At 48.8% G+C, this 144,179-nt stretch overlaps 1 protein-coding gene and 1 non-coding gene across 2 annotated transcripts; one reads left to right on the top strand and one right to left on the bottom strand.

Moving 5' to 3' along the window:
• The first annotated feature begins 12,014 nt into the window (after positions 1-12,014).
• LOC114818045 lies at positions 12,015-12,148 on the top strand. The gene has a single exon (XR_003765866.1). It is a non-coding gene; the product is annotated as a U4 spliceosomal RNA (small nuclear RNA).
• Positions 12,149-70,812: 58,664 nt separating this feature from the next.
• On the bottom strand, positions 70,813-132,920 carry NECTIN3 (nectin cell adhesion molecule 3; the record flags this gene model as incomplete). The annotated part of the gene is made up of 6 exons (XM_029081834.1): positions 70,813-74,056; positions 80,183-80,334; positions 83,461-83,578; positions 94,571-94,867; positions 105,244-105,585; positions 132,857-132,920. Coding segments are annotated over 6 exons (1,569 nt in total), but the record flags the coding sequence as incomplete, so codon positions are not given.
• Between the last annotated feature and the right edge of the window lie 11,259 nt (positions 132,921-144,179).

Raw genomic sequence — 144,179 nt, 5'->3', positions numbered from 1 at the left:
AGGGTAACAAAAGTGAAAACAGCACCAGGCACCGCAGACATCGAATGTGGTAACGTAGCAAGGGAAAGACTTTTTGTATACACAGTGTGGCCAGGGCTCAACGCTGCATAGACCAATCCATTAATATGCTCACACACAAGTTATTTTCACCTTCTTTATTGGTGTCATTTCTGAAGGGCAACTACTTTATAACTCACATACTCCTCCAACCTTTCCACACCATTTTGGTTAAATTAAAACATGGTTGAGAGTAGAGACAAATAGGTGGGTCCTATAAGAAGTCATTCAAGCAATAAGGTGAGGAGAAGGATGATAAGAGGGCAGTTGAGACCTTTCCCAGGTGTTGCATACGATAGAGTGTCAGTGAAGGAATTCCCCTATCTGCTGCATTTTCACCCCTTTTCCTTTGATGCTGCTGCTATCACTGTATCCGTATATGTGGTTGAAAAATAATCTCTTCTGTCCTTCTGGAAAACTGGGGTGGGACAACTGGGTAATAGAGCTCTCTGCTAAGGGGCTCCAGATCAAAAAATCAGAATCAAAATCACAGAAACTGTGCTAATTCCCTCAATTTGTCTGAGCTGCTCCTTGGCTACTTCCGATTGTCTCTCTGACCCCACCAAGGTAAGTCAACTTTTTGTTCCCGCTATAGCAACGTAATGATGAAGGTGCTAAAAACTGCCCTGATCTGTTTCTGCTTGAAGATTTCCATCTTCTAGCCTGTAAGCTTGTCTGTGAACTGTAAATTTGTCATGGACAGGGAATGTGTCTACCAACTCTGTTGTGTAATCCCAGACACTTAGTGTAGTGTTCTACACATAGTAAGTGCTCAATAAATACCACTCAGGGTGAACATGGCCTCGTGGATAGAACCCTGCCGTGGGAATCAGAAGGACCTGGGTTCCAATCCCGACTCTGCCTTTTGCCCGCTGTGTGAACTTGGGCAACTCACTTGACTTCTCTGGGCCTCATTTCCCTCGTCTGTAAAATGAGGATTAAGACTGTGAATTAAGACTGTGAGCCACATGTGGGACAGGGACTATATCTAGCCTGATTAGCTTGTATCCACCCCAGTGCTTAGAAAAGTGCTTGACATATAATAAGTGCTTAACAAATGCCATCGTTATTAAGATGATGTAGTGAGAGTGTTTCCGCTTAATCAATATCTGTTGGAAAATAGGCCAGGGACATAGGACTGCTATTTGGGGTGTTAGATTATGCCCTTTTTCCTAAGCTAAAGCTTCAAGAATAGAAACCTCTCCTGCTTTATAGACAGTAACCAGGTCAAATGTAAGAAGCCTCTTGATCCCTTAATCTTAGTAGGTATGGGGTAAATATCCATCCGAGCGCAGCATTCATTCTGGTTAACATCCCTGTGTTTGTGTTCTCTGCAATTGTAATCTTGCTTAAACATTGACTTTGGGCATTCCTAAATCGGGGAACCTAGGCCATAGTTACCACGGCTACAAGGAGCTAGCAAACTGCTCCTGGCTGGCCTCCACACACACCCTTTTTGAGCAGAAAATACTGCTCATTTTGATCCTTGTTTAGAGGGGAATTCAGAGGAGCTGTGTGGTTCACTGGAATGTATATGGGCCCGGAAGGCGGAGGATCTGAGTTCTAATCCCCACTTTATGACTTGCCTGCTGGACAATCTCGGCAAATGACTTTTCTTTCCCTTGCTTACCTCATCTGTAAAATGGGGATTAAATACCTGTTCTCGCTCCTGCTTCTACCAAGAGCCTCATGTTGGACAGTGACTGTGTCCGACGTGAGTATCTTGTATCTACCCCAGTGCGTAGAACAGGGTTTGGCACACGGTAAGCACTTGACAAAAAAACCACTATTAGCAATGATTCTTGTTCAGAATAAATTCATTAGGGTGGTGCCACCTACCTCAGAAAGAAATAGTATGGCCTGATGGATAGAGCACAGCCCTGGGAATCAGAAGGACCCTGCTCCTCCACTTGGCTGTTGTGTGTCTCTGGGCAAGTCATTTAACTCCTCTGGACCTCAGTTACCTCGTCTGTAAAATGGAGATTAAGGCTGTGAGCCCTAGGTGGGACATGGACTCTGTCCAGCCTGATTAGCTCGTATCTACCCCAGTGCTTAGTACAGTGCCTGGCATATAGTAAACACTTAACCAATACTATAAAAAAAAATTTGAGTTCCTGAATCTGGAGTTGGAATGAGCAGTTCATGAGAAATGAGGTGTGCAGAATCAGCTGACACTATTCCTTCGCCATCTAATTATAATTATTACGATTATTACTATTACTTAGCTCATCGTGGGCTGGTAGTCTACCAACTCAGTTGTATTGTTCTCTCCCAGACTCTTAGTACAGAGCTCTGCAGGCAGTAAGCGCTCAGTAAATACCTTGATGCTGATTATTACTGTTGGATTTGTTAAGAGCTTACTATGAGTCAAGCACTGGTAGGTCAGTGACTGGTAGGTTGATGGACAATGCTGTGTTTTTGTACCCCGCCTTCCACCAGACTTCTTTCCTCCCATGGAGAGCTTTCAGGTTCCTGGGGTCCAAGCCTTTACTAGCAGACCCCACTTCAAGGAGCCAACTATTCCTACAATTTGAGCTCCCACAAATTCACAGTGGTTATTTGTATTCTGCCCCAGGATTCTAGCAGATTTCAAACTTTGAACAAGGGTCTGATAGTCAGAAGGAAGTGGTTTGTATTCCCAGCTCCACCTTTTGTCTGCTGGGTGACCTTGGGCTAGTCATTTAACTTCTCTGGGCCTCAGTTACCTCATCTGCCAAATGGGAATTAAGAGCGTGAGCCCCACATGGAACAGGGATGGTGTCCAACCTGATTAGCTTGTATCTACCCCATTGCTTAGAACAGTGCTCGGCACATAGTAAGTGCTTAACAAGTACAGTAATTATTATTATTAAAATTCAACTCCAAGGCTTAGGATGGGGGTCCAATTTAGAAAGTGAAGAGCATGGGCCTGGGACTCAGATGACCTGGATTCTAATCCTGCTTTGCCAGTTGCCTGCTTTGACCTTGGGTAAATCTCTTAATTTCTCCATGCCTAATTTTCCTCATCTGGAAAATGGGGATTCAATGCTTCTTACTTAAACTATAAACCCCATGTGGGACCTGATTATCTTGTTTCTACCTCAGTGCTTAGTGCACTGCGTAGTATAAAGTACTTAATATTATTATCATTAGTAATGATAATAATAATTAAAGAGCTGTTTCTATTCCCCCTGATTTCCCAAGAGCTGCAACCACCCCAGTCCTCTTGATGTAAGACTTCAGAGAAAGGGGACAATCAGTCATTCAGTGGTATTTATTATTATTATTGTTAATAATAACTGTGGTATTTGTTAAGCACTTACTATGTTCCAGGCACTGTACTGAGTGCTGGAGTGGATACAAGCAAATTGGGTTGGACACAATCTCTGTCCCACATGGGGCTCACAGTTTCAATCCCCATTTCGCAGATGAGGTAATTGAGGCCCAGAGAAGTGATTTGCCCAAGGTGAACAGCAGACAAGTAGCTTAGCTGGGATTAGAATCCATGGCCTTACAACTTCCAGGGCCACGGGCTATACACCATGTCATGCTGCTTAAGCACATATTAAGCAAGTACTCTGTGCTGAGCACTATACAACTCGCTTGGGAGAATCCAGTAGAGTAAGTGGGTGTGCTCCCTAACCTCAAGAAATTTGTAATCTAGCATGGGAAGACAGTCGCTAAAATAAATTCCAGGTAAGGGGCAAGCAACCGAGTTTAATGACGTGTCCTCTGAAGTGCTGTGACAGGCAGGAGTTCGGGTGAGTAGCCATCTGCGTGATCAACAAGATCGAAAGCTAAATTCCAATTACGGAAGTTTTATTACCGACTGAGTTACCCCAAGCAGAAAGAGGACTTGGCTTTCCGAAACTTGGCTAAGTCAGCAAGTTAGGCCAAAGGAGAAATTCATCTTTGGACTTTAAAACCTAGCAAATTTCAGTGGAGGCCCAGGGAGAGAATCAATATGGAAGGCCTCATAATCTTTATGCTCCTTTTGGGCATTTCTAGGGCACTCTCTTTCGAAGTGAAGGGGGATCAGTAGTTACTCTTCAGACCCGGATGAATGGCAACTGTGCCGAAGCTCTTTGGCTATTGTTTTTTACCTAGTCGATTCCCGGTAGACGTAACGCTATGGAGTTGCGGGAAATAGAGAGGCTTTTACTGAATGTTCTGGAGGAAATTTATGGATCTCTCTCTGTGTCACTTTAGGATGCTGAAAATCTTAAAACCTTAAAAAAGATAAATGCAGTCAGCCTGAAATAATAATAATGATAATAGCAATAATAATTGTCAATCAATTGTATTTACTGAGCACTTACTGTGTGCCAAGCTTTGTACAAAGCTCTTGGGAGAGTACAACGGACACATTCCCTCCCCACAATGAGATTACAGTCTAGAGGGGAAGACAGACAAATAAATCAATTACAGGTATATGCATAAGTGCTGTGGGACTGGGAGGAGGGATGAATAAAGGGAACGAGTCAGGGAGACGCTGAAGGGAGTGGAAGAAAAGAAAAAAGGGGCTTAGTCAGGGAAGGCCTCTTGGAGGAGATGTGCTTTCAATAAGGCTTTGATTTGGGGGAGATTGTCGGATATGAAGAGGGAGGGCTTTCCAGGCCAGGAGCAGGCAGTGGGCGAGAGGTCGGTGGTGAGACAGCCAAGCTAATGATTGTGATATTTGTGAAGTGTTTAGTGTGTGGCAAGCACTGTTCTACACTCTGGGGTAGATACAAGTGTAATGAGACAAAGTCCCTGTCTTCCAGTGGGGCTCCCAGTCTAAGTGGGAAGGTGAACAGGCGTTCTATCCCCATTTTAGAGATGAGGAAAGTGAGAGATAGAGAAGTAAAATGACTTGTCCAGGTCACACGGAAGGCGAGGGACAGAGCCAGAATCTCAGATGGGTCCTGCCGAACGGAAACGGAAACCCAAATGTTTCCGAACAAGACTCCCTTCGGCCCCTCCTCCTCCCCATCTTCTCCACATCTCCCTGGGGCGGTTGGTTGGTCAGTTCTCTTGGATTCCTGATTTGAATAGTTTCTGGTCATGAAAAAGTGATTTTGGAAACAGCAATGATGAAGATTCTTAGAAACCAGACAGTGGTTTGGACCCAGCCCAGGCCCACTCAATTGAGATAGTCGGGATCGAGGTCAGTGAGTATTTTGGCTTTGGAGGAGTGAAGTGAGTCAGCTGGGATACAGCAAGTACTTAATAAATACCTCCATCATTATTATTACTATTCTTATTCCATTTTCTAGACTGTAAGCTCACTATGGCCAGGGAACGTGCCTACCAATTCCAGAGTATTGAAAGTGCTTAGTACAGTGTTCTGCACACAGTAAGTGCTCAGTAAATACCATTGATAAAGATGATTAGGTGATGCTTCATAAGCCCAGAGTACTGTCCCACCTAGGGGACTTTTAATTATATTTTTTTAAATGGATGTGTTAAGCACTTCCTAGGAGCCTGTCGCTGTACTGAGAGTTGCCTCAAGCTAATCGGTTTGGACGCAGTCCATGTTCTATACAGGACTCAGTCTCAATCCCCACTTTCCAGATGAGTGAACCGAGGTCCAGAGAAGTGAAATGACTTGCTCAAGGTCACACAGCCAAGTCGTGGAGCCTGAATTAGAAGCCTGTCCTTCTAACTTGCAGGCCCACGCTCTAGCCAGGAAGCCACATTAAGCCTCACGGTAGGATCTAAGAGCCACCAGAGGGAGCAGAAAGCTCAGCCGCCACAGTCTTTTCCCATTTGGAAATTCCTTAACCAGATTAGAAAAACCCCTGAGGGTTGCACAGTGAAAATGATTTTCAGGAGGGGAGCTGCAGTAATTAGTTAATAGCAGGGGTTGTGGGCCACTGATTGGCAGCTGGCCACGGTTAATCCATGAACGTGTTAATTGTGTCAGGTGAGGGTTTTGCGGGAGGGATGAAAAGTCTGCTTTGCGTGAGGAAGCCTCTCTTCTGTATGTAGCGCCTCTTTTCTGTATGTGGCGTGGTCCACGGCATCGACTGTCTCAAAACCACTTGCCGCTAAACTAGTTTCTCTGCTATCCCGTTGTTGAACTGGGGTTAAACGCGTACCTCTCTGCCAGCCTTTCCCTAACTAGAGCATTGATCTACTCGATGTACTGCTAATGTTTTGTGCCATGGACCAATGGTAAAATTCAATAAAAACATAAAATCGCAGAAAGATTTGCAATTAGTTTGAGGATTATGAAAATCTGGGTCCAAGAAGCTTCCAGTCAGTCATATTTATTGAGTGCTTACTGGGTACAGAGCACTATATTCATTTCATTCCATTGTTATTTATGGAGTACTTACTGTGTGCAGAGCACTGTATTAAGCGCTTGGGAGAGTACAATACAATCATGAACAGACACGATAAGCTTTATAGTCTGGAGGGGGAGACAATGAAATAAATAACAGATATGTGCATATGTACATAGAGAAGCAGCTTGGCTTAGTGGAAGGAGCACGGGCTTGGGAGTCAGAGGACATGGGCTCTAATTCTGGCTCCGCCACTTGTTGCTGTGTGACCTTGGGCAAGGCACTTTGCTTCACTGTGCCTCAGTTACCTCACCTGCAAAATGGGGATTAAGACTGTGAGCTCCACGTGGGACAACCTGATTACCTTGTATCTACCCCAGTGCTTAGAACAGTGCATGGCACATAGTAGGCACTTAACAAAAACCATAATTATTATTAAGTGCTGTAGAGCTTGGGGGGGGGGTGGCCGCGATGTATACAGGGAGTGAGTCGGGGCGATGCAAAAGGGAGTGGGAGAAGAGGGCTTAGGGAAGGTCTCTCGGAGGAGATGAGTCTTCAGTAAGGCTTTGAAGAGGGGGAGAGTCATTGTCGGATTTGAAGAGGGAAGGTGCTCCAGGCCAGAGGCAGGACATAGACATAGAGAAGCAGCGTGGTTCAGTGGAAAGAGCACGGGCTTGGGAGTCAGAGGTCATGAGTTCGAATCCCAGCTCTGCCACTTGTCAGCTGTGTGACTGTGGGCAAGTCACTTAACTTCTCTGTGCCTCAGTGACCTCATCTGTCAAATGGGGATTAACTGTGAGGCTCACGTGGGACAACCTGATTACCCTGTATCTCCCCCAGCGCTTAGACCAGTGCTCTGCACATAGTAAGCGCTTAACAAATACCAACGTTATTATAGATGAGAGGTCGGTGGTGAGATAGATGAGATTGAGGTACGGTGAGAAGGTTAGCATTACAGGAGCAAAATGCGCAGGCTGGGTTGTAGTAGGAGATTAGGGAGGTGAGGTAGGAGGGGACATGGTAATTGAGTGCTTTATAACCAGTGGTGAGGACTTTCTGTTTGATACGGAGGTGGATGGGCAACCACTGCGGGTTCTTGAGGAGTGGGGAAACATGGCCTGAATGTCTCTGTAGAAAAATGATCCAGGCAGCAGAGTGAAATATGGCCTCGAATAGGGAGACACAGGAGGCAGGGAGATCAGTCAGGAGGCTGATACAGTAATTCAGGCTCTACTCCCCTCTCCACCCCACAGCACCTGTGTATATATGTACATACTTATTATTCTATTGATTTTATTAATGATTTGTATATAGCTATAATTCTATTTATATTGATGCTATTGATGACTGTTTACTTGTTTTGATGTCTGTCTCCCGCCTTCTATCTGTGAACCCGTTGTTGGGCGGGGATTGTCTCTATCTGTTGCCAAACTGTACTTTCCAAGCGTTTAGTACGGTTCTCTGCACACAGTAAGCGCTCAATAAATGAGATTGAACGAATGAAAGTAACATGGTAGTATTTGGATGGAGAAGAAAGGTCAAATTTTAGCCATGCTGTGAAGGTTGAACCAACCCTATTTAGAGATGGTTTGATTATGTGGGTCGAATGAGAGAGCGGGGTGAAGGATAATGCCAAGGTTACGGGCCTGTGAGACAGGAAACATGGTGGTGACATCTTCAGGGACGGGAAAGTCGAGGGGAGGACAGGGTTTGGGTGGGAAGATAAGGAGTTCTGTTTTAGAAGTGTTAAGTTTGAGTTGACGGGAGGCCATCCAAGTAGAGATGTCCTGAAGGCAAGAGGAAATGGGAGACTGCAGAGAAGGAGAGAAATCAGGGCTGGAGATATAGGACTCCTGTGTCAGTCACCTGAGGTTGGCTGGCATTAAAAGCAGCGTGGCCTAGTGGATAGAGCAAGGGCCTGGGAGTCAGAGGACCTGGGTTCTAATTCTATTTCTGCCATTTCCCTGCTGTGTAATGTTGGGCAAGTCACTTAACGTCTCTGTTACCTCAGCTGTAAAATGGGGATTAAGACGGTTAGCCCCATGAGGGATATGAACTTAATCCTACTTGATTATCTTTACCTACCCCAGGGCTTAGTACAGTGCCTGACACATTGTACGTGCTTAATGAATAGTATTAAAAGAAGAAAAAATTCAAAATCCTAGCCGTGTCTTGAATGTGGATCAGACTCTAATGGTTCAGGAATCCTCATGTTCCTTTATGGAGTATGCTTTTTTTTTTTAAAGAAATAAATCATATTTCTAAGTGTTTACTTCGTGCTTAGTACTGTTTTTCTCATGGTATTTAAGGATTTACTATGTGCCTGGCACTGTTCTAAGCCCTGGGGTAGATACAAAGTAATCAGGTTGGACACAGTCCATGTCCCACCTGGGGCTCAAGGTCTTAATCCCCATTTTACAGATGTGGTAACTGAGGCCCAAAGAAGTTAAGTGACTTGGCCAGGGTAACACAGCAGCCCTGGGGTAGATACAAGTAAATGATATCAGACACAGTCCCTGTCTCACACGGGACTTACAGTCTTAAGTAGGTGGGCGAACAGGTATTGAATCCCCATTTGGCAGCGGACGAAACTCAAACACAGAGAAGTGAAGTGACTTGCCGGAGATCACACAGCAGACTAGTGGCAGAGCCGTTATTAGAAGTCAGTTCCACTGGCTCCCGGGCCCTTGCTTTATCCACTAGGCCATGAAGTTGCCCTGTGTTTCCCCTCCAGAGATAAATACTGGTAATTTTCTCTCCTTTCGGAGGCAGGGATTGGACAGGTGATGCTTCACATCTTTTTATTTGAACTGACCCCTCGCCTTCCTTTGAATTCAAAGTGGAAATGAGGACTCTGGAAGATGCGGATGCAGAATCTTTGTCATTCCCTACACAGGGCATGAGGAAAATGTGCCGCCAAGTACAGCTGCCTGAGCAATTGAGTCGACCTGACGGCACAGTGATGATCTCCTTGAGGCCACCACAGAAATTTTGCCCAGAGGACCATGGCTCAGGAGAGATGAGGTATGGCACCCACGTGTACAAGCAGCGTGGATGGAGTATGGTCCTGGGAAGCAGATCTGGGTTCTAATTCCGCCTCCTTCACTTGTCTGCTGTGTGACCTCGGGCAAGTCACTTGACTTCTCTGTGCCTCAGTTGTCTCATCTGTAAAATGGGGATGACTGTCAACCCAATGTGGCACAGGGATTGCGTCCAACCTGATCATCTTGTATCCACCCCAGAGCTTAGAACAGTGCTTGACACATAGTAAGCGCTTAACAAATGCCAGCATCATTAACCAACGGGGACAGGGGGCAGAGAGATATAGACAGATACCTTTCTCTGCCTCCCCTCTGCTCCCAAGCCACACTCTCTCTCCCTTGGTCGGCTGGAGACCACAGGTAAGACAGGATGTTCTTAACTGGTTTAGGTCACTGGGATTCTAGCAGCCTCTAATGGACTGGTAGGCAGGAGACCGGGATTCTAGTCCCGGCTCTACCTGTTGGGTGACACTGGATAAGTCATTTCACTTCTTCCTCCCGCTTAGACCGTGAGCCCCATGTGGGACCTGATTATCTTGTATCTACCCCAGCGCTTAGTGCTTGGTGCTACGATTATTGCTAATAATAAAGATGGTATTTGTTAAGCGCTTATTATGTGCAAAGCACTATTCCAAGTCCCGGGGTAGATACAAATTAATGAGGTAGGACACAGTCCATGTCCCACAAGGGGGACACAGTCTTAATCCCCATTTTACAGATCATCGCCGGCCTCTAGTCCACTTCCTACCTCTGGCCTGGAACACCCTCCCCCATATGAGACAGATGATTCCTCTCCCGCACCTCAAAGTCTTAGAGAGGGCACATCTCCTCCAGGAAGCCTTCCCTGACTAAGCCCTCCTCTCCTCTTTTCTCCCACCCTCTTCTGCATTGCCCTGACTTGCTCCCTTCATTCATCCTCCCTCCTACTCTTACAGCACATATGTATATATCTGTATTTATGTACATTAATGTCTGTCTCCCCCTGTAAACTGTGAGCTCCTTTTGGACAGAGAATGTGTCTGTTGCTGCGTTGTACTCTCCCAAGCTCTTAGTACAGAGCTTTGCACACAGTAAGCGCTCAGTAAATACGATTGAATGAATGAATGAAAACAGATGAGGTAACCGAGGCCCAGAGAAGTGTGTGGACTTGCCCAAGGTCTCACAGCAGACACGTGGCAGAGCTGGGATTAGAACCCGGATCCTTCTGACTCCCAGGCCTGTACTCTATCCACGATGCTTCTCCTGGGATCTGGGGCAGGCAGCCCAGTTTGGGGCATACCGAGGATATGTACGCTCTTCACGTATTTGGGTGTTTCCCCCCCATCCTCAGCCCTTACACATATGTGGGTGTAGTCAGCACGCCTATCATGCCGTAGTTGGAATCTTGCCTCAGAGTACATCGAAATCACATTTCAGTAGTCACGCCACGAGCATTCATTCTCTCAACCATTCATCCAGGGTCACGTAGACGCGGATGCCAATTTGCGGCTTGCCTACCGTCCGTCCGGACGGGCTCCGTGCAAAGAACGCGCCCTAATTCCTTGGTAACCGTCTATCCGGATAGCTTAATCAAAACACACAGTAGAGGAGAACTGCCTCTATTCAGATGGATGGTGTAATTTGTGTCCATCTGTTTTCCACATTAGATTGAAGCTCTTGGAGGAAGAGGTTTGTGGCTCTTACTCTATTTTACTCCCCCAGATGCTCAGTATAGAGGTCTGCGCATGGGAGGGGTTCTGTTCCCACTCTGCATGTGGTGGGCACTCAGTACAGTGCTCTCTGCACATAATAGATGCTCAGTAAATACCACTGATAGAGTGGCTATGTGTATTTGTGTGTTTGTGTGTCCTTGCCCTCTCTTCTTCTGGGCATCCCATTCTCTCCTATTTTTCCTCCATCTCTCCCTATCTCTACCTCTCTCTCTCCCTTGTGTTTCTGTTCTCCAGTTTACTGTGCATGGAAGGCTAAGGCCTGGGACAGGACAGGAGGCTGAACTTGCTCCGCCTGAGGCGGGGCCAAGATGAAGCGACGTGGCCTAGTGGATAGAGCGCAGTCGTGGGAGTCAGAAGGACCTGGGTTCTAATCCCGGCTCTGCCACTTATCTGCTGTGCGGCCTTGGGAGGGACTCTTCACTTCTCTGGGCCTCAGGTCCCTCATCTTTAAAATGGGGATAAAGACTGTGAGCCCCATGTGGGATAGGGACTGTGTCCAACCTGATTACCTTGAATCTACCTCAGCGCTTAGTACAGTGCTTGGCACATAGTAAGCGCTTAACAAATAACACTATAATAATTATTCCTTCTTCCTTTTTTTTGGCCCAAGTCTCATTCCAGCCTCTCTCTGGTAGATTTCCCACTCCTCATATTGGAACACCAAGATCCCTGATTTCGCCGCATATGAGCAGACCCATTCTCTTCCACCACCCAGCACATGCCTGACTTGGTCGGTCACATTCAAGATGGCACCCAGGTTGGGTGGTTCCAGTGGAAACAATTGAGAGGGCCTGCTCAGAGCCTCATCTCCAATCACCGATAGTCACCCCAGCTAGTTTCTGGGGGCACTAGGGAATCTTTTTTTTTTAAATAGCGCCTCTTAAGCGCTTATTATATGCACTTGGTAGTTAATCGCTTACTATTTGCCAGGTACTATATTAAACTCTGGGGTAAATACAAGCTTTGCGCAGTGGCAATTTCATAGCCTGTGAGGATGATCCAAGGCACGATTACTGAAAACTTTTCCCAATACCCCACCGTGGCATCTTGCGATATAGTTGTTTCTGGCAATTTTTGATGACCTCTCACAAGGGTGGGCTTCTCTGTTTTCTCTAATGTGAACCTCAAACTCAAATTGTACCTCAAATTCTTCTATCTCACCATTAACTTCTCGCCCACATCCTACCTCTGGCCTGAAATGCCCTCTCTCCTCATATTAGACAGATAATTGCTCTCCCTCACTTCAAAACCTTATTGAAGGCATAGCTCCTCCAAGACGTCTTCCTTGATGAAGCCCTTCTCTCCTCTTCTACTCCCTTCTGCGTCGCTCTGACTTGCTCCCTTCATTCATTCTCCCTCTTAACAAATACCAACATTATCATTATTATTATTATTATTAAGTACGATTGAATGAATGAACAAGCTAATGAATGAGTAAACTGTACCACATGGTGCTCACTGCCTTAACCCCATTTTACAGATGAGGTAACTGAGGCCCAGAGATGCGAAGCGACTTGCCCGAGGTCACACAGTAGACAGGTGGCAGAGCAGAATTAGAACCCAAGTCCTTCTGACTGCCAGGCCGGGCTCTTTCATCAGCAAATGTGCATGACCCACGTTGGATTAGAGGAGGGTGACATCGACTTCATACAACTCAGGATGGCCGATCGAGCCATTTAGCTCAGATTACACCTCGCCCAAGAGTAGTTCTTGGTCTTAATCTGTCAAAACCCAGAGCTCCGCTCACTCGACCAGACGGTCATCGGCGAGTAGCGGAAGGCACTTTATTTTGGGCCACATTCGACCAAAATTCACCTCCCAGTTGAACACCTGATCTTACGGTGGGAGATCCATTTGAATTTACAATCGAATGTAAGGGGGCTTATTTAATAATTAAAGCAACTCAGCCTCTATGTTTAGCAACTCTCAAGGCCTTTTCTTTCTAGGTCTATTTCCAACAGCTGCAAGAGCCAGGGTTACAAATGGGTTTTAGGAGGGTTTCATTAGCAGGAATAGATCATCCCGTCAGTAACGTGAGGAGCTAGTCACAGGGTTTTCGTGTCTAAAGACAGCTGTGGGGCTGGAGCTCGGGAGCATTGATTCAAGGATCATGGATAGGTGAGGTGGAAAAGACCTGCTTCTTTCATGTTCTTTACCTGCTTCTTACCCTCCTTCGCCACTCCCTTCCTCCCACCCCGGCCGCACCCCGTTACCCCGCAATTTTGGCCAGAGCAACGGCAAGTCTGGAAAGGGGGATAGACAGTTATCAATCAATCAGTAGTATTTTTAGAGCGGTTCTAGTGTTCGGGAGATACAAAGCAATAGAGCTGGTGGACCCTTGCCCTGTAATTCATACATTCAGTTGTATTTAATGACCGCTTACTGTATGCAGAGCACTGTACTAAGAGGTTGGAAAGTCCAAATCAGCAATAAAGAGACAATCCCTGCCCACACTGGACAAATTAATTTATATTAGAGTCTGTCTCTCTAGGCTGTAAGTTGTGGGCAGGAAATGTGTCTGTTATATTTTACTCTCCGGATCTGGGCACCAGGGTATCTGCCAGGATAGCCCCCTGACCAACACTGCTGGCATCTGTGCCTCCTTTTCCCCCCCGGGGCACCGTGTCAGACTTCGGACCCTTGTTTTTCACCCACGGGACCCAGCTGCCGATAGACGGAGACTTGGGGCAGAAGCAGCGGGACTGGAAATCCGGAGATCTGGGTTCTAATGGTGGCTCCACCACTTTCTGGCTGCGTGATCTCGGGCAAGTCACTTACCTTCTCTGTGCCTCAGTATCCTCATCTGTTAAATGGGGTTTCGGTTCCCATTCTCTCCCTTAGACTATGAGCCTAATGGGGGAGGGGGTCTGTCTCTGAGGAGTGGCGTGGCTTAGTGGAAAGAGCACGGGCTTGGGAGTCAGAGGACCTGGGTTCTAATCCCGGCTCCACCACTTGTCTGCTGTTTTGGCCTTGGGAAGTCACTTCACTTCCCTGTGCCTCGGTTACCTCATCTGTAAAATGGAGATTGAGACTGCGAGCCCCATGTGAGACAACCCGATTACCTTGTATCTACCCTAGCACTTAGGACAGTGCTTGGCACATAGTAAGTGCTTAACAAATACCATCATTATTAATTACTGTTATTAATAATATCTGTCTCCCCCACTAGACACTAAGCTCCTTGTGGGCAGGGAATATATCTACCAACTCGGTTTTATCGTACTCTCCCAAGTGCTTAGTACAGTGCTCCGCACACAATAAGCACCCAATAAATACCGCTGATTGACTGCAAAGCACTGGACTAAATACTTGGAAGAGTACAATATGGCAGAATTGGTAGATATTTTCCCTGCCCACAGCAAGCTCACAGTCTAGAGGGGGAGACACCGAGGGCAGCACGGGGGAGGAGAGGGAAAAGGAGTGGAAGAAGCAGCCCCCCAACACAGCTTTCCTGGGCTAGCGGACCTTGAAGAGTTGGGCCCAGAAACCAATGGAGGTTGAGAAAGAGGCCACGAGGCAAAAGGTAGGAAGCATTCATTCCTTCAGTCGTATTTACTGAGCGCTTCCTGTGTGCAGAGCACTGTACTAAGCACTTGGAAAGTACAATTTGGCAACAAATAGAGACAATTTCTACCCAACAGGCTCACAGTCTAGAAGAGGGGAGACAGACAACAAAGCAAAGCAAGTGGACAGGCATCAATAGCATCAATATAAATAAATAGAATTATAGATACATACGTATCAATAAAATAGAACAATGAATATTTACATACATACACAAGTGCTGATGTGGCAGTGTGGGCTGGTGGACAGAGCACAGGCCAAGAGTCATAAGGACCTGAGTTCTAATTCTAGCTCCACCAAGTGTTTGCTGTGTCACCTAGGGCACACTTCACTTCTCTGGGCCTCAGTTACCTCATCTGGAAAATGGGGATAAAGACCATGAGCCTATGTAATAATAGTAATAATGTTGGTATTTGTTAAGCGCTTACTATGTGCAGAGCACTGTTCTAAGTGCTGGGGTAGACACAGGGGAATCAGGTTGTCCCACGTGAGGCTCACAGTCTTAATCCCCATTTTCCAGATGAGGTAACTGAGGCACAGAGAAGTGAAGTGACTTGCCCACAGTCACACAGCTGACAAGTGGTGGAGCCGGGATTCGAACCCATGACCTCTGACTCCAAAGCCCGTGCTCTCTCCACTGAGCCGCGGATGTAGGACAGCGATTGGGTCCCACCTGATTAACTTGTATCTACCCCAGTGCTTAGAACAGAGCCTGGCACACTTAACAAATACTGCAGTTATTATTATTATTATTATTCGGTCCAGTGTCTGTCTCTGCCAATGTCTTCATCCTCATTCCCAGGAGAATGGCTCTCTCACAGGAGGAAGTGGCCCATGCCAACTCCAGGTTCTGCCCCCCACCACGCAGGGGCGTCAGCCGACCCCTATCCAGGGGCATGATGCTTCCGCAGATTACTTATTCATATTAATGTCTGTCTCCCCCATACCATTTTTTATAGTTTTTTTGTGCAATTTGTTAAGCACTCACTGTATGCCAGGCCCTGTACTAAGTGCTGAGGCACTGAACTGTACTTGTCAGCAGGGAATGTGTCTACAAACTCTGAGCGCTCAATAAATACCATTGATGAAGATGATGTATAGGTTAGAATTTACTATTGCTACTAATATTAATAATAATAATTGTGGTATTAAGTACTGTACTAAGCACTGGGGCGGATACAGGCAAATTGGGTTGGGTATAGTCCCTTTTCCACATGGGGCTCATAGTCTTAGTCCCCATTTTACAGATGAGGGATCTGAGGTACAGAGAAGTGAAGTGACTTCTACTAGGTCATACAGCAGGCAAGTTGCAGAGCCGGTATTAGACCCCAGGTCCTATGACTTGCAGGCCCGTGCTCTAGCCACTGGGCCACACTGCTTCTCCAATCAAGCCCTCGGGTTGCCTCCGACTCGGGGTTTTTGAGGTGCAGCTGCCCTCTCCCGAATCACGGAGCCATCTTGCCAAAAGGAGTCCGCGTCCTATCCCTCTGACTGCTGGCAGTGATGGCCTCCTGGCCCACGGCCCAGAGAAAGGCGGACTCGGTGGCCTGAGGCCCTTAAGGATGGGGTGTGGAGCCCTCTCCCACCTCAGGCCCGGCAGTTAGATGCATCGTTGGACTGGAGGGATGGCTCTCCTTGGCCCTGGGAGAGGCTGCCTAATTTCTCTGTAAGTACATGTACTCCAGCTGCCTCCGAGAGAAGCTATTTCCCACTTTAATTACGCTCTCCGGGCTGGCATCTCTCCATGGAGAGGCTTCCCGCGGGGGCCAGGAGATCCTTCCCCAGAAAAATGCAATGGAGTCTGCTTTATAAGGAAAATAGCCTGTGAACTCACTTATTTATTTATTCATATTAGTACCTGCCTCCCCCTCAAAACCACAAGATCATTATGGGCGATGAAGGTGTCTGCTAACCCTGTTGTACTCTCCCCAGTGCTTAGGACAGTGCTCTGCACATAGTAATCACTCAGTAAATATGACTAGTTGATTATGCGGCAGAGGAGAATTGCCTTAAAGAGGGCCAGGGATGGAAAATAATTAACTGGGGAACATTTTCAATTTTCGACCCCAACTCCTACGAAATGAGATTTCCGTGGCTGAGCCTCAGGGCCGGGTATAACGGTAACTCTGTTGCATTGTACTCTCCCAAGCATTTAGTACAGTGAGCTACACATGGTAAGCTCTCAATTTGCTTGATTGATAACTGATAACGATAATAGACTGTGAGCCCCATGTGGGACAGAGACTCTAACATGATTAATCTCTACCTCAGTGTTTAGAACAGTGCTTGACACATAATAAGCAATTAAAAAAATACCATAACTGCCTCCAACCCACCCCCAGAGTCTGTACACGCTCTCTGTGGTGTGCTAGGTCTGTGGCTCATGGGGAGGGGAGTCAAGTCACGGTAGAGGGGGCTGGGGAGACTGGAGGAAGAGACTGCTCAGTGGGGCAGCCCAAGATGGCAGAGCCAATTTCCAAAGATAATAACCAAATCAGCCCCCAAATCCTTCCTCTCCTCAGATCTCTGGAAGGAGGGATGGCAACAGCCGAGACCAAAGTCCTGAGGCTTACGGATGTTGCTTTCTTCTCTGCCAGCCCGACTCTTTGTGGACCAGACCCCCATCCTTTCCCCCTCCAGCCTGCTCTGTCCTCTGTCTTTTGGAAAGTGTTGGGGGGATGTGGAATAAGGCTGCAGGACCCCTAAGGGTGACAGAAGTAGACCCTCTCCCCCCGATCCCCACCATTTGATCACCCCATCCCAATCCTCCTTTCTGCCCCAATCCACCTTTGCAACACCCCGTTTTGGCTCATTCTCACCTCCTCCCCCCCCCCCCCATTCCAACTCCTTCCATCTTCTCCTTCCCAGTCCCGTTTCATTTCCCTCTCACTAGCTGCCTGTAGAATCCCTGCTCCATCATAGATCAACTCCTGGATTACTGCATCAGCTTCCTCTCAGCCTCCTGTCTCTCCCCACTCCAGTCCATAAATCACTCTGCCGCCTGGATCATTTTTCTACAGAAACAAGCAGGACATGTTTCCCCATTCCTCAAAGACTCCAGTGGTTGCCCATCCACCTCCTCATCAAACAAAAACCCCTCACCATTGACTTCAAAGCAGTCCATCACCTTGCCCCGTCCTACATCATCTTGCTACTCTCCTTCTACAATCCAGCATGCATACTTCGCTCCACTAGTGCTAACCCTCTAATTGTGCCTCGATCTCGTTTGTCTCGCCACCAACCCTTGGCCCACGTCCTGCCTCTGGCCTGGAACTCCCTCCCTCTTCAAATCCGACAGATAATTGCTCTCCCCTGCTTCAAAGACTTACTGAAGGCACATCTCCTCCAAGAGACCTTCCCTGACTAAACCCCGCTTACCTCTTCTCCCACTCTCTCCTGCATCACCCTGACTCGCTCCCTTTGGTTCTTCCCCACTCCCAGCCCCACGGCACTTATGTACATATCTGTAATTTAATTCTTTATGTTAATGTCTGTCTTCCCTTCTAGACTACTGTAAGCTCATTGTGGGTAGGGAATGTGTCTGTTTATTGTTGTATTGTACTTTCCCAAGTGCTTAGTACAGTGTTCTGCACAGAGAAAGTGCTCAGTAAATACGATTGAATAAATGAATGAACTCCCCTTCATCCTGGACCTTTTGCTGACACAGTCAACGCTGCTCCTCACCATCTCCTCAAAATCTCACCTACTTCTCTCCAGACCTTCCCTCTTCCACTCTCCCAACTTTCCCGGCAGTATTTCATGGGGAACTCTCCTGCCTCCTCTCAAAATTTCCCCTCTTCATCTCCAACCCCATCCCTTTGCACCTTATAGAAACATTTGTCCCCTCTCTTTTTCTCTCCCTCCCTGACTGCCATCCTCAACTGTTCATCCTCCAGTGGCCTCTTGCCCACTGTTCAAGTAGAGAAGAATGTGTCCTGGGATTCAGAGGTCCTGAGTTCTAATCCCAGCTCTGCCACTTGTGTGCTCTTGGGCTGCCCCTTAACTTCTCAATGTCTCAGTTACCTCATCTGTAAAATAGGGATTAAAAATATAGGGATTAAATCCTACTCCATCCTACTTAGACTGTGAGCCCCAAGTGGGACAAGGACTGTGTCCAAACTGATTAACTTGTACCTACCCCAGTGCTTAAAACAGTACTTGGCATATAGTAAGCACTTAGATAGCAAAATAATTATTATTATTATCCCCTATCCTAAAATATCCCTCCCTTGACCCCGTGGCTCCCTCCAGTTATCACCCATCTCCCTCCTACCATTCCTCTCCAACTCCTTAAGCAACTTGCCTCCAAATCCTCTCCTCCAGTTCTCTCCTTGACCCCCTCTAACCCTCCCACTCCCTTCACTCCACAGAAACTGGCCTCTCAAAGGTCACTAATAACCTCTTTCTTGCCAAATCTAACCACCTACGGACTAATCCTAATTTCCATCCTAAACCTCCTCTGTTTCTCAGATGACTTCAACACTGCGGACCATCCCCTTCTAAAAACATTATCCCACCGTGGCTTCACTGACACTGTCCTCTCCTGGTTCGGCTCCTACCTCTCTGGATGCTCCCTCTCAGTCTCTTTTGAGGGTTTCTTCTCTGCCTCCTAACTGTGGGAGTCCCTCAAGACTCAGTTCTGGGTCTCTGTCTATTCTCCATCTACACCCACTCCCTTTCAGAACTCATTCACTCTCATGGCTTCAACTACTTTATCCTTGTAGATGATTTCCAAATCTAAATCTCCAACTCTGACCTCTCTCCTTCACTATGTTCTTGCATTTCCTCCTGCCTTCAGGACATCTCTACTTGGATATCCCGCTGACACCTGACACTTAACCTATCCAGAACGGAACTCCTCGTCGTTCTACCCAAACCTTGTCCTCCCCTTAACTTTCTCATCACTGTAGACACCATCAAAATCCTCCATGTTTCACAAGTCTGTAATCTTCCTTAGTGAGGCCTTCCCACACGAAGCCCTCTTTTCGCCCCTTCCCTTGGATTTGCAACCCGTTCACCTCTCTCTCAGCCCCACGGCACTTATGTACTTATCTGTAATTGTTTTCATTTTGTTTCTTTGTCTTGTCATCTTTGTAGGGCTTCTGCTCCCAAAGGGCTTTCCCTTGCCTGGTTTCAGGAGACCAGAGTTGGCCCCCAGAATTCTACTTTATCAGTCCTTTCGATGCAGACCACAGGCTGCCTACATAGCAGGTTTCCAACCTGATTAACTTAGAGCTGTTCCAGTGCTTAGAACGGCTTACCAAATACCATATTATATTTCAGTGCATTCAACTCTGCTCCTGGAGGTCTTTGCTTTGAGTGGATTTTTTGGTGGTGTTTTTATTTTCATGGCATTTGTAAAGTGTTACTGTGTGTCAGGCACTATACTAAGCACTGAAGTGGATACAAATACAGTCCATTTCCCACATGGAGCTCAAATTCCCATTTTGCAGATGAGGGAACTGAGGCCTAGAAAAGTGAAATGAAATCACACAGCAGACAAGTGGCAGAGTTGGAAGTAGAACCCACGTCCTGACTCCCAAGCGTATGCCCTGTCCCTGAGGTCAGGCTACTACAAGGTGCAAGCTCGTAAACAACCCATTTCTTCTTCAAGCTAATTGTTAGTTCACAACGATTTACAGATTCTGATAATAACTGTGGTTCTGCACTTGGATCTCTACCTTTTAAACACTTGATATTCATCCCACCCTCCGCTTCGCCACACTTACGTGTCTGTGATTTATTTAAAAATCTGCCTCCCCCCTCTAATAATAATAATAATGTTGGTATTTGTTAAGCGCTTACTATGTGCCGAGCACTGTTCTAAGCGCTGGGGTAGACACAGGGGAAACAGGATGTCCCACGTGGGGCTTACAGTCTTAATCCCCATTTTACAGATGAGGGAACTGAGGCACAGAGAAGTTAAGTGACTTGCCCACAGTCACACAGCCGACAAGTGGCAGAGCTGGGATTCGAACTCATGAGCCCTGACTCCAAAGCCCGTGCTCTTTCCACTGAGCCACGCTTCTCTAGACTGTAAGCTCCTCGTGGACAGGGAGTGTATCTACCAACTCTGTTGTATCTCACTCTCCCAATTGCTTAGTACAGCGCTCGGCCCACTGTAAGCGCTCAGCAAATTCTACTGATTGATTGATTGATGTTACGAGCTCACTAAGCCGTTCAGATCCAGGCTCTGAAATCTGACATGCTGTTTCTCGGGCAGGGCTGCTTGGAAATATCAGTTAATTCACCGGCATGGCAGGAGCTGGAGAACAGAAGGTTTTTTATTTTCACCCCAGGGCTGGCTCTGATGACTGTACACCAGATTGAAGCAATGGTCTGGAAAATTGCAAGCCTTACACCTCCACCCTGACTTTTTCGTTCTTGAAGCCTGGCACGGTTCCAGAGGACATATAGACTTCTTCCCGGATATGCTCCTTTCACCTTAGCTTGCTGATTTTACTATTCCCGGTGAAATAATGATATTTATTTGGCAAGCGCTTGATAGACTGTAAACTAGACTCCTAGATTATGAGCTAGTTGTGGGCAGGGAACCTGTATTGTACTCTCCCAAGTGCTTAGTACAGTGCTTTGCACATAGTAAGCAGTCAGTAAATACTATCAATTGACTGATTTATTAATTAAATGTGCCGGAGAAGCAGTGTGACCCGGTGGATAGAGCTAAGGTCTGGGAGTCAGGGGACCTGGGTTCTAATCCTGACTCCACTGCTTATCTGCTCTGTGACCTTGAGCCTCAGTTACCTCATCTGGAAAATGGGGATTAAGACTGTGAACCCCATGTGGGACCGGGATTGGGTCCAACCTGATTAGCTTGTTTTGGGACCGGGATTGGGTCCAACCTGATTAGCTTGTTTCTACCCCAGCACTTAGTTCAGTGCTTGGCACAGAGTAAGCACTTAACCAGTACCATATAACAAAGAAACGAGCAAACAAAAAACAGGCATGTTATGAGGATGGTGTGGATGATATGTTGCGTACATGGGTCAGGGTGGGGAAGTGTCCGGGAATGTACACGTTCCTCTGACTTGGCGTATGAGCACATGCGGGTGTGTGCATGTGTTGATCCATTTGCTTGTGTGTGTGCTTTTGTCTGTGTATGCCTTCATGTGTCTGTGAGTGCCTATATCTACATACCTCTAGCCTGTAAACTTGTTGTGGGCAGGGAATCTCCGAGTTTCTTGTTGTGTTGTACTTTTCCAAGCTTAGTTCTGTGCTCTGCAGTAAGGCCTCAGTAAATATGATTGAATAAGGACAGTGTTTGAATCTGAATGTCCGGTGTGCGTATATCTGAATGTGTGCATGTGCGTTTTTTTGTCTGTGTGTGCAGTGTTTTTGTCAGGTGTGCATCTATCTGCATGTGTGCGTGTGTAGTGTTTGTGTCTGTGTGTGCATACATCTGTACGTGTGCATGTCAAGTGTTTGTGTCTGTGTAGTGCATGTATCTGCAGGGGTGTGTGCAGTGTTTGTGTCTGCACGTCAGGTGTGCATATGTCTGCACGTGTGTATCTGTGTGTGTGTGCGTGCAGTTTTTATGTCTGGAGGTAAATGTATTTTCCAGGGTATGTGCAGCATTTCTATCTGTGCATCTGTGTGTGCATACAACAGTAACTGCGTGTGTGGGGTTTGTGTCTGTGGATGCACCTATCTGCACGTATACATGTGCAGTTTGGGTGTCTCTTTGTGCATGTATCTGCACATGTGCGTGTGCAGGGCAGGGAAGAGAAGCAGGGGAAGCAAACATCTCTCAAGGGAAGTATCTAAGTGAAGGCTTCCATCTCCTCTGGCAGAATCGTTGGGGGAGGAGTGGCGGGGGGCGGGGGGACAGCCTTGTGACTCTCCTTGGCTCCGTGGGCCGCATCTCTGCTGCCTCATTAGGCCAGCACTCCAGCCCAGCCTTCCCCATCCCAGGGAAGAAAATCAAGCTCATTAAAAGCAAATCACCCAAGTCAGACAGCTTGCAGGTTATTTTCCCCGCTCCTCTTCCACCCTCTCACTGTCCCTCCGCTCCTTCCGGGGAAAAGGAGGCTCAGAGTGCTGGCTCCCGATTGCTTCTTCCGAGCCCAAATGAATTCCACTGCCGTTTTGAACGTCACCGTTTCCGTGGACCCACGGTTGGAGAAGCAGCGTGGCCTAGTGGAAGAAGGACGGGTCTGGGAGTCAGAGGACCTGTGTTGGTTGTTGGGGAATGAAAAGGTCAATGTTATGATTGTTCCCCTCCTTGGGGAGGTGTCCCGTTTCCAGGGAGACCATCTCCCCAAGATCTTGGCAATGAAGTGGACTGTGTGAAGAAGGGGGGAGACCTTGAGATAATCCACAGAAAGCTATGGTAACTAGAAATGGAGAAGGAACCCTACCGAGACCAAAGCCCGTCAATGGACAGGGATTGTCTCTATCTGTTGCCGAATTGTACATTCCAAGTGCTTAGTACCGTGCTCTGCACATAGCGCTCAATAAATACTATTGAAGGAATGAAAGTGGCGAGCTCAGAACAATCTCCAAACTGACCTGTGTCCTCATCATAAGTGACCCAGTGGGCGCAGTGGTCAAGATGTCCACTTTTCTGAAGCGGGAGGTTCGTATGAAAGGCCACCCCGAGTGTCGGTAACAGGACCGCTCAAAGGAAGTCAGCGCGGTGGATGGTGCAGACGGAGGAGGAAGTGGCTAAAATCACTCAACCCTCTGGGAGGTGCTGACAAGACTGGTTGTCCAAGAGTGAAGAGGGGATATTTAATAGTAATAATAACAGTGGTATTTGTTAAGGGCTTACTATGTGCCGGGTACTGCTTTAAGCGCTTGGGTAGATATCAGATAATTGGGTTGGACACAGTCCCTGTCTGACGTAGGACTCATAGTCTTAATCCCCATTTTACAGTTGAGGTAACTGAGGCCCAGAGAATAAGAATAATAATAATTGCATTTGTTTAGCACTTACTAGGTGCCAAGCACTGTTCTATGCGCTGGGATAGATACAATGTAATTAGGTTGTCCCACTTCGGGGTCACAGTTTTAATCCCCACTTTATAGATGAGGTAACTGAGGCACAGAGAAGTGAAGTGACTCACCCAAGGTCACACAGCAGACAAGTGGCAGAGCTGGGATTAGAACTCAGACTCAGGGTCCTTCTGAATCTTTCTCCAGGGGTTTTCTCTATAGGGTTATTCTTAGGGATGTCCTAAGGTCAAGGGTTTGTGGAGGGACCCGGGTAATAAGCGCCTCTCTGTATTGAGGATTTTGCTTGCCACTGGGTAAATCTAAGTGACCTAATGGCAAGCAAAACTTACTCCATGAACAGAGAGGACCTTATTCCCAGTACTGAAATACCACCGGTGTCTCTTGCGGAAGGAGAACAGGGGGAGAGGTCGATTGGGATCCTGGCTAACATCCATCGCCTTCCTTGGGAATTTTCTCACCGTTATCAGTCCCTCAGGATCGGGTGAAGGCTCAAATCCAGTGACAGTCTAAAACTGGGTTCTCATCCAGTGGCATTTGATAACGTAATAATAATAATTATTATTGGCATTTGTTAAGCGCTTAGTAAGTGCCAGGCACTGTACTAAGTGCTGGGTTGGATGCAGGCAAATTGGATTGGACACAGTCCCTGTTCCACGAGGGGCTCACAGTCTCAATTCCTATTCTACAGATGAGGTCACAGAGGCCCAGAGAAGTAAAGTGACTTGCCCAAGGTCACACAGCAGACAAGCAGCAGAGTTGGGATTAGATGATCTCTGACTCCCAGGCCCGTGCTCTATCCGCTAAGCCATGCTGCTTCTGATGCTAAGAGGCTGAGACACTGAGACACCAAGCAAGAAGCTCCCTTTTACCTCCTCTCCTCTAGAATATAAACTCATGGGCAGGGAATGAATCCATTTACTGTCATATTCTACTCTCCCAAGCACTTAGTACAGTGCTTTGCACACAAAACATTTAATGAATGATAGAGTTCTCAAAATAATCAGCCCTCAGAACCCAGCTGGGGTGGGAAGGAACCAGAGGGGTTTTTTGTGTTCGTAACAATGTGCTGAAATCTCACTCCATAATCAGACACCTTAACTGGAAGTCAGGAGGGGAAAGCAATTTTAATCTTATCATGGCCACCACCTCCTTCCCACCCAATGTGCATGAGCACAATGTAATCAACAGTTTCTTGAAGATCTGTTTTCCTCTAGTTTCCTCTAACAGGGGAACTGTTTGCAGGTCTGAATCTGAGCTAAGAGGAGACTGTGATTTGGGTTATGTGTCCGTATGATTCAATTCTTTCCTGAGCTGGGAGCTCTGGGTTGAGGTGGAGAGTTCATTCAATCAGTCAATCCATCAGTGGTATTTATGGAGCACTTACCGTGTGCAGAGCACTGAACTACGCTCTTGGGAGAGTGCAATACAGCAGAGTTGGTGGCTGTGATTACTGCCCACAAGAAACTACAGTTTACAGGGAGACACAGACAGAAAAAAAATTAGGGATAGGGGAAATAGAGAATAAAAATATTTACTTAAGTAAATATGGGGAACGAGTGTGGCCTAGCGAAATGAGCACGGGTCTGGTGATCAGAGGCTCTGGGTTCTAATCCAGGCTCTGCCACTTGCCTGCTGTGTGATTTTGGGCAAGTCACTTAGTTTCTCTGCACTTCAGTTCCCTCATCTGCAAAATGTGGATTCAAGACCTGTTCTTTTTGTGATATATAGTATTTAAGTGCTTACTATTTGCCAGGCACTGTTTTCAGTACTGGAGAGTGGCCCTAGTGGATAGAGTACAGGTCTGGGAGTCAGAAGGATATGGGTTCTACTCCTGGCCCTGCCATATGTCAGCAGTGTGAACTTGGGCAAGTCACACACTTCTCTGGGCTGCAGTTACCTCATCTGGAAAATGGGCATTAAGATTGTGAGGCCTCTGTGGGTCAGGGACTGTGACCAACTCGATTTGCTTGTATCCACCCCAGAGCTTAGTATGGCCTCTGGCCCACAGTAAGTGTTTAACAAATACTACAATTATTATTATTACTATAGTAAGGGCTTAACAAATATTATTATCATGATTATTATCACTATTATTGTTCTAAGCATCGTGGGGCCAGGGTGAGAGTTGGCCAGGGACGATGCTGTCCTCAGACCTGAACCCCCCTTGCGTTCTCCGTCCTGGGCCGTCACACTGGGCTGCATCGCGGAAAGTAGGACTGTATTTGAACCCTTAAATCGATTCCCAAGGAATGAAGGGCAGATGTGTCTCCCTGCAGGGGGAGGGGCATGCCTCTGACTCCTCCCTCATGGAGAACTCAGAAGTGGCAGAACTGACAGAAAAGCAGCATGGCCTAGTGGATAGAGCCCAGGCCTGGAGTGAGAAGGACGTGAGTTTTTATCCTGGCTCTGCCATTTGCCTGCTGTGTGACCTCGAGCAAGTCACTTCACTTCTCTGGGCCCCAGTTATGTCATCTGGAAAATGGGGACTGAGACTGTGAGTCCCACGTGGGCCAGGGACCGTGTCCAACTTGATTTGCTTGTATCCACCCCAGCTATGAGTACAGTACCTGGCACATAGTAAGAACTTAACAAATATCACAATTACTATTATTATTATTATCTACCTCAGTACTTAGAAAAATGCCTGGCACAAAGTGCTTCACAACTAGCACAGAAAAAGGGATAGAGAGAGCTGGGATTGAACCAGGGGTAGAAGGGGTTGACGGTACCTTCCTCTTTCTGCCCCTCCTGACAGCAGGGTATAAAAATATCTATCATTCAGCCAGGAGAGCTGCTGCTCCTGAAATCGTGTTTCTTTTCTGCGTTTGCCTCAGTGAGACGGTCTCACCTTCACAATATCGCCAAGATCCGCCCTTTCCTCTCCATCCAAACTCCTACCCTGCTGGTACAGGCTCTCATAATATCTGGGCTGGATTATTGTGTCAGCCTCCTCTCCAATCTCCCTTCCTCCTGTCTCTCACCACTCCAGTCTATTCTTCATTCTGTTGCCCAGATCATCTTCCTACAGGAACGCTCTGGGCATGTCACGCCCCTCCTCAAAAACCTTCAGTGGTTGCCTCTCAACCTTCGCATGAAACAAAAACTCCTCACTCTTGGCTTCAAAGCTCTCCATCCCCTTGCCCCCTCCTACCTCACCTCCCTTCTCTCTTTCTTCTATGCATCCCATACGCTCCGCTTCTCTGCCACTCACCTCCTCATGGTCTCCTGTTCGCGCCTATCCCGCCATCGACCCCCGGCCCACGTCCTACCATGCCCTAGAATGCCCTCCCTCCTCACACCCGCCAAACTAACTCTTCCCCTCTTCAAAGCCCTACTGAGAGCTCACCTCCTCCAGGAGGCCTTCCCAGACTGGCCCTTTCCCTCTGCTCCTCCTCCCCTCCCCGTTCCCCCTTCTCCCTCCCTCTGCTCTTCTCCCTTCCCCTCCTCTCAACACTGTGCATATTTGTATATATTATTTATTACTTTATTTTGTTAATGATGTGCATATATCTATGACTCTATTCATCTTGATATCTATGCCAGACTACTTGTTTTGCTTTGTTCTGTTTTGCTTTGCCGTCTGTCTCCCCCGTTTAGACTGTGAGCCTGTTATTGGGCAGGCATTGTCTCTATCTGTTGCCAAATTGTACATTCCAAGCCCTTAGTATAGTGCTCTGCACATAGTAAGCACTCAATAAATACTATTGAATGAATGAATGACAGACACAGAAAACTTAGGGACAATGAAACGAACCAAACAACGGAGTTACCTCCTCTGTATCTTGGGTGGGTGACATTAATGACACATCTGTCTGTTTCGATCAAATACAGCCTCGAAAAACCATTTAAAACAGAATGAGCAGATTGGCAGCGAATAGAGATGAAAGGCTCTAAAAAGTTGGGGAAGAATATAACCTCCGAATGGCAGTGAGCTTATGTCCCAGCCTAATGGTAAACATTTTCCACACAAAATCTCCCTCAAAATACTCGGGGGGGGGGGGGGGGGGGGGGGGGGGGGGGGAGGGGGTGTGGTTGAGCCACGGATATGGCTACAATCGATTCCTGCAGATCAGGAACGAATCCTCCGGGGTCCAGTAATGACTGGAGATGTGATTGATGTTTTGAGAAATTTTTTTCAATATCATTGAGTTTTGTCTTTCCGGGCCCTGTGGTAAGGAATTGAACCCAAAGACGATCTGATTCTCGCTTTGAAACAGCGTTGGATAAACCAACGCTCTGAGCCTTCAACAGGTCATTATTCAGCTTGATGGTTCCTTGGAGTGGTGTTGAGCAGCTGATGGGTGGAGAGTCTGTGGAGCCTCTCAAAATCTCGACTGGAGTTTGTACCTTAGGGTGATAAGCAATGGCAGATGGGAGCACCGTACCAATTAGCGATTCTCTTGCGGGACTGATGCTTATTTTATGGGAAAAATAGCGTGGCCCTGGTGGAAAGAGCACAGGCCTGGGAGTCAGAGGACCTGGGTTCTAATCACCACTCTGCCAATTGCTTGCTGTGTGGTTTTAGACAGTATCCCTCCTGATTGCTTCATCAATCTCCTTGCTGACCTCCCAGCCTCCTGTCCCTCCCCACTTCAGTCCATACTTCACTCTGCTGCCAGGATCATTTTTCTACAGAAACGTTCTGACCATGTTTTTCCCACTCCTCAAGAACCTTTAGTGGTTGCCCACCTATCTCTGCTTCACACAGATGCTCCTTACCACAAACTTTAAAGCACGCAATCACTTTGCCTCCCTGATTTCCTACTATAACCCAACCCCCACATTTCACTCCTCTAATGCCAACTCACTGTACCTCGATCTCATCTGTTTTGCGGCCAACCTCTCACCCACATCCTGTCTCTGGCCTGGAATGCCCTCCCACTTCATATACAACAGACAATTGCTCTCCCCCGACCTTCAAAGTCTCTCCTCTAAGAGGCCTTCCCTGACTAAGCCCTCATTTCCTCTTCTCCCTTCTGAATTGCCTTTGAACTTTGATTTGCAGCCTTTATTCACTCCTTCCTCGGCCCCACAGCATTTATGTACATCTCTGTAATTTATTTATATTAATGTCTGTATCCCCCTCTAAACTGTAAGCTTGTTGTGGGCAGGGAATGTGTCTACCAATTCTGTTATATTGTACTCTCTCAAGCACTTTGTACAGTGATCTGCATCTAGTAAGCCCTCAATAAATACAATCGATTCACAGTTTCCTTAACTGTGAAATGGGGATTACATTGCTGTTCTCCCTCCTACTGAGACTGTGTGACCCATGCGAGGTAGGGATTTTGTGTCCAACCTGATTAACTTGTATTTTGCCCCAGTGCTCATAATACTCGACACATGATAACACATATAATAATTGAGAAACAGCGTGGGCTAGTGGATAGAGCAAGGGCCTGGGAGTCAGATGGATCTGGGTTCTAAACACTGCTCTGCAACTTGTCTGCTGGGTGATCTGGGGCAAGTCACTTCATTACTCTGGGCCTCAGTTCCCTTATCTGTAAAACTGGGATTAAAACTATGAGCCCCATGTGGGACAGGGACTGTATCCAACCTGATAACCTTGTACCTACCAGAGTGCTTAGAACAGTCCCTGGCACATTAATGATAATAATACTAAAGAGTCATGGACCTGTTTGTAAAGTGGCAGTGTGTTGGAGAAGTCATTCATTTCTCCATTCAACCATCTTTATTGAAGGCTTACTATGTGCAGAGCACTGTACTAAGCGCTTGGGAGAGTACAATATAATAGACACACTCCCTGCCCACAACAAGCTTAAAATCTAGATGAGGGGAGACAGACATTAATGTAAATAAAAAAATTACAAATATGTACATAAGTGCTGTGGGGCTGGGAGGGGGGAAGAACAAAGGGAGCGAGTCAGGGTGAAGCAGAAGGGAAAGGGCGAAGAGGAAAGCCGGGGTTTAGTGAGGGAAGGTCTCTTGCAGGAGATTAGCCTTCAATAAGGCTTTGAAGGGGAGGAGAGTAATTGTCTGTCGGTTTTGAGGAGGGAGAGCGTTCCAGGCCAGAAGCAGGACGTGGGCGAGGGGTCAGCGGCGAGATAGGTGACATCGAGGCACATTGAGAAGGTTAGCATTACAGGAGTGAAGTGTGCAGGCTGAGTTGTAGTAGGAGAGTAGCAGAGTGAGGTAGGAGGGGGCAAGGGGATTGACTGCTTTGAAGTTCAATGGTGAGGTGTTTTGATTTGTCGCGGAGGTAGATGGGCAACCACTGGAGTTTTTTGAGGAGCGGGGTGACATGTACTGAACGTTTTTGTAGAAGAATGATTGGAGCAGCAGAGTAAAGTATGGACTGGAGTGGGAAGAGACAGGAGGATGGGAGGTCAGCAAGAAGGCTGATGCAGTCATCCAGGCGGGATAGGATGAGTGATTGTTTTAATGCGATAGCAGTTTGAATGGAGAGGAAAGGGCGGATTTTAGTGATGTTGTGAAGGAAGGCAGGATGTTGAGAAGCAGCGTGGCTCAGTGGAAAGAGCATGGGCTTTGGAGTCAGAGGTCATGGGTTCAAATCCCAGCTTGGCCACTTGTCAGCTGTGTGACTTTGGGCAAGTCACTTCCCTTCTCAGTGCCTCAGTTCCCTCATCTGTAAAATGGGGATTAAGACTGTGAGCCCCACGTGGGACAACCTGTTTCCCCTGTGTCTACCCCAGCGCTTAGAACAGTGCTCGGCACATAGTAAGCGCTTAACCAAATACCAACATTATTATTATTATTATTATTAGGACTGACGGGATTTAGTGACGGATTGAATATGTGGTTTAGTGGAAAGAGCACAGGCTAGAGCACAGGCTTGGGAGTCAGAGGTCATGGGTTCTAATCCTGGCTCTACCACTTGTCAGCTATGTGACTTCGGGCAAGTCACTTCACATCTCTGTGCCTCAGTTCCTTTACCTGTAAAATGGGGATTAAGACTGTGAGCCCCACATGGGACATTCTGATTACTTTGTATTTATCCCAGAGCTTGTAACAGTGCTTGGCATATAAAAAGCACTTAACAAATACTATTATTTCTACAGAAACATCCTGGGCATGACACCCCTCTCCTTAATAATCTCCAGTGGCTGCCTATCAACCTTTGTATCAGACAAAAACTCCTCACTATTGGCTTGCCCCCCTCCTACCTCATCTCCCTTCTCTCTTTCTACAGCCCAATCCCCCGAGTCTGCTCCTCTGCCACTAACCTCCTCACTGTGCCTCGTTCTCACCTGTTCCACTGTCGAACCCTTGCCCATGTCCTACCTCTGGCCTGGAACGCCCTCCCACCTCACATCCGCCAAACTAGCTCACTTCCCCCCTTCAAAACCCTACTGAAAGCTCACCTCCTCCAGGAGGCCTTCCCAGCCTGAGCCTCCCTTTTCCTTTGCTCCTCCTCTCCTCCCCATCGCCCCTACTCCCTCCCTCTGCTCGACCCCCTCCCTGCCCCACAGCACTGTGTATATATATACATATTTATTATTCTATTTATTTTAGCGATGTGTGCATATATATCTATAATTCTATTTATATCAATGCTATTGATGACCGTCTACTTGTTTTGTTGTCTGCCTCCCCACCTTCTAGACTGTGAGCCCATTGTCGGTCAGGGATCTTCTCTATTTGTTGCCGAATTGTGCTTTCCAAGTGCTAAGTACAGTGTTCTGCACATAGTAAGTGCTCAATAAGTACGACTGAATGAATGAAAGACAACTCAAGGATAACGCCAAGGTTCTGGGCTTCTGAGACAGGAAGGAGAGTAGTGCCATCTACAGAGATGGGAAAATCATGGGGAGGACAGGGTTTGGGTGGGAAGATAAGGAGTTCTGTTTTGGACACATTAAGCTTGAGATGACAGGAGGACAGCCAAGTAGAGAGGTATTGAAGGTAAGAGGAAATGCGAAACTGCCGAGAGAAAGCAGGACTGGAGATGTAGATTTGGGTACCTTCTGCATAGAGGTGGTAGTTGAAGCCATGGGAGCGAATGAGTTCTCCAAGGGAGTTGGTGTAGATGGGGAATAGAAGGGGACCCAGAACTGAACCTTGAGGGACCCCCACAGTTAGGGCATGGGAGGCAGAGGAGGAGCCCGTGAAAGAGGCTGAGAGAGAACAGCCAGAGAGAGAAGAGGAGATCCAGTGTTGAAGGCAGCTGAGAGGTCAAGGAGGATTAAGATGGAGTAGAGGCCATTGGATTTGGCAAGAAGCAGAGTATTGGTGATGTTTGAGAGGGTGGTTTCAGTGGAGTGAAGGGGATGGAAGCCAGACTGGAGGGAGTCAAGGAGAAAATTGGAGGAGAGGAAGAGGAGGCAGCGAATGTAGACAATTCGCTCAAGGAGTTTGGAGAGGAATAGTAGGAGGGAGAAGGGGTGATCACTGGAGGGAGCTATTAGGTCACAGGACGGTTTTATTAGGATAGGGGAGACATGGGAATGTTTGAAAGCAATGGGGAAGAAGCCATTTCCAATGAGGGAACAGTTGAAGATGGCTGTTCGGGAGGGAAGAGGGAGGGGGCAAGTGTTCTGATAAGGTGTGAAGGAATGGGGTTGGAGGTGCAGGTGGAGGGGGTGGCTTCTAATTCCAGCTCTGCCACATGTCTGCTGTGTGACTTCAGTCAAGACACTTCATTTCTCTAGGCCTTGGTTACCTCGTATGTAAAATGGGGCTTAATTCCTATTTCCTCCTACTTAGCCTGTGAGCCCCATGTGGGCCAGGGACTGTATCCAAACTGATTAACTTGTATCTACCCCAGCACTTAGAACAGGGCTTGGCACATAGTAAGCGCTTAACAACTATTAGTATTATTATTAGGATTATCATTATTAAGGTCAACCTGAAGGAGCGCCCCGCTGATATCAGTACTCAGTAGCTTGCGGCATAACACTGGCCCTTGGATGTCTGACCTGCAATGATGGATCTGGAAGCTGAGGTCAGGATACAGTTCTGACCTGCTGGGAAAAGTGCAGCTAGGCAGGCTGGGATCATCATCCAAAGCCCTTGAACTTGGGCGGACAGGAGATCTCCAGTCCCGTGCTCTAGGAAGCCACGTGCAAGATGACACACTGATCTCCCCCTGGCATCAATTAGAACCCAGGTCCCCTGCTTCCCAGGCCCATGCACTCATCTGTAGCCTATCGTTACTGTCGCTTTTAGGTGTCTATTATGATTATATTTGCTAAGCACTTACTATGTGCCAAGTCCTGTTCTAAGCACTGGGGTAGATACAAGGTAGTCAGGTTGTCCCACACGGGGCTCACATTCTTAATCCCCATTTTACAGATGAGAGAACTGAGGCCCAGAGAAGTGAAGGGACTTGCTGACAAGTGGCGGAGGCAGAATTAGAACTCATGACCTCCGACTTCCAAGTCCTTGCTCTTTTCACTAAGCCACGTGCCTAGGTAATAATAATAATAATAATAATGTTGGTATTTGTTAAGCGCTTACTATGTGCCGAGCACTGTTCTAAGCGCTGGGGTAGACACAGGGGAATCAGGATGTCCCACGTGGGGCTCACAGTCTTAATCCCCATTTTACAGATGAGGTAACTGAGGCACAGAGAAGTTAAGTGACTTGCCCAAAGTCACACAGCTGACAAGTTGCAGAGCCAGGATTCGAACTCATGACCTCTGACTCCAAAGCCCATGCTCTTTCCACTGAGCCACGCTGCTTCTAGGTGGCACAGAAGGGAGAGGGTGTGGGGAAAATGAGGGCTTAGTTAGGGAAGGTGTCTTGGAGGAGATGGGATTTTTAATAAGGCTTTGAAAGTGGGGGAAAAGTGGACTGCTTGTTAAGAAGCGGGAGGGAGTTCCATGCCGGAAGGAAGAGGGGGCAAGGGGTTATCGGCAGGGTAGTTGAGATGGAAGAACTGAGTGAGAGGGGTGGCATTAGAGGAACTAAGCGTGGGGATTGGGTTGAAGTAGGAAATAAATCAATGAGCTCAGGTAGGGAGGGGAGAGCTGATTGAGGGCATTAAAGCTGGCGGTAAGGAGTTTCTGCTTGCTGAGGAGGTGGATGGGCAACCGCCCGAAGTCCTTTTGGCATGGGGAGATGTGGATTGAATGCTTTTCTAGGGAAATGATCTGGGCCCCAGAGAACTGGAGTGGGGAGGGACAGGAGGCAGGGAGGTCAGAAAGGAGGCTGATGCAGTAGTCAGGGTAGGATATGCTGAATGCTTAGATTAGCATGGTAGCAGTGTGGATGGAGATGGAAAGGTGGATTTTAGAGATGTCGTGAAGATAGAACCAAGGTAGAACACCGCCAAGAATAGACATCAGCCATAGACACTTTTCACTAACACAAACAGAGACAAGAGTGTGGATTGTGGCATGGAGAGAATGGAGAGAGCCTAGGTTTGAGAGCTAATCCCAGCTCTGTCACCTGTCTGCCATATGACCTTGGGTAAGTCACTTCACATCTCTGAGCCTCAATTTCCTCAACTGTAAAATAGGAATTTTATTCTTCCTCTCCTCTAGACTGAGAACCCCCACGTGGGGCAGGGGTTATGTCTGACCTGATTAACTTGCATCTACTCCAGCACTTAGTACGGTGCTTGTCTCATAGTAAGCACTTAACAAATACCACTATAAAGGAGTTGAAACCACACCAAGATGGCTGGTCCTCTGGGAACCAAAGAAAAGAAGATGCCATCAATGTTGGCATCGACTTTCAGCCCAGACCGAAGGTTTGCGGGGCAGTGATTTTGTCTGACCTTCTCCTTGGCTGCCATTCAGTCTCACCAGACAGCTGAAATTTAGGTGAGTGGAGCAGAAGGTCAGCCGAATTCTCCTGCCAGATTATTCTGGAGACCCTCCTCCTTCAGACCTCCTCTTTCCCTTGATCCCCTCTGCCCCCAGAGCCTTCCCAAGTGCTTAGTACAGTGCTCTGCACATAGTAAGCACTCAAATAGGATTGACACAGCTTCCTGCTGCATCCGGGTAGATGTCTGTGGGTGAGCGTATGCACACAAGAGTACAAACATATATGAGCCACCGAGAGTCCAAGCGCTGGAATGGGCTGGAATGTCATACTTGATGGAGCACGCACAAGTCCAGGTGTGTACCGAGTGAACTTACAGCCCTGCGAGAATGTGACTGTCTGTGGGGTTGGGTGAGTGTGTTTGCGTGTGGATGGGGCCATTTATCAGACTGTGGATGTGTCCATTCACTGGAGAGGGCTAATTTTAACTCACTGAAGGGGCAATTGGAACCTGCTGAGAGGGGAATCGTGACCTGCTGAGGGGGGAATTGTGACCCTATGAGGGGGATTATGACCCACCGAGGGGGAAATCATGTCTCACTGAGGAGAGAATCAAGACTTGCTGAAGGGGCAATTGTGTTCCACTGAGTTGGGGATCGTGACCCTCTGAGGGGAGAATCGTGATCTGCTGAGCGGGGAATCTTGACTTGCTGAGGTGGGAAATCATGTCTCTCAGAGGAGGGAATAGTGAGTTGCTGAGGGGGGAATCTTGACCTACGGTCGGGGGGGAGGGGTCATGTTCCATTGAGGGTGCAATCCTGTTCCTCTGAAGGGGAAACTGTGACCTGCTGAGTGGGGAATCATGACCTACTGAGGTGGGAATTGTGACCTGCTGGGGCTGGGCAGGGGGTGGAAAATCATTTTCAGTTTTGGGAGGGAAGAGAAATCAGAAAAGGAAAGCAAACCAAAGCAAAAGCCACTCACCCCTTGGCCCTAGGGGAGGGGCACAATCATCTATCCAACCCACAAGCCTTATATCCCCTCATGGGTCCAGTGGCAGATCAGAAAGTCAAAATTCAAAGACAAACATCAGTGGCGGACATTTATTCAAACACATAGAAACCACACTTCCAAAAAGTGCAAAAATAAGAGATTTCTGTAACAGACGCGAACATCTACAAACAATCACGGTAGCATCTACCCTGTTGGCTACATTATCGCTTCCAAATGAGACTCACTTTTGGCACTTATTTTCTCAACTCGGCTACATGAGGCCTCTTCACCTCTGCTTTTCTGAGCTAAATCTGACTTTTTTTCACTAAAAATAGAATTGGAGAGTTTCTGCAAGACCAAGATATGCTCTATCAGTCCCTACTTCGTGCATCAAACCGGCGAGGCGGTGCACCGTTTAGTTCCCAAGGTTACGGGTTAGCGCCACGCTTCTGTCCCCAAGGACTCTGGCCCGTCACCTGCTTCCACCGTGGGGCTCGTTGGCATCACTCCAACTTTCGTTCCAGCTCTCCCCAGGCCACAAGAAACCGAGGGTAAGGATGGGGAACTCAGGGCAGGGAGGGTGCCGGAGGGGGAAGGTATGGTCGCTCCGAGTCCCAGAAAAGTTAGCATGACCAATGATAGTAGTGTCCTGGGGCAGTGAAACCAACTAGTAAATCGATGGTATTTATTGAGCGCCCACTGTATGTAGAGCACTAAGCAGAGCTTGGGGGAGTCCAATAGGGTCAGTAGACATGATCTCTGCCCTCGAGGAGTTGACGGTCTAGCGGATTGTAAATATCTGGCTCTCTCTCCTTGCTTTGGCTGAGAAGAGGCCAGTTCTCACCGCTCTGAAGAAAACCCTTAGGGAGGGAGTAGGAAGCTGAGATGGACGGGACCCAGAACTTGAGAGTGATGGAGGTGGAAGGGGGTTGGCTCAGGGGAAAACAGGCAGTCAGTCAGTCAGACAGGCAGTCAATCATACGTATTTAGCACTTACTGTGTGCAGAGCACTGTACTAAGTGCTCGGGAGAGTGTAGAATAACAGAGACATTCCCTGCCCCCATGAGCTTAGAGGACGAGCTTACAGTGTAGAGGCAGGGCCCAGGACCAGCTGGTTTGGGCAAAGATCTGACTCCAGGCCTTTGGCCAGATTGAAGGAGAGGCAGCCCCCTGTGAGACAACGGGTTCTCTCTACACAGCACAGTGGCCAGAAGAAACCCAAAGACCCCTCCCGGGCCCGGCCTCCCAGGCCCCGCGAGGCAGACTGCCGCCAATGACCCTCAAGGAATTGCTCCAGACCCTGCGAGGAAGCAGGTGGCCTTCCGGATGAGCTGGTCGGTACCGGCCTCCACCAACTAGGCCCTAGGGCGACCCGTCTGTTTCCAGACAAACCCCAAACTGGATGGCTGCCCTTGGGGGTCCCCAGCTCTCCTGGGTCTCTGAACTTGTGTCCAGATCGGGAGGCAACAACCATTTCCATTATAACCAAAGCCTGGGCAGTGGTGGCTGCTGCCCACTCTTTACTTTGTCTGGTGGCCAGTGACTGGCCCTGATTGGCTCGGTAAGTCCCTCTTGGCAACCAGCAGTCGCTCTGAATTCAAAGAACACGATTTATGACGGCTGCTAGACACACAAACACACAACACAACCACCAACACTCCCTCTTCACCCCGGCCCCCACATGGTCCAATTAAAGGGTAAGCCCCTTTTGGGTAGGGAATTTGTTTTGGGCTTTTGTTACACTTTCCAGGGCCCTTAATACAGCACACTGCCTATAATGGGTGCTCGATAAATACCACTGTTTCTAGCAGGAGGTAGGAGGGAGTGATCTGCAATAGAGGTAATGCAAACCTATTCTGCTGTTGCATGTGGCACCCATCTGCGCACACACACACATCCGTTCCCCAATATACATGCACAAGAACAGACTCATGTACACACAACACACTCCAACTCGGGGCTCCCCTGACTGGGACCCCCACCAACACCGTCCCCGTACGGCCATCCCAGGGGAGACAGTGAGCCACGCCATGAGAACTGAGTTCAATTGAAAGGACGAAGCTGGGAGGCCTGAAAAAATCTCCTCATTCCCCCCCCAGATCTGAATCCCACCCCACCCTCAGCCCTAGGCTGGTCCAGCCGGGCACAAGTCCCTTCCCTTAGAGTCTTCTCAGCTGCTGCAAGTTTGCCTTTGGTGACTGGGGCAGGTTTGGGTTCTCAGACACCCCACTTGGGGGGCAACAGCAGGACGGGGGGATTGACTCGGTGTGCAAGGGATGGGGGTCGGCCTGTCCAAGGAGGCTGGGGAGGTTGTCTCTGGAGGGAAAGCAGCAGCAACCATTATTTACCTGTCTGGAGGCAGGGGACTGGACTGAACGACCTCTCCAGGCCGCTTCCAGATCTGGAATCTACAGTTCCATATCCTGTACTCCCAAGTCAAGCACTGCACTCCTGCCCTTCACTCCTTCCCCACTGCCGATCTGACTTGGGAATACAGAGGACAAAACCTTAAGCTCGTCGTGGGAACGTGTCTACCAACTCTGCTCTATCTATTCTCCCAAGCGCTTAGTACAGTGCACAATAAGCGCTCAATGAATACCATTGATGATGAGGATGACGATGAAGGGGTTCCATTACAGACTGGGAGCAAACATTGGGGTCCGGGGAATGCTGGGAGGTGGAAAGGGGTCGTGGCCCCTCCATGGGGAAGAAGGGATGGTGGACTTAGGCTGCGTGGAGCTTCTCTCCCCTGCCCAGCTGGGTGGGGTTGTCCAAGCTTGACCTCGTGCTCTGTGAGTGATGGGAACCCTCAGGTCAGTCAGTGGGAAAGGCCTGGGGAGGACAGAGGAGTCAGAGAGAGGGAGGCCCAACAGGTGAGGTATACCTGGGCAATTCCTGCTGGGCTGACGGAAGCTGGCTGAGCCGGTGGTCACGGATGACAGCTGAAGGCCCGGGCGCTGGCTGTAGCCCGGGGGTCCAAACAGGGAACCTGAGGAGACAGGAGGGAGCAGGAACCCAGCCCTCAGTGGGACCTGGAGCTGCGGTCTTCTTTCCTCGGTGGATCTGGATGGCCAGACCCCGAGGAGGCCGGCGGAGGGACGGATGTCTTCTGTCTCCCCTGACCCGGGAGAGTCTGGAGCTGCAGGAAGACCTGCTCAACCCACAGGAACCCAGTGATGGGGGCGGCGAAGCCTGGAGTGAGAGGGGGTTAACAGTCAACTGGATTCATGCAGAAAACGGGTTACTCTGAGGTCCGGGGAGCAAAGCCACCCCCACGTTCTGGGGGGCCCAGAAGAATCAGGCAGCGCACCCCAAAGAAATGGATTCTGACTCACTTTCCGCAGGGCTAGACAGCCAACCCCAGAGAAGTGGATGATGGTGGTCGGCAGGCTCCTCGCCAACTAGGGCCCGAAAGGCAGCTCCCCAACCCCCCATCTCCCAAGCTCCCCCTCTGCCTCCCACCCCGCACCCCAGTGCAGCCCGGAGGTCGGGATCCAGGGTCCGTGGGAAACCCCGGCCCGAGCCAGGCCGGCGGTCACACGTAATGTTCCCTGGGATTGACGAAGACTCTCCCGGCTTCCAGCGGCGGTGTGGTCTGGGGGCAGCTCCAGTCCTGAGGGCACACCGGGTGGTACAGCGGGCACGTCGAGCGGAGCCCGTCTCCGCCCACCAGGCGGTCGTCTTCCAGGCTGAATCGCCGGCCATACCCGGAGCTCTACGAGTCAAACACGGCTGGAGTTTAGTGTGTCGGCTGTGGGCCTCACCCGGCGGCGGGCCAGGCCCTCCTCACCCCGCCCCTTGCTGATCTGTGGAAAAACCACTTGAGGCAACTCGGAGTGCCTAGAAGAGTGGTGGTTGTCTCCCTCCCGCCCTGCCCTGGTCCTCTGAGTCACTCCCCCTACTTCCAAACCTTATTGAAGGCACATCTCCTCCAAGAGGCCTTTCCTGACTAAGCCCTCTTTTCCTCCCAGCTCCATAGCAGTTATGTACGTATCTGTAATGTTTTAATTTTTATTAATGCCTGTCTCCCCCTCTAGACTGTAAGTTCATTGTGGGCAGGGATTGTATCTGTTATATTCCCCAAGCGCTTAATAATACACAGTAAGCACTCAATAAATATGATTGACTGACTGAAGGCCCCAACTAACCTGGTTCTCTGCTTCCACTTGGCCCAGCCAAAAGAGGGCCCAGCAATCTCCTGTTGAGATGCCAGCCACCTGGGACTGGACTGGGAAGAAATGAGGGGGATTCCAGAGGAGGATAGAGTCTGGCTCTAACCATGGGGTGGGGGATCTGAGCTGCAGTGACCATAATCACTGAGCCGTCCTGCCTCAGGTCACGGTCTGCCTGCTCTAGTCTAGATGAATCGGGGCTGAATCAGAATCTGTTAAATTGATTCCAGGGGCGCGGTCCGGACTTCGGCTCGGCTGGCATGGTGAGACCCTCCTCTGCCCCGGGGGGGGGGTGCCCAGGAGGACCGATCGGAGTCCTGTGTGACCAAACGCCCCCCGCCCCGCAGGCCCCCAGCCCCCTTACGTACAGCAGGCTGTGACACGCTGGCAGATCTTCCTCTGAATGGATACTGGGAAGGCAGGAACTCTCTCTGCAAGGAAAAGATGGAAAAAATGGGAGAGTCAAGTCACAGGCCTGGCAAAGGAGAGGCGAGGGAGGGGACAGGACCACATTAGTCAATAGCCTTGGGCTAAAGGTCTTCCTGCCAGATGGTCGCTCCAACTCAGTGCCGCCTTTCAGGGACAGAGAAGAGCTTCGTCATCCTGGACTGTTGGGAAGACAAATGCTTTCACACAGGAGGAGGTGAGAGGGAATGTGAGGGTGAGAGAGACTGTGCATGAGTGTGTGAGAGTCTGTGTGGGAACACGTGTGGGCATATGTCTGCATGTGTGACTCTTGATTCCTAGGCTTCCAAGGTCCTTGGTGTTGTCTGGTCCTTAAAAGGCTCTTATAATTAGGAAGTTCTTCCTTATGTCAAGACTTAACCCTCCTTCTCCTGGTGCAATTTAAGGTCTTCAGTAGCCGCGGAGAACATGATCATTATCCTATTTCCGGTCCTTTAGCCAAGGCAACATCTGAATACAGGGTGAACATCGTTTCCTGGTTCTGGCATGATGAATCAGTCAATCAATGGTATTTATTAAGTGCTTATTTTGCACAGAGCACTGTACTAAGAGCTAGGGAGACATGTTCCCTGCCCACAGTGAGTTTATAATCTAGAGGACTGAATAAATTCTTCAGCCTTATTGATTTTCAATAGTGTTATCTATCTACCCTGCCACCTCTGGTTCACTACATTCCCTGGGTCCAGTCAGCCATTGCCTGTTCTAGCCGTTATCCATTTGCTTTTGTTTTCCTCCTCAGGTTTCCGGCAGCTGATGGCCGGATCCTGCTCTGGACGGCCATGAAGCTGACAAGGAAGCCCGAGGGGCCACAGGACTGCCGGCCCTGGCTCTAGGCCCCCTTCCCCACCAGTCGGCACTGAGCCATCAAGGATTCTTCTTCTCCAAGAATGCCACCTGCATAGCGAGAGGCCTCCTCCTACCCCCATGCTGCCCATCTCTCTCTGGTTGTAGCCCAGCCCAAGGGGGACAGGATCTGGGAGTGGCAGTGAGGCCTAGTGGAAAGAGCCTGGGCCTAGAAGTCAGAGGATCTGGGTTCTAATCTCAGATCTACATGTACCTGCTGTGTGACCTTAGGCAAGTCACTTCAAGCCTCTGTGCCTCCGTTCCCTCAACAAAAAACGGAGTTCAATACCTGTTCTCCCTCCTACTCAGACTGTCAGCCCCAGGTGAGGGCTGATTATCTTGTATCTGCCCCGACACTTCGTACAGTGCTTGACACGTAGTAAGCGTTTAATGGAATCCACAATATTATTTATTAAATGGCAGAGCCAGGATTAGAACCCAGGTCCTCTGACTTCCAGGCTCTTTCCACTGAGCCACACCGCTTCCTCCTTTCCTATTCTCCTCTGAAGCCATGGTATTTTTAGCACAGGCTGGAGGAAGTGTAGGAATTCCACACGGGAAAAAACCCAGATAATCCAGATTTGTCAACAAAGAAACACGACCCAGGAAAAAGTCTCAACCCTTCCCGTGACTCAAATCGTGACTTCTCCCCGACCCAGCTCCCCTGTCGGTCTGAAGCGCGCTGGTGGCCTTCCCCACCCTGTTTCTGTCACAGGTTTCTTTTCTCCTGCCATTCCTTTCCAGAAGATCCCTTCAGCTAACAAAGAGGGAGGCGCTGGCTACTGGGGCAGAGGCCCAACGACAGGGAACGAGGACCGCCCGAGGCCGGCCTGACTGGTGGGGTCTCAGCGGTTGAGGGGACAAGGCTCCAGGAACAGGGTCGAGAACCACGAGGCCCAGGGTGGCCCCGAAGGACATTCTTAATGGCCATCCATTGGGAGAAGCGCCTCTGATGTACCTTCTGGCTTCTCGGAGCCTGGATATCCCGGACAGCGTGTCCAGTGGAGACAGCATGAGTCAGGCAAGGCTCGGGGAGATAGAAAGGTGGACTTAGGCATCCTCGATGGGCGGGAAGGCCCAGGGCCCACAGAAGTCGGCCTTTCGGAGGCCTAGGACACCGTCACCACCCGAGAGCACAAGTCAGTCAGTAGTATTTATTGAGCACTTACTATATTATTGAGCGCCTACTATACGCAGAGCCGGTACCAAGTGCTTGGGAGAGTCCAGAACAATAGACAGATACATTCCCTGCCCACAATGAAGAGTGGTGTCAGCTGACCGGGGGAGGACAGAGTCCCACGGGGGCACCAGGAGGTTGCTGGGAGCCCGGGACCGGGGCTCTGGAGATGGGCAGGTGCCTGTGTTCGATGACGCCAGGTGGGGTCTGGCCTCGGCAGCTGGTCTTTAGACCGCGGCCCTGGGGGCTGCTGGAATCTGGCCTGGTAGAATAGCGCCAGCCTTTGGGGTCCCACCCTCCCAGGACAGCTGCCAGAAAGCAGCAGGTGAGGCCCCTTCCCCTGGGAACTGACCGCGGAGGGCCACCCAGGAGGCAGGGTCAGGGCCGGGAACCAAGGCGAAGAAATGGGAACACTTCCCCGCCAGAGGGGCTTCCAGAAGCGTGAAAAACAAAAGAAGCCCATGGCCTAGTGGAAACAGCACATGCCTGGGAATCAGAGGACTCGGTTCTAATTCCGGCTCTGCCACTAGTCTGCTGAGTGACCTTGGGCAAGTCTCTGTGTCTCAGATCCCTCATCTGCAAATTGGGGATTCAATACCTGTCCCTCCTACTGTGAGTCCCATGTGGGACCTGGTTATCTTGTATTTACCCTACCGCTTGGTACAATGCTTGACCCACAGTAAGCGCTTAACAATTACCACGGTAATTATAATTACTCTTCCCTTGGGGGCCTGCTCTCTCCTCATTCACCTGTAAACCCTCACCTCCATTTTCATCTCTGCCAGTTGAACAGGAGCGGAAGGAATGGTCATGGGGATGGAGCAAAGATCACACTTGACTGGGCACTGCCTAGACACTGCTTAGGAAGTCTTGCCTACTGCCCACAGGAGACAGGAAGAGGCTGGAGGTGCCGGTGAACTTCCTAGTCTGTTAGGAGGAAGAGGGGGTCTCGAGCCTGGAGCCGAGGCCCCGGCAAGGGCTAGAAAGAGGAGACTGATCAGCATCACCACGGTAATAATAATGATGACAGTGAAGGTAGTTATTTATAAAGAGTTTACTATGCGCTAGGCACTGCAGGAGACACAAGACTGTCAGATCACCCACGGTTACGGGGCCACGCAGGGTTTACAGTCTAAGAAGGAGACCAGGTATTGAATCCCCATTTTACAGGTGAGGAGACTGAGGCACAGAGAATGAAGTGAGTCGCAGAGCAGCTAAGTGGCAGAGCTGGGATTATAAACCAGGCCCTCTGATTCCCAGGCACGAGCCCTTTCCTATAGGCCACGCTGTCTCTTGTAAATCTCTTATACATGTTTTGGAGACATGTTTCTGGCACTTGAGGCAGAGAAGCAGCATGACTTATTGGGTAGAGTATGAACCTGGGAGTCTGAAGGACCTGGGTTCTAATCCTGGCTCCACCACATGTCTGCTGTGTGACCTTGTGTCCCAAGGTGACCCCGAGCTACCCACCATCAAGGTCAAATGCTATCTCATGTTACTGAGCCAGCAAGACGGAACTTGGAAGCGTGGGTGCGACACCCCCTCCCCCAACCAAATGGCCAAGCCGGGAATACAGAAGGTGTCCCTCGCCCCCATACCAATTAAATAAGGTATGGGGTAGGGTGGAGATGGGATAATCTGAGGCCGGGAGCTGGAATGGCCTAGGAGCACAGGTGATAAATACCCACAGCCTCTGACCTCCCTTGCAGCGGATCAAGACTTGCAGCAGCCCGCACCAAATGAGGAGCCGTGGGGTGGGTGAGTGTCCCGCCGAATGCTCCTGGGGCTGGAAGCTAGGCGATTCACCAAGGGTGGGTAATGCATAAATGGATTTCTCCCAAGTGGGAAACGCTCGTGGGTGGGAGCCAGCCGTCTCACCACATGCGAACAAACCATAAATGAATTCCTCCAAAGTGGGACGTGTTCGTGGGTGGGAGCCAGCCGCCTCGCCACATGCAAACAAAGCTTAAGTGAATTCCTCCTGGGTAGGACCTGGGTGTTTTACCACGCGTAACACATAAGTATATTCCTCCCAAGAGGGAAGCTCTAATATCATTAAATAATCATATTCCTCCCGAAAGGGAGGTTCAATTCGCCACATCCAAAATAATCGAATAATTCAGTTCACCTCATGGAATAAATTTTGTATAAAACTCAGACTTTCTGCCCCCGGTCTCTCTCTTTCACTGCGCTGATTCCCAAACAAACCCGTGCCCAAGCAATGGGTGATAACTTGGACAAGTCATTTAACTTCTCTGGGACTCAATGACCTAATTTGTAAAATGGGGATGCGAGTGGGAACCCCATTCATTCATTCAATCGTATTTATTGAGCACTTACTGTGTGCAGAGCACTTTACTAAGCGCTTGGAATGTACAATTCGGCAACAGATAGAGATAATCCCTGCCCAACAACGGGCTCACAGTCTAAACGGGGGAGACAGACAACAAAACAAGTAATCAGGCATCAAAACCATCAAAATAAATAGAATAATAGATATATACACATCATTAATAAAATAGAGTAATAAATAATCTATACAAATTTGCACAAGTGCTGTGGGGAGGGGAAGGGGGAAGAGCAGAGGGAAAGGGAGGGCTCAGTCTGGGAAGGCGTACTGGAGGAGGTGAGCTCTCAGTAGGGCTTTGAAGAGGGAAAGAGTTTGGCGGATGTGAGGAGGGAGGGCATTCCAGGTCAGTGGTAGGACGTGGGTCAGGGGTTGACGGTGGGACAGGCGGGAACGAGGCACAGTGAGGAGGTTAGCGGCAGAGGAGCGAGTGGAGTGTACGGGTTGGGCTGTAGAAGGAGAGAAGGGAGGTGAGGTAGGAGGGGGCAAGGTGATGGAGAACTTGAAGCCAAGAGTGAGGAGTTTTTGTTTCATGTGAAGGTTGATAAGCAACCACTGGTTTTTGAGGAGGGAAGTGACATGCCAGAGCGTTTCTGTAGAAACGCCCATGTGGGACTGCATCTGATCTGGTTAACTTGTATCTACCCAGAGCTTAGAACAGTCCCTGGCACACAGTAAAAGCTTAACAAGAACCATAATTACCATTATTATTATTAGGCAAGAGTTTTTCCTTTTCACTCATGTCATCTCCACAACAGTTATGGTCACATCCTTACATTCAGCTGCCTCTATTACCTGTAATGTAATTTACTTTAAGGTCTAACTCCCAGTAGCCCTAAGGTCAATTTGACCGCTGATGGTATTTTCTTTGAGCACACAGGACACATATACATCTCTTTACTTAGTCCAGACTTGTAGTTTGAATTTATTTTCCTCCTTCATTAGATTGACAGCTTCTCGAGGGCAGGGACTGTGGCTAAGTTTTTTTGACCGTTTCCAAGTATTTCGTAAGGTGCTTTACACCAGCAGTTTGTCTACAATAGGTGCTCATTTCAGCAATGGCTCTCGATGCTAGCAATGATTATGATAATAGTAATTTCTCACCCTGTTTGGTTTCTTTTTTTATGGTATTTGTTAAGCACTTATTATGTGGCAGACACTGAACTAAGTCCTGGGGTAGATAGAAGCTAAACAGATTGGACGCAGTCCAAGTCCTACTTGGGGCTCAAAGTCTTAATCCCCATTTTACGGGTGGGGATTACAGCGAAGTGACATGCCCAAGGTCACACAGCAGCAAAGTTGACTACCAGGCCCATGCTCTAACCACTTGACCACTCCGCTTATCCCTGATTCTTCTTAACATGAATTGTGTTTCTTAATGTGGCCTACACATGGTCAAATGAGAACTTGATAGAAGCATGCACTCACGCAAGACAAACACACACACACACAGACACAAAGACACACCATTTTACAGGTAATGTCTCAACAGGAAGGGGACAGAGGTAAAATTTCTACCTTGCTGTTCCATTTTCTGGTATCAGACCTATAATTTTTCAGTGCCTACTTAGAATCAGAGCTACTATTTCACATCGCTATCAAAACGGGGAGTTAGGGGTTGCTATGGGAACCCCCATATCAATAATGAAGCATTCAAAATATTTCATCCGAAGACATTCATGTGCCATTTTCCTTAATAAGTAGAGTTGATCGCTTAAATAATTGTGGCCTGCCAACCACCTGAAATGAAGATTATTACCTTCTCCCGAGTGTCAACGGGTATATAATAGGGATCATTAAAAAAGCCAAGCCTTTATGTTTAAAGACCTTTTAATTATTCTCATCAGTTTGGCCAATATTATGTAAATATGGAAAGTCTGCATTTACCAAGTTTTCTCTCTCATCCTATACTCACTGCCGGTTAAACCACTGTAGCGGCTTCATTCGAATTAGGTTTGCCGTTTCACCTATCCAAGCAATCAGTCAGCCAGCCAGCCTTAATTGGAAATCCACGGACAAACAAGAGTGTCTTTTATGTTTTCAAGGACAGAGGAAAAACAGCTCTCCAAAGGGAAGGTGAGATTATTCTGAAAAGCCATTTTTTTCCTTCGGCCCTCTTATTTCAAGACAGCGACGCTATGCGAGGTGACAATTCTAAATGCGAACAAGAACCCCTAACTCGGAATAGGATGAAGTAATATTCCTGCAACAGCTGGTCTCTGAGAGCACGAGACCCAAGGAGACCTTCCCCAACCCTGCGGAGAGGCCGGCTGACCCCTCTACCAACATCCTCTCCCCTCTTCAGTCCGTACTTCACGCGGCTGGGATCGTTTTTCTGAAACATCATTCAGTGCATGCCTCAAAATGGTTGCCTATCCATCCCCACATTAATCATTCAGTGGTATTTATTATTCTCAAGTCATCATGCCCCATTTAGTTTCCAAACCCAAACCTTGACGACTGAGTTGACGGCCTCCATGCCACCCTCTCTACCGAACTCACCTCACGCTCACCCCTATCCCTTCGCCAATCCTGTACCACTAACTCACAGCCCTGGATCACCTCCACGGTCTGCTTCTTTTGCTTCAGCTCACGAGCCGCAGAGCGCTGCAGGCGGAAATACAGCATCGCCCCTCCCTCGGCCCCACAGTCTTTATGTATATACCCGTAAAGGTTATTTATTTCCATTAATGCCTGACTGCCCATCTAGACTTTAAGCACGCTCGTTGTGGACAGGAAATATATCTCCCAACTCTCCCAAGTGCTTAGCGTGGTGCTCTGCACAAGGTAAGTGCTTAATTAATACGACTGATCCTCCCCCTACCTATGTGTAATTTCTTTTACTGTCTCCTCTGCTAGATTGGAAGCCCTCTGAGGGCAGAGACTGTGTCTGCTTATTCTCTGGTACTCTCTCAAGTGTTTAGTACAGTGCTCCGCACACGGTAAGTGCTCAATCCATACCGCTGATTGATTGAGCATTCAAAAAATTCAGCTGATGGATCGATTGGCAGGTTCAAGAAGGTTGGATATCAGCCTGCTCTCTTGCCGTGTTCCAATCTGTCCCTAAGGAGAAAATCTGGCCCACTTCCCCGGCTGGCAAGAGCATCATCTGCCCTGCTGGACTCCATCCGAGAACACGAAGGAGGGCTGGGAACACCTCTAATAATGATAATAATCGTGGCATTTCTTAAGTGCTTACTCCGGGACAAATACTGTTCTAAACATCGGGGTAGGTACATGTGAATTAGGTCGGACACAGTCCCTATCCCACATGGGGTTCACAGTCCAAGTAAAAGGCACAACAGGTATTTAATCTCCATTTTACAGTTGAGGAAACTGAGGCACAGAGAAGCTCAGTGACTTGCTAAAGGTCAGAGCCAGGATTAGAACCTGAGTCCTCTGACTCCCTGGGCTATGCTCTTTCTGCTAGGCCACGTGTAACTGTGGTATTTGTTAAGCTCTGTACCAAGCACTGTAGTAGATAGAAAGTATCCGACAATTACCCTGCCCACCTTCAGAGTCTTATTGAAGCCACATCTCCTCCAAGAGGCCTTACCTGATTTAGTCCTCATTTCCTCTGCTCCCACTCCCTTCTGCAACACTCTTCCGCTTGGATTTGCTCCTTCTATTCAACCCTCCCTCAACCCCACACCACCTAGAGAAGCAGCGTGGCTCAGTGGAAAGAGCACGGGCTTTGGAGTCAGAGGTCATGAGTTCGAATCCCAGCTCTGCCACTTGTCAGCTGTGTGACTGTGGGCAAGTCACTTAACTTCTCTGGGCCTCAGTTACCTCATCTGTAAAATGGGGATTAAGACTGTGAGCCCCATGTGGGACAACCTGATTCCCCTATGTCTACCCCAGAGCTTAGAACAGTGCTCTGCACATAGTAAGCACTTAACAAATACCAACATTATTATTATTATTATTATCTACATCTCCAAAACTTACTTATATTAATGTCTATCTCCCCCTCTAATCCGTAAGCTCGCTGTGCTCATGGAACATGTCTACTAACTCTATTTTACTGTACTCTCCCATTTAGAAGAGTGCTCTGCACACAGTAAGAGTTCAATAAATGAGCGATTGATTGGATAATGAGGTCCCACATGGGGCTCAGAGTCTAAGTAGGAGGGCGAACCGGTATTGTATCTCCTTTTGGCAGACGAGGGAACTGAGGCATAGAGAAGTAAAATCACTTGCCCAAGGTTACCCAGCTGATAAGTGGTGGAGTCACAATTAGAACCCACCACCTTCGACTTCTCAGGCCCGTGCTCTTCCCATTAGGCCACGCTGCTTCTTGATTTGTGTCTCTTCCAAAAAATGGGGACTGGGGGTCCTGCCACTAGCCCACGCATGGACAGAAGAGTCCCTGAAAGATGCCCATGGGCTATGGCTCAGTGGCAGGAGGCTGACTGCAATCAACCAACCAAGCTCCATCTTGGCACAGAGTTCGAGAAAAAGCATAGTCTAAGGGATAGACCGTGGGCCTGGGAGTTGGAGGATCTAGGTTCTAATCCTGCCACTCATCTGCTATGTGATTTTGGGCTAGTCACTTCACTGGGCCTCCATGACCTCATCTGTAAAATGGGAATTGAGACTGTGAGTCCCAGGTTAGACAGGGAGTGGGTCCATCCTAATTTGCTTGTATCCACCCCAGCGCTTAGTACGGTGCCTGGAACATAGTAAGCGCTTAACAAATAACCACAATTATTATGATTATTTCTCTATGCCTCAGTTCCCTCAACTGAAAAATGGGGATTCAATACGTTTTCCCTCCTGCTTGGACTGCGAGTTCCTTGGGTCATGGGTTCAAATCCTGGCTCTGCCACCTGTCAGCTGTATGTCTTTGGGCAAGTCACTTCACTTCTCTGTGCTTCTGTTACCTCATCTGTAAAATGGGGACTAAGACTGTCAGCCCCATGTGGGACAGGGACGGTGTTCAACCCAATTTGCTTGTATCATCCCCACCCATCGGTGCTTAATACAATGCCTGGCACATAGTAAACACTTAACAAATATCACCATCATCATTATTACTATTCCAACTGCAAATCAGGATATTAAAGACCATCTTTCCCAAACCCTAGAGAGGGAAAGCCCCCAGCTACAGGCGCATTTAAATGTTTGGAGTGCCAGCGACCCCATCCAAACCTCTTATCGAAGTCTTCTTTCGCAGACCTGAGTACAGTGCTTTGCTCTCAGTAGGTGCTTAATAAATACTGTTACCACTATGGTATTTTCCTGTTCAATTGCAGGTCTTCAAAAGCAATCATCTCAAAATCCTTTTTCACCTTCAGTTTTGCAGGTCTGAACACGCTTTCTTTTGAAATCACGTTGCCATTTTTCCACCTTAAGTGCTTAGCACAGTTCTCTCACAGAGTAGGTGCTCTATAAATACCATTAATCGATTGATTGACCCACCAGAACAGTAGCATCTTTTGGAAAGATCAATTTAGGGGCACCGGGAATGACTGCATTGTTCCCTTTTAAATTAAATGAGGAGACTGAGAGTTTGGTAAACTTTGATGTCAAATCAATAAATCAATGGTATTTACTGAACACTTGCTGTGACAGAACACTATACTAAGCGCTTGGGAGCATACAATATAACAGAGTTGGTAGATGCTTTGCCTGCCCATAATGAGCTCAAAGTCTAGATGGGGAGACAGACTTTACAGGTTGGTGAAATAGTAGAGTATCAGGACTATAACCACCACGTCTACCCTTTGAAGGAACAGATCTTCTCTTCGGGAGAGGTAAGCCATTTTTAGATTTCTAACAACACCGTGCAAATTTCATCCGCGCTTTTACCTCCCCGTAATGGAATTATCTCCCATCCAAAGAAGCTGGGAACTTTCAGATTAAGAGCCTATTAGGGTCTCTGAGATTCGTGAGGGAGTTTCTTTATCCTTGAAGAGGCCATTGTGCTTAGCTTTAATAGCCTTTTCCCTCCTACTGATCCAGGAATCAATCAAAAAGCCACCTCTAATTATGACTTTGAGATCGCTGACGTTTCTGCAAACTTAACACAAGGCTCAAGTCAGCCACTCAAGATTTAATGTGCTGATCAAATCGCAAATATGAATAGTCTAAATTTAATTCTTTAAAAGCCAAGCTTAGAATACAATTTGCGTAAATTAATGGTTACTAGAATGCTTTTTTAACATTAGTTTCCAAGTCATTTTGAACCGAGAACCCATTAAACTAGCTAAAAAAAAAATCTGGAGTTTGTACCCCCTGTGTTACAATTTAAAGCTTCCCTTGTGAATTCTGAGGCAGTTTTTCAAAGCTTTTGATGAGAAATCTACAAATGAATTTGAAGACCTGGACAGTTGGAGGGCAATCTCTGAAACTGATCCATCATAGATGTGTGGACTTCTTCACTTTAATTCTTCCCACCTAGGCTGTCCTCAGACTCACTGACTGACTCTGGATTCCAGTTTTTTTTTAAAAATGGTATTTGTTAAGTGCTTACCAAGTGCCTGGCCCTGTACTAAGCACTGGGGGAGATACAAGCTAATCACGGTGGACACAGTCCGTGTCCACATGGGGCTCACAGTCTTAATCCCCATTTTATAGATGAGGGAACTGAGGCACAGAGAAGTGAAGTGACTTCCTGGAGGTCACACAGCAGACAAGTAGCAGAACTGGAATTCGAATTCAGGTCCTTCTGTCTTCCAGGCACTTGCTCTCTATCCACTAAGCTAGGCTGCTTCTTCAGTAGCCCCCAGCTGTGGGCAGGGAATGAGTCTACCAACTCTATTGTAGTCAATCGTATTTAGAGAGCGCTTACTGTGTGCAGAGCATTGTACTAAGCGCTTGGGAGAGTACACTATAACAATAAACAGATACATTCCTGGCCCACAACGAGCTTACAGTCTAGAGGGGGAGCTGACTGTACTCTCCCAAGAGCTCAGTACAGTGTTCTGCACACAGTAAGCACTCAATAAATACGATTGATTGCCCCCAAATCACACGCTCCAATCCACTCCAGCGAACCTACTCGCTGCCCCTCACTCTCATCTCTCCTGCCTTTGACCATCCCCCCCCCCCTTCCTCCCTCCCTCCCGCCTGGAACTGCTCCTTCTTCATATCCGGCAGAAATGGCCACTCGCCCTATCTCCAAAGTCCTTTGGAAATCGCATCTTCTCCCTGATTAATCTCATCTCTCCCAGTAACTGCCACTCCAGCAGTTCTTGAGAAGTAGCGTGGCCTAATGGAAAGAGGCCTGGGAGTCAGAGGACCTGGGTTCTAATCCCGGCTCTACCATTGCCTGCTAAGTGACCTTGAGCAAGTCACTTCACTGGGCTTCAGTTTCCTCATTTATACCATGGGAATTAACTTCCTCTGTTCCTTCCTGTATCCAATCTGCTTTTATTGTAACTGGCCCAGTGCTTAGTACAGTACTGGTAATAATAAGAGTGGTATTTCTTAAGCATTTACTATGTGTCAGGCACTGTATTAAGTCCCGGGGTAAACACAAGACGATCGGATTGGACACGGTCCCTGACCCGCATGGGGCTCGCAGTCTTAATCCCCATTTTACAGATAGAATAACTGAGGACCAGAGAACGGAAGTGTCTTGCTTAAGGCTGTGACACAGCAGACACGGGGAGGAGCCGGGATTAGAACCCAGGTCCTTCTGACTCCCAGGCCCGGGCTCCATTCGGCCTTGCTTCTTCTCAAAGATAAACGCTTAACACAGTTGTTAAAATTCTGCATTGTATAGGTACTTGTATCCACCCCTTCTCCATCCCATCCACGCACCAATCATTACACTCAATTTCTTCCTCCTATCTGTAATTTATTTCAGTGCCTGTCTCTACCCCTTAAGGGCAGGGATTATGTCAACAAACCACTGCACTCTCAGAAGCACTTAGTACAGTTTTCTGCACACAGTAAGCAGTCAAATAGAACAAATTTCATCCAGTTCTAAAGGGCAGAACAGACACTCCAACATAGACTTGTTTTCTGAAACCCTGGCAGCCTCTTTGCTCTCCTTCCCTTCTAGAATTGATCTCCAACCTTTAATCACTTTTGTCCAACTTTTCCGGGCCAACTCTCTGCATCCTCTGGATGATAGGTTCCCTGTGGGCAGGGCACATGCCCTCCAACTCGGCCATATTGTACTCTCCCAAGCATTTAGTACAGTGCTCTGCACACAGCAAGTACTCAATAAATACCTTAGAAGATGTTGAATAAAGGCTGCGACCAGAGGAGAGAAGAAGAGATGATTGTCCAAATTCTCGCTTGCTCTAGTCCTGCTGACAAATCTTAGAACCATGTTGGGCTTTCCAATATTTACCCTGCTCTGCAGATTCGAATTCAGCTCCTATTTAGGAAGCAGCATGGCTCAGTGGTAAGAGCACGGGTTTGGGAGTCAGAGGTTGTGTTTTCTAATCGTGGCTTCGCCTCTTGGCAGCTATGTGACTTCGGGAAAGTTGCTTAACTTCTCTGTGCCTCAGTTCCCTTATCTGTAAATCGGGATTAAGACTGTGAACTCTATGTGGGACAACCTGATTACCCTGTATCTACCCCAGCGCTTAGAACAGTGCTTGGCACATAGTAAGCACTCAAATACCATCATCATTATTATTCTGACACGCAGATCTTCTTCAACTGAACTTATGTCCAGTCATACATATTTAGGACCTATTTTCCAACCCTAAACACTTCATCTTCGAGAAGCAGCATGGCCTAATGGGAAGAGCAAAGGGCTCAGAGTCATGAGACCTGGGTTCGAGGACCACATGACTGCTGTGTGACTTTGGGTCAGTCTCTGAACTTCTCCGTGCCTCAGTTTTTTCATTGGTAAACTGGGAATTTAAAACCTGTTCTCTCTCGTGCTTTGACTGTGAGCCCATAAGGAACAGTGGCTGTGTCTGATCTGATTGCACCGTATCATTCCCACCTCTTAACATGGTAAGCATTTAATGAACACCAGTTTATAACTATCATCTTGCAGCCACCTGCAACTGACTGTCATGCTTTATTGCAGGATGATTTTTACATTTTTTGTCTAGATACCAGAAATCCACGTATGGGTGAGGGCCACGTGATTGCTTTTCGGGACCACATCGGTGAAGTATATGGATGTTTTCAAAAGAGGAAAAAATTTGTCTAACAGATTGCATTACATCACCTCAGCTCATGATGTAATCAAAGTGGAATTAAACAGCTGAATGCGATGTAATTATGCTCAGCAGTCAGCCAATGGTATTTACTGAGTGCTTCCTGAGTGCAGAGCACTGGACTAACCGCTCAGTAGGCAATTACTCATTGATTTCAGCCTAGATCTGGCCACCTGGTCACAGTCAGTTGAAGATCAATAGTGAAGGGCAGTTGGTTGGGCTCTACCGCCTGACTGTCCACAGAAGCAGGATGGCCTGAGGGTTACAGCATGGCCAGGGAGGCAGAAGGACCCAAGTTCTAGTCCTGGTTTCAGCCACCTTGTCTGCTATGCGATCTTGGGCAAGTCACTTAACTTCTCTGTGCCTCGGTTACCTCATCTGTATAATGGGGATTATAACCGTGAGCCCCATGTGGGACACGGACAGTGCCCAACCAGATTACCTCATATCTACCCCAGTGCTTAGAACAGTGTGTGGCCCATAGTAAGCACTTAACAAATACCATTAAATTAAAAAAAAAAGTTCTGGTCCAATGTCCTGGCCCCACAAAATGGAATCTCTCTCAAATCCTGGAGATGTTTTATCGTTCTCGAGATAACTGCACAAACATTTGCAGTCCTTCCAACTTTATTGGATCTCTCCCCTTGAACTTTGGTCTTCAGAGACTACAATTAACAGTCTCAAGTATTTCTTGCTTTGGGAAGGCACGGCTCTTGTTGTTGATATATGAAATGCTGTCGGATTCCATTGGCCACGAGGCTTTCTTAACAAACTGCTCCTTTTGGAGCGAGAAGCAGAGCAGTCTATTGAAAAGAGCACAGGAGTGGGATTCAAGAGATCTGGGTTCCGATCCCGGCTCCGCTGCCTGCTTGCTGTGTGACTTTGGACCAGTCACAACTTCCCTGAGCTTCGGTTTCCTCATCGAGGAGGTACGGGTTAAATGCCTATTCTCCCTCCCTCTTAGACTGTGAATCCCCTGTAGGATAGAGTCTGATCAGATTGTACTGTATCTACCCTAGTGCTTAGTGCATAGTAAATTCATAATAAACACCAAAAAAAAAATTATTAGTAATAACATGAATTCATCAGTTCACAGGTTACTGCTCTGTCTCAGTTAGCATTCTTAACTGTTCCCATGAAAATAGAGTGGAAAGCACTAAATGATCTTCAGTTGTCTATATGAAATAATCTTGAGTGCCTTAATGCATTCCCAAGGTCCCCCAAACTGACCAAAACAACATAAATATCTTTTAAAACAGTGATGAGAACACACTGAATCCCCTGATCAAATAATGTAAAAATGCTCTAATAATAGTCTGCACAAGATGTTTGTATGCACTCATCTGCAAATACTTAATTTTCAAAGTTTTATCTTTCATCTCCTGCTCAGTAGAAAGGAATCCTTTGCTAATACACTAGGGATTTATCATTACTTATGCTAAATAGATTTGCCATTATCTAATATTAGGGTGAAAGGAACCCTAATCAACATTCAGGTCAGAGGTTGAGGAGGAGGAAGGGAAGGAAGGAGGTGGTTAGTCACAAAGTCAAAAGTCACAAAGTCAAGGTCACCAGGGTTTTCTGGAAGTAAAAACCCCAGTATTACACTATAGAAGGGGAATGTTAGGGAAGTAGCAAGGCTTAGTGGACAGGCCTGGGAGTCTGAAGGACCTGGGTTCTAATCCCGGCTCTGCCGCTTCTCTGCTGCGTGACCATGGGCAAGTCACTTCACTTCTCTGTGCCTCAGTTACCTATCTGTAAAACGGAGATTTAGACTCTGAGCCCCCCATGGGACAACCTGATTACCTTGTATCCATCTCAGTACTTAGAACAGTGCTTGGCACATAGTAAGCGCTTAACAGATACCATCATTCTTATTATTATCTACCCCAGTGCTTAGAATCGTGCTTGACGCATAGTAAGCACCAACAGATACCATCATTTAACGTTGGAAAGGGTGGATTTGGAGAGGAAATCCCACACAGGATTGCTAGTCACCTCTCCCACCTGCTCCAGGGAGACTTCCAGCCTGGCAAGGCCCACCCGGGGCAACTTTTCAGGCTATTGATTGGCATTGTCAGTTCTCTACGCTGCCACTCATGCCGGTGCCCACTAGGTTGGTGATGCCCCCTTGCACCTGTCTGCTTCTTTCAAGTCTGATGTAAATGCCTGCAAACAATGTTGGCCAGGGCCGCACCAATAAAACTCATCTCATGCTGATTCTTTTTTTAAGAGGCCTTCCCGGAGCAGGCTCACATTTCCTCTTCTCTCACTCCCTTCAGTGTCGCCCTTGAACTTGGATTTGCACCTTTTATTCACCCCCACGATGCTTACGTCCATATCTACAATATATTTATATTAAGGTCCGTCTCCCTCTCGAGACTGTAAGCTTGTTGTGGGCAGGGAATGTGTCTACCAACTCTGTTATATCGAACTCTCCCCAGTGTTCTGTACGGTGCTCTGCACACTGTAAGCACTCTACAGATATGATTGCTTGATGGATTAGTTTCATCTGCCTTCTTTCTCCTCAAAAGCCGCCGGTGGTTTTGTCCATTGAGAAAAAGCGTGGGCCTGTTGAAAGAGCATGGTTCTGGGAACTGGGGGACCTGAATTCTAATCACAGTTCCACCACTTGCCTACTGCTTGACCTTGGGAAAGCCACTTCACTTCTCTGGGCCTTAGTTTCCTACTCTGTAAAATGGGGATTTGATATTTGTTCTCTCTCCCTTAGACCTCTCCTATCTGTTTATATTCTATCTACCCACCACTTAGTACATAGTGAACACTTAACAAATACCAGTTATTACTAATGCTAATCCTCTCTACACCGAGCAGAAATCAATGGTATCTACTGAGCGATTATCTTACACGGAACACTGTACTAAGCGTTTAGGAGAGTACAATCCGACAGAGTTGCTAAACACGTTCCCTGCCTACCAGGAGCTTAGAGTCTAAAGGGAGAACTCCAGATTAAGATCATCGGCTTTAAGGGCTTCAATATTTATTCTCACTCTCCTTACCGCAAATCACACGGTTCACTCATCTAATACCAACCTACTCACGGTATCCTGCTCTCATTCTTTCTCCATCGACTGCCCTCTCGGTCAAGCCCGCCCTCCTGCCTGGAAATACCCTGCCCCTCCTCCACTTTGTAGCCTACAGACCACCACTCTCTCCATCTTCAAAATCCTACTAACACCCTGTAATAGTAGTGAAAATAACTGTGGTATTTGTCAAGCATTTACTGTGTGCCAAGCACTATACTAAGCACCCTGTAATAGTAGTGAAAATAACTGTGGTATTTGTTAAGCATTTACTACGTGCCAAGCACTATACTAAGCACCGACAGAATTAGATTCCATATGGGGCTCATGGCCTAAGTAGGAGGGAGAACAGAGTGGCCTAATGGGAGTCAGAAGGACCTGGGTTCTAATTCCGGCTCTGCCACTTGTCTGTTGTATGACCTTGCGTAAGTCAACTTCTCTGACCTTCAGGTCCCTCATCTGTAAAATAGGGATAACGACAGTGAACCCCATGTGGGACGGGGACTCTGTCCAACCTGATCTGTTTGTCTCTGTCCCAGCACTTAGCACAGTGCCTGGCACACAGTAGGCGCTTAACAAATACCATAATTATTATTATTACCATGTATTTACCTCAGTGCTTAGTACAGTGTTTGGCACATAATAAGCGCTTAACAGACACCTTTTATTTAGTTAGCGCTCAAATACAATTAAATGAATAAATGCATACAGTGCTTGGCTCATAACAAGCGCTTAAAAATACCTTGTATTTACCTCAAGACTTAATATAGTGCTTGGCTCATAATAAGCACTTAAATATCTTGTATTTACCTCAGCGCTTAGTACAGCGCTTGGCACCTAACACACACTTAAATATCATAACTGTTATTATTATTAAGGCAGGAGATGGGCGACTATATGCCAATCTGTCTCGACCACTGGGTTTGGGCAAAAGCCTGCAGAGGGAGGAACACAAACAGGAGTTTTTGTTCGCTCTTTCCATTTCCCATCCCGAGGGGTCAACGGCAAATCCACTCACTCATTCAGGCACTAGAGGGAAAGTTCCCCTGCTGGAATGATGATCTCATATGCTCCCGCCCCAGGGAAGGAGGGGGGCATCCTTCCTGGCACTGAAACTCGCCTTCCGGAGCTGAGGACGGGCCGCTCTTACTCTAGGGTGGGCCCAAAACCCGAAGCTGTGTGTAATGCATACCTCAGCACAGACTGTTTTATGTTTTCCAGATTGACCGTTTTAAGGATTCTGAATCCAGGCTGAGCAACAAGTGTGTCCTGGTGATTCCTTTCCCAGTGGCGTAACCGACATTCTTTCCTCTGCAGAGGACGGGCTGTGCTCTGGAACCCCAGAGCCGGAGGCCTTAAACTCTGCTTTCTGAAAACGCGCACTGCAGTCAGACCCCTTTATATTCTCGGCCACACCAGCTCCTTTTCTCTTCTTTTTTTTTTAATGGCGTTCACAAAGTGCTTACTATAGGCACTGTACTAAGCACTGGGGTAGATCCAAGCTAATCAGGTTGGACACAGCCCCTGTCCCACATGGGGCTCACCATCTTAATCCCCATTTTACAGATGAGGTCACATAGGCCCAGAGAAATAAAGCGACTCACTCAGGGTCCTATAGCAGGCGAGTGGGGGAGCCGGAATTAGAACCCAAGTCCTCTGACACCCGGGGCCATGTTCTATCCACTGGGTCACGCTGCTTTCTCCAAAAGGTGATTCACCTCCTCTCAGCCCCACTTCACTCATGTACCTATCTGTAATTTATTTATTTATATTGATGTCTGTTTCCCCGTCTGGACTGTAAGCTATTTGTGGTTAGGGAATGTATCTGTTATAATGTAGTCTCCCAAACACTTAGTACAGTGCTCTGCAAACAGTAAGCACTAAATAAATACAAATGACCGACTGATGTTTCCTTTCCCGCTGCCGGCAGGCCAGGGATTTGAAGATAGGATCCCACATCCCAACTTGGGGCCTGCTAGGCCTCAGGCGAAGGGTAGATGACAGGGTCCAGATCGGGATAGCTGTTTCTGTGGGACCGTTATCACCCCTCTTTGGACTCCCAGGCCCGTGCTCTAACCCCTACGCTCCCCCCGAAAAAAATATCTGGAGGGATCTACAGTAGCTTGGTCCGTTTTCAGCAGAATACATCTTCCTCTTCCTGGCTTTAGGCACAGCCCGAGGATACTACTGTACGAAGCAGGAGTTGGGGATGGTTTCCCCTGGCTGACATATATCAGTCAGGCTATTGTTTTACATTGGACTCTCCTGAGTACTTAATTCAGAGGTCCGCATACAGTAAGTGCTCAGTAAAAGTGATCGATTCATTGATTGATAGGGATCGATTGATTGATCGTTGTACTGGACTCATCCAAGCCCTTAATTCAGTGTTCTAAACACGGTAGGCACTTAATACCATTGATCGATTGTTGTACCGTACTCATCCAAGCGCTCAGTACAGTGCTCTGACCATGGTAAGTGCTCAATAAGTACCACTGATGATGATCATTCCAACCGACGGCGGCAGCAGAAGCAGCTACGGTGCCAGGATCTCAGGGCTAATTGCACATTACTGTGCGGCTCCGTCACTAGGCAGCTGAGAGGCAGTTACTAGATATCACAACACTAATTGAAAAGACAAACAACCGTATAATTATCCTACCGCTCCGTGCTAATATATTAATCATAATAGATTATCATCAATGGTGAAGGCTAATTTTGCCTGCCATTTCCCCAAAGGGTGAAGAGCTGCGAACTGCTCGGTACCTGAGGTTGGGGGGGGGGTGGCGGTGGAGCTTTAGCCAGGTGGGATTCTGAGAGCAGGATTCACCAAAATAATGATAATAATAGTAATTGTGGTATTTGTTAAGGGCTTACTATGTGCCAGGCATCATGTTAAGCACTGGGGTGGATATAAGCAAATCAGCAAAGCATACACAGTCACTGTCCCACATGAGGTTCCCTGTCTTCATTCCCATTTTATAGATGAGGGAACTGAGGCACAAAGAAGTAAAGTGATTTGTCCAAGGCCACACAGACGACAAATGGCAGAGCCAGGATTAGAAACCATGACCTTCTGCCCAGACTCTATCCGCTACGCCATGATGATGATGGTATTTTTTTAATACTTTGGATCAAGCATTGTTCACTGTTCTAAATGTTGGGGGAGATACAAGCTAATTGGGTTGGACACAGCCCCTGCACCACACAGGGCTTAACTCCCAGTTTACAAATGAGATAACTGAGGTTCAGAGTAGTAAAATGGCTTGCCCGCGGTCACAGAGCATACAAGCGGCGGAGCCGGGATTAGTGGCTCCGAGATCCCAAATGCTCTAGAGAATCACTGAATTTTGAAGTCTCCATTTCCAGATCCAGAAAGCTGAGTTTTCTGGCACCCAAGGCTCCTTGGCCACTCCTTAGGCCACTAAGCGCCCCCGAGACATTCTCGTTGCAGAAGTTTCAGCTAAAACCCAGTGACTTCCATCATCACTTACAGCCAAACAACCCAACCAACCTCGGTACTGATATGTAATGGGATCGACACCCTTAAATGGCCAACAGTTACGACGTCGGAATAGAAGCAAAACTAGTTTCCCCACCGAGGGAGAGAACTAGATCCCGGGCCCAGGTTTGGGATATACTGGAGCAATCAATATTATTTACTGAGCGCTGAGTGCAGAGCACTGTATGAGCGCTCCGGGGAGTACGATACAACGGAGTTGGTAGACATGTGTCCTGCCCACAGTGAACTCTTCCCCCTCCGGTCAGTGCCCACTCCAAGCAGGGCCAATCCCGGGGGTCACCGGCCCCAACCCGTTACCCCGGAGACCCTCCATACCCTGAGAGTCTCGGGGGAGTTGCTTCCAGCCCCATCTATGTCCATATCCGAGGAGCTCCGATTCCTCCACCTCACAGGCGGGGCTCCGCGACCAGACAAGGGCGTCTCATAATCGTTCTCGCTGCCAGACCTGACTCCACTTCCCCTTTCTCTTCCTCCCCAGACCCTTACCTGGTGCCTGGTTTCCTGCGGTGGCCCGGGGAGGGGTCTTCCTTCCCAGTCAGGTGGTGGTTTGTGAGTGGGCGGGAGATCAATCCTGTGGGAGAGATTCAACAACATGACTGCCAAACCCGAGACAGAGAGACATCCCTACTTAGAAGCCAAATACCTCTCCCTTTAGACTGTATGCTCTTTGTGGGCAGGGTATTTGTCTCTTTCTGGCTAGACTGCACTCTCCAAAGCACTTAGTACAATCCTCTGCACACAGTAAGTGCTCAATAAATACAATTAAATGAACGAATAAATATGGCTCCCTCCGGATGCTATCTTCAGCACTACCGGCACCAGGGCTCAAGTTTTCATCTCTCTTGAAAGGTAAATGGGGAAAGAAATTTGCTGCGCGCTCATCAAGTCAGCCAACACTCACCTGCAGAGAAAAACAAGGGGCCATGACTCCCTGAAAGATTGCTTTTCCTGTGTTTGCTAGCAAATATCTTTGGGACCAGGTTTAATTGGTGTTGGCAATTAAGACAGCCTTCCAGGCAATCAGAGGCTTGCACGAAGCAGCGTGGCCTAGTGGTAAGAGCACAGGTCTGTGTTCTCATCCTGGCACTGCCACTTGTCCGCTGTGTGACCTTGGACAAATAACTTCACATCTCTGTGTCTCAGTTATCTCACCTGCAAACTGGGAATTAAGACTGGGAGCCCCGTGTGGACCATGGACTGTGTCCAACCTGATTAGTTTGTGTCTATCCCAGTGCTTAGAACAGTGCCTGGCACATTGTAAACGCTTAACAAATACCATAAAATAAATAAAATATGAATATTAAGGGGAAATCATTGGACCCCGCTTCCATTTTCCATTTCCACATCCCGTAGCCCTTCTTTAAGTCAAGTCTCTCCCCACTTCCAGCTTGTCGAACTGCGTACACTGGGCTGGCCGGGCTGGCCAGTGGCTAGCAGAGGGTCCCCACCTGTACCTGAAGCTGGGGCTCAGACGGCGAGCTGGCCCACCAAGACTGGCCACCCAAGGCCTTCATCGTGAATGAAGACCTTCCAACTCAAGGGCACAGGGGTTCCTACCGAGGGGACGGTTAATGTCCTCAGCCCCGGCTTGGAGGCATAAAAATAATCCAGACCGTCTCCTTGTCAGCTCAGCCCAGCCTCTTTTCAGCCAGAATAAACCCAACAGGGAGTGGTCACCTCTCTGTCCTGGTGACTTTTGACCCTCCCTCTGTCTGGGGGAGAGAAGGGTGAAAGGCAGCTTGTGCTTTGGGGAGAGATTTCCCAGCCCAATTACAGGCGGGGGAGATTCTGAGTAGCCATTCCTGTCAATGGGATTAAGTACATTTCAAAAGAACCCAAGGGGAGCTGCAGCTCTAGAACAATTCCAGTTTGGGATTTTGAAGAAGACCGGAAAAGCCACAGGAGCCCCCGGAACTGCAGGCAGCTGCCGGTGCCAGGATCCTTGGCCAGAGGAGCCGTTCTGCCCTTCAATGACCAATCCAACTCCTTGGCTGTGAGGACCCTTCCGACTCCTCCCCTTAGGGATGGAAACACTTCACTGGCACAACGCCGTGTTAAACACAGAAGCGGAAATTCAATTTTCAGAAACCCAGGGAGTAATGCTGATGATAATTCTATAGAGGAATTTGTTAAGCGCTTACTCTGCACCAAGCTTTGCGCTCGGCATTGGGGTAATAATAATGTTGGTGTTTGTTAAGTGCTTACTATTTGCCGAGCACTCTTCTAAGCGCTGGGGTAGACACAGGGGAATCAGGATGTCCAACATGGGGCTCACAGTCTTAATCCCCATTTTACAGACGAGGTAACTGAGGCACAGAGAAGCGAAGTGACTTGCCCACAGTCACACAGCTGACAAGTGGCAGAGCTGGGATTCGAACTCACGACCTCTGACTCCAAAGCTCGTGCTCTTTCCACTGAGCCACGCTGCTTAGATACCGTGTAAAATCCTCCGACTCAATCGGGGGTCCGGCAGGGACACGGTTGGTCATTCTCACTCACTTCCAGGGATATCCAAGGGTCTCTCATTGCCATGAGACCCAAAGCCCCCGCACTGTCGTGAAGAAGCAGGCCGAAAAGCCAGATGCCCAGAACACTGGTCCCCAGTGATCATTTGACCACTTTTGGCCAGTTAGCCAATCAACCGTATTTACTGAGCGCTTACAGTGTGCAGAGCGCTTGGGCGGGTACAATATAACCATATAGGAGACACATTCCTTGCCCACAATGAGCTTACAGTCTAGAGGGGGAGACGGACATGTCCGACCTGATTATCTTCTGTCTACACAAGCTGAGCTTGGCACATAGTAAGCACTTGAGTACCGTAGGAAAAAAGCACTGCCATCATTAAAGCGTTTCTGCCTGTGGACAGAGCCGGGAATACCTACACCTTGTCCAGGTAGGAAGGTCTCTGCTTGCGCGGAGTCAGCAGCACCGTGACGAAGATGGTGATGACGAAGAGGGCGAGGACGGCCCCGATGATGGCCCCGGCCACGGCGATGGATGACTTCTGCTGAAACGGGACGTCTGCAACGAAACGCGAGTGACCGTTCAGGCCGCCGGAGGATGGCCCCCAGCGAGAAGCGGCACGGCAGAGGGAGTAGAACATGGGCCTGGGAGTCAGAAGGACCTCGGTTCCGAACTCAGCTCCGCCTCTTGTCGGCTGTGTGACCTTGGGTGAGTCATTTAACTAGTCTGCGCCTCGGTTCCCTCGTCTACAAAACGGGGATTAAGACTGTGTGCTCCACGTGGGACAGGGACCGTATCCAATCTGATCAGCTTGTATTCACCACAATGCTTAGTACAGTGCCTGGCACCAGTAAATGCTTAAATTCTTCTCTGGGCCTCAGTTCTCTCATCTGTAAAATGAGGATTAAGATGGTGAGCCCCATGTGGGACAGTGACTGTGTCCAACTTGATTAACTTGCATCCAACTCAGCACTTAGCACAGTATCTGGCACCTAGTGAGTGCTTAAATACCACACATTATTTTCATTATTATTCTCTGGGCCTCCGTTTCCTCATCTGTAAAATGGGGATTAAGATGGTGAGCCCCAGGTGGTACAGGGACTGTGTTCAACCAGATTAACTTGTATCTATCCCAACACTTAGTACAGTGCCTGGCACACAGTAAGCACTTAACAAATATCACAATTATTATTAATGCAATTTTCTCCCTCTTCACGGAGACCGGCCAGCGAGGTTCGTTCGGAAAGCAGCATCCACACCCTCAGGTGGAAATGTGCGAAGTTTCTCGGAGTGTCTGGAGCCTTCCTTCAGTCACAGGCTCCTCCTCTCTCTCTCTCCTCTCTGTGGTCAACAACAAAGTCAGAACCTTCTGCCTCGTTCCTCTACGCTGAACCTGGATCGTCAGATCGGCTTCCACGCCAAGTGTGTGTAGGGGTTGGGGGAAATGGAGGCTGGGTGGAGGAAAGAGTGAGGAGAAACCGTTTCCAGTTGTGGCTCTCAAAAGTGAGAAAACAAGGAATGCTGAAAAACAAAACAATAACCGTTCATTATTCTTTCATGCTCTTAGCCTACAGAATGTTATTCACTTACCATTGTTCTGTCAGTTTATCTACCCGGTTAAGCACAGGCATTTCTAAAGGTTCACAGCAAAGGCCAGCTCGACAAGTAAATGAGGGGAAAAAAAAAAAACCAATACCTTCTCCAGTAATACTTACCTTTCCAACAGTTTCTGCCTCTAGGGGGGAAAAACATTTTCCTTCTACACTCATTCAAAAACATTCAGTGAAACATTTAATAGATGATTTTTTGGCTCTGGATCAGCCGGTGAAATTACTTCTCATCCCTGGCTAGAGAAAGACATGACACCAACACTTCACTCGCCCTTCAAGTTGACATTTTAAAAATTAAAGTAAGATTTTTAAGCTCACTCGGGCAGAAAATAATTGATGGCTCGCCCGGTCAATAAAACTGAGGAGAAAATCAAGTCGACCTAATCATTACCGATGAACCGATGTGTTTCATGGGACACAATCTAAACAACACTCCTTTTAGCACAGGCGACGTAAAGAACCAAGGATCAGCTAGAGTTCTCCATTGACATTAATAGCTCTACATTTCAGGTGAATTCTGACCCATTCATCAGATAGGGGTTGGATTGTGGACCTTGAGTTTTCAAAGTCTCCAAAAGGCCTCTCCAAACAGCTGTCATCCACCACCTCCCAAACAGCCGAGGAATATTGTTCTGGACCCTTCATTTGCTCCCACTTCTTGCTTTTCCCTCCCACTAACGGACTCATTTTCTCAATCCTCATTTTTTTTTATTTTAAATGGTGCTGGTTAAGTGCTATGTGCCAGGCGCTGTACTAACGCCCTCACAGCATTTCCACCTGTAAGTCCCTCTCCCTCATGACTGTATGCATCTTGCGGGCAGGGAATGTGCCTGCCTACTCTGTTCTACTATGTTCTCCCAAATGCTTAGTACAGTGGTCTGCCCATAGTAAGTGCTCTATAAATCCAAATGGTTCCAGGTGTGGGACAGGGGTTGCATCTGCCCATTTCCCAACATCCCCCTAGACTGTAAACTTGTTGTGGGCAGGGAACGTATCTGTTGGATTGTAGACTCCCAAGAGTTTAGTACAGTGCTCTGCATACAGTAAGGCCTCAATAAATACCATTGATTTTCTCTTGGAGTCCAACTGACTCCTCCAAGCCTGATTGTTGGTTCCTCCTCCCCATTCCTGCTCATTCCCCAGATCCTCCGAAATCAATCAATCAATGGTATTGAGTGAGCACTACCATGTGGGGAACGCTGCACTAAGCACTTGGGAGAGTACAATAAAACAGAGTTAGCAGACATGCTCCCTGCCCATAACGAGTTTACAATCAACCTGGAAAGAACACCCATCATTCATTCATTCAATCATATTTATTGAGCGCTTTCTGTGTGCAGAGCATTTGTAAATTACAATTCGGCAACAGATAAAATCACCATCACAACCTTATCCCTGCTCTCCGAGGGTAGTTGTCCTCTCCCAAGTGCTTAGTCTAATGTTCTGCACACAGTAAGTGCTCAATAGATACCACTGATTGACTGAAGCAGCAGAAGCACTGTGCCACAGTGGATAGAGCATGGGCTAGGAGTCAGGAGGACCTGGGCTCTAATCCCGGCCCGGTCACTTGCTGCTGTGTGACTTTGGGCAAGTCACTTCACTGGGCCTCAGTTACCACATCCGTAAAATGGGGATTAAGAGTGTGAGCCCCATGTGGGACAGGGACTGTGTCCAATCTGATTAACTTGTATCTAGTCCAGCTCTTAGAATAATGCTTGGAACATAACAAGCATTAAAAAGGACCATGATCATTATTAATTGATCGAGATAGGCAGGAGCCCATCCTAAGTAGAAATGTGTTCCTTTCTCAGGACTCAATCCTGCCCACGGCTTGTTAGCTGCATGAATGATGCCAGTCTCTTGGGCTTCCTCTTGCTCTCGGCTTTCCGAAGCTGCCTTATTTCCCCCACACCACTCCAGGGTGGGGCAGGATGACGAGGAGCTGGCCAAAGCAGACTCAATCGGGGGGCTCTAACTTCAGCAATGCTAGAATCAGGTAGGGGGGCCTGAGATGCTTATCAATCCCAGGATTGGCATGGGGTATCTGGCTGCCAAATAGCGAGACCTCCGATGCAGCTCAAGATGACTGGCAGATGATACTGGGTAGTGAGCGACCCACCAGGCACCATCTTCCACGGATCCAATCGCAGCTCCTCCGTGTAAGGGGCCTTGCAACATTTCTCACCTTGGCGGTTCCCCAACTTCCCCTCTCCATCAGGCCGTTTCTCCGTCTCCTTCCTCTTCCCTCACTTCCCAGACCCAACATCCATCCCATCTTCCCTTGCTCAACGTCGCCTAAATCTGCTCCACTCTCCATACACAGGAAGCAGGAAGAGTCTGGGATGGCAGTCAAAGGCAAGGACAGACATTCAGCCCTTTGCAATTGTACATTATCATTCTACAGTTCAAACCGCCCTTGCTTGTTTCTCCAAACGCTTGTGGATTTTGGTCTCAAAGGGAATCTCTTAATCCCCAAATCTATTTGTGAGATTTCCTCTGTCCTTGCGGAATGGCTAGAAAGGAAGTCTAGCAGACTTCCTTCCTAGCATCCTCGAGATTTCCCTCTGAGGACAGGTTCGGTTTCTAGGAAACGCCATGCTGGGCAGGTGAATGAGCGAAATGAAACGTCCACTAAGTCCCTAAGGTTGTCCACCCCCCCCATCAATCGGACAGATTCATCATAGTTTGGCCACACGTTACTTAATAGAACAATCAGAATCCTATGATCTTCTCAGTGTTTACAATACAACAGACTCCACAAGCACTGGGCAGACCACCAGCAAGTGATGGTATCTTTTTTTTTTCAGTTGTTAAGCTCTATGTGCCAGACTTTGTACTAAGCACTGGCATAGAGACAAGCTAACCAGGTTGCAGGGTACGGGGATGTACAAGTACAAGCACAGATAAATGAAGTTACTCGCCCAAGGTTACACAGCAGACACGTGCCAGAGCCAGGATTATAACCCAAGTCCTTCTGACTTTCAGACCCGTGCTCTAACCACCAAACCAAGGTGCTTCTCCACCCACCGTTGTTGAAGGATAATGCCAAGATAGAAGACCCAGCCATGGAAACTTCGCTGACCAGACTTTCCTTGCTTCCTTTTTTCATGGTATTTGTTAAGTACTTACGACGTGCCAGGCACTGTACTCTCCTGGTACATCTTTCTATCTCACTTCCAAAGGGCTTTAACCTCAGGATAAGGAATGAAATGGCGTTGTTGAGTCAAACAAGACTAGGAATAAAACGTGTTTATCAAGTGTAGAGTAGAGGAGAATACGTGGAGCTACTTCCAACAACCTCTGATCTGAATCTCACACCTGGAATAGAAGCACGGTAGTAAGTACTGTGTTAGAGAAGCAGTGCAGCTTCGCGGCTAAAGCCTGGGCCTGGGAGTCAGAAGGACCTGGATTCTAACCCCAGCTCTGTCCCTGGTCTGCTGGGTGACCGTGGGCAAGTCACTTCACTTCTCCGGATCTCAGTTACCTCATCTGCAAAATGGGGATTAAGACTATGAACATTGAGTGGGACATAGACTGTGTTCAACCCGTTTAGCGTGTATCTGCCCCAACACTCTGTATAGTGCCTGGTACATAGTAAGCGCTTAACAAATACCATGAAAAAATAAGTTTTCAGAATTTACTTCAAAATAAACTGAAATGACATGACCCCGGCTAGGGAGAGGGGAGGGCTTTTGAGGTCCGGCTCGCCGCAGTTCTATGTGAGCAACCAGCATCGTGCTGCTTCTCCGAAAATCTTCCGAAGGTCCTCAGTCAATGGAATTTACTGAGCACTTCCTGTGTAACTGGCTCTGAGCTGAATAATTGCGAGAGTACAATAGAGTTCTGTAGGTATGATCCCTTCCCTCGAGGAGCTTACAACCTAGCCAGGCAGGTTGGGGAAGGATACAGCAGAAAGCTTGGTTCCCGATCAGATATTTTCAAATAATCCATCAATGGTATTTATTGAGTGCTTACTGGGTGCAGAGCATTGTACTAAGTGTTTGGGAAAGTACATGATCCCTGCCAATAAGGAGCTTGCAGTCGAAGCAGACACAAGCTTGCATCGTGTAGGGACTGAAGCACAGCTTTCTTGGTAGAGTTGCCCCACTCCTAGAATTCCAGATCAGGGAATGGAGCTCAAGGGGAAAAAAAAACAACCAAAAAACATTTCTTCACCCTTAGAAAATCATTTACCAGGGTAAGAACTGGGGGAAAAAAGACTTGGAATAAACACTGCCCTTTTTTTAAAAAAAATGGTACTCAACTGCTATGTGCCAGGCATTGTACTAAGTGCTGGGGTAGATACAAGCTAATCAGGTTGGACACAGTCCCTGTCCCGCGTAGGGCTCACAGTTTTAATCTTTTACAGGTGAGGTAACTCAGGCCCAGAAAAGTTAAGTGACTTGTCCAAAGCCACATGGCAGACAAGTGGTGTTGCCAGGATTAGAACCCAGATCCTTTGATTTCCAGGCCCAGTCTCTTTACAACTTTTCTAAATTGTTCAAAATGATGAGCTTGGCAGCAGTTGGGGTGGTACATGAGTAATGCAGTCAGCAGGGAACTCTGACCTTCAAGCCACCCCAAGTCAGCGAAACCCCACCCGGCCTCACTCCCGGCGTCTAAGTCGGTTTCAGGTGCAAGAAAGATGCAGAAGTGGAAGATCTCACTCAGTCGAATGGATTATTGAGACGGTTTGGTGAAGTTGAAGAAAAAGAGCATGATGAAGGAGAAAATCCGCCATCTTGGCATGAGTCTTCTTTCTGTGCTAAGTCAAACACTTCGGGGCACACCCGAAAGAGAGAATTGTTTCTTGTAAATGGGAGTCGCTGATCTAGCCCGTTTCTGCCAAGCACCGCAGCCTAGTGGATATAACACGGGCCTGGGAGTCAGGGGACCTGGGTTCTAATTCCAGCTCTGCCACTTGCCTGCTGTGTGATCTTGGGTGAGTCACTACACTTCTCTGTGCCTCAGTTCCCTCACCTGTAAAATGGAGATTGAGACTGTGAGCGCCATGTGGGACAAGGCCTGTGTCCAATCTGATCAACTTCCATCTACCCCAGTGTTTAATATAGTGGCCAGCACATAGTAAGTGCTTAAGAAATGCCATTAAAAAAAAAAAATTCTGGGGGGATGCAGGGCCTTGGCAAAAGCTGGGGAAGGAAAACCTGCCAGAAAAGGAGACCATCCTGCTCAAGATTTCAACAGGAATAACAACTGAACAGTTGATCACCCTCCCCTGGATATAGATGTTCATTTTGGACATAATCATCATCAATGGTTTCTACTGAGCGCTTTCTAGGTGCAGAGCACTGTACTAAGCACTTGGGGAGCCCAATAAAATAGAGTTGGTAGACACTCGGTCAGCGGCAGTTACTTCGAGCAGGATCAAGGGGTAAGAGACCCTGATGGTGTCTAACCATTAGAAAAATGAAAAGAGATTTGTGGGTCGTAGTTTTTCCGTCTGCAACAGGAGGAATTAAATGCAGGTAAAAAGTATCCCACCTTAGAGGAGTTTTTATTGCATTTCTCGAAGTAACGTTTGGGGGACAAATTCCCAGCCACAGAAGCAGCCGGGATTTCGAATGGGCCCGGTTGGATCCCGTCCAGCTCCAGAGATCCAAGTCTTTAAGCCCACTCACAGTGAACATCCACGATAATAACTGTGGCATTTGTTGAGCGCTTACTATGTGCCAGGCGCTGGGGTGGATACAAGCAAATCCAGCTGGACACAGTTCCTGTCCCACGTAGGGCCCAGAGGTAACTGAAGCCCAGAGAAGTGACTTAGGCAACGTCACACAACAGACAAGTGGCAGAGCCAGGATTAGAACCCGTGACCTTCTGACTTGCAGGCCCGTGCTCTATCCACTACACCATGCTGCTTCTGCTGAACCCGACCCACACTGGAATTGGGGTCTGGTTCCCCACCAGCAGGAGCTGCTGCATTTGTGTCAGTGACCCCGGGGTTCCAGAGCTTGGTCTTCCAGGTGCCCAGGGCCCCGCCACACGCATGCAGCAAAATTCCCAGCCCCGACCTGCCACTCTCCCAATCGGACTCCTCCAGATCAGAGGGAGAGACAGAGAGGAGAGAGCGGGATCCAAATCTGACTGGCTGGAACTTGGGCGCCAGCCCAAACTAGCCCCGTTGGCCTGGTCTTAGCCGGCGCCTGACACGTATAAATGAACGTATTCATTACCCGCTGATCGTGACTTTAAAAGTCCTTGTTCTCCGATCTTTTCCCTGCTCTCACTTCTTACTCGCAGAAAACAGCGGACCTTTTCCTCATCCAGTTAGGCTGCCTTCGATCCCACTTGGGGAAATCCCCACTAAAGGCAGACTGTGAGCCCCGTGTGGGACAGGGACCGCATCCAGCCTGATTAGCTTGGATCAACCCCAGGGCTCAGAACAGTGCATGACACAGCAAGCGCTTAATATAATAATATTAATAAATAACAACGAACACAGACAAAACGAAGCTTGCTACATAAACACCCTTCCGTCGCGCAGTCCTCAGGTGTTCTCTAAATGGCGCCCCTTCCTGAGGCAAAGAACATTCTTCAAAGGTTCAGGGAAATCTTCCAAATGAGGGTGTCACAAAATCCCGTGAGAAATGCAAGGCGCAGGATTGAAGGCACGGTACAGAAATGAAAGCAAGTCGAGAGAAATTCAAGGGTAAGGGTCTTCTCTGGCCACTTTCTCAGCGGCTTTAATTAGAGCCGAGGAGCGGAATATCTATCTAGGCGCATCACTTGCCTTCGAAAAAAATTAATTTAACAAAAATGTTTATTTCACACAACAGCTATTAATGTTTACAATCAGGTCTCTTATTTACAGTGAGCTTACATCAGGTTGTGAGAAACAACACTGCAGTGCGTTAGAAAGTCGTACCGCTAGTATCCGTTTTTCAAAGTTTCACTTTAAAACTTCATAAAGTTTACCAAATGGTTTCAGCTGGCAAAGAATATACTCGTAGATCAAATACTCGCTTTTCCATCTGAATTTTGCTACGAAAAAGTTAAACTTACAGAAGGCTACAATATCCCACATGAAAAAGGGGTCCCCAGTAGGTAATCCACTTTTCTCCCCACAGCCGGCTAGTTTTCAAAGAGACAACCTACAAGTCAAGATCTTTGCACACTGAAAATGTCATTCTAGAAATAGCGCTCGCTCGCTGGGGATTTTGCTTGGAGCATTCACATGGGATGATAGCGGGGATGGAACTGGGCCGACGCAATAACGAACCACCGCCTGTATTTCAAATGGTAAAATATTGGGGACCCTCTTTTGGCCAGACCAAATATGAATCACCGGCTGTTACTCTCATCTTCCCCAAAACACGGTAACTTCCCATCGCAGTGTGTCGTTGACGGAGTCACTTTAGAAATCCAGATTCTGTATTTGCGATAGAGCTCTAAATACTGACTACATTTTTACTGTGCTTTTTGGCATTGGCCCAGGTTAGTGAACCAAGGCCCGGATGGTTTCTTTAAAAGGAGTGGACCCTATTTCCTTTTCCCGTGTGCTCTGGGCTGGACTTTAGAAAACGCCCAGATTTTCTGGTAGAGGCTTTGTCAACTACTCCAAATGTTTCAAGCTTTGGGCTGCTGGGATCCCTTGCTTCAGGAAGAGGGAGAATAGAGCCCCACGTTCCGGTCATTGATTAGCTCAAACTCTCTCAATCGCAGGTTTTAGTGTCTTGCAGAGCATTTTCAGGGAACTGGCTCTAGCTGACCCTGCCTCCTTTGGCATTCGCGATTGCACCTCAGAGCAAGCAATTTCACTCCGAGTCACTCTTTGCTTCTCTCCCCTCTTGTTTGCCAAACATTTCAAAACCATTCAGTTAATTTCCTCTTTATCGCCCAGCCAAAAAGCCAAGGCAACACAACCCAGAAGCAGCCATGGAAAGATCTGTTCTTTGGTCTTCAAAATACACGTAAGCATTAGCGGTATGTTTATCAGGTCTTCGCTGCAAAAACATTTTAATTAAGGGCTCAGGGAGGCACCTCTAGAAAGAACTGAAGAATATATTGCTGAATTTCTCTTTTCGGGATGCACAGCGTAGACTCTGAAAACGAAATGCTTACTCTATCAATTAACCCTGCTCACTTCATCCTATTTGGTAAATCCCGAAATGTTCAAAAATTAACGTCTATAAAAAGGAAAAATGGGAGATCCGTGTTTGGGTAAAATGTTGGTTTGAGCTGTTACTGCCAATTAAACAGCCTTTACACCTGACTCCAATATTCAGATTTTGGTGCTTCAAAGTTCCACTTATACTGTTTACCCTCTGATCAAAATGATCGAAGACAAGATCACCAACAAAGATGATATAAAAACAGCTTTCGGCTAGGTTTGTGCTCTCATTTTCCATTTGTAACTGAAAAGTTGTTTCCTACTTGCTCTTCCCTCAAAATCCCTTTTGGACTGCAGTCAACGAGTGGTCTCATTTTTTTTTTTTAATTGTTTACTAGAAGCAAAAAGTATAAAAAGATTGGAAAGCATGTAAAATTCCAAACTCGCTTAACACACTCAATTTTCTACCTTCACAGTACCGTTCGTCCTCTAGGGACGAGGAAAACTGTTGCGTTCGGAGCCTTTTAAGTTAAATTATGAAGGATTTAGACTTCATTTTGCGAAAAACTGTCATCCGTCTCTTTTTATGACCCAAAATACTGAAGATTTAAATTGTGTAATTAGGGCAAACCCTTGTGCATTAAGTCTATTGCAAAAGTTTCAGTGCCGCAAAATAACCTTCTAGAGTACAGTCAGCTATACAGTATTTACGGCGAGGCTCATTAGAAAGCAGAGGTATTCGTCCATTGTGCAGAACACAACCTAAGGAACTAAAAACGTGGAAAGGGAACGATGATCCACCAGGCTGCAGGTCGTGGAAGAAAGAAATCGATTTTTCAACAAATATCTAAGCCTTCCTTGAACAGGTTTTAGATTTGATTCCTGTGTGTCATTACAGGAAGGCAATTCTAGGTTCTAGATCGAGAGGTACCGTTTTTACCAAGATTGTTCTTGAGATGACAGTCTTAGGCCAACACTTAATACACAATGCAGAAGGTGGTTGCTTTTTTTTTTTTTAATTTTTATACCCCAAAACATACAATTAACTTTAAATTAACATTCTGTTCTTACCTGTGCCACAGACCAATAAAGTACTCTGCGTTAATATTCAAATCTCGAGAGACAGTAGTATAGCATTGAAAAAAAAATACGTAGAGCAGCTCAGATACATTTTACCTAGATCTGACATTTCCATTGGTCAAGTTGGAGTACAAAAAGTAAGCTTGAAAATCAACTTCAAAAAGCTTATTCTTCCCCAAGAAAAAGGAGGGACAGATTTGAAAATGACCGACCGACACAAATGACACGTTGCGGCAGAGTCGGGTTTCATTCAGCGGTGGCTAAACGTACCACTCCCTCCGGGAAATGACCGAACCGTCTACCTGGGGAACTAAGTCGTCTTCGTTGTCGTCATAGCAGTCCTCGCCGACGTACTTCATGCCCAGCTTTATGTCTTCGTAATAATCCATCGGTCTCTCAAACCGCTCCTGGTACCGGTTACCGAGGCTCTCGCCATTGTTCCACTCGGTTTTGTCGGGATCTTCCGAGCTCTCCTTACATATGAGGTTGTTGTGGGGGTGTTTCATTTCCTTCTTGACGCTGTCGGGGTAGGAGTCCAGCTCGTCGGGCTGGAGCACGTCGATCTGGGATTCCTTCTGCATATCCGACGGCGGGATGTAGTTCTTGGCAAAGTAGTCGCCGCGGAACGTCCGCCTTCGCCTATAGAAGATGACGCCCGCCAAGACACTGATGAGGATCAAGAAGAGGGCCCCGCCCACGGCGCTACCGATGATGGTGCCCAGCGTGTCTTCCTGAATGCTGGCCAGGGTGGACAGCGGGAAGGGCAATTTTTTAGACGCTGTGGCTACACCTGGGATGTCCACGGTGGAGAGGTGCCACGGTATCGTAGGCGGGAGGGTGGTAGTAGAAGGAGGATCTAATGGAAACGGCAAAGATAGACAAGACACAGAAGGGCAGAGCATGTCAATGCAGAGCTAAACAAGAGGCAAGTTGACCAGAAAGCCTGGCTGATGAATCCCTAGGCTCACCGTGCATGATAGTTTTTCATTCTTATTGGGAGACCTCTGCTTTTTAATAACTGTTCTGTAGGTCACACTGACAACAGATGCTCTGAGGTCTCAGTCAATCAATCAATGGTCTTTCTTGAGCGCTTACTATGTGCAGAGCAGTGTACTAAGCGCTTGGGCCTCGGCGGGACTTCTGCAAAACAGAGAGGTGGCCGGGGTTGCCCTGCCCTCAGGGAAGATGCTCTAGAGCAGTCAGGCCTCCCAAGGAGAGATAGCCTTGGGTATAATCGGGCAGGTGTTTGGCTGAAAATGTTCCCAACTGCAAATCCGGGCCCATGGAAACCCCTCCGGGATCCTTTCAGCTGATGGGCCGGAGATATGAAACGACAGCTGGGCTAATATTAAACGGAAAAGTTAATCTGGTCCAATTTCTCTTTTTTTTTTAATTGAAAAAAAATCAATGCACCGAAAGAATGAAAAACCATAGATGCTTGGTAAGTGGGTAGAAAGAAAGCTATCGATTTTAATTATTCTCTCTAAAATATTTTCCCCGTGTGAATGCAACAGCTTCCGTTTGGAGCAGGAGAGGGGACAAATTCAAATGCAGCATGAAACCCACTTTCTTTGGTCATTTTTAAATGCAAGTGAATACTGGGCTGATAGGTAGCCAAAGACACCGCTCCGGGGAGAAATCCATTTGACCGCTCCCAGGAATTTGAAGTTTGGATCAAGGACTCTTTTAAGATAAATCAATTCCAAAATAGTATAACAACTAGGAAAACCCCCAGTAAGAGTTAATATTTTAGAGAGAACACTTTAACACTACCACCATATTAGAGGCAAATGATCCAGGGTTTAGCTAGGGATTATTCTGTACATCTCTGTTAAAATAAAGGCATCTACAGTGGTGAAAATACAGACTGGTTAATTGAAAATTAAAGGTGTTTAGGCTACTAACCACAAAATTATAATATAGAGGAACAGAAATATGAATTCTCTCAATAGCAAAAAGAAATGTCCCAAAATAGCATAATTTCCTAGTTTAGATGAATTCTAATGGGTGGTACTGACACATTATTAAAAACAAAAACAAAACACAGTGTTAGAAAGAACTCTAAGTCTACTTTGGGAAGTTATGCTAATGTTATTTACAGTTGAGAGATACTTACTGTAAGAGTTTTCGTCACGGAATGCCATGTGTACAGAATGTGGTAAGAATTTAGCAGTCAAAATATAACGTGTTGAACACAGAACAGTAACGAGTTTCCTATGAATCTACATATACATGACTAATCCTGCCACGCATGGTGAGGGGATGAATATTAGTTCATACAGCATAAGTAAATGAAAGAAAGAAGAAAAATTTAAGACTCAATGCACTCTATTGGTGAGTGAAAAGGAGTGTGTGTTGTTAACGGCGAATCGAAATTTGAGAAGTCAAGAGATATATGGAGAGAAAGATAAAGACAGAAAGGAGAGAGAAACCCAAACTAAGGGGTTTGCTGTGAGGGAGGAAGGGATCTGTCCTCACCGGTATCAGCTCTTCCGACCAAGCAAAAAGCGAAAATAAGCTGGTCTTTCCAAATCAACACTCGAGTATTATGGAAAACGGGACTTCCGGGTGTCAAATGTTATCTTCGGAACAATCCCTTGTCGTTTATGAACAAGGGACACACACGGTCCGGGTTTAAGGTCGGAGTTCAGAAAACATGCAGCCCTAACCCAGTCCGGTCAACTTCTTCTGGTTTGTCTTCCCACCCGATAGGTGCTTTCGTGACGTCTGAAAAACAGCCTGTGTGGTCGTGTCATCTTCTCCAGAGAGCCCGGAAAAGCTCTCTTCAGGATCTGCCGCTTCCTCTCATCCAAACAGCCATACCGTTAGTCCAGGGACTATCATATCCCCCGGAGCAGGACTACTACATCAGCCTCCTCGCTGATCTCCCTGCCTTCTCTCTCTCCCGAACTCACACCAAATTTTGCTCTGCTGCCTGGTTCGCTTTCCTAAAACGTCGTTCCCCACACATTCCTTGGAAACTTTCAAGGGTTGCCCGGTTCTCCTCTGCACCATGAAGAAACTTGACCAGTGGCTGTACGGCACTCAGTTGGCTTTGTCCTCCTCCTACTAACCACTCTCTTCTCCCACTATCAATCATATTTACTGGAGTGCATTTGGGAGAGTATAACAGACACATTGCCTGCTCACGAATTTATAGTCTACACCTTAGGCTGCATCCTCTCCAGCTAACCTACCATGGTGCAGTGGATAGAGCATGGGATTGGGAGTGAGAAGGACCAGGGTTATAAACCCAGCTCTGCCACCTGTCTTTTGTGTGACCTTGGACAACTCACTTAACTTCTCTGCGCCTCAGTTCCCTCATCCATAAAATGGGAATTAAGATTGTAAGCTATATGTGGGACAGGTACCGCATCCAACCCGACTAGCTTGTATCTACCCCAGCACTTAGAACAGTGCCTGGCATATAGCAAGTGCTTAACAAATATCAGATTATTATTATTATGTATTTGGGGCCTTCAACTTTCTTCTTGACTTCTGCTAAAGCTTCTTGATTTAGTAGGTTCGGGAAAAAATGAAGTTTAATGGGCAGGGTCTGGTCTGCATACTCGGAAAGCATTTCTTCAGCAAAGAGATATAATGTCTGTGCTAAGTACTCAGGAAGGATTATAAACCAACTGTTTATCAGGTGACACGTGGTATACACCAAAATTAAACGTGCTACGATGGTCAGACCTGAAATACCATGCTTTAGAGACCATAATTACTCTCATGTTTCGCTCTACCTTTCACGTGCAAAAACCAGGGATGGGACTATTTTGAAGGGTCATCTAGGAATTAAATCTAGCAATAAGAGGAGCCGAAAAAAGAGAGGGGATGAAGCAAGATGAGGAAAGGAGTGGGGAAGGAAGCGAAAGGCAAGAAGTCTTTTGAGACTGCATCTCTAACTTTAAGCTGCACTCTTTTAAGTGAATTATAGCTCCTTCCTACCCACCTTCTCCTCTTCCTACCCCAGTGGACACTGCTACCGCTGCTTACAATTAAGATATGAGTTTCAAAAAATAATTGCCCTCCATCCCCTCAAAAATCAGGTTGGGGAAATTAACTGGAGGAGACAATTATGCGAGTAAATACAGTGTGTGTATATATATATATATATAGCTCAACCAAAAAAGATAAGCCCTGAATGTGTGAATATTTATAGTTGCAAAATAAGCTTCAATTCAATTTATTTTTAATCAGACCTATAATCTGAAAACGGTCTTTACTATTAAGCCTAATTTTCCTCATTGCTTGAAATTCTCTGAATCATATTCAACTCATTCATTGGCCTATACCTGGTGAGATTACACTTCCTTCACCTGAAGGGAATCAAAATATCAAAATTGATCACTCAGGGCTAATATCCTTTCATATTCATGTATACACACACAGGAATTGCTATATTCCCATGACTTATCACGCATAGCCAACACGGATTCATATTTGATTCCGTCGGAGCAGAGAAGGCATAATTTCACAAAGAGTAAAGGCAGAAGAGTGAGGTGAATGCGATTCATAGAATTTCAAGCAACGAGCTTCAAGAGAGAACGTTTTTAGATCTGGACCTGATTAAAAAGAAAATTGAATTGAAATCTCTCCTTTAAGGAGGTAGAGTAACATGTTTTAAATTTCTGGAAGCATCCTTTCCGCTGGATTCATTTTCTGGCTTGCAACCTTTTCATCCAAGATAGATTCCTTATCTTTTCTACAGAAATATAGGATTAGTTGCCCTTTGCTTCCAAAGACAACCCCACAGATAGCTTATTTGTGAACACAGGTTTGGCTGAAAAGGAAGCATGACTGATCAACACTACATTCTACACCATATAAGCCAGGATAGTTTTTTCTGGTGCTTAGCATTTGTCAGTTGCTCTTTTAAGAATCTGCCTGTTGGAATCCTGGCCTTCTTGAAGCGTCTCCCTGTATCTTGATGGTCACGCACCAAGCTGTTCCATCTGCTGCTATGCCTCTCCAACCCTTTTCTACGGTATCAGTTAAGCACTTACTATGCAGCAGGCCCTGTGCTAAGCGCTGGGGTAGAATACAAGCTAATCAGGTTGGACACAGTCCATGTCCCACATTTTATTCCCCATTTTACAGATGACGGAACTGAGGGCCAGAGAAGTGAAGTGAGTTGGCCAAGGTCACCCAGCAGACAAGTGGTTGAGACAAGATTAGAACCGAGAGCCTTCCGACTCCCAGGCCTGTGCTCTATCCATTAGGCCTCGCTGCTTCGTGTTGCGGAGCCTGTTGTGAGTGCTCTGCTCTAGACTTCACCCGTTTGTTTGGTTCTCCCTGTGTGCATGCATCTCGCTTCAGGTTCACCATACAACAGTAATTTGGGAAGCTTGAACTTGTCCATTCTTCTCTCATGTCCCGCTCAGTGAGGTAAAACAACGCTGTCCTGGGCTTCTCCTCAATACTGGCAAACGGACACCAGGATTTCATCCAGCCACTTGACATTTTCAGTCTGGCTGGTCGGTGACACTGATGAAAAGGCTCCAGAAGCTGGAGAGATCTTTTTGGACCGGCATACGCGATGGTGTCTCAGCTGACCTTTTAGCTCAGTCTGAAGCTTGACTCATCCTCATCCTCTCCCTAAAGATCTAAAGATCATGGTTTCCCCTTCCCCCAGACAAAAGACGTCGGACGGGCAGGTCTGTGTGGTCGACGACAGTCTATGGGTATGTGTGAGGCTTCCCGGGGGCCAACGCATCCCCTCGGTCTTCTCCCTCGGGTGGACTGGATGCTACAATCGATCCCTAATCCTCTGCTTGTGAGCCTGCGGTGGGCTCTCGGAGTACAGCTTCTAGCACAGAACCCTCAGGGACACTCAACCCTCCCCTCTTCAGGAGCCACTCTTGCGTTACCCAGGAAGCCTGACTCAAGTCCCATATGCCAGCGGGGCCCTCTGCGATCTCATGAGAGACTCGGTAAGATTCCTCTTGAACCCAAATTGTCTTCGTACTTACCGGGGAGTGGCAAGGCTCAGCATCAGCTGGGCCTCGCTGCATCTCCTGGCTCTGTTCTGAGCTCGTCGGTCACTCTTTCGGGAGACTTTCTTCCCTGGGCCCCCTTGCTACGAGCCACTTGACATGGACTCTGCTCCCCAGAGGCAGAGGCAACAACCCTGTGGATGCTACATTCAAGCCTGGAGGGCGAGGGAGCTGGAGTCTTTTAACATTACGCTGTGAGGGGAAAAAATACAGTGGGGGGGTGGCTACTGCCTAAACCTGTCATACCCCATTTGGACTTGGTGGACAAGAGGTCCTATGTTCTGGCTACTTCTAGTTATAAAACAGCATCTCTTGAAGAGCAAATGGTTAAAATCGTTCAGTCCCCTCAGTAAGAAATGTTGCAAAACATCTTTGCTGGAATACTCTAAAAATTTTCAGGTTCTAATCACCAAAGCCCTGGCCCCTGGAGAAACAATTTAACAAACCAGCTACTCCTTTACCCCGTTAGAGTGTACGCTCCTTGTGGGCAGGAAACGGGCCCCTTCGTTAGTCTTCTGAACTTCCCAAGTGTCTAGTACAGTGGCCCCCACCCCATGGGAGTTCAGTAAATGCTTCTGCTCCTGTTACTATGACTACTATCAACACCACCACATCAGGCTGCTGTCTCCCCAAGTGAGAAGCAGATAAAAGTTGGCTATCCTTCCTCCAGGAGACCAGCAAACCCCGCAACCCAATACAGCACATAGTCTCAAACTTGAGAAACCCCGCAATATACCAGCCACAAAACAGGATGGCATTCTCGGCTCAGAACACGGATTGCGCCTCAGCTCTCGGGAGGCTAGAGCAAACGTTTTTAAAGATACACACCTTTTACAGGTTCGGTTTTTCCCTTCCTTGTGAGCATTCCGAGTGAAAGCAGAAATCCTTTGCAGGCGCCACCCTGGCCATTTTCAGTCCTTACATTACTATGATTGGAGCTCAGACTTTACAGCGGCACGCACTGAATGCAAGCAAGAACTCACCTAGGATGTAGACGATCTTCTGATCACTTCTTTGACCAAGGGAATTGGTCACTTTACAGACATAAACCCCAGAGTAGTTGTAAGACAGGGGACTGCTGAAATGTAGGGTGTTGTTTGACGTCACTAGACCTTCGGGCCATTGCCCATCCAACCTGAATTGGAACAAGTCAAAAAAGAGTCTTAAAACTCTCTCAAACACCTTCATCGTTCAATGCAAAAAATCTTTTGGTGTCTGAGTGAAGGAAATCAGAGCGGTCTCATTAATGCCCTAGATGACGGCATTACGGTTCATGCGATGTCGTCCATGTATGGTCACTGGTAAAGGCCACTGGGGAAAGACCCTGCTCAGTAAATGTAAAGCTTTGGAACTGGTCAAGAAAAAAGAACATCTTCAGTTGAAAACAACTGGTTGGAGAAGAGTTTTTGAAAATTTTAAACCTTTTCTTTTTAGCTTTGGTTACAAAACCAAAACCTAGATGGGAAAAGTTATAAAGACCACCTAGAAACATACTATATATTATATAAAGTACAAATGTACTACATATTATAAATAGTATAAGCATAGTACTTATAATATTCAGTAAAAACTATATAGTATAGTATAGACAAACTATATTTTATATATTGCACAGGCATACTATATATTATATAGAGGCATACTCTGTGCGTGTATATATATATATTTATGCATATGTATATATATATATGTCCACATACGTAACAGCATCCAGTAATGAAAGAATAGTTCATTAGATGTTCAGGAGAAATAAAGTGAAATATTTTAAAATTTTACCCACATGTTTAAGAGGATATAAAGGAACATCTACTTAGGTGTGGCCCAGGAATACCAGATAAATGCTCAAACTCTTATAAACATTAGACAGAGCAGTTTCTATTCCCATAGGGAGTTTGAAATAGGAATCTCAAGTGGTCCCATCTGAGCCCTAAAGAAAAACAACTATAATCATCAGTGCTCAGCATCAAGAGTACGCGCTCTCTTGCTGGTGAGGAGCACTGGTACATCTTAATGAATACACAGGCCCTGCTCTCAAAGAGCTTATGGTTTAATGGGGGAGAAAACACAAGCCGAAAACACAAATACCCAACCGAATGAATCAATGCAAGTTCCAGGAGCATAAAATTTAACGATGCCGTTAATGGAAACGGACGGCTAAGATCTTCAGTGCTCTACAAAGCCGGGGAGAGTTTGGGTAGCTGGGTGTTTGGAAAGATCAGAGCCCAGTGGGTGAATTCTAAGAGTGGAGGAATTCCAGAGGATGCTGAGCCTGATCTTGTCTCCGCCCAGGGGAAGAGTGAGCTGTAAGACTTCCCAATGGAGTCCCATATGGACTAAAGATGAGAACAAAATGTCACCCGGAAGGGCAGTCAGGGGGCGGTGCCCAGCACCGCTCTACTCCACTCCAATATTTCTTCATTGGTGGAGGAGCAAGACGCTAGCGAGAGGCGGGAGATTGGTGGACGGGGAGCCTTTCAATGTTTCAAATCGGGGACCAGAGCTCCACTCAAGACCATAAGAGTAGCTTACGCAAGGAGCTGATTCTAAGGCAAGACCTTGGGTCTTTCTAATTTACGATGTTATAAAGCCATAAATTGGGTTAAAGACAAAGCAACCCACATTGCCAAATGATAAAGAAGGAGTTTAACTGCCATTTCCAGTTGCTCATGAGCACCTTAATGATTGGCAGCCTCTCTGTAGAAGTCCCTGACCTCTGAATGGCCCATAAAAAGCCGGCTCCCGCCTGGCCTTTGTTCTAAGGCCCCATTCCTTTTCTCCTTGGAAATTCAAAATGATCCAGAAGCAACTTCTAGATTTCTCCGGATGGCTATACACAAAGGTGTCTTTCAACAGATATCATTCTTAATTCCATTCATCTGGGTCCCCTCCTCTGACATCTCCCCCGTTTCCACCTGCCTTTTCCCAGCTGCTTTTGCCCTTTCGCTGGGCCCCACAGCCAAGCTCACCCCTTAGGGTAGAAGTGAAATCCTCAGATTTCTGGAGTTTGGCTAGTATCAAATAACTTAAACAGGCCAGGAGGATGGCAGCTGGCTACTACTGACAAGATCATCAATGGAGCCTCTAATCCTACACCTCATTCTGACTCATTCTGGAACAACAGGTGGAGGATATGGGCAGACACTGCTCCAGGTTATATCAAACTTGAAAAATGTGTGTCCTCTGAAACTGTAGTGCAAGCCGACCCGCTACCGAAGTGGCGTGGCCTAGTGGAAAGAGCAAAGGCCTGGGCATCAAAGGACCTAGGTTCTACTCTGGGCTCTGCCATTTGTCTGCTGTTTGACTTTGGTTAAGTCGCTCGATTTCTCTGGGCCTCAATCACCTCATCTGTAAAATGGGAATTAAATCCACCCCCTCCTTCTTAGGCTGTGAACCCCATGGGGGACAGGGACTGCATCAGGCCTGATTAACTTGAATTTCTTCAGCACTGAGTAAAGGGTTTGGCACATAGTAAGAGCTTAACAAGGACCACACATTATTATTATTATGTTATTAACAACACAGCAAGTGCCTGGGGGTGAAACCACTGCATTAATGAGAACAGTGAAGATCGTCTCTCCTTTTTGGGAATGTGCACAACTGGTGACACTCAGAAAGGGGAGCCATAGTTTTCACTCTGTGGAAATGTTTCATCATTCACTCTTTGCAGACCATAATGGATAATACAACCCTGAATTTGAGACCTAGACAAACTGTTGGATATTACTCAGTGATCTGAGAAGTAATTCTCTCTTTTCAGGCACCCTAATTAGGCCCCACCCTCAGTTATGAGGGGATCATGTCTACTGACATTACTATTCTCTCAAGTGTTTAGTACAGCGCTCTGCACTCAGTAAATGCTCAAAAACCACCACTGATCCATTACTAAAAAGAATCCTCCACTAGTCAAGGGTGTGGCTTAACAAATAATGAGGGCATTTGTTAAGTGCTTACTATGTGCCAAGCGCTGGTGTACACACAAACTAATCAGGTTGAACATGGTCCCTGTCCCACATGGGGCTCATAGTCATAATCACCATTTTACAGATGAGGGAACTGAGGCACAGACAAGTTAAGTGACTTGCCCAAGGTCACACAGCAGACAAGTGATGGAGCCAGGATTAGAACCCAGGTCCTTCTGACTCCCACGCTCATACCCGTAGATCTCCTTCCCCTATGCTACTCTTCAATAAAGTCAGAGTTATTTAATACAGTTTTCTGAGTCACATATCTCCCCCATGTTCTGACGATAACATTCGGTTACCTTCTCCATGTGAATTCCGTGGGGGGTGGGTTTGCATCAGCATTACACGTGAGATGAACGTTCTCTCTCCCAATAAACCAATTTCCATCGTACCCTGTGACCGAAACTTCCGGGACATCTATAAAATAGAATGGTATGTGACAGAGCAATATAAAAAAAACTGCACAGAATCAGAAGAGAGCCTGAAACACCTTTTTTGCCCATTAAGAGAAATACAGAAGAGATGAGCAAGGGTTTAGTTACTTTGGACACTTCCAGAATCAATCCATCAATTTACTAAGCACTTAATGTGTGCAGAGCCCTGCGCTAATTGCTATGGAGTCAATGATAAAGCAGAGTTAGTAGATCTGTTCCCTGCCCATCAAGAGTTTATACTCTAGGCAGGGAGACAGTCATTTAAAGAAATTCCAGCTAAGTACCTAAGTGCTGTGGAGCTGAGGGTGGGGTGAATATATCAAAGACTTAAAGGGTGAAGATCCAGGTAACTGGCAATGTAGACGGGAGGTGGGGAAATGAGGGCTTAGTCAGGGAAGGCCTCTGGGAGATGCGATTTTACTAAGGCTTTGAAGGTGGGGAGAGGTGGTCATAATCAATCAATGGTATCTACTAAAAGCTTATTATGTGCAGAGCACTGGACTAGGCGCTTAGAGGGAGAGCGCTCCAGGCCAGAATCTCTTAATTGTCAGATCCTCTTACAGTGACACAGAATGCAAAATGATCGCAGGGCAACAATAACCTGCTTGATTAGACAAAAGAAAGCATGAGAAGAGACTAAGCTCTAAGCTCAATGTGGCCGGGAATATGTCTGTTAGTTATATTGTACTCTCCGAAGCGCTTAGTACAGTGCTCTGTATGCAGTAAACACACAATGAATATGACTTCCCAGCCGAATCGACCACCACATGGACTCTGGAGCTCTCCTCCCAGGCGGTGGTTCCTTGGGCTGCCTGCCCCCCGTTTCCAGCCTAGCTCTTTAGCAGCCTTTTGGCCACCGACCGCCGACTTTAGCGGCTTTTTGGCCGCCGACCGCCGACTCATCCACGCCGAGACCACCCCCCCTCTCCCGGGAAGCTGAGCCTTGTCATCGCCCGGACCCTTGGAGCCATTACCCCGTGGGCTCGGGATCTCTGCTCCCCTGAGGCGCAGCCTCGGCCCACCCGGCCCCTGCCCCGATTCCCGACAAGCCCCCCTTCGCCTACCGCTCGCTGACTCATCTGCGCTTCCTCCGCCTCCACCGGGGAGCTGAGCCTCGGACCGTCCGGACCCGCGCCCGCCTCAGCCTTTCACAACCTGGATCTCCGCACCCCTGCTCGGGAACTCCGACACTACGGATCTTCGCCCCCACAGACCCCCAGCCACCAGCCTCCAGTCCACCCGCCCCCCCGCCGCTCGGGCCCGGGAACATTGCGCTCCCCTTCTCGATCCTGGGGACATTGTGCTCCCCTTCTCGGCCCCAAGGACATTATGTCCTCGGGGGACATTGTGTCCCCCTGCTCGGGCCCGGGGACATTGTGCTCCCCAACCGCTCCCCCACTCCGCCCGAGGTGGCCATTTTAGGAAGCCCCCACTCTGCCTGAGGCGGCCATTTTGGGAAGGCCTCACTCCTTTTCCCTCTTGAGGTGATTCATCTCTCCCGCCCCCGCCCCGGGCGACGACGTCCTTGTTCTCACCATGTTACCTTACCTTAGCCGCCGCCTACGGCCGCCACCCACCCCGAACAATCTCAGGGCCCCCCCGCCGCCACAGGGTTATTTGGTCATGAGCTCTGGGACTCTCTCGGCCGCTGGCCGCTTGACTTTGAGTCTGATCGGGTAGGGTCGGCTCGTCCCCCGACCCTAGTCATCGCCTGCTTATTAACACTATTGTAGTGTGCCTTACTGTAGCATGTTGCTATATTTGTGATCTCGCTTTTTATTGTTTATTGTCGTCAGATTTTGAATTTGATCAGGTCACCCCTTAATTGAGTCTACCCCCGACCCTGGTCATCACCCCTTTTATTAACACGACTATATTGTATCATACTGTATCATGTTGCTATATTAGCACCACTGTATTGTATCATATTGTATCATGTTGCTATATTACCGATTTCGTTTATTACTGTTTATTGTTGTCAGTGCTGCCACCCACCTCTCTGGCCTCGCCATGTCCCTCCTCCCCCCTCCCCCCCTTCCTATCCTCCCCTTCCCCTTCCCCTCTCTCGCTCAGCTCTTTCCCGCTCTCTCCTCTGTCTCCTCCCCCCCTCCTCTCTCCCGCCCTAGAACCCCACTTTACCAGCGCTACCCCTCTTCCCCCTCCCCCAAATCTTCCCCACACCAAACCCCCTCTTCACCCCCTCCCCCCTTCTCTCTTCCCCACCCATGCCCCATCCCAGTCCTCTTATCCCACCGCCACCCCTCATCCCCCTCTCCTCATCCAGGGCCCCGCCACCTCCTTCCCATCCAAACCCTCCCCTCCCCCCGCCCTTCCCCCCCTCCTCCCCTTGCACCCACAGCTACTTTCAAGTGTGGCCTCTGGAACCCCCGCTCTATTACAGGCAAGGTACCTTTCATCCATGACCTTTTCCTCTCCCGCTCTCTCCTCCTCCTCGCCCTTTCGGAAACGTGGCTCTCTCCCGAAGACACGGTCTCCGCCGCCGCTCTCTCCGGAGGAGGCCTCTCCTTCTCCCACTCCCCCAGACTCACCGGTAAGGGAGGAGGCGTCGGCTTCCTCCTCTCGCCCCGATGCCGCTTCCGCACTATCCCTCCTCCCCCCTCCCTCTCCTTCCCCTCCTTCGAAGCCCATATCATTCGCCTCTACCACCCACTCCAGTTACTTGTCGCCGTCATCTACCGCCCTCCCGGTCCCACCTCCGACTTCTTCAACCACCTTGACCCCTTTCTCACCTTCCTCCTCTCCTTCTCTCTGCCCACTCTGATCCTTGGAGACTTCAAGATCCATACGGATGTACCCGACGACTCCTCTGCCGCCCGCCTGCTATCCCTCCTCGACTCTGCCGACCTCCTCCTCCACCATACCGCGCCCACTCACCGACTCGGTCACACCCTCGATCTCGTCATCTCCTACCGCTGCACTATCTCCTCACTCACCAACTCTGAAATCCCTCTCTCTGACCATAACCTTCTCACCTGCCTCATCTCTCACACTCCCTCCCCCTGCAAATCTTCGCTACTGCCCCACAGAGACCTCCGCTCTCTCGATCCCATCCGTCTTTCCAATAGCATCTCGCCTCACCTTGCCGCCCTGTCCTCTCTTCCCACTCTCGACGAGCGGGTCTCCGCTCTCAACTCCACCCTCTCTACTCATCTCGACTCTCTCGCCCCCCTTTCCCTCCGCCGCTCTCGCTCCACTAACCCACAGCCCTGGATCACCTCCTCCGTCCGCCTCCTACGCTCCTATGCTCGAGCTGCTGAGCGCTGCTGGCGAAAGTCCAAGCACCGAGCCGACCTCACACACTTCAAATTTATCCTTTCCTGCCTTAACTCTGCCCTCTCCTCCGCCAGGCAAAGCTTCTTCTCCTCCCTCATCGACACCCACGCCCGTCACCCCCGCCGATCGTTCCGGACCTTTAACTCTCTCCTTAGGCCCCCTGTTCCTCCCCCTCCCCCATCTCTCACCCCTAATGATCTGGCCACCTATTTCCTCACGAAAATCAACACGATCAGGTCTGAGCTCCCCAAAGTCACCCCTCCGCCTCTCCCCTCCCCCCCAACGACCCCCTCCCCTACTTTCCCATCCTTCCCTGCAGTATCCTCAGAGGAGATCTCCTCCCTCCTCGCAAGTGCCACCCCCTCCACCTGCGCCTCGGACCCCATTCCCTCTCACCTTCTTAAAACCATCGCCCCTGCCCTCCTCCCTTCCTTAACTTCTATTTTTAACCACTCAATCTCCAAGGGCTCCTTCCCCTCTGCCTTCAAACATGCCCACGTCTCCCCCATCCTAAAAAAAACCCGCTCTTGACCCCACTTCCCCCTCCAGTTATCGTCCTATCTCCCTACTACCCTTCCTTTCCAAAATCTTAGAACGAGTCGTCTACAATCGATGCTTAGAATTCCTTAACTCCCATTCTCTCCTAGACCCCCTCCAATCTGGCTTCCGTCCCCTCCACTCTACCGAGACTGCTCTCTCTAAGGTCACCCGTGCCCTCCTTCTTGCCAAATCCAATGGCTCCTACTCCATTCTGATCCTCCTTGACCTCTCTGCTGCCTTTGACACTGTCGACCATCCCCTCCTCCTCCATACCTTATCTCACCTTGGCTTCACGGACTCTGTCCTCTCCTGGTTCTCCTCTTACCTCTCTGGCCGATCATTCTCGGTCTCCTACGCCGGAGCCTCCTCCCCCTCCCATCCTTTAACTGTTGGAGTTCCTCAAGGGTCAGTTCTTGGCCCTCTTCTGTTCTCCATTTACACTCACTCCCTCGGTGAACTCATCCGCTCTCACGGCTTTGACTACCATCTCTACGCAGATGACATGCAGATCTACATCTCCGCCCCTGTCCTCTCCCCCTCCCTTCAGGCTCGCATCTCCTCCCGCCTCCGGGACGTCTCCACCTGGATGTCGGCCCGCCACCTAAAACTCAACATGAGCAAGACTGAGCTCCTCATCTTCCCTCCCAAGCCCGGTCCGCTGCCAGACTTCTCCATCACCGTGGATGGCACGACCATCCTTCCCGTCCCGCAGGCCCGCAATCTCGGTGTCATCCTTGACTCGTCCCTCTCGTTCACCCCACACATCCTATCCGTTACCGAGACCTGCCGGTTTCACCTCTACAATATCGCCAAGATCCGCCCTTTCCTCTCCACCCAAACGGCTACCTTACTATTACGGGCTCTCGTTATATCCCGGCTAGACTACTGTGTCGGCCTTCTCTCTGACCTCCCTTCCTCCTCTCTCGCCCCGCTCCGGTCTATTCTTCACTCCGCTGCCCGGCTCATCTTCCTGCAGAAACGATCTGGGCATGTCACTCCCCTTCTTAAACAACTCCAGTGGTTGCCTATCGACCTCCGCTCCAAACAAAAACTCCTCACTCTAGGCTTCGAGGCTCTCCATCACCTTGCCCCTTCCTACCTCTCCTCCCTTCTCTCTTTCTACCGCCCACCCCGCACGCTCCGCTCCTCCGCCGCCCACCTCCTCGCCGTCCCTCGGTCTCGCCTATCCCGCCGTCGACCCCTGGGTCACGTCCTCCCGCGGTCCCCGAACGCCCTCCCTCCTCACCTCCGCCAAACTGATTCTCTTTCCCTCTTCAAAACCTTACTTAAAAATCACCTCCTCCAAGAGGCGTTCCCAGACTGAGCTCCTCTTCCCCCTCTACTCCCTCTGCCATCCCCCCTTTACCTCTCCGCAGCTAAAGCCTCATTTTCCCCTTTTCCCTCTGCTCCTCCACCTCTCCCTTCCCATCCCCACAGCACTGTACTCGTCCGCTCAACTGTATATATTTTCGTTACCCTATTTATTTTGTTAATGAATTGTACATCGCCTTGATTCTATTTAGTTGCCATTGTTTTTACGAGATGTTCTTCCCCTTGACGCTGTTTAGTGCCATTGTTCTTGTCTGTCCGTCTCCCCCGATTAGACTGTAAGCCCGTCAAACGGCAGGGACTGTCTCTATCTGTTGCCGACTTGTTCATCCCAAGCGCTTAGTACAGTGCTCTGCACATAGTAAGCGCTCAATAAATACTATTGAATGAATGAATGAATGAATGAATGGGTCTTAGGCAAGTCACTTAACTTCTCTGTACCTCAATTTCCTCAACTGTAAGATGGGGATTTAATACCTGCCCTTCCTATCTCTTGGAGTGTAAGCACCACACAGGACAGAGACTGTGCCTAATTATCTCATATCTACCTCAGCGCTTCATACACTGCTTAGCACATAGTAAGCACTTAAATACCACTGTAGCTGGAGTGTGGATTAAGTGGCAAAAGAAACAGAACAATAACCCTGCTCAGCTACACCTAATTGAGGGGGAGGAGGGTTGGGGAGGGGGAAATCGATCCCATTAGCTAATTTAAAGCTGAAAAACCACGTTGAGTTCTTCAAAGGAAGGGAAAAAAGACAAAGGTGACCTCCCCTCTAAAAAGTGGCAGTTTATTTGGAAGGAAGATGCCCTGTAATATCTTGAGCAAATGGAGGTGTACCAGGAAGCTGTCAAAGCATCCAGCCTGGGGGAGAGTGCTCGTTGAAATCTGCTTCCTCTTCCAGATGTCCTTGTCAAACGAAATGCCTCTCTCTACAGCGAGGAAATGCCACGTGGGTGGGGTTGAACCTGGCTGCAGCTGTTCCAACTTGAAAATTTCCCCACTGCTCTTCCTGGCTCTGACTGATGGGCAATCCCACCCAGAATTCTTGGATCCACGGTGGCTCCGAAGGAAGAATGTTGGACAAACAAGCAGCCTAATCGATGGGTCATCCTCCCCGATGTTCCATCTTCACAGGTAACCAACCTAACTTTCCTTCTGCTCACCCTTTACAAATTATTTCTTTCATGAATTTAACCCTATCGTTCTTAGACCGGTTGACATTTCCTGCTGGCGTAGCTTGCGATAATGAATTCTATATATTAGGCTGTAGTTTCACAAACTCCTAGTACAGTGCTCTGCACACTCTAAGTGCTCAATAAGCAGAAGCAACACGGCCCAGTGCCTAGAGCAGGGGCTGAGAGTCAGAAGGACCTGGATTCTAATCCCGGTTCCACCACTTGTCAGTTGTATGGCCTTGGGCAAGTCACATCTTCTTTGTTGCCTCAGTTACTTCATCTGTAAATGGGGATTAAAAATGTGAGCCCCATGTGGGACATGGAGTGTGTCCAACTTGATTAGCCTTTATCTACCCAAGGGTTTAGCACAGTACGTGGCATATAGCAAGTGCTTAACAAAGACCATAAAATATAAATATACATCATAGACTGATGGATGGATCTACATACAGTATCTGCTCCCCCTAGGTCAGTCTTCCTGAATCTTCTCCATCTCTATTTCCTCCCAAAATGCATCATCCCAGGCCTGGAGAGAGCTGGGATTTACACAGTGGGAGAACTAGGACTTAAGTTTTGTTTTCTCTCCCCTTCCTGACACTCCACCACGTAAGCTTGGCCTCATGGCCTATTCCTGCTTCACATTAATCCAATAAGATGCCTTTCCTGAGCCAGGGCTGCCAACTTGCTATTGGGGAACCTTGTCAAAGGCCATTAAAAATCTCCCTACAGGTCTCCCTTGCCATCTGCATCAAACCACAGATGAGCAGGATGTGTTTTCTTCTTACAGAAAACATGTCGCCTTTTCTGGTCGCGGGTCTTCATTGTCTGATGCTCCCAGATCCTACGTTGATTACTAGAGCCCAAATGGTCTCTAATCTTCAGGGTCGTTTCCAAACCTCTCTTGCCCATGAGAGGGGCACTGGTGATTTGCCACCTGCAACAGCAGACTACACACTCTTGTCGGGAGATCTGCCACTTCCTGCTTTCCCTCAGAACTTCCATGCTGGCCCCATCTGGTCCTGGTGGATTTTCATATCTAGTTCATCAATCAAAATACCCTCGGCTGCTCACCACTGTAATCCATTTCCTCAGACCAACCAGGGAATTTTTCACTTCTCTCTGCTATATCTCCTCATCCAAAGGAATACAAACGACTCCACAGTCTTCAGGGGTCCCCAACCACCCCTCTGGGTTCTCTTCTTTGGACAAATAAGGAGACTCTTTTACAACTAGCTCTGGCCTCCCTCGCGAGGTGCTCTCTCCACACCTTTTGGGCCTGATTAATTTCTTGTTGGCATTCAACTGGCAGCTTTTTCAAACACTTTCCTATTCCCCCCTCAGGTGTGCTTTCCATGCTTTCAAGGATGATCCCCCTTACTTTATCAGTTAACCATGCGAGGTTCCTATTTTATCACTATGATTGTTTTGTTCTCAAGCACACCATTTCACCAGCCCTCTAATACGTGTTTTTTTCTCACCAGGCTTCAAATTTCAGGGAAGTTGTTTTTGTCTACTCCTTTCAGCTTTTTTTCCTAAGGGTCTCTTCTCTCTCTCTCTTTTTATCATCGTTCCCCTTTCTGAGATTTAATATCCTTCTATTGATTTCTTTAGGCTTTCCATCCTCAGTATGGATGTTAAATTTAATCATGTTGGATCACCACTGCCGAGTGGAGCTCTCATATGTGGGTTCTATACAAAGTCCTGTCCGCTAGGTTGAATTAAATCCACTGTATCATCTTGCCTTATGGATTCTAAGACTGGCTGTTCCAGAAAAGTCATTTATCCTCTCCAAACACCTCCCCTCCCCTTCTCTTCCTGATGACTTATTCAGCCAATCTCTGTCAGGAAAAAATGGACATCTCCCACTGTTCCTTCCTGCCCTACTTTTACAGCTTGTCCAATGTGGCAAACATTTCCTCTTTCTAGCCACTGAGATTCCATCAGATTCCTCTCATCCGGCAAGACTTTCAAGTTATTGCTGTTTTAAGCTGTCCTTCCCTTCCGGGTTTTCTGCCCTCCAACAGAGGCTCAGAGATATAAGTGCTGTATTGGCTAAGGGATATGAGAACATGCCTAGCTCAGAGTGGTCCCACCATAGCAAGCAAGGCTTATTCAGTCTGTGGGGGATGACTGACAATTTGGGGGACAGAAATTGGAATGCGATTGAAAGGAAGCAGGCTTTCAGGATTAAGAGGGACAGTGGCAAAACTGGAAAACTGATGTCCTGGTATGAGGCGTGAATTTTGAGGATGGAGAAAGAAATAATAATTGTGGTCTCAACTCTATACAAAGCACTGTCCTAAGTGCTGAGGTCGACAAGAGATAATCAAGTTCCACATGGGACTCACAGTCTACATAGGAAATAGAACAGATACTGAGCCCCTATTTTGCAGATAGGGAAACTGAGGCAGAGAGGTTACGTAACTTGCCCAAGGTCAACCAGGAGGCAAGTGGTGGAGCTGGCATTAGAACCCAGGGCCGTTCTCTAGCCACTAGCCCACACTGATTGCATAGAGTAATGATAGAGAAAGCTACAATATTGAAACTTTTCCCTTCATTATTCTTTTATTGGCAATGCTCACAAAATCAGAACTTGAATTCAGGCGTACTAGCTCACATCTACTTTTCTGAATTCCATTCCCAGGATGCTGGAGAACTGCTCGGGTTGGCATTAGTTCCTGCCGCCACCCAATACTAATTGAACAGTGGGTGTATCAGAGAGGGTCAGCCTTAACGGGGCCTATTTTCAGGTCACTTCACTGGATTGAAATTTGAATAGTAGGTAAAACACCCCAATTTAGCTCTTGAATAACCAAAAAAAGGCCTCCAACCTCTTTCCCCAGTCCTCAGTGTCCTTCCCCATTCTACTGACAACTTCCTGCCGGCTCTGAGCCGGGTCTGCTGGTTCTCCTGGAACTGAACCTTTCCATTTTTTTTTTTAATGGCATTTCGTTAAGTGCTTACTATGTGCCAGACATTGTATTTAGCACCGAAGTAGATAACTCTAATCAAGTTGGACACAGTCCATGCCCCACATTGGGGCACCCAGTCTTAATCCTCATTTTACAGGTGAGGGAACTGTGACCCGGAGAAGTGGAGTGACTTGTTCAAGGTCACACAGCAGACAGGTGGTAGAGCCGGAATTACAACTCAAATCCTTCTGATTCCCAGGCCCGTGCTCCATTTACTAGGCCAGGCTGGTCTCTCCTGTTGTGGAGGGTGTCTACTACAGAAGGAGTCCAACACTTGCTGTAGTCTCCCAGAACCTCTCAAAGGGGGCAGAGACCATTTCACAACTCAGAAATCTCCTCTGGGGTCAGAGGGCCAAACTGTTTGGAAGCCAAGAAAACCGGCATAGGTAGTGGCTACCAGAATTGGCTATCACTTCCGGCCCCCCACTGTTATTTGGGACGCACAATAAATTGTGCCATCACCGGATAAACTTGGGGGCCACCAAAATTATAGGGGGAATACTCACTACTGCAACACGTATAAAAGAGATTCAGTGTGGCCTAGTGGAAAGAGCCTGGAAGTCACAGGACCTGGGTTCTAATCCCATCTCTGCCAATATTGACTGTTTTATGGTGCTTGTTAAATGCTTACCATGTGCCAGGGACTGTACAAAGAGCTGGAGTAGATAAGAGCTAGTCAGGTTGGACCCAGTCCGTGGGGCTTGCAGTCGTAATCCCCGTTTTACCGATAGGGAACTGAGGTCCAGAGAAGTGACCTGACTCGCCTAGGTCACACAGCAGACAACTGGCGGAGCAGGCACTAGAACCCTGGTCCTTCTGACTTCCAGGTCCGTGCTCTATCTGCTAGGCCACACTGCTTCTAGACCACTAGTCTGCTGTGTTACTCTGAGCAGGTCAACTTCCCTGGGCCTCAGTTTCTTCATCTGTAAAACCGGGATTCAATACCTGTTCTCTCTCCCCCTTAGATTGTGGCTGTCTCTGACATGATTATTTTGGTACAGTGCTTGGTACATAGGCAGCACTTAATAAATATCATGATTACTATTACTATTATTATTATTCCAATAAAAGGTCCCCTCTCTCAAAATTACTGGTCAGGGTCACGCTACCAACATAAAGACTCATGTGGAAGAGCAGACATGATTCAGTCCAATGAACAGCACTCATCATCTGCCCAGGTCCTCCAAAGTTCAGTTTGCACACCACATTCCAATGGACCACTTGAGATGAGCCAGTTCTGAAACCCACCAGTGGCACTTACTGAGCGCACATTGTGTGCACAGCGCTGTACTAAGCGCCCAGGAGAGTACAAAATAGCACGTTCCCAGCTCACAATGAGCAGAGATTGAAATGGGCCAGGTTACGTCATTTCCCGTCCTTGGCAAAACAAATATCCCTATTTCCCCTGGACCGTCCCCTCTCACAGCTGATGTGCTAGACAGGCTAGTGATAAGGCAAAAACCCAAAGAAACCTAAGTAACCGCTCAACAAATACCACAGAAAAATGTTAAAAACAGAGAGACACTCAAAAAGTCATAATGGCGTTGAACATCACAAATCACCCGGCATGGCCGATGCTGACGGGAAGAGGGTTCTCCCGCCAAGTGAAGGAGAGAGGTTAAACTCTGTGCAAACACCCAGGCTATATCACTGTTACTTACATTGTATGTCCAGCATGGAGGAATAACGGATCTCCTTTTCCAAAGCTGGATGCTTCACCACACAAGTGATCCGCCGTCCTCGGGCAAATCTGGTCGGAGTCAGTCTGTACTGGCTCGTAACCGTCACAGTCTCGTTTGGAAAAGTCGTCGAACTGGATTCCATCTCCCCGAGGTCTCCTTCCCAGGCAATCTGGGCGACGGGTTTCCCGGTGGCGGCTATACAGATGGCAGCTACCGTTTGATTGCCCCCGTCGATTAAAGCGTTTGGTCCTTTTGTTAGGCTCACAGTGGGTTCAACTATTGAAAAAGGAGGAAAAAAATGCAAAACCACCCTTAAAATGTTTGCTTAAAGTCCATGGAAAATCACCGCCCAAATCACATGTCATCTTTCCCGTCGTAAGACTACTCATTAGGCAGACCTGGGTAAGGAAGATTTTCATGAGAAGAGACGGCAAGCTTTCTTTCTCTGGGAAGGGTGGTGGGGTTTTGGAGAGCAGGGAAGGTCAGCTCATTAGAACATCAGAGGGCCACCGCAAATACTAAGCTAGGAAGGAGGGTGTGTGGGGGGTGGGAGTGGGATAACCAGTCTTTGGAGTGTGTGTATGGGGGGTAACGCCTGCCTGTCAATAATTACTGACAATTATAGTACTATTTGAGCGTTTACTATGTTCCAGACACTGTACTAAGTGCGGAGGTGGATAAAGCAAATAGGGTTGGATACAGTCCGTGTCTCGCAAAGGGCTCACAGTTTTATTTCCCATTTTACAGATGAGATAGCTGAGGCACAGAGAAGTGAAGTGACTTGCCCAAGGTCACACAGCAGAAAAGTGGCAGAGCAGGATTAGAACTCATGACCTTCTGACTCCCAGGCCCTTGCTCTATCCACTATGCCATGCTGCTAATAAATGTGGTATTTGCTAAGTGCTCACTATATGCCAGGCATAAAAGTGATGGGACAGATACAAGCAAGTCAGGTTGGACGCAGTCCCTGTCCCACATGTGGCTCACAATCTTAGCCCCCATTTTACAGATGAGGAAATGATGCATTAAGAAGTGAAGTGACTTGCCTAAGGTCACACAACAGATATGGAGAAGAGGCAGGATTAGAAACCAGATCCTTCTGACTCCCAGGCCTGTGCTCTATCCACTAGGCAGAGGTCTTGGCATCTACCTCCTCTTCCAGGACTGGTGGGCAGAGCTGATCTCAACGGGGACTTGGAAAACAGTGAATATTTTCAAAGCTCAGAGAGCTTTTAGATATCAGAAGCAATATGGCAAGACCCGATTCTGCTCAACTTGTTGTATATTGCTTGGGTACGATATCTCCTTGAAGGTTCGTTCCCCAGTGAACCTCTTATCCCCCCAGGAGAAATCCTTGCCCCTGCACTTCTGAAAGCAGCATGGCGTATTGGCTGGAGCATGGGCCTGGGAGTCCGAAGGTCATGGGTTCTAATCCCGGCCCCGCCACTTGTCTGCTTTGCGGCCTTGGATAAATCGCTTCACTTCTCCACGTCTCAGTTACTTCATCTATAAATGGGGATTAAGACTATGAGCCATATGTGGGACAGGGACTGTGTCCAACCCAATTTGCCTTTATCCACCCCAGTGATTAGTACAGTGCCTGGCACATAGTAAGCACCTAATACCACAATTATTATATTCACCCCTCCTGGAGCAGCAGTCCCTGATGTACATAGCTCACACACACTCTTTCAGAAGCATCAAGTGAAGGTGGGATACAGGCAGGTATCCAGATGGGATGGGATGAGGATGGGATGACAGATGGAATAATAATAATAATTACGGTATTTGTTAAGTGCTTACTATGTGCTAAGCACTGTTCTAAGCGCTGGGGTAGATACAAGGTAATCAGGTTGTCGCACGTGGGGCTCACAGTCTTAATCCCCATTTTACAGGTGAAGTAACAAACACAGAGAAGTTAAGTGACTTGCCCAAGATTTACACAGCAGACAAGTGCAGAGCCAGGATTAGAAACCATGTCCTCTGACTCCCAAGTCATGCTCTTGCCACTAAGGCCATGATGAAGCGGTCAGAGACCTTGGGCAAGTCACTTAACTTATCTGTGTCTCAAATTCCCCCATCTGTAAAATGAGGATTAAAACTGTGAGCCGCATGTGGTACATGGACTGTGTCCAACCTGATTAGCCTGTATCTACTCCAGTGCTTAGTATGGTGCCTGGCACCCAGCAAGCACTTAGCAAATACCATAAAAAGAAAAACAAAGAGGAAGAGATAGGAGAAAAACTAGGGTAGTCCCGGGTCAGTGAAACTGAAGTCCGTTACTTTTGGAGAGAGAGGTTCAGTGTCAACGGCAGCCGAGACGTCACTGGAATGGAGCAGAGCCAGGGAATTGGGGCTAAGGAGGTCACTGGGAACCCCAGAAAATGCAGGCTCGGTGGGCTGGAGGGATGGAAAACCTGACTGTAGTGGGTGAAGAAGCAAGATGGTGGAGAGGAAGCCAAGTCAGTGGGTGTACACGACTCGTGCCAGGGGTGTGGGTGTAGGGGGAGCCGGTGTGATCGGGAAAAGCCGGGATGGGGGTTATTCAATACTACTGTGCGCCTGCTCTGCTTGAGGATGAAACGAGGATCGAGAAGCTGAAGTCGGAATCCGCTTCTGATCTGCTGGGAAACTTACACCTCAAAAGGCAACATCCAAGGCCTGTGACACAAACAGAAAGTCCTCACCACCTCCCTTATTTCCTACTGCAATCCAGCCCGCACACTCCACTCCTCTAATGCCAACCTACTCACTGTACCTCAGCTTTGTCTATCCTGCTGCCGATCCCTCGCCCACATCCTTCCTCTGGCCTGGAACTCCCTTCCCTTTCATATCCGCCAGTCCACCACTTCCCACCTTCAAAAACCTCCTATAATTTCATCTCCTCCAAGAGGACTTCCCCAAATAAGCCCTCATTTCCTCTTCCCCTCTCCCCTCTGCGTCAACTATGAACTTGGCTGTGTACCACTCATGCACTTTGATACTCACGCCAGCCCCACAGCACTTAATGGACATGGCTTATACTCTGTTCCCCTTATTGGCAATGCATTTTCATCCCTGTCTCTCCCTGCTAGGTTTTAAGATACTTTTTTTAATGGAATTTATTAAGTGCTTACTGGGTGTCCAGCACTTTTTAAAGCTCCGGGATAGCTATAAGAATAACCATAATAATTGTGGGACTTATTAATAATAACGGTATTTGTTAAGCGCTTACTATGTGCAGAGCACTGTTCTAAGCACTGGGGGAGATACAGGGTAATCAGGTTGTCCCAGGTGAGGCTCACAGTCTTCATCCCCATTTTACAGATGAGGTAACTGAGGCACCGAGAAGTGAAGTGACTTGCCCACAGTCACACAGCTGACAAGTGGCAGAGCTGGGATAAGCACTTACTATGTGCTAATTAATCAAGTGTACTTCGTGAGCACTTACTGTGTGCAGAGCACTGAACTAAGCACTTTGGAGAGAACAACATAACAGTCACATTCCCCACCCACAAAGGCTTACAGTCTATACGTCTCTATAATAAAGTACCATAGAGGAACACAAGCTTCCAAGAATCACTGGAAGGCATGCTGACTCAGGCAGAAAGCTATGCTCTCGATTTATGCTTCCAAACCCTTCCTTTTCACCTAATTAAGGAACTTGTGCTTATTTTTCTTCCTTCCCTTCACTCTTCCTTCAACTGCTCACCCTCTGATGGGTCTTTCGCCTCTGCTCACATCTCCTCTATCCAACAAATCCCTTCTGCACCTCCCAGCAACCCATCGCCCTCCTCCCATTTGTGTTCAAACTCCTATAGTCTGATTCCCACCCCTTTCACTCCTTCGAGGATACTCTCTCCAAGATCAATAATGACCTCTTGCTTGACAAATTTGGTGGGTGCTACTCCATTAGATTAATCCTCCTCAACCTCTCTGCTGCTTTCAACATGATGGACCTCTGTCTGCACTGTACTGGCACTGTACTAAACAATGGGATAAACACAAGCAAAATCAGGTTGGACACTGTCCCTGTCTCACCTGTGCTCACAGTCTTCACCCCCAATTTACAGATAACTGAGGCACAGAGAAGTTACTTGCCCAAGGTCACACAGGCAGATGCCAAAGCTGGGACTAGAACCCAGGCCCGTGCTCTTTTCACTAGGCCACACTGCTCCTCAAATCAATCGGGGTGGATGCAGTCCCTATCCCAAATGGGACCTACAGTCTAAGTTGGAGGGAGAACAGGGACCGAATCCCCATTTCGCTGAGGTGCAGAGAAGTGAAGTGACTTGCTCAAGGTTACACAGCAAGTGAAGAAGCCAGAATTAAAACACAGGTCCTCTGACTCCCAAACCTGGGCTTTTTCCATGAGACCCCAAAAGGTACTTGGGGGCTGGGCATGTGCCTACCAACTCTGTTACACTGTACTCTCCTAAGTGCTTAGTACAGTGCTGTGAAGTCAGCTCAATCAAGATTGTATGGGAGGAGGTGAGGCTGGGAAGAGGGTATTAGGGACAGAAGACTGGGACAACATTCAACTGGCAAGGAAAGACAGTAGCTGGAAAGGTCATAGAGGTTAGCAGGGGGTGGAGGGGAGGGAGTGTCTGGAAGGAGTTTAATAATAGTAATACTTATTATTATGGTATTTGCTAAGTGCTTGGGTAGATTCAAGGTAATCAGGTTGTCCCATGTGGGGCTCACAGCAGACAAGTGGCAGAGCTGAGATTAGAACTCATGCCCTCTGATTCCCAAACTGGTGCTCTTTCCATTAAGCCATGCTGCCTCCCAGGTTTAAGGTCTGGAATGGATGGTGGTGACCATTACTTGGGAGTTAAGGAGAGAGGAAAAGTTCAGACTCCCCCTGCAGACTGGAAGCTCCCTGTGGACAGGATTGAGTCTACCAACTCCGTTGTATGGTACTTTCCCATGCTCTTAGTACAGAGCTCTACACTCGGTAAGAGCTCATTAAATACTACTAATTGACTGACAGGGGTTGTGTCCAACTAAATTATCTCGTATCTACTCCCAGCGCTTACAGTGCCTGACACAGAGTGCTTAAAAAATACCATTAAAAATACTACTGATGATGATAATAGTAATAATATTGTTCTCTCATCCTCCTGCTGGGATCTGATCCCATGGCTCCCTATTTTCTCGCAAGGCGATTGGGGAGTAGAAGAGGGAGTGAACTGGAGTCAGTAGAATGCAATGAGGAACTTTCCAGACTTCAGAACTGGAAGCCTGTTGGGAGAAAATTGCCCTCAATAATCCCTACTGGGCACCTAACAGTGCTTGGCACAAAGTAAACAATACCATACTTGGGGAAGGAGAGTAATATCCTAGTGGAAAAAGCATGTATTTGGGAGTCAGGTGTCCCAGTTCTAGGCTCAGCTCCACTGCTGGCCTGCCGTGTGACTTTGGGGGAGATGACTTGCCCTCTCTGGGCCTGTCTCTTCACCTGTAAATTGGGGATATGAACCCAGCTCTCCTCACTTCTTAGATTTTAGGCTCCAAGAACAGCAGAGACTTGGTCTGATCTTGTATTTACCCGAGGGCTTGGAAGAAGGAGTGCTGGCCCTTAATAAGGGCTGAATAAATAGGACAATAAAAAGGAAGCAAGTTGATAAGAAGCTGAAGCTCCCAGGAGTCTGGATACTCTTGATCCTATGTTGAAGTTTCTGAGCCAAATCAGACTGGGTAACTAACCCAAGCAAGACCCGTCGTTCACAAATGATTCGTTTGCTGGACCTTAATGCTCCTAGACCCGCTCTCTGCTCTTTTCCTCCCACTATCCTGACAGGAAGAGACACCTCTTCTCCCCTCTTCCTTTATCCACCTAGACTAGTGTGTTTCTGGGCAAATTGGGGCTAGTTGGATGCTGTTAAAATATCCCGAAAAGTAGCGTGGCCTAATGGAAAGAGCATGGGCCAGGGAGTCAGAAGACCTGGGTTCTAATCCCAGCTCTGCCAAATGCTTTCTGTGTGACCTTGGGCAAGTCACTTAACTTCTCTGGGCCTCAGTTCCCTCATCTGTAAAAAGGGAATTAACTCCTACTCAGAATGTGAGCTACAGGTGGGACAGGAACTGTGTCCAACCTGATTATTTTGTATTCATCCCAGTACTGAGAATAGTGCTTAACAAGTACCACAATTATTATTTGCTTACTACCTATTAGTTAGAACAGGCTACCTCCCTCTGTCAAGCCTTCGGTCTACCATCAATGAATCCCCTTATAAAGAGAGATTACTCAGATTCCACTCCACAGTCACAATTGGGACAATTTTTCCACAAACATCATACATGCTAGAATCCAGAACTTACATCAAGTATAAGACAAGCCCAATTGAGAGCCCCAAACTCTAAATTTGCCATATTCAGTGAATTGGCCAATCAAACGCATGTTTGCAAGTCAAATTTTCCACAGCGGTTACTCAGGGCTAAAAAGGCACGGTTTGAAAACTACACAGGTACGCTTAAACAACTTACAGAGCACCTGTCTTGTTTCTAGACATCGACCTTGGCAGGGACAGAGATATCACTGAAACACTGCCAATCGTTTCATCTGATAAATGCCTCAGTTAGTGAATAAGCGGTCCGTGTCATTCCTTAATCAGCCGTTGAACTTCATTTTTACTGAAAAGCATAGCGATTCATTAACTCCCAAGAGAGCAGTGCTCCAAATTGACTTCTTAGCTAATCTGATCGATACAACTGTGACATTCTAGCAGCGCTTCTCAGGGGAATATTCTGGATTTTATGGTATTTATGGAACTTGTTAGGCGCTTAGTATGTGTCAAGCATTGTTCTAAATGTTGGACTAGATACAAGATAATCAGGTTGGAGACAGTCCCTTTCTCATAGAGGGATCACAGTCTAAGTAAGAGGAAGTAGTATTTAATCCCCATTTTACAGTTTTACAGCAGATCAGATAGAGGAAGAATAGGAAGTTAATCCCTAATTTATAAATGAGGAAACTGAGGCACAGAGAAGTAAACTGACTTGCCCAAGGTCACAAAACAAGCATCTAAGAGAATCAGGATTAGAACCCAGGTCCTCTGACTCCCAGGCCCACACTCTTTCCACTAGACCACACTGTGTCCCTGTACGGATTTGACAGACAGAGGTCTAGACCTTTCAAAATCCACTGGTCCAGAATGAGGATGCATAAACTTTGTGCCGGAGTGGAGTCTGGCGAGGGGGTAGGAGGGGCGGGGGTCCATGAAGGGGTCCGGGCAGCCGCCTGCAGCAGGTTCTACTGCCACCAGCTAAGTAAGAGACAGCCTGTGGCTCGATCGGCAGCCAAAAAGGGTCTGAAACGTCAGTTCTGGGATGGAAATGATTTTGCAGCAGTTATGTCGCTGGGGGGAGAAGATTGGAGAGTGTCACGGCCCGAGACTCCTCCACGACACCAATACTTTTGCCTTTTTGAGCATGGGGCCTACACCCCATATCCCTCCAGGCTCGGCCACGATGCCTGGCCTCTGCAGCCACTCGGCATCATCCGCCGCCTCCCCCATCCGTGCTCCGCCTGGGGAATGACTCTGTGGGCTCCTTCGGTCTCTCTGCTCCCGCTCTTTCCTTTCATCCTGGGGGGAGGGGGTCGTGGGGCATGGAGGGGATGGGACGGGAAAGGTCTTTGAGAGGTGGGATGAGGTGGAATGAAGAGCCCCTCTCCCCTTGCAGTCCTGGCAGCCCTCTAAGGCCTGGCATACTGTCTGACCACCCGTGGAGCACCCAAATCTGGAGTTGGCGGCTCCAGACGGCTACTGGTCATTCTGCTCCTCTAGCCACAGTCAATGCCTTACTGATCTTTGTGGCTTTTGTAAAAAAAATTACCTTTGACTTCTGTTGGTTGTGTGTTCTTATTTCTTCCGCCGCAACTCATGTGTCCGTCACCCGGTCCCTTCTCGTGCCTGCTTGACCCGACTCGCCCGGAGGCTGCGGGAGACCCCTTCTAAAGTGGCTGCCGATTCACCTGTGGCTTGCTCTTTGGGTCTGGGGCCTCAGACGGCCAGTCGGCGAATCGCCCGGGTGCTCTCAGAGCCGTGTCTCTCCCCTCCGGCTGCGGGGCTCCCGGGTTCCACTGCCACTGATAGAGCCTGCCCGGCGGATCCGTGTGATGAAGAGGAGGGGGAGGATGCTTGGGAAGCACCTCCAGGATGGCACTGAAGGCATCCCGGGCTAATACCTGGGAATCCGGACTCCAGGGGCACGCCCTTGGCACCTTCCGGAGCCCGTGTGTGCCAAAATGGAGCTCTGCCCACTGGCCGGGAGGAAACGAGAGACTGCCAGCTGCTCTAATTACAGGGCCTGTCTATTCCTTTCAAGCTCCGAGCTCCTTAAGGCCAGAGACCATGACTTACATGTGTTTTAACACCCCTACCGCCATGAATGCAGAGGACACTTAAGACCGCTGCTGCTGAGCGATTAAACCGTACCTAAGCATTTTAGGGAAATTCACATCTCTCTGCTCTTATCCACTCAGTGGACAATTGGTCACTTTCCCTTTTGTAAAAGTCAGTTCTTTTTATTCACACACCTTTTTTTTTCCTTTAATATCTTGCCTTTTGTGAGGGGTATTTTCCCTGGCTTCATCCCAACTATAAAAATGTGAATAACTAGAATGTATTTACACTCTGCACACATACATACGTGCAAGTGTAAATATCAAATGTATTTTTCAAGTGCTTTCTGTGTGCAGAGCACTCTACTAAGTGCTTGGGAGAGTACAATACAATGGAGCTGGTAGACACGTTCCCTGCCACAACACCTTTACAGTCTAGAAAGTATATAATTTATGTAAGCATATACACAAAGTGCATACTTACAAATGAACATACGCAGGGGCAAGCTGTCAGCCCACACGACACCCTGCAAACTACAGACTGTCCCCTATTGTGTGGCCAGCTTGCTGCTTGTGGCACACAACACCCAGAGGTAAACACCTAGGGGAGTAGGGTCCCGTGGCCTCTAGGGGCCAGGATCTGAGTGGGATGCTCGCTTCAGCACCCTGCAGCAGCGGACTGGAGGGGAGAAAGTTCCTGGCCTGGAACAAAAGGCTTTTGGAACCAAAAGGGTGGTTCTTGGCACAGTGTTCCCAGATTGGATGCTACACTATGTAGGCCTCTCCTCCTTGGAACTCTACTCTTTGCTTGCATCACAAATCAGCCAACAAAGTAGTGCTACCCAATGGTTAGAGCGGGGGCCTCAGAGTCAGAAGGACCTGGGATCTAATCCCAGCTCTGTCCTTTTCGTGCTGTGGGACCTTGGGGAAGTCACTTCACTTCTCTGGGCCTCAGTTTTCTCTAACTGTAAAATGGGGACTAAAACTGTGAGCTCCACATGGGACACAGATTGGGTCCAACCTGATTAACTCATATCTATCCCAGAGCTTAATGCAGTCGGTCAATCATATTTATTGATTATAAAGATCCGATATATTGATTATAAAGATTGATTATAAAGATTGATTATAAAGGGCGCCAAGATCCGCCCTTTCCTCTCCACCCAAACGGCTACCTTACTATTACGGGCTCTCGTTATATCCCGGCTAGACTACTGTGTCAGCCTTCTCTCTGACCTCCCTTCCTCCTCTCTCGCCCCGCTCCGGTCTATTCTTCACTCCGCTGCCCGGCTCATCTTCCTGCAGAAACGATCTGGGCATGTCACTCCCCTTCTTAAACAACTCCAGTGGTTGCCTACCGACCTCCACTCCAAACAAAAACTCCTCACTCTAGGCTTCGAGGCTCTCCATCACCTTGCCCCTTCCTACCTCTCCTCCCTTCTCTCTTTCTACCGCCCACCCCGCACGCTCCGCTCCTTTGCCGCCCACCTCCTCGCCGTCCCTCGGTCTCGCCTATCCCGCCGTCGACCCCTGGGTCACGTCCTCCCGCGGTCCTGGAACGCCCTCCCTCCTCACCTCCGCCAAACCGATTCTCTTTCCCTCTTCAAAACCTTACTTAAAAATCACCTCCTCCAAGAGGCGTTCCCAGACTGAGCTCCTCTTCCCCCTCTACTCCCTCTGCCATCCCCCCTTTACCTCTCCGCAGCTAAAGCCTCATTTTCCCCTTTTCCCTCTGCTCCTCCACCTCTCCCTTCCCATCCCCACAGCACTGTACTCGTCCGCTCAACTGTATATATTTTCGTTACCCTATTTATTTTGTTAATGAATTGTACATCGCCTTGATTCTATTTAGTTGCCACTGTTTTTACGAGATGTTCTTCCCCTTGACGCTGTTTAGTGCCATCGTTCTCGTCTGTCCGTCTCCCCCGATTAGACTGTAAGCCCGTCAAACGGCAGGGACTGTCTCTATCTGTTGCCGACTTGTTCATCCCAAGCGCTTAGTACAGTGCTCTGCACATAGTAAGCGCTCAATAAATACTATTGAATGAATATTGAGCACTGCATGCAGAGCCCTTTATTAAGCGCTTGGGAGAGTACAACATAACAGACACATTCCCTGTCCACAGACACACATTAAGTACTTAATAAGTACCATTAAAAAAAAGAGTCAATTAAGGGCCACATGAAAAAGAATAAGTAAAACCCTTCATGGCAGTTAGGACATATTTGAGCAAGATCTTCAACTGAACAACCCTAGAATTCCAGCTCCTGAATATCCTGGGAGCCCTGATGTGAATCTTTCCAAAGACAACAAGAATGCACTTACCCAGCACAGTTATTGTTGTGGATGCTTGGGCATTTCCTAGTGGGAATGTAGCTGCTTTGCATATGTACTCTCCCGCATCGGGGAAGCCTACGTTGTTGAGGACGATGGTTGCATTGTTGAGTGAATAATTTTTAAATAAGACCCTCCCTTGGTATTCTCCTTGGACCGAGAATCCGTACTGAGGGTGATGGACAGCCACGGTCTGGGCACCTTTGCCCCGGATCTTCTCCCAGGAGATCTGGGTGATGGTTTCGTTCACTTCGATGATACACTTCAATGTGACGTTCTTCCCCCACACTGCCATCACGTGTGGGTCCACGAGAATTGGTCCAGCTAAGGCACCTAGAGAGAAAGGGAAAGAGAGAGGGGGAGAGAAAGAAATAGTGCAACAGAGGGAGGGGGGGCAGGCAGGAAGGGGAGAAGACAGGCCCGGGACAGGCGGGAGTGGGTGAGTGTGAGTGCATTGGGAGAGGAAGAGGGGAGAGAGGATGAGAGGGGAGAGCGTGAGAGAGCAGGCAGAGAGTGAGAGAATGAGAGAGAGAGGAAGAGAATACAAGAGACAGTGAGAGAGCAAGAGAGGGAGAGAAAGCCAGAGGAGAGAGTGAAAGTTCCAGAGAAAGTGAGAAAGAGTGAGAAAGAAAGAAAGTGTTAGTCAGGTATTAAGAATCCAAAAAAGCATGTGCTTTACAAATTCCTGGTCATTTTCATTTCAAATATCAGATTTCACACGTTCACTATTTTTAGTAACAGCTAGCATTTTATTCATTTTATATTTAAATCTGGATCAAATGAAGGAGGAAATTGAGAACATATTTTACACAAACCAATTATGCTCCAACTCATCTTCCCACCTAGATTACTCACACTGAGGGCAGGGACCATGTCTAAATAACACTTTGATCTACACAGACCCTAGCACTGTGCCAGAAACCATTTCTGATGAGCATTTTCTTATTAAAATTTTCCATTCTGGCCTAAACCCACACAGGTCACTTCGAAAATTAAGCACAGACCTAATCCTAGCAAGGATTGTGTCAGACAGAGTAACGACGCAGGTCTGTAATGAGGCACTCTAGTGAGTGGCTACAAAGGCAGAATCTAAAGTTCAGGGCAACCCCTGATTGAAGTGCGTGACCTCTGGCTGCTGGGCTAGGTGGGAACCAGGAGGTTAAATCAGGGCCTCATCACTTCAGCTGCAGCAGGACTAGTCTAAAATGAAAGGAGGACGACAACTACCAGGAGTATGACAAGGAGGACAGGGAGGAAGATCAGGAGGAAGAATAGGAGGAGGACAAGGAGGAAATGGACAATGACCATGGGGACAAGGGGAACGAGGATTAGGGAGGACAAGGAAGGAGAAGAGGGGGGTGCGGAGGAAGGGGAGGACGAGGAGGAAGGGGAGGACGAGGAGGAAGGGGAGGACGAGGAGGAAGGGGAGGACGAGGAGGAAGGGGGCGGTGGAGAAGGTGGGGAGGGAAGAAGGGGGGATGAGGAGGAAGGGGGCGGAGGAGAAGGTGGGGAGGGAAGAAGGGGGGATGAGGAGGAAGGGGGCGGAGGAGAAGGTGGGGAGGGAAGAAGGGGGGACAGGGAGAGAGGGGGATGAGGAGAGAGGGGGCGAGGAGAGTGGGGGCGAGGAGAGCGGGGGCGAGGAGAGCGGGGGCGAGGAGAGCGGGGGCGAGAAGAAAGGGGGGATGAAGAGAAGAGGGGGGACAAAGAAGGGAAGGCAGGTGTGGATGGAAATATGATGCCAGGAAAAGGGATCTTTGACCATTTAAATCTAGGGAAGAGTCCAAACAAGGGAAAATTTGGTTTCTAGTTTTTAATATTCTTTTTTTTTTAATCTAGTATAGGAAATGTTTTGTTTCCCAATTCTTAGCTCACCCATTAGTTCTTGTAGGCTGATTCTGGGAGCAAACTTATGTTTGTTTCAAACTTCAGGAAGTTGGGAGAGTAAAGCTTCTAAAATAAACTTCAGCAGTTTGGGGCAGGGGACATACCTATTACACATCTTAAACCACTGAGTAGTGGCAATTCTGAAAATCAGTTATGCTTATTGAGCGCTTACCGTGCGCAGCACTATGTACTAAGTGCTTGGGAGTCTATAACAGATACATTCACTGCCCACAACAAGCTTCCAGTCTACAGGGGGAGATATTCATTAATGCAAATCTAATTAATTAATGCAAATAAATTATGGATATGTAGGCAAGTGCTGTGGGGCTGAGAGAGGGGCTAAAAGGGGGTAAACCTAAATGCAAGGGTGATGCAGAAGGGAGTGGGAGAAGAGGAAATCAGGGCCTAGTCGGGGAAGGGCTCTAATGGAAACTAACGGAAAGGTAGGAAGGAAGGTCCAATGTGGACAACTGCTGAAGTAATAATGACGGTATTTATGAAACTCTTCCTAAATGCCAAGCATTGTGTTAAGCAATGGGGTACGCAGGTATCTTTTTCCCATTTCACAGATGAGGAAGCCGAGGCACAGAGAATTGAAACGACTTGCATGGGGCACGTTGGGTGGGGGGGAAGGGGGGAGTTGGGACTGGAATCTGCATTTCCTGGCTCCCAATTCCAGGGAATGCTGGCTTAAAGGCACCTCTAGCGTCCTCCGTTCCACACTGATGTCTGCTGGGGTGTCAGGCTACTCGTCCACGGCAGACCCACCCCACCTCTCTCTGATCACATGTGGCCATCTCTAGTCCTCTTCCTGCCTGGAGGCAGGGAGCCGGGTCAGGTGATCTCTCCAAACCGTCCCTGATACTCTAGACTGAAAGCTTGTTCTGGGCAGGGAAGGTGGCCGTTTATTGCTGTATTGTACTCTCCCAAGCGCTAAGTACAATGCTCTGCACACAGTAAGTGCTCAGTAAATACGACTGGATGATTGAATGAATGACCCCAAGATCCACAAACTTTATGCCCCCTCTAGCACTTCAATATTTACTTTTAGCCTCCCTTGGAACCCATGCATAATATAGTGCTTGACACTTAGCTTAACATATACCATTATTATTATTATTATTGTTAATTTTATGCATCATCGACCATAAACAGTCAGCTGATTCTTATGACCCCATTTGCCAAAATTTTTGTTCACCCAGCCTCTGGGTGCTTCCCCTGCTCTCACCACTCAGGTGTGAACAGAGTCCAGTCCCAGGGCTCAAGTCCTACCTCTGCTGCCTGAGAATCAGAACCATCGGGATAACAGAGTGCACCTTGGGCACTCAGGAACCATATCCCACTCCCCGGGCCAAAAACTAACACCAAAAAAACCAAGATACTTGTAGAAGTTTTCTTCAGCTCATTTTCTGCCAAAAGGTCAAGGGCAAATGGTAACTAAAAGATGGATTGGTGAAGAAAACAAAACAGAAAAAGGAAAACTCTGAAACTGTTAGAAGATCCTGTGTTAAAACTACCAGACTCAAATGATATTACTTAGGTACTTATAGGCGGAGGCGAAGTTACTAGCTCATATTTTTCAGAACTCAGGTTGGGTCGGTAGGGTTCCTAAATCAATTAATGGAATGTAAGCTCATTATGGGCATGGAACGCTGTATTGTATGTTCCTAAAGGCTTGTACAGATCTCTGCACATAGCACTCGATAAATGCGACTGATCATTGATTGAGCGCTTACTGTATGCAGAGCACTGTACTAAGCACTTGAAACAGTACAATAAAACAGAGCTGGTAAGTGCATTCCCTGAGACGGCAGGGATAGATAATCAATCATATTTACAAAATACTATCTACAGAGTGCAGAGTACTCTGTTGGACACTGGGGTGAGTGTACTATGACCCCTAAACCACATCCTACTTCTGGCCTGGAACCCCCTCCCTCCTCAAATCTGACAACTACTCTCCCAGGCTTCTTCAAAGCCTTACTGAAGGCCCATCTCTTCCAAGAGGCCTTCCCAGATTAAGCCCCACCTTTCCTCATCTCCCACCCTGACTTGCTCCCTTTGTTCTTCCCCCCTCCCAGCCCCACAACACTGAGGTACTTTTATTTATTTGTATTCATATCTGTCCTCCCAACTCTAGCCTGTAAGCTCATTGTGGGAAGGGAATGTGTCTGTTTACTGTCCTACTGTACTCTCCCAAGTGCTTAGTATAGTGCTCTGCACACAGTAAGCGCTCGGTAAATACGCTTGAATGAAAAAGTGCCAGCTGTGAAAGAGTTTACAGGGGGCTAGACAGCCAGACAGGTTGTTTACAGAGTGGGAGCAAAAGGAAAAAACAGAGCTGCAACTAGTAACAAGTTGGAAAAAGGAATAAAAGCGGGTGGTATATCAATCAGCATATGCAAAAGTGTTGAAGAGCCTTCTAAGTGCAATCTTTAAAAAAGGAATGACAGATGATCACAAGAACGATCTGAGGAGCTGCAGGTCAATCTATAGAGGACTAAGAAAACAGAAGGGATTAAAAAAAACAAAACCCCAAAACATACACACACACACACAAACATACAGGCAAACAACTAAAAGAAAGCAGGGTCCTTGAGTGACTGGCTGGTCTTTTTGAAGTGACATCAACGGTAAACAACCCAAACCAAAAGCAGCTTACAGGAATTTCTCTTTGAAATGCAGCAGACACTTGACAGCTCTTATCTGTAACTCCTCTGGGCAGAGAGGCACCACACATCCCATGGAGAAGAGGATGGCTAGGGAGATGGGGAAAGCATTTGGTGTAACAGAGAAAGGGTGGGACCTTGGAAAAGTCAAGGCAATGCAAGAAAAATTAAGACCGAGGATGTTGGAAATACTTCTCCCACATGAAATCCTTTCTCTTCAGAAAGGGGAAACCCTGCTCTCCTTAACACAGCTGTGATATGTGGGCCACCCGTAGACGATGAAAGAAAGCAGGGTATCCAAACAGCTGCTGCAGGGAGAGCTGAGATTAGGGAACCTGAAAGCAAAGGGGCACAGAGGAAACGCTTTAAAGGACGATGTAAAACAATGCTGCATCGCAGCTTCTACAGAAGAGGAAAATTGCCAGGAACACACCGGCATGGGGCTCCTGTCATCAAGCAAGGACCGAGGCCCAGGGAGGAAGAAAGCAAAAAAACCGTGCCAGGCTTTGCAAGCTTCAAACAGGCCAGCACAAAGGAAAGCCTATGGGTGGGTATATGACGTATCCAGGCTCACACGGGCTTTTGCCATCACAAACCCTCATGGGCCAATTTCACTTCAATGTGCTATGTGCCAGGCACTGTGATAAGCGCTAGGCTGGATACAATACACGTGGGGCTCACAATCTCAATCCCCATTTTGCAGATGAGGTAACTGAGGCAGAGAGTAGCAACGTGACTTGCCCGAGGTCACGCAGCAGACAAGCGGCAGAGCTGGGATTTAGAACCCACAACCTTCTGACTCCCAGGCCCGTGTTCTAGCCACTACGCCATGCTACATCTCATAACATCACCCTAAACATCATCACTGTATTTACTGAGCGCTTCTGTGTGCAGAGCACTGTACTAAACGCTCAGGGGGAGTACGATGCAACAGAGTTAGCAGACACCTTCGTTGGCTATTACGAGCTCGTTTGAAGAGAAGGGATTAAAATCCCCAGAGAAGTAGAGGGTGAGGGGGAGGAGGTAATGGCTCACAACAGTACAGACGGTCCCCAAGCAAGTCGAGGAGAGAATGCCCTAATTCCGAACACTTGAACTGTTTAATATCCAGCAGTGGCAACCAAACCGTTGACAGATTATCCCCCTTATCGCCTGTGGGAGAGGTCGTGGCAGGTTACCCCAGCTCTGCCTCAAGTCAGGACAGCGGCACCCCACAAGTAGGGGTGGAAGAAATGCTTTGATCGTCAGTCCCATGGCTGCAATTCTCTAAGCCTCCTCTGTACTCTACCGTAACTTTAATCCTGATGAAAAGGACCCTCTTCTACTCTTCTGGGTCCTTATTTGTGACCCTGAATCTGGAGCAGAGCCCAGGCTGCTGCTGCTCCTGCTGCAAGAAGAGACACAGGGTCACGGGGTGTATTTTAAGTAACGTGTATTTCCTCTCCATTTGAAAAATCGGAACTATTCGTCTCGAGCTATGACAGCATCTTGTGACTTTCGCAGCTAGAAATCAAGTTATATTATTTTAGGCGACTCTTTTCCCTTTCCTCCTCCTCCTCTAATTGCTGGAAGTAATTTATAGCTTGAGATGATGAAGAGATTAAGTTAAACGCCAGTCCCTTTTGGCTGTCTTAGGTTGGGCAGGGATCACTGTACCTCTCTTCCTTTGTGACTTTTCTCTCCTTGGAGACAAAGCACCTCCGATGGTACTTAGGCCACGGGAGACGGGAAAGATGATGGTAAAAGATTTAATGTGGCAGGGCTAAATTCTGTTCTAAATCAGTCACCCGTCAATTCCAAACTATAACTAATTCTGCCAAGCGACTTCCCAAAGCAACATTTTAAGTGATCAATAATACATTTGTCACACATTCCTAGAGATTCCCCCCCTGCTTCTAGCACTCTACTTCCCTTGTTGAATTGAACTGGGAGAGCACTGCAATCCAGGAAAAGATTGAACAGTATAATAATGAATCAATCAATGGTATTTATCGAGCACTTACTGTGTAACCCTAACCCTAATTAGTTTTTTCTACTGACTTGACAGAATATAATAAGACAGACTTAGTAGACACGTTCCCTACCCACAAATTTAGACGATCTAGAGGGGGAGACGTTGGACATATTTCCAAATATCTGGATGAAATCCGTGCTTCAGGATTAAAGAATACAATGGATGATTTTGCACAACTTAACAGGTGATGATTTTAGTGCATCTGGCACAAAGGTTGTTCAATGTAAAATCTCCTCTTCAGCAGTGGAAGCAGCCTTAAGGTGGGGAGTGAGCTCTGCTAGTCTCAGAATCCTTCTCTGCCTTTGATTAGCATGAAGCCGTATCCTGTCTTCAATGATATCGGTATCAATCAATCAATGGTACTGATTTAGCCCTTACTGTGTACAGAGCACTGTACTAAGCACTTGGGAGAGTACAATTTATCACAGTTGGTAGACATGTTCCCTGCCCGCAAGGAGCTACAATCTAGAAGTATCAGTATGCATTAATAATAATAGTAAGTTAAATGCTTACTCTATGCTGAGCACAAGGAAAACCCTAGACTACTTCAGCTGTGGCTACTTTTATCATGCCGTGAAGCTTAATTCTGTACTCCATGTCACTTGCTTTGCTAAGCATTCCTCTTGTCACGGTCATGAGTGCGAACGGTGATGGTGTATCAGTTTTTTAAGAGTATCTATTGATCTTCCCCCTCTAGACTACGTTCTTTGTGGTGAGTGATCTCTTCTACCAACTCTGTTGGGTTGTACGTTGCCAAGCACTTAGTACCGTGCTCTGAACACGGCTCAATCAAAACCTGATGGACTGATTCAAAATCAATCATCAAACCAGTATCTTTTGGCAGTGCTCAAAATCATACTGGATATGCCACATCTCACAGAGGACTCCACTCCCTAACATTACTTGGTGGAGGCAAATGGCCTTTCTTGCTAAGTGGTTTTTTGAAGCTCTTCGAAGGTTTTTTCATTCCCCGGAATTTTGGCATTAAGCTTCCTGCGATCCTTGCGGGCCACTGCGATCCACTGGTTTTTAATCACTAGGATGGATGGAATATATCAAACATCTTTCTGCTCCCCGACTACGATTCTTACTGTCTGGAAACTTTCCATGCCACAGGCCGAGAGGGTCACCATGGGTCCTTTGAGCCTTTATCAGGGCTCCTAGATACTGATGACTGGGTATTCAGGGTTTAAAATCCAGCAAGATTGAGCAGAGGTACAGATGGCTAAGCGCTGCTCCTCAGAAGCAGTGTGGTCTATGGAAATTGCAAGCTCATTGTGGGCGGGGAATGTGGCTGTTTATTTGATATTTTACTCTCTCAAGTGCTTAGTACAATGCTCTGCATACAATAAACGCTCAATACAAATGGATGAATGAATGGAAAGATCCTGGGTCTCGGGGAGTCGATGTAACCACAGTCAGTTTATCAAGCAGTTATTGAGCATTTACTGAGTGCAGAGCACTGCACTAAGTGCTTGGGAAAACAGAGTACAAAAGACCTGGGAGACACATTCCCTGCCCACAGGACACTTACAGTCTAGAGGGGGAAACTCTACAATCTAGCAGCATGTAGCCTATCCAAAAGGCTTCTTTCGGTACCAAAGGTTTGCAGGGGGGAGGGTCATGTACTCAGAGGACAGAAGAAACAGTTGACGTGCTGAAAGCTGTGTACAGCTGAGGGACAACTGCAGCAAACATACCCGCTTGCGGAGGTTTAAGAAGACCACCATACTCAGAGGCTCAAAGAAAAACCGCACCAGATACCAGGGGTGGCAAATGCTATGAAAAGTACGGAAGAATTTTTACATACATACGACGAGGAGGGGATGGTTGTCTGGTTTAACCAGGCACTCTCAAACACACTGATAAGCGCCTATCAGGATCATTACCTCCAGCCTTGGGATAACTATATATATTTCAAATTTGAAATTCTCATTCTTAGTTGGCATCAATAGCCCCGAGGTGTTTCTTGCCTCTGTCACCCAGGCCCCGGGTTATATGTTTACCCCCTTTCAAGGGGACCTCTCAGATAAAAAGACAAGATGAAAATATGTGGAACATCATCAATCTAGTTGAAGGACTGCTCAGTTCTGAAGCAAAGAAAGAAGAACCGGGTGTTGCGGTCGGCTGTCCGAGGTTAGGGTAGTTTTTGGGCTCAGAACAGTGTAGCTTTGCCTCTGTTAATGGTTCGTTCCCTGAAATTTTCCCCCCCACCTCATCTCCCAATCCCATCTGCCTCATCCTGCTTTACTCCCTATATTCATTCCCCCATCCCAGCCCCATAGCACTTACGTACATGTCTGTAATTTATTTATATTAATGGTCGCCTCCCCCTTTGTACTGTAAATTTGTTGTGGGCAGGGAATGTGCCCCTTTATTGTTAAGCCCTCCCAAGTGCTTAGGACAGTGCTCTGCACACAGTAAGCGTTCACGCAGTAATTCATTCATTCATTTAATCACATGTATTGAGCGCTTACTATGTGCAGAGCACTGTCCTAAGCACTTGGGAGAATACGATATAGCAATAGAGACAATTCCTGCCCATAACGAGCTCACAGTCTGGGGGGGGTGGGGTGGCGGGGAGAGACAGACATCAATATAAATACAATTACAGAAATACAAATAAGTGCTGTGGGTTGGGGAGAGCAAAGGGAGCATGTCAGGATGATGCAGAAGAAATGGGAGATAAGAAAAATGGGGCCTCCTCTGGGAAGGCCTCTTGGAGGAGATGTGCCTTGAGTAAAACTTTGAAGTGGGGAGGAGAGTAATTGCCTGGCAGATTTGGGGAAGAAGGGTGTTCAGTCAGAGGTAGGACGTGGGCCAGGGTCAGTCGGTGGCGAGACAGGCGAGATCGAGGCACAGAGAGAAGGTTAGCACCAGAGAAGCAAAATTGAATGCGATTGAACAAATGAATGAATGAATCACCATCCCTCTGGCCTTCTGTTTGCCGCCTACCTGGGATTTTGAGATGGGGGTGATGGAGTTGACTTTGAAAACCCTGGAATCTTCCATCTGGATCCCACACAGCTCGACGAACAAAGGAAGAGGCTGCCTCACCCACCCTTCAACTAAGCAGCTTGGCCTAGGGGAAAGAACACTGGCCTGGGACAACGCCACTTGTCTGTTGGGTGAACTTGGGCAAGTCACTTCACTTCACTTCCCTGGGCTTCAGTTACCTCATCTGTAAAATGGGGATTAAATCCTCCTCCCTCCAATTTAAGACTGTAAACTCTTTGTGGGACAGGGACTGTGTTCAACTTTATTATCTGGTCTCTACCCCAGTGCTAAATTCGGTGCCTGGCACAGAATAAATGCTTAGTAAATCCCAAACAAACAGAAATGAAAGTGGACTCCCAGAATCAACAGAAGCTCTTTGTGGGCATGGAATGTGTCTATTGTTCTATTTTACCATCCTAAGTGGTTAGTACAGTGCTATGCACACAGTGAGCACTCAATAAATATGACTAACTAGTCAAGTTAGGGATCTGTATTTTGTAATCTTAGAGTAGGCTTCATGGGTAGGGGAAACTACTGCACAAAGGTTTAATGGAGAAAATGCAGATATTATTATTATTCCTGTTGTTTTTGGAGAGGAGGTTTGGTGCAGTGGACTGAGAACAGGTCTGAGAGTCGGCAAACCCGGTTTCTAATTCCGCTTTGCTGTTCCCCGCTGTGTGACTTTGGGCAAGTCACGACCTCTTCAGACCTCAATTACCCCATCTGAAAAATGGGGATGATGATAATAATGAAAATAATAATAATTTCCGCTTCCCTAGTTTGACACTCGGAAGGATTAAAAATCAATAACCACCTCGCAAAGCCCAAAGAGAGTCTGTTTAAGGAAGGATGTGATAATAAAGGACAACAAATCAAGCAATCAATCGTTTCTAATTGAGTGCTGTGTGCAGAAACACTCCCTGCCCACAATGAGTTTACAGTATAGACAGGAGACAGACATTATTTTAAATAAATTACAGATGTTTGTAAATGGTGTGGAGCTGAGGGGTGGGGATGAATAAAGGGAGCAATTCAGGTCGACGCAGAAGAGAGTGGGAGAAGAGGAAATGAAGGAGAGGCCTCTTGGAAGGGATGTGCCTTCATTAAGGCTTTGAAGGCGGAGAGAGTCACTGTCTGTCGGATATGAAGAGGGGAGGGCGTTCCAGACCGGAGACGGAACAAGGGGCGAGATGTCGGAGGCGAGGTAGACCAGATGGAGGTAGAGCAAATAGTTTAACATTAGAGAAGTGAAGTGTGCAGGCTGGGCTGTAGTAGAACAGCGAGGTGAGGTAAAGCTGAGTGAGTGTTTTAAAGCCGATGGTGATGAGTTTGTTTGAGGTGGAAGTGGAGGGGCAACCACTGGTAGTTCTTGAAGAGTGGGGAAACATGGACTGAACATTTTTGTAGAAAAATGAGCCGGTCAGCAGAGCGAAGTACGGACTGGAGATGGGAGAGCCAGAAGGCAGGGAGGTCAGCAAGAAGGTTGATACAGTAACCAAGGCGGGAGAGAATAAGTCCTTTGATCAACATGGTAGCAGTTTGGAGGGAAAGAAAAGGTGGATTTTAATGAAGTTGTAAAGGTTGAACCAATAGGAAACTTGAGCTATTAAAGAAAATCCACATTGGCCAGGTGGAAGCAAACATCTAAACTTTCCTCAGAATCTGTTCTTGACCTCCTTCAGAAGTGATATTCTTCTATCTTTGGAAGGTCCGGGGCAGTAAAAAAGCATTCTTTGGGTGAGCAGTAAAAAATTAAGCATTCATAAGCCACTGGAATGCAACAACAGGCTTCAAACACCAACAAAAGTAAGCTGTTCTAGTTGGAAATGATTAAGCCTTCAGCATATATTCACGCATGACACGCAGGCAAGGACATTACCAATTAACCAATAACCACACTCAGTCGACGTTCCTGAAAACACTACCATTAGAAAAATGATCATGTCCTGGGGGTCCACACGACCCATGGAAAGAGCCTGAGTCTGGGAGTCAGGAGGGCCTGGGTTCTAATGCTGACTTCGCCACTTGCTTGCTGGGTGACCAAGGGCGGGTCACCTAAATGATCTATGCCTCAGTTTCCTCACTGGGAGCCCCATCTGGGACCGGGACTGTGTCTGACCTGATTATCTCGTATCTACCCTGGAGCCTGGCCCTTAGGTAAGCGCTTATCAGATACCACAATTATTATCAGTATGCAAAAGCGTACTTTTCCAAGAAAACATGCCCCATAGTCCATTACAAAAACTAAGAAAAATAAGCAGTGAAGAGGATTTGACCCTGCGCTTAGCTGTTATATTAGCCTTCCCAGCGGGGACCTCGAAGGACATAGGTAGTCTTCACCTTACGTTTTGAGTTCCAGCGAACGGCTCTTACAATGTTCCTTAATTTCTACCGTTTCAGGTTTTCAATATGCCGGTTTTGACTTTACAACACAGCCTCCTTTTTGGTACAAGCTCCGTTTGCTACCTACAGTATCCCATCAGATAGGGTGGGGAGCGTGCACCCAGGAACCACAGCAATGTAGGGATGCAATTTTAAAAGCTGTAAAGAGAGGGGGCAGGAGGGCAGAGAGGGAGCATCTTGGGGGGGTTGGGGAGTGTTTTCTGAAGCTCAAGATGGGGGTGCAATTAGCATCATAGGCGTCTGGTTGGTTGAAGAAGTTGTCCGAGGGGTCTGTCGATTCTACCAATCCCGAGGCGAAGGGGTTGAACTACAACGTGGCGTCGCCTCCCCCTCCGAGTCACATGATGCAATCTGATGCCAGCCTAGTGCCCGCCCCAACATACGGCCCGGTTCGTGATGCCAACCCTCCTTGCTGGTCAGAGGATGCAATCTGACATGCGGCCCCAGTGCTCCTCGCTGCTGGCCTTGGGGGACGGAGGGCAGAGAACATGTCTACCAACTCTGTTATACTCTATTCTCCCAAGCTTAGTACAGTGCTCTGCACTCAATAGCTCTCAATAAATACCACTGATTTATAATTTTTTATATAGACAGAAAACCAGCATGAGAAGCAGCATGGCGTAGTGGATAGAGCATGGGCATGGGAGTCAGGTCATGGGTTCTAATCCTGTCTCCTCCATTTGTCTGCTGGGTGACCTTGGACAAGTCACTTCACTTCTCTGGGCCTCAGTTATCTGTAAAATGGGGATTGAGACTGTGAGCCCTGCGTGGGACAGGAACTTATGTCCAACCCGATTTGCCTGTATCTACCCCAGTGCTTAATATGGTGCCTAGCACATAGTAAGTGCTCAACAAATACCACATTATTATTATTCTTGCAAGTGTTTTTCCTGCTTTTCCTGCTCTGGACTGACAAGTGGGGAGATGGACCTCAGGCAGAACGAACCCTCCCAAGGAGCTGGGAGAGACCCACTTGCATCGGCAGCACCCCAGACCTGGATCCCACCGGCCATGGGAGTCAGACTCAGAGTCATCTGTGACATGCCCAAGACCCCGCAAGTCGGCCTGGGCTCCTTCCCGCTGAAGCTTCAGAGGAAGACCCGCTTCCCTCTTCCCGGGGACCCCGGGGAATTCCCCCAAGGAATTCAAGCTACTAGAAGATCGCTACCAGAAGATCAATCGTTAGCCACTAAAAAGTGCACGATTGTCATAGCACCTCGAAGGATTTCGCTCGAATAACGTTTCTTGCCGTGAAGTGCGTCAAACTGCTGTAGAACCGCTTCCTCAGCTGAGACTGCGAGCCCCAGGTGGGACAGGGACTGTGTCTGACCTAACTTAGATCTACCCCAGTGCTTAGAACAGTACTTTACACAGAGAAAGTGCTTAACAGATACCACAGTTTTAAAAAAATAACTCATTAGGACTTACTTCCAACAAAGAAACGGCCAGCTATGCTACTGCGACTCGATGTAGCTATATATTACTGGAGCTCTCTTACTCATTTCACTTGAGTTAGCGTACAGCGCTGGGTCACTTTGGAAGAAATAGGATATCTGACCGTGGTTCGGGGATCGATGGCCCATTTAGGACATCGTCGCTACAAGGAGATTGGTTCCGACCCAGAACAATCTGACTCTAGGTGCAGTTTTCAGGAAGCGATTTGGGTGGGAAGTCCGAGGCCACACTGGAAAGCCAAGCCATCTTCTTGGACCCTCGGGGGGTTAGGGGGCAGTGGGGAAGGGGGAGGGCACGAGTCCTTCCACGTAGCAAAGTCAAAGGAAAGGTGACACTACAAGCTTAATCTGGATAAGGAGAAGCGCTCGTTCATTCGACTCTCCTAAGAGACAGATTGGATGAAAGGATGAACCATGTCAGCAGGTTCCATCCACTTTGTAATCTCGTAAGGGGATAACCGGAGATCGTCGCATTTAATCCAGCCCTTGCCGGCAGTCAGAAGTCCTGAGTTGTGGTTACAGCTGCTCCTCGTAGCAAACAGACCCGGGATTCCTTATATAAACCCGTTTATCCACAAGAACCAGGCGTGATAAAAGTGTGGCAGAGATAGCCCTGGGCCTGTATGGGGCTGGCTTATTTATAATCCAGATAGAGAAGATTCAAAGGAGTACGCTCAATCTGCCAGAGTCAAAAGGAGAAGAGCCAAACGTCTCAATTTAATTCAGCTTTTCTTACTCTGCGGGTCATTGGCCCTTACGCCGCGCATCTGTATGTTGGTCTGTTTCCCAGGCACACTGAAGGAAAGGCATCATGTCATCCTGTGTCCTCAGGTCTTCTCCCCAGCTCCTTCGATGCTTGCCCGACCCAGCTGGACATGGCCATGTGCGAGAAGCACGGGAGAGCGGTGGTGGCCACTGTTTTGAGTAGCTGCTGCTTGCCGGAAAGGGTCAAACAAGCATTTCCCTGGGGTCTCCGCTGGCTGGCATTTTTTCCTTCAGTACTTTACGAACTCCATTATACTGTACTTTCCCAAGTCCTTAGTGTGATGCTCTGCACACAGGAGGCACTCAGTAAATACCATTGATGGACTGATAGACTGATCGGAAGGGAAGGAAGGGGCAGGGAGACACTCAGCTCTGGCCTCTGGATAGGAAGAAATGTGCAGGAATCAAAGCTAAATTTGGACTCCCACTGGCACAGACAACCCTCCAAGGCCCAACTAAGTTTGAGAGGCTGACTGAAGAGCAAGTGAGCACATTCTTACTACTAAGACACTGACATAGTCTCTTGCATGTAGGTAGTACTTATCGAGTGCCCACTTGGTACGGGGCGGTGTATGAGACGCTTGGGAAATACAGAACTGATGCTCTTATAGAAGATCAATGAAATGCAGAGGGGAGTCAAATGTTATGGGGTCTTAATGGCTTTCCCAGGGACCAGTTTTTTCATCCAGGTACAACTTAAGGCGGAAACCAGGCCGACTAAGATACAGGAGGCCTTTAAAATAAAATCCGTCTTGCCCCCAAAATGAGTTTAGCTTTACTCTCGTCCTCCTGTGTGTGTGTGTGTGTTTATGTGTGTCTCCAGTAGTGAAGAGTTTCCACACTTCAGGTCTGATCACCACCCCAACCCCAATCCAAAGGTCTTCAGAAAAGGCTTTTTTGGACTCAGCTTCCCCAGGAGCTTGCATTATTTCACTGGGGCAGATGGCAGCCATGTTCCCCTCCTATGTTGACCCACATCTACGGGGTCTGGAGCTGTCCTGGCGCGATGAGGCAGACAGGCTCCACTCGAGCAGCCAACTTTGTCGGTGTGGAACGCATGGGAGGTCTCCATTAAAGACCTCGGAGAAGCAGCATGGCTTAGTGAATAGAGCACAGCTCTGCCACAACTTTGCTGTGCAACCTTAGGCAAGTCGCTTCACCTCTCTGATACTCGTTTCCCTCATTTGTAAAACGGGGATTAAGACTGTGAACGCCATGTGGGACAGGGACTGTGTCCAACCTGATTAGCTTTTATCTATCCCAGTACAGTGCCTGGCATATGTAGTAAACGCTTAACAAGTACCTTCGAGAAATGTACATGCCAACACAGGCTGCTGGATACACTCAAAAAGATTCCACGGCGGTCTTCCGGAGATGCTTCCGGGGAGGAGGTCCAGCCCCCGGCACGCACAGCCTCGGGCTCCCAACCCAACACCAGCTCCAACCCCGCAATTTAGACTGTGAGCCCCGTGTGGGAGAGGGACTGAGTCCAACTCGATTATCTTGTATCTACCCCAGTGCTCAGTATCGTGCCTGGCGGATAGTAAGTGTTTAAGAACCATAAAAAAAGAAAAAGAAAAGAAAATGGTCAATTCGCCTCTGGATGAACTAAACGGTTAATTTCAACAGGCCGAGATTTGTGAGTGGACTAAAGGACAATCGTTTGGTAGGGACATTTTTAGAAGTCGTTGTTCCTACTTTCAGAAAAACAGCAGGGAGGGCAGATGACCCAGTGAATGGAGAGTTGGATGGGGCTCCCCGGGTTGGCATCAACATTATCTTCAGCTTCAAAGTGGCCGGACCGGGCCTCTTTCTTCTTAAATGCTGCCCTCTACTGGGTTCGACGTCGCTCGGAACGGGAGATGCCTTCTCAGAGCGGGCAGCGGGCTTGAGAGGCGACTGCTGGGCACCGTGCGAACGAAAGCTTCCCGTCGTCTTTCTGGGCCTCTCTGCAGCACGCCTCCCCCCGCCCTCCCGCCCCCCAGCCCCTCTACCATGCTCTGAACAGAGAACGGCGGCTGCCGCTTTCCCCGGAAACGACACTAAAAGAAACGGTTAAAATTCTAAAGTCCACGTGGAAGTTAACTACCAGACTTGACCCTATGCTTCCTTCCCTCTAGATTGTAAGCTCGCTGTGGGCAGGGAACATTTCATTCGACTCTGTTTACACTGTTCTCTCCCAACCACTTAGTCCAGGGCGCTCAATAAAAACGACCGATTGATTTCCACTGACCTTCAAAACTCAAGGAATTGGACATTATAACGGTTCTATTCTGGGGTCCACTTTGAGTATTGGGACTACCTTCAAATACCGCTTCGCCTCCCTAAGCGCTCTTAGATGGTTCTATGAACTTAGAGGATTATGCAAAAGAGCATCACAGGAAGTATAGTTTTCCATAGGAGATCACGTAAATTGTCTCAGTGGGTTCTCGGGATCCAAAAGAAAGAAGCAGCGTGGCCCAGTGGATAGAGCACGGGTCTGGGAGTCAGAAGGACCTGGTTTCTAATCCCGGCTCTGCCACTCGTCTGCTGTGTGACCTTGGGCAAGTCACTCACTTCTCTGTGCCTCAGTTACCTCCTCTGTAAATTGAGGATTAATAACACTGATGGGATTTGTTAAGCGCTTAACTATGTGCCAAGCAGTGTTCTAAGCGCTGTAATACTGTGAGCCCCATGTGGGACATGGGCTGAGTTCAATCTGATTAGCTTGTATCTACCCCAGTGCTTAATACAGTGCTGGACATATAGTAAGAAAAACAAAAAAGGACCCAAACCACAGAAATAATATTTTAAGTGAAAAAAAACCACACACACTCAGAGTCTACCTATTCTGTTATATTGTAAGCAGTGCGGCCTAGTGGATACGGCACGGATTTGGGAGTCAGAAGGACCTGGGTTTCGATCCTGATTCCGCAGCGTGTCTGCTGTGACACCTTGGGCAAGTCACTTCACTTCTCTGGGTCTCAGGTACCTCACCTGTAAACTGGGGATTAAGAGTGTGAGTCCCATGTGGGACAGGGACAGTGTCCAACCTGATTAACTTGCATCTACCCCAGTGCTTAGAACAATGCTTGGTACAGCATAGTAAGCACTTAAGTATCATTCGGGAGGAGGGGTCTGTGTGTGCGTCTGTATAAATCTGAACAGTAACTAACTCGGGCCCTGCAGGTCCTGAAAGTGCCCATGACCCAGAACATGATGTGCCCTGTTCAAAAGTTCCCAGCCGCAGCCTTCCTTTATCACTAAAGGCGAGTGCGCTGAGAGGAATTCCAATTCAATAAGATGACTGCAGAAAACCACTCCACGGTGAGGGGACCGCAGTCTAGAGAACAGGCCCCAAGCCCGCTAGGCATGAGGATTAAAATCTGGTCCGGATTCGACGACTGCGACCGCCTTCTTCCAGACCTCCCTGCCTCCAGCCTCTCCCTTCTTTAGTCCATATTTCGATCGGTCGTATATATCGAGCACTGTGTGCACAGCACCGTGCTAAGTTCTTAAATCCATTCTTCACTGTGTATCATTTTTTCTTAAACATCACTCTCAGCATAATTCCTAGCTCCTCAAAAATCTCCGGTGGCTGGTTGCCCATCCATCTCTGTATCAAGGAGAAACTCCTGACCTCTGGCTTTCAGGCACTCCATCAGCTCTCTCTCCGCTACTTATCTTTACTCCTCTCCCATGGCAACTCAACCTGGACACCTAACTCCACCCTCATTCCTGGGCCTTGTTCTCTTCTCCCTCACCACTGACTTCTCGCTCAGTTCCTCCCTCCTGCCTGAAGCTCTCTCCTTCTTCACTTCTGAGAGACCATCCCTCTCTCCCATCTCCTCTAGAAAGGCTTCCCTGATTAATCTCTCACGGCCTAGTGGAAAGAGCACGGGCCTGGGAGTCTCTGCCCCTTGTCCGCTGTGTGACTGCGGGCAAGTCACTTCACTTCTCTGTGCCTGAGTTTCCTCATCTGTAAAATGGGGATTAAGACTGTGAGCGCTAGGTGGGACAGCCACAGTGTCCAACCTGATGATCTTGTATCTACCCCAGTGCTTAACACAGTGCCTGGCACATAGTAGGCACTTAACAAATACTATCATTATCGGCCCAACCTATGCCCTTCCCTCCTGTCACTTCTGCACTTCCATCCACATAGGTACTCACCCCTCCCCTTCTCTCTCCACAGCACTTACTGTAGGTATCTCTCTTCAAACTTTGAGGTCTTCCCCTACCCGTAATCTAGTTTAGTGTCTGTCCCTCAGGCTACACTATAAACTCCTTGAGGATAGAGATCAGGTATGGTAAATCTATTGTACTCTCCCAAGGGCTCTGCCCACAGTAAGTATGGAATCAATATCACGGATTGATTTACAGTTACATATACAGATGACGTTCCTTGAAAATGCCACTGTCTGGTGGACGGCATCTGATTCGCCCGGTACAAGTTAGGATTAGGGGTCGTCTCAGAACGTCTAGTAAGAAGCTCCCTTCTGTTCCCACGATATATTGTTAGACACCCCTAAATTACTGTTTAATCTTCAGTACAGTCATTCAAAGCATGGCACCCTGTCTTCACATGAATATTTTGTAGGGTGACCTCTGAGTTGGAATCCATTCAAAACCACCGGAGCACCCAATATAAAACAGACCCCCAACCAAGAGGGGACAGAGCAGCGAAACCTAGACTGTAAGCTCATTGTCGGCAGGGAATCTATTTTGTATTGTACTCTCCCCAGCCCTTAGTACAGTGCTCTGCACACAGTAAACACTCACTAAGAGCACTGTACTAAGCACTTGGGAAAGTACATGTATTGGTTGGCAGCCCCACTGCCCCATCCTGCACTGCGGCTAGGAGCAGCACAGCCTGGTGGAAAGATCCTGGGCATGGGAGTCGGAGGATCTGGGTTCCAATTCCGGCACCACTGGTCTGCTGTGTGATCTTCGGCAAGTTACTTCGCTTCTCTGGGCCTCGGTTCCTTCATCTATAAAATGGGGATTCCCCACCTGTTCTCCCTCCTACTTGGACAGGGAATCCCATACGGGACCTGGTGATCTTGTATCTACTCCAGTGCTCAGTACAGTGCCTGGCACGCAGTAAGTCCTTAACAAAATGCCACAATTATTATTATTATTCTAGACATCCAGAGGTGTGGTCAGAGCTGTACCATCCCACATACCTAACTCTCCTTCCAAGTATCACTCCCCACATTACTGTCGGCTCCCGTGCAAGAAGAAAGTGCCGCCCTCCTGCTTTTCCAAAACTCTCCTGGAGGATCAAGGTGAAAGTGTACACAAGTCCACACTTCTAGGATTAGCTCATCACTGCTCGACACAGAATTCATAGTGAAGCCTTGAAGATCAATGTAATTTTCACAACTACTGGGAAATTACATTCAAGTCTTTACCAGATGTCTAAGTTGTACTGAATAAGTGGCTCCAGGGTGAAAAATGGCATCAAGAGAATGTATTGAGTACCTGTGTGCCGAACACTGTACTCTTGTGCCTGGGAGATTATTCGCTCTTTCAGTCGTATTTATTCAATTGTATTTTTTGACATCTTACTGTGTGCAGAGCACTGTACTGAGTGCTTGGGAGAGTACAATATAAAAGACACAATAATGGAATAAGCTTAAATAACGAGCTTAACGAGCTCGCAGTCTAGGCTGCACATATAGGCATTTATTCGCACCGCCCTCAACCCCACAACACTTATGTACACACCTATAAATTATAACTAATAAACTAGTCCTTTATATTAATGTCTAGAGGGAACATGGGCAGGAAACAAATCTGTCAACTCTGCTGCACTGTATTGTCTCATGAGCTTAGGACAGTACTCTGCACAAAGTAAGCCCTCAAGAAATAGTCATTCATTCAATTATATTTATTGAGTGCTCACTGTATGCAGAGCACTGTACTAAGCGCTTGGAAAGTACAATTCAGCAATAAAGAGAGACAATCCCTGCCCACGTGGGGCTTACAGTCTGGGATGGGGGGGAAGAGAGACAACAAAACAAATAAATAGGCATCAATATAAACAAATAGAATTATTGCTATACACATATATACATAAGTGCTGTGGGGCAGGAGGGAGGAGAGCAAAGGGAGAGAGTCGAGGTGATGGGGAATAGAGGGGGAGCTGAGGAAAAGGGGGCTTTTGAATGAATTAATTAATGGGATAGTACACTAGTGGTAGATGATTCAATCCCTGATCTCAAAGAGCTTCCAGTCTAGCGGGGAGATGGACACAAAATTGCAGGCAGGAAAAAGAAGAGGAGGGAAAGATGGATCTTTGGATGAGTGAGTGCTTAAATAATAGAATATTTAAGGTTAAATGAACAGACGTGCCCTGGGTGCCTGCAACAAAGGCCTCAACATGGGATGTGGGGAGGAGGGAAATTAAAATCAGGGAAAGTCCCCCAGAGGAGGAGAGACTTCCGAAGGGCTTTGAAGGCACAGAGTGCTGGAATCTGGCAGATTTGAGTGGGGAAGGAGTTCCAGACAGGAGGGTGGACATAAGCAAGGAGGCGGGAGAGGCAAGAACGAGGCCCAGTGAGCAGGCTGGTTTGGAAAGACTGACGTGGACAAGCTGCGGTGTAGTGGGCTAAGAGAGGGGCTAAGAAGACTGGGAGAGAGCCGGCCGAGTGGCTGAAAGCCAACGGTCGGGAGTTTCCGCTCCAAGTGGAGAAGGATGGATAATAGTTGAGGGCTTCTGAGGAGTGCAGAGACGGGTGTTGGAAAAATGACCGGGGCAGTAGGATGGTTGGAGGAGGGGGAGGCTGGAGGCGAGGAGGCCGGCAAAAGGGCCGCTGATACGGTTGTCTAGTGGGGCTCTGGCGAGTGCCAGGCCTGAGGGTGGGGAGGCCGATGGGATGGAGAGGAAGGGGAAGATCCCGGGAATGTCGGGGAGGGAAAAACCGACTGGATTTAGTAACAGGACGAATATGAGAGTTGAAAGATAGGGAGAAGTCAAGAACACTACCGAGGTTGTGGGTTCAGAGACTTCCCCTTCCCTTCCCAATCCTCGCTGCCCAGACATAGTCGACACCCTTCCCACCCACCCCCCTTCCTCGGGGGTGGGGTGCCACTCCCCGCCGGTCCTCCGAGCCCCTCCATCACACGCCTTTCGGGGGGACTCCCTCTGACAGCGGAGTCGATCTCCCTCACAGGGAGGCCTGCGACAATTCACCCACTAACTATGGACATGCAAACCTGATCCAAGGCCCCCAGAGTTGGCTTGGGGGGACAAAAAAAAAGCCCAGGGATGGGAGGTGAGAGACCTGGGTTCTAATTCCAGCTCCGGTACCGGCCTGCTGGGCGACCTTGGGCAAGTCATTTAACTTGTCGGTGCCTCAGTTCCCTCCTCAGTTAAATGGGCATTAAATATTCGCATGGGCCGTGGGGGGTGGGAAAGGACTGTATCTGATCTCATTATCCTGAATCTACCCCAAAACCTAGCACATCAGCGCTTATCAAACAACGCAATCATTAATACTAGTCGTTCGTGTTTAGATGTCTGACTTGCCACCATTCGGTAAAAAGATTATAAACAGTCAAAAGGGGTACAAGTTCCTTCAGATTGAAACTGCCACCTATTAAATATTAAAGCAAGCTGCAATACATATTAATGCAGGCAAATCAAGAAATCTAATTAGCCCACTGCTTTTCAAATGTACGCCCCCATTTGTAACTTTCCAAGTCGAGACAGAATACGGCGGGTTCTAAGAGTGATACCAGCTCCACCGGCTTCCCTAGACCCGGGCTATTAAAAGTCACACGAGGCAGCAACGGGCAAGTTTCTTCATCCTTTTCTCCTCAGATTCATTTTGCAGAGTCCCCTAAATCAACTGTATTTTCCGAGAGCTAACTGTGTGCAGAGCACTCTACTAAGTGCTTGGGAGTTCAACCCAATAGAGCTGGTAGGCAAAATCTCTGTCCTGAAGGGAAGTGGGGTGGCCTGGTGGAAAAGAGCCCAAGCCTGAGAGTCAGAGGGCCTGAATTCTAAACCCGGCGCTGCCTGTTGTCTGGCGTGTGACTTCGGGCAAGTCGCTTCACTCCTCTGGGCCTTGGTTTCCTCGCCTCTAAAACAGACATTAAAAATCCTTCTCCTTCCTACTTAGACTGGAAGCCCCACGTGGGACAAGGATCGTGTCCAACCCGATGATCCTGTATCTACCCCAGCTCTTAGTATGGTGCCTGGCAACCAGTAGTAATTTAGCAATTGATTAAAGTACCACACTTCGGGAGCTCACAGTCTAGCAACCTCAAGCTGTTTCTCAGTCAGGTCCTCCCAGAGGCCGGCACCGGTCAGGTGTGGCTTTCAAACTTCGAGGTCCAAGGGTGAAGTGGTTGGATCCAAGCCTCAGCTGCCCTCACTTGGCACGCCACCGGAGAGCGTCTGCAGCCAAGTCCCACCACGGTGCCTCCCGGAGAGCTTCCGGCTTCTGGCTTCCTTCTGGGCCAGCTTCCACACAACAGAACACCACCTCCACCTTCTCTTTCCAAAGCCTTTCCCTCAATGACCTCACGCTGTCCTCAAAATATCCCTGGGAGCCAAGGAGAGGTGGTGAATACACCCATTTTACAGATATGGAAACTGAGGCCCAGGGAAGCTAAGAGAGGGGCCCAGAGGGGCCCAGCGGCAGGTTAACGGCTGCTCCGACCTGTGGGTAATCCGCTAGATCCACGGCACTGCCCTGGTTGGAGCGAGCGGCCCATTTAGGACAGGTAGAAGAGTGGCTGCCCTGGTTGGGGGGTGGGGGGAGGGGGACACCCCTGATGCCTTTTAAGGGCTCACCCTTCTAGGGGGTCCACTTTGGGGACTCAGTTCTCCAGTCCTTCTGTGCCGGAACTTAAGGAAACGTGTATGGGAACCTTTGGAAATCTCCTAGTGCACAATTTGGATTTCTGGGACGAGAAGCCCTCGGAATGCCCAGGCTTCGCATGCCTCCTCTCCTTCACCCTCCGCCACCGTAAGACACAAGAAATGCTCAGAACGTGTCAGACCAATGGGATGCCCAGTCTGAAATTCTTGCTCATCAGGTGGGGGCAACCGGTGGCTTGGAGGTCCAGCGTGGCCCAGGACGGAGGAAAAAGACCCCAGCCCCTCGTATCCCGGAGGCTGGCCCTGAGCCCCGGGCAGGGCCGGCCCCCACACTGGGCACACAATGGGTACAGGGATGGCAAGGTCACTGGAGCGTGGGGTCTGACCAGCCTGACACTCACCGACCCGTTGGAGCCGGGAGGGAGGAGGGGCGGCAGGGGAGATGTGCGGGGCAAGTTACTTTTCACATCCACGAGCAGCCCTGGCTCAATAGACAAGAGAAGTTTTGAGGGTCTGGCCTCTCCAGACCCCAGAGGCCTTTAAATGACATGTCCCTGGCAAGCCTAATTCTAGGGTGAGGGGTAGCTCCTTTACAGGGCTAGTCTGCCACTGCCAAAATGTACCAAGGATGCTCTCCACGGGGGAGGAAAGGGCGGTTCAAGTTTTGATTCAAATGTTTCTGCACAGACTCTGGCTGAGCTGAGTTCTGGGGGAGCAGTTTAAATCGCTATTTGTCCCTCTCCTTCCCCCGAGTGTAGAGAATCCACCCCAAGAGGAATGTGAATTTTTGAATACTGGGGCGCCAAACTGGCCTGGATTCTGATTCGGACCCACCCACCGACCAACTGGGTGGGGCTCGGGGCTTTCCAGCTAACCCGAACCCCTAAAAGGCTCATCCGCGTGGCCGTGACACTTGTTCGGCACCGGGGCTGCCAGTGGTGGAGGGTCTTCCTGGCCTCTCCCTGCCCAAGAAGGCCTGGTCCTGGGTGAAGAGGTCACAGCTGCCCTCCCCCAGAGTCTTGGTGATCTCCGGGACCCTCCCCGGGGCCCCCCTTAAACCACCCTCTTTCTTGGCTCCTCCCTCAAGAGGATATGGATTCATACAGCTTCTCTAAATGAACTCAGTCGCAGTCGGGGCCCATGCGATCTTAACCTGCTAGTGCCCTGTCCCATCCCCCCTGCCCACCCCTATTTCCCCCCCCCCCCCAAACAGCAGGGCGGGGGGGTGAGTCCGCAGAGGACAGTACTCATTTTAAACAAACGGCCAGTGCTTTCCAGACATCAAGTGCCTTCTGTACTCTCTCAACAATACTAATTGATGATGACAAAAGAGTTCTAGAAGGCTACCACATCAGATGATTCTGCAAGAGAATACAAATGATTCAGTTCACTTCATATTTGAGAATGTTGAACAAATATTTTCGGTTCTGCCACTAGCTCAAGAAAATGCATCCAAACGATCGCAGCAGATCTTAGGCCACCTTCCCTCCGAAACGCCTGATAGAGAAAGGGATTGTTCGAGTGGCACTACAATTTTTTTTTTTTCATTTTATTAACCAACCGTTTCCTTTGCCCAAACTGCTTAGCTGAGGGAATCGGGCAGGCAAATGAGTAAATTAGTTCATTTGCACTGCCCGAGCGGAGCTGCGTGGCCAAATGAAAACATAAAATACGGGAGAAAAGCATAGCGAGGACTCTGTATTAACTAAAGCCTCAAACTTACGAGACACGCAAAGAAATGATCGGACGTACCTAAAATTTAGCTAGAAGAATCCTTTTCGACATGGAAACCTCAAAGAATGCGGATGTTGACGACAAATCAATACAGTACAAATACACACCAAGCCTGGCTTTGTACACAACACATTCTGCATGTCACACCAACTAATAACCTGAGAAAAAACCAAGGCTCCCAAACTGACCAAGAACCCATTAGTCACATCTAAACCCTTCTCAAAAATTGAGTTTTAAGATGAAGAAAGGTTGATGGAAAAACCCTGTCAGAAGAGCTGAAAAATGAGGGTGCCAAAACACTCGGTCAGAGCCAAAAAGAGATTGGACGGAAGAGCAAGGCGGTCTTACACCGCTAGCGTCTGAATGCCCACGGGAGAGCCTCACTAACTTCAAATTGGAGACGAAAAGTCCAGAAGAGAAAAATCACATTGGTTGACTGGGGTACAGGCATTTTAAATTCAAGTTCATGTAGTGAAAAGCAACATCCCCCCCGCCCCTCCAAAATATAAATAGCTGGGGTCATTTTTTTTTTTAATTTCTCTCCTGACTACACTCCCTTTAAAAAACAATCAATAATACGTGCAGACAAACGTGGTTCTGTAAAAAATACCCAAGAAATAGTTCTGCAAGTCCCCTTCCAGCCTCTCTGGCAGGAATCAGAAAGCGGCACTGCAATCCGAGGAGGGCTTTGCCTAGTTTAGCTCCACTGTTTCTCAGACAAAGATTATGGCACCTCGGCCCCGGCACCTTCCCGGCTCATGTTCCACCCATCGGCCTCTGATTCCAGAATCATTCATCCCGGCTTCGGCCTGAAAAGGGGTCAGCCCAACACACTCGCTCAGGGAATGCATTTCCAAGGCAATACACACTGTAGTGCTGTAATCTGATTTTTATGTCTCGGGTCCAAGCCCACTATCACGTTACAGAAGCAAGACAAGGGGCGAAGGGACAAGGGGCGAAGGGACAAGGGGCGAAGCCCCCAGGGCCCTGCGGCAGCTCGAGGCAGAAATCCAGCACTGGGGGGGGGGGTATTTACTGAGCGCCGAGCACTGTGCTGAGTGCAGAATTCGGGAGCGACCGCCGCCAGCTCCTTAGTGCAGGGGGCACAACGGAATCAGGAGTGGAAGAGCGGGCAGGGAACGCGTCTGCTCCTTCTGTTATTCTCCCAGGCGCTTAGGACGGTGCTCAGCACAGAGGGAAGCGCTCACTAAACATCCCTGACTGCTACCTGACATTGACTCTCCCCCCCCGGGGGAAAGCCCTACTGAAGGCCCAACTCCTCCGAGGGGCCTTCCCGGACTAAGCCCCGCTTTTCCTCATCTCCCACTCCCTCCTGCGTGGCCCTGCCTTGCTCTCTTTCCTCTTCCCCCCCTCCCAGCCCCACAGCACCGATGTACATATGAGTAATTTCATTTATTTGCACTGCCGCCTTCCTCCCTCCGGACCGTCAGCTGGGGGTGGGCGGGGAATGTCACTGTTGATCGTTGCACAGAGTGTTCTGCACACAGTGGAGGCTCGATGGGTAGGAATGGACGAAGCAAGGCCGGCACCATGGTGACCATCCGACCCAGAAACCTCGTAGGTCCCCTCCATCCTGACACGCCCAGCTCCGGCCGCCAGGATTCTCCCTTTTCCCAGCCAACGTCGGGATCGGGCCAGGCTCTTCCTGCTCCTTGGGCACGCCACAGCCTTCCCCGCGGCTCCGGATTTCGGGAAAGGGATCGTTGGGAAAAACCGGGGCATCGGCGAAGGGGGCTCGAATCCCCCCAGGGCACGGCCCGGTCCTCCCGAAGCCCCGGCAGGCCTGGAAAACAACTCTCCTGGAAAACAAAACTCTTCGCATCGCCCCAACCTGCCACTCCCAAAGGCACCCCGCTCCGTCCCCCATTCATTCCTATTTACCGAGCGCTTACTGTGTGCAGAGCGGCGCGCTGAGCGCTCACTGCCGGCCAAGCGCTCGGGACAGTGGGCTCCAACGACCGGCGGCCACCTCCCCTGCTCACCGCGAGCTGACGGCCAAATCACGCCCCGTCAATCGGCCACTCGGTCAGCGGTACTTACTGGACGCTTAACGGGCGCGGAGCACTGCGCTGGGCGCTGAGGAGAGTGCGTTCCAACCACCGACGGCCCCCTTCCCCGCCCTCCGCGGGTTCACGGTCAAATCACGCCCGTCAGCCAACCACTCGGGCGGGGCAACTTACTGGACGCTTAATGTGTGCGGAGCACTGCGCTGAGCGTTGAGGAGAGTACGCTCCCCCCCTCCCCCCCCAACCAACGGACGGCTTCCCTGCCCACCGCGAGCTCACGGTCAAATCACGCCCGTCGACCAGGCAATCGGTGCAACTTACCGGAGGCCCGACGTGCGCGGAGCACTGTGCCGGGCGCTTAGGAGAGCGCGCTCCAACAGCAAATCGCGCCCGTCAATCCCCCCCTCCCTCCATCAGCGCTACTTCCTGGACGCTCCCACCCTCCCAAAGCCACCCACCGCAGAAGAAAGGGATGTGTGCGTGTGCAGGGGTCTTTTTTTTTTGTTCCTTCGGCAGCCTTTAGCGAGCGCTTGCTAGGTGCGGGGCGCTCGGAATGTCCAAACCAACGGAAGCCCCCGGAGCTCCCGACGCGGGCCGGGCGGCGCTCCGCACAGGGTGGGCGCCGGCTGGACGGGCCGGAGGGCGGCACGGACGAAGGGGACAATCGGGGGCCGGGGGGAGGTCGGGCTCGGACCGGCGGCGAGCAAGCAAGTGGGGCGGGTCGCACACGCCCGCGCGGGGAAAGTTTGCAGCCCAAGTGCGCGCGGCCAACGGCCCCAACGGCCGCCGCCCCCCCCCAGGACCGGCCCGGCCCGGCGCGGCGCGGCGCGGCGCGGAGCCCCTACCGTGCAGGCGGGAGCCGAGCAGCAGCCCCGGCAGCAGCGGGACGAGCAGCAGCAGCAGCGGCGGCGGCGGCGGCAGGGGCGGAGGGTGCGGGGGTCGGGGCCGGTGCGGGGCGGCGCGGGGGCGCGCGGGCCCAAGTTGGGGGTCCCCCGCTGCGGGCGGCGGCGGCGGCGGCGGCGGGGCTCCCCGCGGAGTCCGCGCCATCCCCCGCCGGCCCCAGCAGCCCCGCCGGCCCCGTCCTCCTCCTCCTCCTCGTCGTCGTCGTCCGCAGACACCGCGCGGAGCGCCGGCCGCCGCCCGCCCCGAACTCCCGGGAAGTGGGAGCGCGCCACCCCGCCCCGCCGCCGGGGGGGATGGGGAGGAAGGGCGGACCCTCCCCCCGGCCCCCGCCCCCCGGCCCCCTCCGGCCTCGCCCACTCCGCCGCGGGGGGCGCCGGCCCGGGGACGCCCCGGGACCGCCCCGGCCCCCCGGACCCCCGCCCTCCGCCGGCACCCCCGCCCTCCGCCCGGCCTCCGGAGCTCGCACGGCCGGTGGGAACGGGGGGTCGAGGCGGAGGCCGCCCGCCCCTCCCGGCGCCGCCCCCCGGCCTCCCCCCCGGGTGGGTTGGGAATGGTCTCGCCCGGCCCCGCCCCCCTCCTCCTTCTCCTCCTCCGGCCGTCCGCGCCGCCCCAGCGCTTAGTACAGTGCCGTGCACCGCGTAGGCGCTCGATAAAGAGGACGGGATGAACGAAGGCGGCCGGAGGGGAGGTGCCGCCCCCGTCCCTCCCGCTCCACGCCTGCCTCCCCTTCGACCGCCCGTCTCTCCCCAGCGCTCACCACAGCGCTTCGCACACATCACCCCGTCCCCTTCTCCCCCTCCCCCCCGCCCCTCCATAAGAATGAGGTCGGTATTTGTTAATGATAATCACGGTGGTATTAGATGGGGCGGGGATCGTCTCTATCCGTTGCCGAATTGTCCATTCCGAGCGCTTAGTACAGTGCTCTGCACGTAGCCAGCGCTCAGTAAATACGATCGGATTGAAGGTTAAACGCTTACTACGTGCGGAGCACGGTTCTAAGCGCTGGAGGGGGAATACGAGGTGATCAGGTGGTGCCACGTGGGGCTCACAGTCTTCATCCCCATTTGACAGATGAGGTCACTGAGGCCGAGAGAAGTGACTTGCCCCAACAGCGGGGTCGAGATTAGAACCCATGACCTCGGACTCCCAAGCCCGGGCTCTTTCCACTGAGCCACGCTGCTTCTCTGAAGCTGCTGTTAAAGCGCTTACTATGAGCCGAGCCCTGTTCTGAGCACGGGGGTAGATACAAGGGAATCAGGTGGTCCCACGTGGGGCTCACAGTCTTCATCCCCATTTGACAGATGAGGGAACTGAGGCACAGAGAATAATAATAATAATAATGTTGGTATTTGTTAAGCGCCCACTACGTGCCGAGCACTGTTCTAAGCGCTGGGGTAGATACAAAGTAATCAGGTGGTCCCACGTGGGGCTCACAGTCTTCATCCCCATTTGACAGATGAGGTCACTGAGGCCGAGAGAGAAGTGATTTGCCCCAAGGCACACAGCTGACAAGCGGAGTAGCCGGGAGTAGAACCCATGACCTCTGACACCCAAGCCCGGGTTCTTTCCGCTGAGCCACGCTGCTTCCTGGCGGAGTCTTCCCCACCCTCTGGATTCAGGCTCCTTCCTTGGCGTAACGGTAGAGCCCCGGCCTGAAAGTAGGAGGGACAAGCGTTCTAATCCCGCCTCGGCCACTTGCCTGCTGTGTGAGCTGGGGCGAGTCACTTCACTTCTCTGGGCCTCCATTCCCTCATCTGGAAAATGGGGATTGAGTTTGGGAGCCCCGCGAGGGACAGGGACTATGGTCGACCCCATTTGCTTGCGTCTACCTCAAGGCTTAGTACAGAGCTTGGCACATAGGAAGCCCCATTACTATTCTTCTCCCTCCCTGGCCGCCCTCCAATTCAGGCTGATCCATCTCCAACTGTCCCCTGGCTCAGGCCGATTGTTTCCCAAGCAGCCCCTGATTGGGGCTGATTCTTCTTCTCCCGCCCTGCCATCCCCCTAGTTCAGGCTGATCAATAATAATAATAGTAATGATAATAATGGTGGTATTTGTTAAGCGCTTACTGTGTGCCAAGCACTGTTCTAAATGCTGGGATAGATACAAGGTAAGCAGGTTGTCCCACATGGGGCTCACAGTCATAATCCCCATTTTACAGATGAGGGGATTGAGGCACAGAGAAGTTAAGTGACTTGCCCAAAGTCACCCAGCTGACAAGTGGCGGAGGGGGGATTAGAACCCACGACCTCCGACTCCCAGGCCCGGGCTCTTTCCACTGAGCCACGCTGCTTCCCCGTGATTCTTCTCCGCCCCTTGACTGAGGCTCATTCTTCCCCTTTCCACCCTGACCAGCCCCCAACTCGGGCTGATTCTTCTCCAACCGCCACCCCCCACCCCCCAACCACCCTCTGGCTCGGGTCGATTCTTCCCCTCCTTTCCTCCCCCCTTTCAGGCTGTCCGTCCCTCTCCCCAGCTCTCCCAGGGACGTATGTCCCTCCCAGAAGGAGGTGGCCAAGAGTCGCCCCTAAAGCTGGCCCTTAGCAGATATGAGTCCAGGTCCAGGGTCATTTCAGTAATAGCCAAGGACCCCCCCCCCCATCTCCCCTCCCCCCTTCACCCGACCCTCTCCCCGGGCCATCCCGTCACCGGGAACCATATGCGAACTGCCTGAGCCCATGCCAAGCGGGTGGTGTGTTGCATAGCTGTAGGGACTGAAAAGGATTAGCGAGTTTTGTGCTTCACAAATGGATGACATGGAGATTTTTTTTTTAATGTATTGCCTCCATACTTGGCAAAATTGGATTACCAGCGTGCTATGATTATACTCTCCTCTGACCTATACAGGAGTGAGGGCAAGGGAGAGCAGTATTTATAGGTGTTTTATAGGCATTAACGGGGCACCACGCTGATGCTTTATATGCATGAGTACGATGTGTTTTACTACCAATAATTTGTATTTATATAGCATCTTTCAACCGATGATGTCAAAGCACTTGCTCCCTTCAAGAGAAAAGTGGAAATTATTCTTATCCGTATTTGAAAGCTGGGAAAGCCTTGGCTCAGGAAGGCTAAGTGCCTGGCAAAAGACCTGTGTGGCCTCATCTTCGTCAGTCGTAGGGATCGAGCGCTCACTCTGTGCAGAGCACTGTACTAAGCGCTTGGGAAGAGTGTTTAATGCACCACCGGGGTTCGGGACTCTAAGATGTCACCCTTCAGCACGGGTACTCGGATCCCTCTATAGTACACCAAAGTTTCCAAGATAAAGGCAATCTGTGATCTATGAGCTCTCTAGCTAGACTAGCTGCTTCCTTAAATCAATCAAGGGGTGTTTATAGAGCGCTTATCGTTTGCAGAGCACTGCGCTAAGCACTTGGGAGAATACAATGCAGTGCGGTACCATGCAAGTGGACGGTAGAATGTGTGAAATTCAGACCCTAGACCCTTTTATATTCCTGATTAAATTTGTTGATCCAGGGAAAAAAATTGGTATCTAATCTCTTATTTTACTCAAAGGCTAGAGTTATTGGTCACTTTTTTATTATTAACCTTCAGCTTTAGAATGATAAAGCTCTTCTGCCCCAGTCGAACTAGATAGCTTTCTGGACCGTGTCACCGCTGGTAGATTTTACATGTGGTAAAGTTTGGGACAAAATCACTTCACCTGTCATGTATTCCAGTCTCCCAACCCCTTGGTACATAGCTTTGCAAACATTAAGCGTTCAATAAATACCACTGGTTGATTGAGTGACTTCTCCCGGACACTTGGAGGCTCCAGACGGCTTCGAGTTTATTGTTCAAGTGTGCATGGAAAAGTGTCCGCTCATACAAGTACCTATAAAACGGTCTATTCTCAAACATACTGTAGCGTGTTCATCTAGATTTCAGTCATAGAGGCTGTCAATTAACAAGCCTCGTTAACTCTGAAGGGAAAAGCAAACAACAAAGTTTGGAGTTTTACTGTGGAAGGAAATTATTTCCAGTTCTGGATAGTCTGCATTCAGCTACGTAGTCGCAAATCGTTCCCAAACACTGAGTAATTAAAAGAATCTAAGCTATCCATTAGAGCAAGGGTCGACAAGCTAGGGCATTTGGAGGCGTATCTGGCTCTCCTGGCAGCTAAATGTGCTTCTCAAGCTGACCCTGGGGCCATGGAGGGGGTCAGGGTGGGGTGGGGTGGGGGTGGCCTCATCGAATACCCCACGTTGTCTGGTTCTTTGTGTCAGAGTTGGTAGACACGATCCCCGTGCATAAGGAGAAGCAGCGTGGCCTAGTGGATAGAGCGTGGGCCCGTAACTCAGAAGGACCTGGGTTCTAATCCTGGCTCCGCCACTTCTCTTCTGTCTAACCTTGGGCAAGCCGCTTAACATCTCTGGGCCTCAGTTCCCACATCTATAAAATGGGGAGTAAGATTACGGGCCCCATATGGTGTCCACCTGATTAGCTCGTAGATACCCCAGAGCTTAGAATAGCACCCGGCACACAGGAAGCACTGAACAAATTGGACACAAATCCCTGTCCCACGTGGGGCTCGCGGTCTCAATCCCCATTTTGCAGTTGAGGAAACTGAGGCATAGAGAAGTGAAGCGACTTGGGCAAGGTCGCCCAGCAGACGAGAGGCAGAGCTGGGATTAGAATCCATGACCTTCCGACCCCCAGGCCCGGGCTCTAGCCACTATGCCCTACTACCCCACTGCTAATGCTATGTCTACTCCTGCTGCATTTCTCCTCAGGCCCACCCAGGGGAGGCCTTCACGCCCCTCCCTGGCATCGTCCGGAGGGCGGGGAATCCCCAGCTGAGACCCGACGTTGGGCCACGGGCAGGGTAGGACCCGGGCGTCCTGCTCTGCGCTGGGAACAACAGGACCCCATTTATGACCGGACCTTCGCCTCAGGGACAGTGAGGGGTCCCGTCCCCCGCTGGGGGGTTCGGGCACCGAGGGACGGGTCACAGCGCTGATGCACAGGCCCGTCCGCGTGGGCGCTGCCCTCAAGCTTCCCTGGGATGAGGTAAGGCAAGGGGAAAGAGGCTCACCAGCTAGCTGTGAGCAGGGAATGTGTCCATTAGATTGTCGTGTTGTACTCCCAAGCGCTTGGTACAGTGCCTTGCCCATAGTAAGTGCTCAGTAAATACCACTGATTCCTTGATTGATTGCCAGTTTCAGTTATAACTCAGCTTTCCTCCCCCAACCCCACTCCCTTCTCCTCTCCCATTTTCTCTCCCTTCTCCTCTTCTCTCTCCCTTCTCCTTTCTAATTTCATCTCTCCCTGCTCTCTCCCTTCTTTCTCATTTAGCCTCTTGCCCCTCTTTTCTCCTCTTCCTTCTGCTTTCTCTTCCTTCCCCCTTCTCCTGGTATAGTGGGTAGAGCCCAGGCCTGGGAGTCGGAAGGTCGGGGGTGCTAATCCCCCTCTACCACTTGTCCGCTGTGTGAGCTTGGGCACGTCACTTCACGTCTCTGGTCCTCAGTTACCTCAGCTGGAAAATGAGGATTGAGATTGTGAGCCCCTCAGGGGACGGGGACTGTTTCTAACCCCATTTGCTTGTATCCACTCTAGCGCTTAGTATAGCATCTGCCACATAGTGAGCGCTTAACCAATACCATAATAATAATTATTATTCCCTCTCTCTTCTTTTCCCTCTCCCTTCTGGCCTCCTCTCCTCTTTCCCTTCTTCTTTTCTCCCCCTTCCGCCAACCTCCTTTCTCCTTTCCCGTCCCATTTACCTCTTCTTCTTTCTCCTTTCCGCCTCCCCCTTTCCCTTCCCCCTTCTCTCCCTTCTCCCCTCCCCCTCGGTTGCATGTTTCCACTATCCACTGGTAGATAGTTAAATGCAGCTCATGGTTATTAGAACTTTCCTCAATAATATTTCTGAATCTTTTATGAAGGAAAATATTCACAGCTTGGAGTACATCCAGCATGTTGTTTAATTTAGATACCACAAACCGGCAATCCCATTGCCACGGGCTAGTTTTCATGCTCTGCTGGCTGGGAAAGGGCTAGTTTTTCTCAGCTGGACATTCATCTTAACATCGGGGGAATGCTGAGCGTTTTATATCTTGATTTTTGAAACTCTGCTTAACATTGACCAGCTTGAAGTGCATATTCTTCTGAGATGGGCACGCGTGGAATTGACAGAACCAACTTAAAGTGATTATCAGGCACTCGAGAAGCCGTGCGGACCAATGGATCAAACGGTCCGGAAGTCAGAAGGATCTGGGTTCCAATCCCGGCTCCGCCACTTGTCTGCTATGTGACCTTGGGCAAGCCATTTCACTTCTCTGTGCCTCAGTTGCCTCATCTGTAAGATGGGACATGGACCTTGTCCAACTGCTTAACTTGTATCTCACCCAGCGCTTATAACAGTTCCTGGAACATGGTAAAGTGCTTAACAAAGACCATGAAAAAAATGCTTCTAGAATCAGTCGATCACAGTCATGGAGCGCTTATTGTGTGCAGACCACCGTACTAAGCTCTTGAGAGAGTACGAGACCCCACAGTGAGCTTACAGTCCAGAGTCTAGAGAGCGAGACGGATATTAATATAAATGAAAAAATCACTGCTATGGACAAAAAGCCTGAAGGAATAACAGTTTGCCCCCGTCACTAGGCTGTGATGCCCCCTTCTTCCATCGATGGTTTATATTGAATGGTCACCGGGTGCAGGGCACTGTACTAAGTCATCCCTCCAGCCTGGCCTCCCGCCAAGCCCGCCTCCACCACCGACGCCGGGATAGTAGATCCACCAGCTTCACTCCTGCGGCCTTTTCGGCAGCACGGTGTGGGGGCCGGCCGCTGGGCCTCCACACCCCTTTGACGCTGGCGAGGAAGCGGAGCTGGATTCAAGATGGGGACTCCACCCAGCGTCCCGGGCAGCGGCGGGAGAAGGCGATGGCTACCGTCACTTCTCTGGCTACCCACTGGGACTGGGAGCAAGTGGTTCGTCTCACTCCAGAGTCTCCCCAGGAGACTCAGCCCACCCGACTCCCGCCCGACCCGCCCAGGCTGATCCACTGGGGCTGTGGGTTGGGGGAGCGGTACTCTGATGCTACTAATAATAATAATGATGGCATTTGTTAAGCACTTACTATGCGCAAAGCACTTTTCTAAGCGCTGGGGAGGAAACAAGGGTGATCAGGTTGTCCCATATGAGGCTCGCAGTCTTCATCCCCGTTCCACAGATGGGATCACCGAGGCACAGAGAAGTGAAGTGACTGGCCCAAAGTCACACAGCTGACAAGTGGCGGAGCTGGGATTTGAACCCATGACCCCCAACTCCCAAGCCCCGACTCCTCCCACTGCGCCACGCTGCTTCTCACGCTGCTGCTCCTCCTCCTCCTGTTACTACTGGGATTAGTACCTGGGAGTCAGAGGTCGTGGGTTCTACTCCCGGCTCCGCCACTTGTCAGCCGTGTGACCTCGGGCCAGTCACTTCACTTCTCTGGGCTTCGGTGACCTCATCTGGAAAATAGGGATGGAGTCTGTGAGCCCCACGTGGGACCACCTGATGACCTTGTATCTTCCCCAGTGCTTAGAACAGTGCTTGGCACATAGTAAGCGCTTAACAAATACCATCATCATTATTATTATTATTATTACTACTACTGCTGCTACTGACTACTGCTACTCCTGCTACTGCCACTGTTACTACTCTTGCTACTAGTGCTACTATCACTACCGCTGCTACTGCTGTTACTAACACTATTTCTAGTGCTACTATCACTAGAGAAGCAGCGTGGCTCAGTGGAAAAGAGCCCGGGCTTGGGAGTCAGAGGTCATGGGTTCGAATCCCGCCTCTGCCACTTGGCAGCTGTGTGACTGTGGGCAAGTCACTTCACTTCTCTGGGCCTCAGTGACCTCATCTGGAAAATGGGGATTAGCTGTGAGCCTCACGTGGGGCAACCTGATTACCCTCTATCTACCCAGCACTTAGACCAGTGCTCTGCACATAGTAAGCGACAAATACCAACATTATTATTATTATTATTATTATTACTACTGCTGTGACTATTACTAACACTATTACTACTGCTACTATGACTACTACCACTGCTACTGCTATTCATTCATTCAATAGTATTTATTGAGCGCTTACTATGTGCAGAGCACTGTACTAAGCGCTTGGAATGAACAAGTCGGCAACAGATAGAGACGGTCCCTGCCGTTTGACGGGCTTACAGTCTAATCGGTGGAGATGGACAGACGAGAACGATGGCGATAAATAGAGTCGAGGGGAAGGACATCTTGTAAAAACCGATGGCGACTAAATAGAATCGAGGCGATGTACAATTCATTAACAAAATAAATAGGGTAATGGAAATATATACGGTTGACCGGATGAGTACAGTGCTGAGGGGATGGGAAGGGAGAGGGGGAGGAGCAGAGGGAAAGGGGGAAAAGAGGGTTTAGCTGCGGAGAGGTGAAGGGGGGGTGGTGGAGGGAGTAGAGGGAGAAGAGGAGCTCGGTCTGGGAAGGCCTCTTGGAGGAGGTGAGTTTTAAGTAGGGTTTTGAAGAGGGAAAGAGAATCAGTTTGGCGGAGGTGAGGAGGGAGGACGTTCCAGGAACGCGGGAGGACGTGGCCCAGGGGTCGACGGCGGGATAGGCGAGACCGAGGGACGGTGAGGAGGTGGGCGGCAGAGGAGCGGAGCGTGCGGGGTGGGCAGTAGAAAGAGAGAAGGGAGGAGAGGTAGGAAGGGGCAAGGTGATGGAGAGCCTTGAAGCCTATTGCTACTATCACTAGAGAAGCACTGGTACAGGCGCTCATAATATCCCGCCTGAATTATTGTGTCAGTCTTCTCTCTGATCTCCCTTCCTCCTGTCTCTCCCCGCTCCGGTCTATTCTTCATTCCGCTGCCCGGCTCATCTTCCTGCGGAAACGCTCTGGGCACGTCACTCCCCTTCTTAAAAACCTCCAGTGGTTGCCTATCGACCTCCGCGTGAAACAAAAACTTCTCACTCCAGGCTTCGAGGCTCTCCATCACCTCGCCCCCTCCTACCTCTCCTCCCTTCTCTCTTTCCACCGCCCACCCCGCACGCTCCGCTCCTCTGCCGCCCACCTCCTCAGCGTCCCCCGTTCTCGCCTATCCCGCCGTCCACCCCGGCCCACGTCCTCCCACTGACCCGGAACGCCCTCCCTCCTCATCTCTGCCAAACTAACTCTCTTCCCCTCTTCAAAGCCCTTCTGAGAGCTCACCTCCTCCGAGAGGCCTTCCCAGACAGAACTTCCCCTTTTCCCTCTGCTCCTTCTGCTCCCTCTCTGCCCCCCCTTCACCTCCCATCAGCTAAGCCCCCTTCCCCCCCTTTCCCTCTGCTCCTCCCCCTCTCCCTTCCCCTCCCCTCAGCACTGTGCTCATCTGCCCATATGTATATATTTTTATTACCCTATTTATTTTGCTAATGAGATGTCCATCCCCTTGATTATATTTATTGCTATTGTTTTTGTCCGTCTGTCTCCCCCGATTAGACCGTGAGCCGTCGATGGGCAGGGATTGTCTCTATCTGTGGCTGAATTGTACATTCCAAGCGCTTAGTACAGTGCTCTGCACATAGTAAGCGCTCAATAAGTACTATTGAATGAATGAATATTACTATTGCTACTATCACTACTACTACTACTGCAACTATTACTAACACTATTACTACTGCTACTATGACTACTACCACTGCTACTACTATTACTAACACTGTCCTCTCTTCCCACTCTCGACGATCAGGTCTCCGCTCTCAACTCCACCCTCTCTACTCATCACGACTCTCTCGCCCCCCTTTCCCTCCGCCGCTCTCGCTCCACTAACCCACAGCCCTGGATCACCTCCTCCGTCCGCCTCCTACGCTCCTATGCTCGAGCTGCTGAGCGCTGCTGGCGAAAGTCCGAGCACCGAGCCGACCTCACACACTTCAAATTTATCCTTTCCTGCCTTAACTCTGCCCTCTCCTCCGCCAGGCAAAGCTTCTTCTCCTCCCTCATCGACACCCATGCCCGTCACCCCCGCCGATTGTTCCGGACCTTTAACTCTCTCCTTAGGCCCCCTGTTCCTCCCCCTCCCCCATCTCTCACCCCCAATGATCTGGCCACCTATTTCCTCACGAAAATCAACACAATCAGGTCTGAGCTCCCCAAAGTCACCCCTCCGCCTCTCCCCTCCCCCCCACCGACCCCCTCCCCTACTTTCCCATCCTTCCCTGCAGTATCCTCAGAGGAGATCTCCTCCCTCCTCGCAAGTGCCACCCCCTCCACCTGCGCCTCGGACCCCATTCCCTCTCACCTTCTTAAAACCATCGCCCCTGCCCTCCTCCCTTCCTTAACTTCTATTTTTAACCACTCAATCTCCAAGGGCTCCTTCCCCTCTGCCTTCAAACATGCCCACGTCTCCCCCATCCTAAAAAAACCCGCTCTTGACCCCACTTCCCCCTCCAGTTATCGTCCTATCTCCCTACTACCCTTCCTTTCCAAAATCCTAGAACGAGTCGTCTACAATCGATGCCTAGAATTCCTTAACTCCCATTCTCTCCTAGACCCCCTCCAATCTGGCTTCCGTCCCCTCCACTCTACCGAGACTGCTCTCTCTAAGGTCACCCGTGACCTCCTTCTTGCCAAATCCAATGGCTCCTACTCCATTCTGATCCTCCTTGACCTCTCTGCTGCCTTTGACACTGTCGACCATCCCCTCCTCCTCCATACCTTATCTCACCTTGGCTTCACGGACTCTGTCCTCTCCTGGTTCTCCTCTTACCTCTCTGGCCGATCATTCTCCGTCTCCTTCGCCGGAGCCTCCTCCCCCTCCCATCCTTTAACTGTTGGAGTTCCTCAAGGGTCAGTTCTTGGCCCTCTTCTGTTCTCCATTTACACTCACTCCCTCGGTGAACTCATCCGCTCTCACGGCTTTGACTACCATCTCTACGCAGATGACACGCAGATCTACATCTCCGCCCCCGTCCTCTCCCCCTCCCTTCAGGCTCGCATCTCCTCCTGCCTCCGGGACGTCTCCACCTGGATGTCGGCCCGCCACCTAAAACTCAACATGAGCAAGACTGAGCTCCTCATCTTCCCTCCCAAACCCGGTCCGCTCCCAGACTTCTCTATCACCGTGGATGGCACGACCATCCTTCCCGTCCCTCGGGCCCGCAATCTCGGTGTCATCCTTGACTCGTCCCTCTCGTTCACCCCACGCATCCTATCCGTTACCAAGACCTGCCGGTTTCACCTCTACAATATCGCCAAGATCCGCCCTTTCCTCTCCACCCAGACGGCTACCTTACTATTACGGG

This window comes from Ornithorhynchus anatinus, chromosome 17 (genome assembly GCF_004115215.2).
Source record: "Ornithorhynchus anatinus isolate Pmale09 chromosome 17, mOrnAna1.pri.v4, whole genome shotgun sequence".
NCBI classification, from domain to species: Eukaryota; Metazoa; Chordata; class Mammalia; order Monotremata; family Ornithorhynchidae; genus Ornithorhynchus; species Ornithorhynchus anatinus.
The sequence above is the reverse complement of the archived record's forward strand: the minus strand, read 5'-3'. Positions and strand labels throughout refer to the sequence as shown.